This window comes from Cryptomeria japonica, chromosome 2 (assembly GCF_030272615.1).
Source record: "Cryptomeria japonica chromosome 2, Sugi_1.0, whole genome shotgun sequence".
NCBI classification, from domain to species: Eukaryota; Viridiplantae; Streptophyta; class Pinopsida; order Cupressales; family Cupressaceae; genus Cryptomeria; species Cryptomeria japonica.
Window position 1 is genome coordinate 577,738,570 of NC_081406.1, and position 144,179 is coordinate 577,882,748.

The window sequence follows — 144,179 nt, forward strand, 5'->3', positions numbered from 1 at the left end:
AAATTCATCCCAAATAAAAATTCACAAAATCTTCTAGAGGTCGAACAATTGCTCTAAATGGTATATGTAAAGTTCCAATATTACACAATACCCTTTTTCTAATCCGTTCTTATAGCATTAATTTCGGATTATAAACACCTATATTTGGTGTTCTGTATTTTTATTAGTTTTGGAAAACACTTAATCTCCTAGACTAGATGATTGTCCAACAGATCTTTAAGTTAAGCTTAATAATTATTAAATTTTCCATAATCTAAAGGATAGCATTGTTTTAAAAAGAGCTCTACAAATCAAATCCATATGATGGGTAACATTCCTCATTGCTGGTAAATCGATTGATAAATTATGAATTATAATCTCCCGGTAAACTTTAAACAATGCTTCAGATTTACACTTCCTCTTGCTTCTAGTTTCTTGAGTCGAAATTATGGCATATCGCAGGATATATTCATTTGCAATCATTGCAGTTAATCTGGACTATTACAACTGAGAGAAAATAGTCCGTAGGTGATGTGGCACAAACTTCTTATTACTCTTCAAACAATGGTCTAAAAGAACATAACAAATGGGATCTGTTAGTGTCAATGAGCTTTACGTTATTCATAGTCCTTATCCAGATCATAAAAACTACATACCTAGTTCACATCAAATGATAATAGCTGCACTAATCCAAACTCTCATACCACAGATTCAGAGAATCCCAGCAGATAATTACAAGTGCAACTAACAGCATAATTGCTTAAAACATATAACATTATACTTTTCTTCTCTCTAAAATCTTCTTGTGTGGTAGCACAGCAATGAAGAAGCAATTTCATATTAATATGATAAGCCAGAAAAGCAAAGAAATTACTGAATATTGCTAGAGCTGAAGAACTCAGTGAATCATGAAATAGAGTAGTAAATGCCCCTTTAAGAGACATTACAAAGAAATTCAAATGCCTAGGGCCTGTATAGCTCTGACCAAGATCGAGAAACTGGTAAAGTGGTCCCTGAATAAATTTGAGTCCTCTGGTGAGATGCCTTCAGTAGTGGATCACCTACAGAATATGCCAAGTCTTCATCATTGTGATTAACTGTTGTGGGTATGCGACGAGGAGGTAGTGTATGCTTCTCTCCTCTTTTACGTGCCCAAGTTACAAGGTACAAACCCCCAATAATACACGTTCCACCAATAATACTGCACAATGTAGAATACAAAGAATGGTTTAACAATCGACTCCTTTGTCAATAGAAGCTGAAAGAACTTGATTGGAAAATGCCTGGAACTGACTTATTCAGCTTATTTGAATACAAGAACATAATAAAAAACAACGAAAGCATAAAAAAATATATATAATCCAATTCAAGTGGCACCTAAGATATATTATTCAACCTGATAAATCTGCATAAATCATAAAGTTACTCCTATTAAAAGGAGGCCATGAAGTGAGATGATTATCACATTTAGTGATTTAGGCCAAGAGGGGCGCGCAAATGCAAATTCTTTTTGCAATTCGAACTTTCCTAAGAGAAAAATCACAAGTCAGTTTCACTATTTCCGTTTTGAAATTACCTTGCAGAGTTCAGTAACAATATACAACGGAAATCAAGAAGGATACATTTCTCTTCAATTGATATTTTTTAATTCTGATTAGTTTCCTGAAATAGATATATATTAAAAAAGCTAGAGGGTAAGATAAACTAGGGCAAAGTTTCCACTTCCATTTGCATCGTAAACATGTATTTTGTGCTACATGGCACTAAATTCCACAGCAGATGTCCATACCATTCCTTTTATGGGAAGTATGATTCAGTAACAAATCTTGAGGAGCTCTTCAGGGGCATAAAGCAAATTTGTCGATAAATGTATTGTATAGGCAATAAGTGCCATTAATACTTTTGTGATTCATAAGCTTCTATCTAACTGTAACAGTGTTTTAGTCAAGCGCTGGAACACAGTTAGCAGGTGTAAGTCTTATGTAACATACAGAAAAATGAGATATAGCATAGCAAGTTGTCGTTATGAATAACACCCTTAACTACACCATGAATTTTGTGGTGCAGTTTGTGCATTTCTTCAGTCGCAAAATATGCTTAAACATTTCTAGCAAATATAGCAGGGTAGTGTAGCATCAGAATGCAAAAAAGCAAGCTGGAAGGTATATATTCTAAGTTACCACTGGTAAGGTAAAAAAATTCCTTGGGTAGGGGTACGGGCACTTCGGTACACATATATATTATAATATTACATTATATATAATATGTTATTATATATATGATTAAACAAATTAAAATTAATCTTATATTATATTAAGTATAATATTATATATTATATTATAAAATATTATAATATTATATATATGATTAAAAATTTAAAATTAATAAATAAATAAAAAACCTATTTTACTAGAGTCATGAATATAAACTGAAAATATAAACAAACCCGTATACCTAAACAAAGACGCAGAAAATGTCATCCCAAACCTGTAACAAAGAAAATGTCAACACAAACGGAAACAAAAATATCAGAAATGGAAGAGGAAAGAGCACGATCAGAAACAGAAATCGAAAGGCACAAAAATTTTCAGGGACTGCCACAGAGTTTGAACCTGCGACACATCCAAGGCCAGACCAGACCCGGATCCAAACCTGTCTCGAACCTGACCCCACGCCCTAACCCTAGGCCACGATTCCAATATCTTAGTATATATTTAAAGATATGCAAAGCAATCTTCCCCATTTATCTGACCCTGGACATTGTAGCCTAATACTTCAGGATAAATCTGCTTACAAAACAAAATCATTCATTAGTTTGCTTGAAAGGGTATTAAAGCAGTATTACAAGACAATGACTACCTCAAAAGAAACATAAAAATGAAAAATATGTATATGACCTGATCCCCAAAAAATAGTCTAGCATAGACAAGACCACAAAACAAGGAAAAGGTGGTGTTTAAAAGAAACCCAATCATCCTATGCTTTAAAATAAAAATATTAAAAAGTTATCAATCACTATGTGGTCACCAACAAGAGTGCAAGGTTATCTGGAAGGTGACCTATGTTAAACCAAGAACATGAAATGATAGAAACTTTGAAAATGTGAATATACTAAATTGGCAAGGCTAGCCCAGGGAATGGTGAAACTTTGGGGTAGACTTTATAAGGAAATAGTAGGAAATGAGGAACTAGCAGTAAACAGCATCCAAAAAATATGGAACTTCAAGAAAATCCTAGAAAACACATCAAAAGCTATTGGAAATTGTAATTGAAACTTCAAGAAAGCTCTGCCCTGGTCCAAAAGACTCTGATAACATCTAAAGAGTGCTTAGAATTTGATAAAAATATATTTAAATCTACTAAAAAAATACCAAATCTTTTCAAGCCTTCTTCGAGAGTTTTCCGAAGTCTTTGGGATGGGAAGCATATTGGAATCTTAGAAATGGGTTGCTTACCTGCATAAATGGTTTCAAGTATTTACAAAGGACATCTCAAACTAAAGGGAATCTGTGAAGCTATCCTTCGAGACATGCTTGATTATGCATAGCACTGCCACCATCCAAGGTCAAATGTTATAAACCTTGCCTATTAATCAAGAATTGCCTTTCAAGTTCATGTTTCTATGCTACATGTCCCTTGTGTGTGCTGAAACTAAACAAGCAGAAAAAAGAAATCAGAAAAATTGGAAACTTGCGATGGTTCTGTCTTTCTCACTAACTTTCATAAAGAATTAAAACATCTTTTAGTATCCTGATTCCTTAAAAAAGATAAATAATGTTGGTGTTACTGCTCCTACAAAAAAGATGAAAGGCTACTGTACCTTATTGTAACTGAGATACAAAAGACTTTTATAATATCTATATGAAACGAAGAGATAATGAGAGAACATAAGTTTTGGTCATTACTACCAAAACCCCTCTTAATGATCAGAACAGAACCAATACAAAGTTCGTCTCTGAATCTGATGATCTTATTAGGTCCAGGTGGTAATAATCTATCTAAAACTAAATATTGTATATCAAAAATAATTATTTAATTTTTTAGATAATAATAATGTAATAAATAGTAATACCATAATTCTTTCAAAATAAATTCAATTCTAGCATTGGTAAGCACAAAAATGAGATTTGTGATTGATTGTTGCTAGTAGGAGTTGCATTGTTGTGTGAGATGAATTTTGGAAACTACGACTGATATTTGTGTTGATCGTGTAGAATTGTGGCAAAAAAGCATTTGAGATTAGACACAAAACAATCTTCTGTAAAAATTGTAAAGAGACAAATTCAATTGTCATTGAAGCCAAGTAAATTCATTTGAAATGAGTAGTTTTCCTGTGCGAAAGGGGGTTCTTTGACTGCGTGCAAGCCCACCTTGTGTGCATTCAAGCTTGCAAACAAAAGTACTGAGTTTCTTGAGACCATATGAGACTGGATCAATCAAGAATTATGTGTGTGACATTAGGGTTGCATTCAACAAAGAATGAAGCCAAGTGTGTAGTCATTATCGGGTCATGTGTGGCTAGCCCCCCTTCCTTCTCCTCAGCTCTAATTTATGTGCTATGCCTCCTCTGCCTGAAGCTAGCTATTTGTTAAATATGCTTTTGTTGTCTTCCCTGTCAACAATCTATGGATATGCTCTTTCCTTGCACTGTAAAATATCAACCATGTTCTCAACTCTCTATTCAATTTTCTACATTCTGTCCAGCAAAGAGTTGTTTGCATCCCATCAGACGAGTCACAAATTGATATAGTCACTTAGAGCCAAAAGCCCATTTTAATATTGAAGCCCAAATGAGGCAAACTGATATGGAGAGTGATCTAGAACTACATTCATCTATTATATCAATACAATGCTTATTGTTGGGCATTTTTGTCGATTTATGATTTTGTAGTCTTGGGACTTTTGGCCATAATGTAACATTGAAATTTCTATTTTTATTGTGCTATACTTGAATGGATAAAAATTGAACATTGCATACAAAATAAGATATATGATATCAAAGTCACAAAACTCAGCGAGTACTCGTGAGTTATTTCTGTGGGGAGTAAATCACACATTAACTTGCCTAACCAAGTTTTACCAAGTTTTGCCAAAGTTTTCAGTGACTACTCCTGAGTTTTGGCAAGCAATCCTAAGTTTTGTCATGTTAATGAATTCAACTATTTTCTAATTTGCTGGGTTGTCAAATCTGAGTAAAAATTGGATTTGCCAAGTTTTGTCAAAGTTGTGAGTTATTTCTGTGGGGAGTAAATCACGCATTAACTTGCCTAACCAAGTTTTACCAAGTTTTGCCAAAGTTTTCAGTGACTACTCCTGAGTTTTGGCAAGCAATCCTAAGTTTTGTCATGTTAATGAATTCAACTATTTTCTAATTTGCCGGGTTGTCAAATCTGAGTAAAAATTGGATTTGCCAAGTTTTGTCAAAGTTGAGAGTTTTGAAGCCTTACATTGTATGAATGAACTTGAATTTTCATGTTATGTATTGCTAAACTTGTAAAAAATTAAGTTTCTCTCTATATATTTAGAAAAAAAATTGCCATTTACATAGAAATATATACACTACTATCCATTATCGTCCCCAAAATGGCCCCTAAGACTGCCAACACCCTTGCCATCCCTGATCTCTTGTTGATCCCATCCTGAAAACACCATCAAACATAGCTACAAATAGAATGGTATTTCAAGTTATAACATATGAACTTTGAAGAGATATACACAAGATCTAAAACAGAAAATATTATTTTCTGGGAGAAAAATTAGTATAATTATAAATATTGATAATGGGATTCTTGACAAATGGAAATTCTCCAAACAGAAGTTCATGCAGTTTAGTGGTCTATCAAGCATTTAAAATTTCAATATTAATCCTCAAATTATGCACATTGGGACTAGCATTTCTTTCAAATGCATGGGAAATAGTTGAACACAATGACAATGCAAAGACTCAATGTGGTGAGTATTTGTATTAAGCTCAAATAAATCTAGTGTCATGAATTTTAGACTATTAGATCTGCATATTAGAGGACGTGAAAGGTTGAGCTGTAATCATTTGCAAGTTGGTTCATATAGATCACAGATCCCCCAAGACTAGCTCATGCCCTCTCCACCTCTGAATTAGTCATCTCCACTCACCACTACCAACCATTATTCCCAAACACAGCCCAATTCTAGTTGAAGCAATAATCTGCCTCTTGAGGGGGGATATGATCTCATATTAAAGCATTCCCCCTTGAATCCAAACTCTCTTTCCAAACCTGTTGTCTCCCATGATAGAAATTAGATTTGTAAGGAAGTCCTGCTGCAATTTATTAAACATCGTGCCCATACAAAGCTTATCAAACCTTCTTTCCCCACTAAAAAGGAAATGGTAATTACCTTAGGATGCAAATGTACCAAAGGTAAAAAAAATTCAAGGATGATATAGAAAATAGAGGAGTTGATCAAGGAAAAGGCCATTATTTATGGAGATTTTTCCAAGGCCTAAAAATCTGCAAATTTGGGTGCAAAAAAAGTGCAAACCCTTGGGATCTATAGATATTCTCATCATGCCACAAGACTAATTCATGGTCATCTTCTCCACCAAACAAGAAAGGGATCTGGTTTCTCTAGGAAGTGCCTGTATGAATAAACATGGTTTGTTCATGAAATGTCTGTCTCTATCCTTCATTGCCACCAAAAAATCTTACAAGATTAGTTCCATTATGGGTCAATTTACCCATGCTCCTTAGTGAATAATAGGCAAGAATCAATCCAAAAAAAAATGGAGTGATAGGAGAATACATTACTGTCTTCAGATTTATCAAATATAAAAACTACTACCAAGTTGTATTATCTTAAACATGGAAGGATTGAATGGAAGCAACTAGTTGATTACGAGCATATTCCCTTTCAGTGTAGGAGTTTTTCCAACACAGTCATTTAGCTACGATCTACCCTATGTATCAACCAACAAGAACAGAAAAGCTAACCAAAGAAAACGAACATAACAACCTCTCAAGAAAGTGAGAAACCCAACAACAATCACCTTGCTTTACCTAAAGAGTAAAAATGTCTAATCACAAAGCCTTGCAGATTGAGGACAAATCCCAGGGGGCATATACATTCCAAAGGAACATTAACGCACACACAAAGAACCATTCAAAATCAAAAGCTCTCTCCATGCTTCTCCTTCCCTAAAAGACAAGCAGAAGATATCAAAATTTAATAGCCAAATATGTTATCAAAAGCCATCCAAAACCAACTTGGGACCATGTAATGTCCCCTTTTTAGCGCAACATGATATGGGGTGTCGTTAGCCTATTCTGACATGGTCCTGAAGGCTAACAAGGACATTGGTGGGATCCTGAGGTGTTTTGGCCTAGGTGTTTTCAGTTTCAGGCCAATCGGTGCTGCTCTGACAAGGTTTCTAGACACTCACTATTTATAGTAAGTTAGTCCCCAAGCAGTGACTTGAAATTTTTAGTGTTTCCCTGGTTGGCATAATTATTAGTAAAAATGTTTCAAGGCGACAATGATTTAAAGAGATTATCAACAATGTTTTAATATTTAACGATAAAGTGTAAAGTTAAATTAAATATTTAACTTTATCGTTATATTATAAGGTTGGGAATATAAAGTAATGTTTAAAATATTAAAAGTAATAATATTTTATTCTAAAATATATTATCCCACATTGAGGAAATGAAGTGTTTTGCATCCGGGAAGAAGATATAAATGGAGGTTGAGAGCTCTCTTTTGGGGTATGCTGGGGATGAGATTAATGTTATGCTGTTGGATTTCATAGAGATTTGATTATTGGGCTTGGAGGACAGAATCCCTCTTTGCTAGCATTCTCTTCGCTGTTGAAAGACACAGTCAGGAGGATTAATGGTGTTTTCATTCAGGAAACACATTGGGCTTCATCTGGTGCTCTCGCATGAAGTTTTTACAGGGGTTTGAAAGTGCAGATTTGAAGATAGTGATTTTGCTACAGTACCGCGTGAATAGTGTTTTTGCTACAGTACCGCGTGAATAGTGTTTTTGCTACAGTGCCGCGTGAATAGTAAAAATGCTACAGTGCCGTGAATAGTGCAGCTACAGTGTGTGAACAGTGTTTCAACAGGTTCTATACTTGTGGAGTTCAGGTTTGAATTTGTTTATTATCATATAGTCTGTAATGCTCTTCAGATCTGATTTGTATGCTTGAAGTTGGAATTAAATAAATACCATCAGCATTAATCTTCTTGTTTTTGGTATTTGATATGTCTGGTTGTTTTTATATTTAATAAACTTTGAAAGCTTTACAATAATATATCAGCTTATCCAATTTATCCTATTGCAAATCAAGAACCAAAAAATCCAGTAGTCAGCTTGCAAGCCAACTGTTTGACAAAATTACACTAAGTAAACAAGACATAACTTTAGTGCCGAACAGGGGGTGCCCATTGCAGTGGTATCAGAGCTATAAGTCCTGCCATCCTGTGGAGGTCTTACAGAGACTTTGGAACAGCTGGATAGAGGGAAAAGTGTTTGACAAAATATCAAAACACTAAAATCAGAAATTAATGAATTAAAAAACATGCTAAGCATGTATGTTTAAGCATGCAACAGGGGCCTTATAACTTCCGCCATACCAAAGCAAGACAAAACAGAAATTTGAACTCACAGAGCGAGCAGTCTAGTTCATCCATGCAGGTGGACATAGAATCCAGTCATACAGACATAGAGGAGATATTCTTTGATCAGGACAGCAGTATGGGTGACCGAGATGATAGGAATACCGGTCCAGATCAGGGAGAGGTAATGTTCAGACAGTTACTGGGTACATTAGAGCAAGGGCAGCGTATGCAGCAGGAGCAGAATAGGCGAATGGACATGATGTTGCAGCTTATGGCTAGACAGATGGGCATCAATATTAATCCAGGTGATGCCAACAATGGAAACAATAACAATGGGGGAAACGATAACAATAGGGGCGATGATAATAATGGAGGCCGAGGCAACAACAATGGCCCTGAGAATAACATTAATGGTAATAATGGACATGGCAACAATGGGAATGAGGCGGATAACTTTAGACATGTTGCACACTCAGCTCGAACAGCGAGCTCGAGACCTCTTCTACCCACCTTCCCACCTAGGGATCCGGTTCAACCAGTGAACGAAACACAGATTACTGAGTTACAGGGTCAGTTCAGGAGGGACTGGGAGGCCAGTGGACCCGAGTTTCAGGCAGATATTTCCCTCAGAGATTATATGGACTTGAGGATGAGACATATGCCTAGAGCAGGAGGGAGGAATCATAATTTTGAGCTGAGGAAGAAAGTTGGAAAACTTTCCTTGCCTTATTATGATGCTTCAAGGAAGATGACCGCACGAGCTTGGGTGCAGAAGGTAGATACATACTTGCAGCTTAATCCTATGCCTGAGGAGGAGGCTATCAAGTATGCGGCTATGCATTTGGACGGCGTTGCGCATGAATGGTGGCATCATGGCATGGTGACTCTGGGGCATAATCAGATTACATCCTATGAGGAATTCACAGAAAGATTGATTGAGAGATTTGACACTAGGGATCCCGAGTTACATTTCAAGGAGCTAGCACAGTTAAAACAGTCAGGTTCAGTGGATGCTTACATCGCCGAGTTTCAGCGTTTGTCTGTACTTGTTACTGATATCTCTCCTAGGAGATTGGTGGTGTTATTTTGTGATGGGCTTGCTGATCCATTACGTGGTTGGGTGAAGGGACATGATCCACTCACCTTAGCAGAAGCAACTAAAAAGGCACGAGATTTAGCCCCTTCGGTATACATAGGAAAATACCATTCAACAGATTCTTCCTATCGCAAGGACAAAGACAAAAAACCATTTCAGAAAGAGTATAACAAACCCAAAGAAGGATCAAAAGGACTAGACAGTGAAACCTTGAATGAACTTCGAAAGAAGAAACTGTGCTTCCAGTGTAGAGAGCCTTGGGACTTATCTCATAAATGCCCTCTCAAGGCTAAGGCAAATCAAATGGAGTATTTTTCAGCAGAGGAGTCAGAGTCAGAGGGGGAGGATCAGCACTCCGATTCAGATGAGGGTAACACGATAGAGGAGAGCAACATTCCTAAGGATGATAGATCGTTGGCACGCTTGACAGGGGCCCAAAAGGCAATCACATTTAAGGTCAGGGGTACTATCCAGGGGCAGAAAGTGATATCTCTCATTGACACTGGGGCTACACATAACTTTATAGATACACAATTGGTAGCCAGGAGAGGTTTACAGACAGAGGAGCATGAGGGTTTTAGGGTCATGGTGGCTAATGGCCAAAAGCTATTATGTACTCAGAAGGTTTCAAATCTTCACATTAGATTTAGAGATGGCTATGAGCTGGAGGATGATTTCTACGTTGTGGACATGGGAGATTACGACGTCATCCTCGGTATGACATGGATGGCATCGCTGGTTGAGTTCACTTTCAACCTAACAAAGTTGGAAATGAGGTTTTAGCATGAGGGTAGGACTGTTGTTCTCAGGGGACTTTCTGATGGGAGTTGCAGGGTAGTCTCTTTGAAGAGAATGGAGAGACTTTTTCGACATAATGACATAGAGTGGGCAACAGAGTGCTTAGTTATGCCAACTTCACCGGAGCCTCGGGTGAAGAGTCATCCACCAGATATACAAGAGATTCTTGACAGGCATGCCAAGGTATTCAGTGATATTCCTCACGGGGTTCCTCCTGACAGGGGTGCAGAGCATGTTATTGAGCTCGAGGAGGGAGCCAAACCAGTGATGATCATTCCCTATCGTCATCCTAAGAAACATAAAGATGAGATAGAGAAGGCAATTAAGGAGTTGTTGGAAATGGGGCACATCAGGCCTAGCAAAAGCCCCTTTGTTTCAGCTGTAGTTTTGGTAAAGAAGAAGGATGGGACAATGCGCATGTGCATCGATTACAGGGCACTGAATAAGAAAACAATTAAAAACAGGTATCCCAATCCTAGGATTGATGAGCTGATTGATGAGTTGCATGGTGCATGCTTCTTCACCAAAATTGATTTGCGATCCGGATACCATCAGATCAGGATGAGAGCAGAGGACATTGAGAAAACAGCCTTCCGATGTCACTATGGCCACTTTGAGTTTATGGTTATGCCATTTGGACTAACCAATGCACCCGCTACATTTCAGAGTTGTATGAACCAGGTATTCAAGGAGCAGTTGAGGAGATTTGTCTTGATCTTCTTTGATGACATCTTGGTCTTCAGTAAGACCTGGGAGGAACATTCACAGCATTTGGAGGAGGTATTATCTATCCTAGAGAGAGAGTCTTTATATGCCAAGGAGTCTAAGTGTGAGTTTGGTATGACAGAATTACTATACCTTGGGCATATTATTAGTGCAGATGGAGTTCGAGTAGACCCTGAAAAGATTAGAGCTATAGTAGATTGGCCTACTCCCACGAACCTCACACAGCTTAAGGGGTTCTTTGGTTTATGCGGGTTTTATAGGAGGTTTGTTAAGGGGTTTTCACAGACTGCAGCACCTTTGACAGACCTCACTAAAAAGGGAGCCTTCGTATGGACAGAAGCAGCGCAGCGATGTTTTGACCACTTCAAACAAGTGATGTCATCTTGTCCGGTTTTAGCTCTACCAGATTTCACGAAGCCATTTGAACTTCAGTGTGATGCTTCAGGTGATGGGATAGGGGCAGTATTGATGCAGGAGAAACATCCCATTGCATTCGACAGTAGGAAGCTCCGAGGTGTTGAGAGGAGCTATTCTATCCATGACAGGGAGATGTTGGCCATAATGCATGCATTGGCCAAATTCCGATCATACTTAGTAGGTGGACGGTTTATGATCAAAACTAATCACAATAGCATAAAATATTTCATGAGCCAGCGTGATCTTAATGACAGGAAGCAAAAATGGATCACTAAATTGCAGGCTTATGATTTTGACATAGAGTTTGTCAAAGGGAAGAAGAATGTGGTGGCCGATGCTTTATCCAGGAGACCACATGTTTGCGCTCTAGTTGAGATTTCAGGGGATTGGAGAGATCGGATTATAGCAGAGTATGCAGGGGATACTTGGGCTTCTAGGATAGTTTCAGGTACCATACAGGATGATAGGTATATGGTGTTGGATGGGTTGATCAGATTTCAGGATAGGATTTATTTGATTCCTACATCACTGTTCAAGGGGGAAATTTTAAGGGCGTTCCATGATGCGCCTACAGCTGGACATCCTGGGATCTTCAAAACTTACAGGCAGATCCGTGAAAGGTTTACTTGGAGGGGACTTAAGGATGATGTGCAGAAATATGTGAAGGAGTGTGTAGTATGTCAGCAGAATAAGGGAGAGCACACTTTTCCTGCAAGGTTGCTTCAGCCTTTGCCCATTCCAAATAGGAAGTGGGAAAGCATATCCATGGACTTCATCACCGGACTACCTAAAGTGCAAGGGCGAGATTGTATATCTGTTGAGGTAGACCGCTTGACAAAGTTTGCCCATTTCTTCGCTATACCATCTACTTACACAGCAGTGCAGGTGGCAGACCTCTTTTACAAGGAGATATTCAGATTGCATGGGTTGCCCAGGTTTATAGTGAGTGATCGGGATAGTAGATTTTTGAGTGCTTTTTGGCAGGAGCTCTTTCAGTTGTGTGGTACGGAACTCACACCCAGCACTAGTTATCATCCACAGACGGATGGTCAGACAGAGATTGTGAATAAGTGGGTTGAGGGTTATCTGCGAAATTATGTGACTGCACAACAGAGGGCCTAGGTGAGATGGTTACACATGGGGGAATATTGTTACAACACGACATATCATATGTCTATCAGGATGACACCCTTCATGGCACTTTATGGCTATGAGGCGCCGAGCTTTGTTGACATAGTCTTGGGGGATAGCAGAGTACCCAAAGCCCGAGACTCATTGCAGGATAGTAAGAACATCTTGAGGGCGCTCAAGGAGAATATACAGCAGGCACAGAATCAGCAAAAGTTGTATGCCAATCAACATAGGGTGGAGCGTAGTTTTGAGGTTGGTGACATGGTGTATTTGAGACTACAACCATATAGACAGTCATCACTCAAGAAAAGCGGAGCTGAAAAGTTGAAGCCTAGATTTTATGGTCCCTACAGGGTGATTCGCAGAGTGGGTGAAGTCGCCTATGAGCTTGAGCTTCCAGAGGGCAGTCGGGTGCACAATGTGTTTCATGTGTCTAGGCTTAAGAAAGCCATTGGTCAGAGTGTAGTGCCTTCTGCAGATTTACCCCCTTTGGATGAGGAGGGGAAGCTTGTGTTAGTACCCGAAGCTATTCTGGATGTCAGGGAAAGGACACTCAGGAACAGAATCGTTAAGGAATACTTGGTGAAATGGAGAGACCTGCCAGATGAGGATGCTACATGGGAGAATGAGCAGGTATTGCAACATTCAGGACCGAATTTGCTTGAGGACAAGCAATTTCAAGGGGGGCGGACTGTAATGTCCCCTTTTTAGCGCAACATGATATGGGGTGTCGTTAGCCTATTCTGACATGGTCCCGAAGGCTAACAAGGACATTGGTGGGATCCTGAAGTGTTTTGGCCTAGGTGTTTTCAGTTTTAGGCCAATCGGTGCTGCTCTGACAGGGTTTCTAGACACTTACTATTTATAGTAAGTTAGTCCCCAAGCAGTGACTTGAAATTTTTAGTGTTTCCCTGGTTGGCATAATTATCAGTAAAAATGTTTCAAGGCGACAATGATTTAAAGAGATTATCAACAATGTTTTAATATTTAACGATAAAGTGTAAAGTTAAATTAAATATTTAACTTTATCGTTATATTATAAGGTTGGGAATATAAAGTAATGTTTAAAATATTAAAAGTTCCCTTTAATGTGTACATTGTGGGAAATAATATTTTATTCTAAAATGTATTATCCCACATTGAGGAAATGAAGTGTTTTGCATCCGGGAAGATATAAATGGAGGTTGAGAGCTCTCTTTTGGGGTATGCTGGGGATGAGATTAATGTTATGCTGTTGGATTTCGTAGAGATCTGATTATTGGGCTTGGAGGACGGAATCCCTCTTTGCTAGCATTCTCTTCGCTGTTGAAAGACACAGTCAGGAGGATTAATGGTGTTTTCATTCAGGAAACACATTGGGCTTCATCTGGTGCTCTCGCATGAAGTTTTTACAGGGGTTTGAAAGTGCAAATTTGAAGATAGTGATTTTGCTACAGTACCGCGTGAATAGTGTTTTTGCTACAGTACCACGTGAATAGTGTTTTTGCTACAGTGCCGCGTGAATAGTGTTTTTGCTACAGTGCCGCGTGAATAGTGTTTTGCTACAGTGCCGCGTGAATAGTAAAAATGCTACAGTGCCGTGAATAGTGCAGCTACAGTGTGTGAACAGTGTTTCAACAGGTTCTATACTTGTGGAGTTCAGGTTTGAATTTATTTATTATCATATAGTCTGTAATGCTCTTCAGATCTGATTTGTATGCTTGAAGTTGGAATTAAATAAATACCATCAGCATTAATCTTCTTGTTTTTGGTATTTGATATGTCTGGTTGTTTTTATATTGAATAAACTTTGAAAGCTTTACAATAATATATCGGCTTATCCAATTTATCCTATTGCAAATCAAGAACCAAAAAATCCAGTAGTCAGCTTGCAAGCCAACTGTTTGACAAAATTACACTAAGTAAACAGGACATAACTTTAGTGCCGAACAGGGGGTGCCCATTACAGACCAAAGAAACAAATGCTAAAAAATCTATTCCGTAAGCTCCTTGCAGTGAACTTGTTAAAATTTCACACCATGGTATACACATTCTCAACTCAAAAACTTAAAACCCAACTATAAACCAGCTTAAAACAAAAACTCCAATCAAAAAATAACCATCTCAGTGGAGCACCTAGATTAGGAGAGAAGAGAAAAAACTAAAGCAGAAAAGAGCCTTGTCATAAACAAAAACAGCAGCTTCCCTCAAAATTTGGAATCCAATCAAAATATAAGAAAAGCATGCTTTTACCAAAAAATAGAAGAGATCTATCCCCAACTAAAAATAGGAAAAGCTGAAACAAAAAAATAAAAACGGATTACTACCTTATATTTGGAGAGTGCACCCTGCAAAAGAAGAATAGCTGCCAAGCAACAGCTACAGAAAAATTATCATTCCCCCTAGCAAGAAAGGTGTTCTCTATCAAGCTTGCCAGTATTGGCATAGTGTAATGGTTTAAATGTGGTGTTGTTGTTATTGCCACCAAGGTTCAAACCCCATTGGGTGTTAGTTTTTATATTGAGGTTCGAACCCATTTGTGACCACACCCGTTCATAGCTCCAGGTCAAAAGTGTTTAACCCGTTAAGAAAAAGGTGTTCTTTATCAGACCCAATCTCTACCTCAATATCTCAAACTTCCTTTTAACCAAGGGCTTTGTCAGAATATTTGCAACTTATAAATCTGAGGGAACATATTTAAGAACAACTACTCCCTTCTGAACTGTCTCTAAGTAAACTGTACCAAATGTCTATGCTTGGAGAGATCACAGAACACTAGATTCTCAAAGAGCTTGATGCAACTCTAATTGAACATATAGTACACAGTTGACAGCACCAACATTTAATCATTAACTTTTGCTATTGACTTGCAAAGACAAATAACCTCACAGCTAACAAAAGAAGCTACCATGTACTTTTGCCTCTATTGAACTCAATGCCACTATTGCCTACTTGCTTTACCAAGATATCAAACCTGATATTTTTTTGTTATTTTTTTGCAAGTAATTAATTAGTTGATCATCACAAGAGAGGAGGTGGGTGGCAGGAGCTCTGAGGAAGCTGAATGATCATCTTCCATTGCTGCTCCCTGGAGCTTTTGCTGTCACTATCAAGGACTCAGATTAGTATACTTTGTGGCCTTGGAAAGCTTTGTGATCTTCAATCTCTTCTTCCAGATTTATGATATTTTAATTGGTATTCTGTGCTCACTCTTATTGTTTTGGTTGGGCAGGTTTGATTTGTATTGTTGTATATTTCTTTTTCTTTTCTTTTTTAACTTGTATTTTTTTCCCTCTCATGCCCTTTACCTGGCACGGGAGCCAAGGCTTTCCTTGCTGGTTGCATTGGTGGTGACGATAGTGGAGTCTGACGTCATGTGTTTTTACTTCCTCATGCCTGGCCTGATCTTGTAGTCAATGCCCTCATATTAGTAGTAATTGCAAGTGAAAGTGGCAGTGTTAATAATACAATGCAAAATGAACCTAAGGAACTATTTAGTAACTCTGCTACTACCATGGTTGAAAAGCCATTGGCTCCACCCACTATTCCTAAACCATTATATAAGGAGGCTCAGGTTTAGAAACCCCAGAAACTACAGTCTTTGAAATTGTCAGGATGGATCATTACTAGGGTCCCAGCCAGCTGGAATGGGAGATGGAAGCTTCATCCAAGGTGGTAACCCTGAAAATGGAGAAGGTGGTAAGGCACCCTCTTCAGCCAAGGTTCTTTCTGTTTCTCTGAATCTTGATATGCTACATGCAGTAAGAAATGAAGAGAACCGGCTTAAAAATATTGTCGTGTTCTTTATGTGTTTGGATTCCAATTTTTTACCTTCTCAGAAATTTCTTGATGATTTGATTTCCAATGTCCAGGGCAAGAATACAGGCATTTTGTAGGATATTGCAGAAAGGACTCTTTGTGGTGTTTTTTAAAAGCCACTCTATGCAAGATAGGGTTCTTAAAAAAGAATTTTTGGAACCTTGACCAGTTGTTGTTTCGGGCCATTCCATGGTCACCAGAAGAAAAAGGTGAAGAAATTGTGGCTAAATCCAGCCCTAGGTGGATGGAAATAAAAAACGTCCCTCCTCAATTGTGGAGATTTATCCCTAATTTGCTTAAACCACTTAGAAATGTGTTACAAGTGGAAGATTCCAGGGTTACTTTGCCCCATTTGAAGTGAGATTTGCTACCATAAATCAATATTCGGTATTCCTGACGTCCTTTCTATTCGATTTGATTCTAAAGTGGTTTCTTGTGAAATTGAATTGCTGGGTAGTCTTAATTCTTGTTTTTTACATAAAGGCATTTAAAAAAAGACCGTCCAAGATAAGTCGACAGCTGCGATGCCGTCGCATTACACTTCGCATGCTAGTGTTCTTGCGGGAGGGCACTGCTTTGCCGGTTTTCCTCCCGGCCGTAGGTTACGAAATTGGGCCTGTGGTAAAGGAGGGCGGAGGAGTTTTTAGATGTGGTGTTGAGCTGAATCGTCTTCTGAAAAATGGATTTGTTGCTGTTCGAAAGGGGAAGGGCGTTGAAGCCATTGCCGAGGGTGCAGTCCAGGATGAAATGGGAGGCCAGTCTTACTCTCGGCCCCTTGCAAAGAGCAGAAGGTCAACGGGGGTGAGGTATGGGGGTTTCGTGGACCGGAGAGAGGAACGTTTGGATTCATTACCACATGGTATAGACTCTTTGAAACCCTTTGTGCCGGCTTTGGTGGCAGCGGACAAGCCGGTTACGGTCTCATTGACAGGGGAAATAGAGGAGATTCAACATAACGAAAGGTTTTTTGCCCATTTAGGGCTTAGTGGTCGGTTTAGAGGTCTTTGGCCAAGTCTTGGGGATCTCAAAAAATGGATTTCAGTACACTGGGAACCCATTGTGGAGGACTGTGTTCAGATTTATCCCCATGCTCAGGGGTTCTTTGTTGTTGTTTTCCAGAATGAGACAGATAGAAACAAAGTTTTGAGATGTTGCCAGTGGTGTTGGGAGGACAAGCATCCGCTGATGCTGAAACCTTGGCACCCAACGTTCAATCTTGATTTGGAGACTTTTGACTGCACTCCTCTTGGGATCAGGCTTCCCAATCTTCCAATGCAATTCTGGTTTGACTCCTATTTTTAAGCCATTGGGAATTCCTTAGGTAAGTTTTTATTGACCGATGAAGGCTCTCTTAATCTGATGCATACAACCTTTGCTCGTTTATTGGTTGAAATGGACTCTTCTAAGGATCTCCCTTCAGAGATTTCTATCTCAACTTCGAAAGGTAGTTGGTTGCAGCCTATGGACTACGAAGTATTCCTTTTAGGTGTAGAAGGTGTTTTAAGATTGGTCATAATGCTGATTTGTGTGATAGGCGTCGGGTGAAGAGACCAGCCTCATGGTGGAAAGAGGTAACCCCCAATTTTTACACGGTGGATAAGGTGGAGGAGAACCGGATTCCATCTCAAGATCCTCAGGTCTTGAGTGGTGAGAATTTGGGTAGCAAGGGTAAGATGCCAGAGACCAAGGGTAATGCTGGCACAACAATGCAAAGAAAAACAGGAGTTTTAGGTGGTGGGGGGAATGTAAGTGTTAATGCAATCAATTGTGGGGATCAAGCAGCCAGTGAGCACAAGCAAGAGCTGAAGGCTAAATCTGGATCAAATATGGGGTTCACAGGTGTTTATGGAGCGAACCACATCAGTTCGCAAATCTCGGAGGAAGGGGGGAAAGAGATATTGAGAGCATCCAGTTTGAAGTTACTGGAAAATGCTAGAGATGAAGGTTGGATTGAGGTTAAAAGAAGGTAGGACAAGAGAGCTAAGGATGACAGTATTAGGCTGATCCTTCGATCTCAGGATGTGGAGAAGGCTAATCGTCTGTGTTCACAATGACCTGTTAATGGGTCTATTTGTTTTTGTGGGGAGGTGGCTCCTTGGTTGTAGCCCCACTTGGTTCGGGCCAGGTCAAAACTCGGTTTCTTAATCAAATCAACAACTATTTTTTTTTTATCGATAACATTATATATTATATTGCTTAGAATTGAAAAGTCTTACATCCAAAGAGCAAATAGACTATCTGCGACACTAAGGGGTCACGCCCCTACTACAAAAAGGAACCCGATAAAGCACCAACCCACCTGATCAATAGCCACAAAAAGGGTCACAAACATACACAAAATCCACACACTAGGCCCCGAACAACACAAAGATCCTAGCTACGAAACCACCCCAATGCCTCTTCTCTTGAAAAATTGGGGATACCCCTGCTGGGTCTAGCCTCCAGCATCACGCTCCCTCCACCTGGTATCGTTCCTGGCCTGTGTCCACATAGAGACCCACACTCCACCACCTTCACCGATTTCTTTGGAAGGTGGTGACGAATCAAAGGCCTCCCATCCTCACCCAGCGGGGCCTCAGATCGAATGGGAGTCACCTTTCTGCAGATCTTCACACGCTCAGTCGGCCCCAGTTGACGAACAAAACTCACAATCTCATCCCAGCCTTTCCTTGCGTCCTCCAACTGCAAAGCAACCGGCCGTGAAGCCGACCAGATGACAAAAGGCTGTAGCTCCCCAACGTCCACTCCAATCCTCCTGCACGGGCCTTCCGCCGACTTCAGCCCCTCGCCAATGACAACTCGGGCCACCACTTCCTGCAAACCTCCTGCCCATTTGGGTCTTAACACCAGGGAAGTAATCCGTTGCACTTCCTCTTCCGACCTCCCCACCTGCAAGGCCAAGGCAGTAAATAACGACGAAATGTCAAGGTTTGTTCTCGGCTGCCAATCTTGCATCAGGAATTCCTCTCCAAAGAACAACCTCACTGCCCTCCAGAAATCGCCTCCATCCACTCTGAAAACGTTCGTTAACCTAATCCTCGAGATCAGCCCACGAAACGCAGGCGATTGCCCATCCAACTCCAAAGAAAAATTTGCTTCCATCCTTTCTCGCTGCTACACAAAAAGAAACCCTGAGCACTCCGTCAAACACTAAGCAACCACCACGAAATGCCAGGAAAAGAAACACAAGGGCCTTTAAAAGCCACCACCATCACAAGTCATGAATACTCCACACGCTTTGCAGAAAACTAAGCATCGTCACCGGTCACTCACACCGCTCGCCTCCATCATCATCCATCACCGCAAGGCCACTTGCAGTAACATCGTGGAACACACACCATGAGGAACATTAAAACCCACAGGATCATGGCTCCATATGGTCGCATCAAATCGAGCTTGGGTTCACTTTTCTAAAATAAGCCTTCTACCCAAAATCAGAGTCAAGAGGACTACAATTTCTAAAGTCCTCGAACAAACTAAACATATTTTCCAAGGAGCCATTCGCTCCCACATTAGAAAGTTTGTCAGCTTCCAAGTTTGCTTCCCGGAGGACATGAGTCACCTTAAAATCTTCAAAACCGTTCAGCAGAAGTTGCATTCTTCGCACCTGCTTGTCTAAAAACCACACTTCCATTCGACCTCGAGCTATCCCATTCACCACAACTTGAGAGTCGCCTTCCAAATGAAGTTTCTTGACCCCCAATTTCCCAGCCATTAGGATTGCTTCTAATGCTGCTTGACACTCAACAATGTTATTCGTTCCATCCACCAGTCTCTTAGCACCAATGGCCAGCATGTTGCCCTGATCATCACGGGCTATCACCCCAACACCCGAAGCCCCTGGGTTGCCCCTCAATGCGCCATCAAAATTAATCTTAATCCACCCCTTTTCAGGCAAAGTCCACTCAGGGATTGAAAGGCCCTGACTCTAAAGATTAGCCCTCAGCAGCCCATTAGCAGGCCTGAATTTAACCAAAGGCCAGCTTGACAAAAAACTAGCATCAAATTGAGAAAAAGGAGTCTTGGCTAAATTCACGTGAGAGGCAGCGTTAGAAACCAGTTCCGAAATGGCCCTCTCTAGTCTGAGCAAAAAACGCTTACCATTTTCCGCTTTCCCTTCAAACACTCTTCGATTTCGTTCCTTCCAAAGTTCCCATAAAACAGTAGAGGGCAAAATCTTCCATATGGCGGCAAAGATAGAAGTTTTACCCACAACCGGCCAAGATTCCAACCATTCACACAAGTTACCGAACGAAGAAAAAGAAAAAAAAGACCGTCCAAAGATTTTTGTGAATAATGCGGGTTTCTTTAGTAATGTGAATAGGAAATAATCAATCTCGTGATAATGTTATGAAAAATAGTTCAAACAATGGTAAGTATTCTTCTGAACAAGTGGTTAATGGCAATGGTACTAATATGGTAGATGAGTATGAGATTCATATGAGCCCGGTTAACTTTGTAGATAAGAATATGAACACTGACTCAAAAAAATCTCCAGAGGACCCCAGTAATTTAAGTTTTGTTAATGAGGATAATAATTTGGGCATCTCCCCTTCAAATATGAGGTTTGGAGAGGGTGATATTCCTATGATCTCCCTTTCTAACCCCTTATTTGATGGTGAATTGAAGGTGGTTAGAACCTCAGACAAGCTCCCAATTTCGCTATTTCTTCTAATGTGGATAAAACTATCCCTGGTGCCAATGGTGCCTCTGTAAAAAAGACCCTCCCCAAGAATGCCCAACAATTGGCTCTAGATACTATCAAATCCTGTGCTGAAGAGGTCAGAAAGAAGAAACCTGGTTTTGGTCATGAACAATTGTTGTTAAACACTGATAATACATAGGTCTCAAGCCATCTTCCCAACAAGGAAGCTATGATTCCAATCCTAAACTGCTTCAATCCCTTGTATTTTGCCATTGAATCTAACCTAGCCATGGTTACCCTAGGTGAGGCTAACGATGTTGAAGGAAATAAGAAAAGGAAACAATTAGAGAGGTCCCAAAGTAATAAATCTCATAAAAGGGGTGGCAAGAAAAGAAAAGAAGATGAAAACCCCAATGAGGATAAAACATCTAAAATGGACAAAGTCCCACAATGCTTTGAAAGAATGTATAAAATTTAGACGCCCCCCACCCGCCTACCTCTTAATGAGATTTGCAGTTGGAAAGTCAGGGGACTTCAGTCCCTTGACAGAAAAATATATACTTAAAGCATTTTGTAAGGACAGGCCTAGTCTGGATGCCTTATGTCTGCAAGAATACAAGGTGGTTGTGTTTCAAAAAGACTGATTTAAACTGTGTCAGGAATTCTACTAAAACTTTTTCTACTTTGCATGAGAAAGGTAAAGGGGGCTCTGCTATTCTAATTAAGAATAACTGGACCAAATGTATTGTTGATTGGGGTATTTACTATTTTTCCATGTAATAGACTTGTCTAGGTCAAGTTTGAGATAGACTCAAAAGCCTTTGCACTTTGCTCCATCTATGCCTCAAATAACTATAATGAAATGCGTGAATTGTGGGCTTGGATGACCTCTAACCTCCCTAAGATCACTTGGCTTATTGTTGGCGACTTCAATATGTTGGAATATAAAGAAAATAAGATAGGGGGCAGAGAAGGCCTTTGGAAAGGGAATGAATTTTAGTTATGGTCTAGGATGAAAAGATCACTCTTCTAGATAGATCCTTTGGAGAAGAAGAAACCAGAATTTAAGGATATTTGGTTCACTTGGTGCAATAACTAATCACAAAATAAGAGAATCTACTCCAAATTGCATAGGTTTTATGCACATCAAGGATTTCTCTCCTTTAAGTTGGATGCCAAAGGTAGGACTGTCTCTGTATTCCCTACCACTGTATCTAACCATTCTCCGAGTGAGGCTTTTGTGGAATTTGGCATTAGCTACTCTGGCCTTAGGAGATGTTATTCCTCCTGTCCTTAGAAGATGTTATTCCTCTTGTTTCAAGCTCAACACTCTCTCCTCAATGATAAAGATTGCCTAATGGGCATAAGGGTGGCCATGGGACTTTCTAAAAGTTTTAATATAGGGTCAGCACTACAGAATAGGGATTGGCTTATTTCTCTTTGGAGGAACCTGTTTAGTATTGTGGGTAAAAAGAAAGCCACGGATAGGAGGAAAATTGAGTTTTCACTTCAGGAAAAACCATTAGGCATTGAAGAACTCCAAAGACACAGGAGGGCCTTGACTATGGAAAATAGCGATGTCAGAACAAGGACTTTGCTCAGAAATATTCAAAATTATCATCACCAGGGGGCTAGAATTAGAGCTAGGATGACATGGCTTCATGAGGGGGGGCAAAGACTCTAAGTACTTTTTAAACATCATCGGGCAGAAACAGGATAGAGAAGGATTGGACCCATTGATGTGGATGGTATCTCTTCTAGTGACAATGAGTTCATGAAAGAATCGTTTTATTCCTTTTTAAAGACCTTGTTTTCTTCAGAACATAATTGTAACTCTGCTAAAGCTAGGGATTTTTGTAGGAAGACCATTCCTCTTAAGGTCTCTACAGAAGATATTGTATCCCTAGATAAGGATATCTCTGAGGAAGAGATGGTGAATACAATCAAAACTTTTTAGAAATGGTAAAGCTCCTGGGGCTGACGGTTTGCCCATAAATTTCTATAAGGCAAATTTAGAGTGGAATAGGAAAGAATTATTAGAAGTTTATAATGATGCATCTAGTTCTGGTACCCTAGGGTTGAGCATTAATAGAGGGATAATCAAACTCATTCCCAAAGGGTAGGATCAAAGCCTTATAAAAAACTGGAGACCAATCACTCTCCTAAATGTGTCACATAAATTTTTGGCACAAAACACTTACCATCAAGCTGGGAAATGTGCTAAAGAAAGTTGTTTCAGTGACTCGGACTAGTTTCATTAAGGACAGAGATATCTTGGGGAACCTAGTAACTAGCTAGGAGGGTATGCATTGCGCCAAATATAATAATCGGAATGAGGTAATGATCTTACTAGACTTTGAAAAAGCCTATGACAGAATTGAATGGCCTTTTGTGATTGGCATGCCTAAGGTGTTGGGTTTTCCACTAAGGTTTTGCAGATGGATTAATATTTTATTTAAGGACTCCTCTACCCAAATTAATATTAATGGTGATTTTACAGCCCCAATTGAGTTACAAAGGTCAATAAGATAGGGGTGCCCTATTTCTCCTGCTCTATTTGTTTTAGCTGTTGATGCACTACATTATGGTATTGAATACTTCCATGATTAGCCCCCCTGTTTGTGGTATTAGGCTCCCTAATAGCAATGAGAAGCTATTAAATGCCCAACTTGCAGATGACAGCTCTTATTCTGGAAATGAGTAAAGGCAAATTTGAAAATGTATTGCATAGCCTTGAGGTTTTCTGTATGGCTTCTAGTGCTAAAATTTCTAGTGTAGAGTCCTCTATTCATAGCTGGAATATGAACCCTTCGGAGTGGCTGAGAGACCAAGAGTGGCAATGGTTGGGCCCTATTAAGGTTGTTTGATATATTGGCATTCTTTTTGATATATCCCCTAATTTGAAGGATATGTGGGAATGGTTCATTTTTAAAATTGGAAAAAAAAAATCACAGATGGCAGACTCATCTTCTCTCCTTGGCTGTTAGGATTTAGGTTGTGAAGTAAGTCTTGACCTCCCATGCTGTTTTCTTCTCTTCCACCTAGCTGTTTGCTAATTGTCACTTTAATAAACTGCAGAGATTCTTATTAACTTCCTTTCTTCTGATGGTGTGGGGAAAGGCAACAGGCATGATGTTAATTGGAAGTGGTGTTGCTTACCCAAATGCTTGGGTGGTCTTCAACTCAAGGACCTAAGGATTCAAGGGATCCATTGGCAGTCAAGTGGGTTGTTAAAGCTTGTGTTGGGGATGAGCCCTGGAAAATTCTTATCAGATCTAATTTAGTACTGTCTAAACCAAAAAAAGGTAAATCTTGGGGTAATCTCCATATGCAGGATGTACTGTTTCGGAATTTTGATGTTAAGGTTTTTAGATTCCAGTGCTTAACAGCATTAGGAAAGCTTGGAAAAATGTCAAGCACTTCCTTCTCCTCTTCATTGAAATCTTATACTGAACATAGATCTATTTGGTAGAACTTGATTTGGAATGACAAACCTCTAGCTCTCACCCAAGGGTGCTTAGCTAATGTTTGGGCTTCTAAAGGAATCCTCACATTTCAGGAGATTGTTTATGGTAATGATTTGATTAAACAGGAACAGTTAAGAAGACAATATGGCCTTCCCGTGACTCAAAAAAGAACATATTCTGTCCTAAAAAATGCTCTAAGCTGTTTGGGCTCCCCCTTGCTTTGGCTAGGGATTAGGTGAATTTCACCATTAATCATCCACAATGATCTTTCATTCATCTAAAACACTTGAAGCAAATCTATTCTGTCTTTGAAAGGATGAAGAAACATGCAAATACTCCAAATACAAGAAATCACCAACACTTCAATGATTTTATTATCTCTAGCAGCATCAAAGGAACAATTCTTCAAAATCTCTCATTAATTACAAATTAAATGAGTTAAGCTTATATAGAGCTCTCAATACATATGAATGGACAAGATCAATCTAAAATCAAGCGTCGAGATTGGGCCACCTAAACCCTAATTAGGGTTTGTTACAACAAAATACCTAATTATTGAATATCATTAAATAACGGGCAATGAGAAAGGAACAACGTTCTTGGCACAAACTATGATGATGAACCATCCAATGAAAAAATTTGATGCGGCATAGGAACATTGTTAGTGTAAATAATTATTCATCATGGATATTATTACACTTAAGTTTACTTAGGATAATGCATTTCATAGTAGTTTGGATATGAGACACTTGGGTGTTTGTGCCACATTGGGATAGTGTGTGTAGGAGAAATTCCACCTTTTATGGTGTTGATCTTGTTATTACACTATCATATCCACTTATTGTGGAGTGATAATTCCACCTTCGGTGGGTGATCCACCTCATGTGGAATATTATATTATTTCTCCTACCTACCCACACCTATTTCCTACCTACCCTTGTTTCTCATTGAGCCACATGTCATATTTGTGTGCTCATACATCCATATGGCCTTGCCTATATAAGCAGGCCTCTATTCATTGTATGTAACTTTGAACTATTGAATCCAGCTATGTTATTGATCATTTCTATTGATGAGAATACAGTTTATTCTTGTCCCATATTATGTCTCTATTTTGTACATTTCATTGAGCTCTTGATCTTGGCAAAATCCAACATGGTATCAGAGCCATTGGGGCTTCATTGATTCGTCTTGAAGAGGCATTATTGTGACGTCAAGAGGCAAATCTGAGGAGCAGCATCTTTTGGAGGCATCCTAGACCAGATCCGACCTCGCCATTGCGTCCAGAAGGCCGTTTCCATGAATTTTGGTTATAAAGTCGGCTTATTTTGGTGAGAAAAATTTTTTCTCCAATTTTGCTTGTATCGTACGGATTTTATTTTTTTTAATATATTTTTCGAAAAAAAAAAAAAAATTTCATTTTTTCGGAAAAATTGAAAAAAAAAAAAAATTGGGAAAAATTCCGAAAGCAAAAAAAAAATTGAAAAAATACAAAAAAAAAAAAAAAAAAAAATCAAATTTTGGGGGTCCGCAGACGCCTCCCGTACCTACAAGTCTTTTTGCAGGTCTGCGCGCCGTACGACGCAGTCGTCCCGAGGTCCCCGCCGTGCCGCTGCTGAACGATCAGTGCCGGACTCCGTCGCCGACTGCTCCCTGCACCGGCTCCTCCAGTCTCCGGCACACGCCGCACCTCGGCGCCCACACCGCCACCCGAGCGCCTCCGTCCCCCGCTCTCTGCCCGCAGTCCCTTCCGGCGGTTTCCTCCGACCTCCGGCAGTGCCTCCTCCGCCATGCGGACTCCAAACCGACGAATCCACGCCTGCCACGTGGCAGGAGGCCACTGGCCCGTGGACATACAAACACTGTGACAAGTAGACTTCCGTACACACAGTCACCTGCCGAATCAACTTGCCAAATCAGCAAATCCGTACGGTACGGAATACACAATCACCTAGCCACGTCATCCGACCGTACAGTACGGACGCCCAGTCAGCAGGGGCGAAGTTTTTGCGACGGTCATACGACCGTCAAATTTAACCCCGTGACTTGCTGACGTCAGCACCATGTTAGCAGGGTTTGAAAATTTTGGACCCCCCTCTCATTTGCATTTTTGATTTTGCAGTTCAACTTCAAATGGCCATAACTTGCTCATTTTTGCTCTTTTTTTGGTGCAATTTTTTTTGAAATGGGCTAGAATTTCGTGCTCTCCGCAGTGGTGAAGAATTTTTTTGATTTTGATGCATGGATTTTTCAGAAAATGCAGTTTTTGGTGACTGTACCTGAGTAATCCCAGTTTTTGCAACTTCTGAGGCTTCGTTTGGGGTCATCCGACCTCCTTTTCAGGTGCCGTTTTTTTTGAAAGTGCGTATTTTTTCGTTTACTTTCACATGATGCTATCAGATTGATGCCATTGTAAATAGAAATTGTACTTTCAGATCTTGGCCATTTTTGGCTCTCTTGGTACTTGTATATTTGCTTGAATCTCAGTTAGATTCATTGCACTATTGATTGAAGTCTCTTGTATCTCATTTGAGAAGTTGTAAAATTTGCATCATAAGTCCACTTTGCCTTGTTTTGCAAGTGGCTCATTGTAATCGCACTAAGTATAAAGTGCCAAAATCATCACTTTAGGGGGGGTACTTTGATTGAGTGAATTTGGGGGGGTGTCTCTTGTGCTTTTGTGCTCTTGTGTTCCTTCCTTTTTGCTGCTATGGGTTCTTCTAAGTTTCCTCTCTTAACTCCACATAATTATGCTACTTGGAAAATTGATGCAAGGAGTAAACTTATGGAAAAAGGACTCACTCATTACATTGATGGAACTATTGTTGCTCCAGCTAATCCTAAGGCTGATCCAGTTGGTCACTTAGATTGGCTCACTAAAAATATCATGGCAATTGGTACCTTAAGAAAGTATGTATCAAAGGATCTCATTTTTCATATTGAGAAATGTACTCTAATCAAGGATGCTTGGCAAAAGTTTCAAGACTTGTATGGTCAAGTTGATGAGATTAGGGGATATCAAATTGATAGTGATCTCACCATGTTAGATCCCAAGAACTTTGATACTATACAAGATTATGTCACTAAGGCAAATGAGTTGAGGGCACAACTCAAAGATTGTGGCATTGATAAAAAGGATACTCAATTGATATTCAACTTGATAGGCAAGCTTCCACAAGAATATGCAGCATTTGTTTCTAGTTTCCAAACCCATAGGATGACAATGGGTTCAAGCTACACAATGCCTACATTTGATGCTTTCAATGAAATGTTGATGATGGAACAAACTAAGTTGATAAGCATGGGCATTCTTAAGGCTTCTAAGTCTCAAGCATTAGTGGCAAATCAAGGAAACAAAGGAAATCAAGGAAAGGACAACTCAAACAAGAAAAAATGGCAATCAAAGCCTAACGAAAAAGCACCATCTTCTCCACAACAAGGAGATTCATCCTCTTCCAAGAGAGATAATTCACCAAAGAGAGAGAGAACTACTTGTGCTTATTGTAAAAAGATTGGTCATGAGGAGCATCGTTGCTATTCTAAGAAGATTGATGAGCTTACACATATCATCAAAAAGCATAACATTGATTTGCCTAAAGTCTACAAGAAGGATGATTCATCAACTTCCACTTCCTCACATTCAAAAGGAAAAGGGCAAGCATTCATGGCTTCTACAAGTGGAAAGACTCACTCTTTTGGAACAAGAAAAGGAAAAGCTCTATGTGCTACTATCAGTCATGATTCAGAGAGATGGCTTCTAGATTCAGGGGCTTCTCATCATATGGCATCTTCGCAGTCTATGTTCTCTACATTTGAGCCTTGCACCATGCCACAGATTTTGATGGGCAATCATACATACATGGACGTGATTGGGAAAGGATCTATTGACATTGGGGATAACTCCTTCAATGATGTGTTGTGTGTACCCCACTTGACAAACAATCTCCTTTCTATCTATCAAATCACACATGGTGCAACTAAGAGAGTTGTGGAGTTCACACCTGACTCAGTTTTCATTAGAGACATGGAGACTAGAGCTATCATTGCGACTGGGGTGGTTGATCATGCATCTCGGTTATACTCCTTTTCAGATTTTGTTGATGATGATGATTTCACATTTGATGATTCTACACATATTGATCACACTTATTGTGATGGTTCAGATTTTGAGGAGAACTTTGGACACTTGAACATGGGGATTCTCACATGTGAACCTGTTCTTGAGTCTTGTATTTCATCTTCTCATATTGATCTCACATCACCTATTGCACCTGATGATGCAGATAGTGCGATAGTTTTGCCTTCATGTGATTCGGTGCAGCAGGATATTCATTGTCTTCTAGCTTCAGATTCATGGGATGATTACATGACAGATATTACAAGTTTGTTTGTGGAATCCTACATTGCAGATTTGGGAGACATCATTGATGACATTCATCTTCTCTTTGATGAAGATGATCCTTCTTCGATTGTTGCGAGGGAACACTCTGACCCTCTTGTTCATTCTCTACATGATCATTCTTTCGAGGTTGACATGATTGTGGATACTTATGTACAGCAGTTGGAGGAGGTCTCTTTATGTTTTGAGGAGACATGTGAGTCTTTGGGACATGTTCTACATCCATCTCCACTAGATCTTGGAGTGCCTTTTTCAGCAGTGTGGCACAGTTTACCACCCTTGAAGGGGGTATCTTTCAGCATCGACATGGGGACACTTGAGCAGTTTTCAGAGAGTCCTTTCATCATGAGTTTTCTTCATACATCTTCCCTTCATGATTGGGGAGACTTCATGGATACACCTTTGGTTTTGTTTCTTCCTAAGGGGAGGAATGTTGTTCGACGTTCGTGGAGCAGTTTCTTCATACATCGAGCTTCTATCATTGGTGCAGATTCTCCATTGAGGGGGGGTCACAGTTTGACTTCTCTTCTTCTCTCATATGGGGGGGACTTTTTCCTCACATGGGGTTTTGTTCCTCACATTCTTCTATGAGAGTTCTCTAGTATGTTTTTCATCTCTCTTTTGGGGGAGGGTTTTTTCCCATTGGGTTTTTCTCTCTTTCCCCACTTTGTGAGAGTTTTCATTGCATGCATTTGCATTTGTACATGGGTACCTAACCTAACATGGCCTCGTAGCCGGGACCCATCTTGCATTATTTAGTTGCATTGTAGACTTAAGTGTTTTCCCCTAAGTTGCACTTAAGGGGGGGGTGTTGGTGTAAATAATTATTCATCATGGATATTATTACACTTACTTAAGTTTACTTAGGATAATGCATTTCATAGTAGTTTGGATATGAGACACTTGGGTGTTTGTGCCACATTGGGATAGTGTGTGTAGGAGAAATTCCACCTTTTATGGTGTTGATCTTGTTATTACACTATCATATCCACTTATTGTGGAGTGATAATTCCACCTTCGGTGGGTGATCCACCTCATGTGGAATATTATATTATTTCTCCTACCTACCCACACCTATTTCCTACCTACCCTTGTTTCTCATTGAGCCACATGTCATATTTGTGTGCTCATACATCCATATGGCCTTGCCTATATAAGCAGGCCTCTATTCATTGTATGTAACTTTGAACTATTGAATCCAGCTATGTTATTGATCATTTCTATTGATGAGAATACAGTTTATTCTTGTCCCATATTATGTCTCTATTTTGTACATTTCATTGAGCTCTTGATCTTGGCAAAATCCAACAAACATAACAAACTATCCTCTAGAAGTTTGTTTCCCTTATCTCTTTCTCTCAAACCAAATTCGATGAATCTAGACATGATGTTGTCAAGCTCATCCACTGGGACACTTGGCATGATCTTCAGTTGATTCTCCATGTAGGCTAACTCAGTTAAAGATGTGGTAAAACTAAAAAAGTTCTTCCACTCAGGCCCCAAGTCAAGGATATTGCTCACATGTATCAAGAATGACTAAATATCCTCTAGTTTCCTTTCTAAAAGTGACCCAGCTGTGTTGAAGAAGATACACCTTACTCTTTATGTCAATCTGCTAATAGCTATGTCTACCTCTTCATCTCTTTCCCAAGTATTGCTTCAGCTACAGATACGATTCTATCATTTATAACCTTGATCATCTCCTCAACTCGAGTGCGACCGCTGTTGATACCTTCAAACATGTCTCTCCTTGTCTTGAGTGTGCAATACCATATGTAGAAGTCACATGTCTATGCATCCTTCACCACTCCATTCACAAAGGTTTGTTTGGGGATATACATCAATACCTACAGCCTTGGAATGGTTAACTCCTTAGTGTGGCTAAATATATCATAGGAAGTAGTGAGCATCTAGATCCTATCAAGGATAGCTGAAACTCTCTCAAATATGTATGCTAACCCTCCCACAAACTCATTTGCCTTGGTGAGGGCATTATCAATCCAATTCTTCACCACATGAGATGTAGTCCTCATTTCTTCCAAGTCCTCAACTGAAGCGGGTAGAAGCAATGATGGAGGAATACATGAAAGGTTGGCTTGTCTTATCAGATCCCTGAGTTATTGGACATAGTTCCTTAAGACATTCAATTCTTTTTCCAGCTTCCTCTTGTCTTCTTGCACCATCTTCAATCTATCCTAGATTGTCTCCACTAAATCATTCAACTCTTCCATCTCTTGTTCACTGATAGCAAGACCTAGCTCAATAGTTGTTAAGTCATAGTCATCAACAATGATCTCATCTTCTGGCTTGTCCACTCTTGGAGTAGCAATTTGTAGAGTTCGAGACCCTGTATTATCTCTTGTGATCTTGGGAAGCTTAGTAGCTTTCTTCTTCTCAACTATCTTACCAATCCTTTCGAAGAAGCTCTCTAAGTCATCTATTGTGTCTTCTTCCGCCACTATCACTTCCCTAGTCACTCTTCCTGAAAGACATGCTAGGATAGTAGATTGTTCCTTCTCTACTTCCAATTCCTTGGATTGTTGATCTTCTCGGGGTGGAGAGATCCTTTCCTCATTGTCACCTTCATCCATGATCTCAATGTATTCATCCCCTATAGTTGTCTTGTCCACAACTTGCTCTTGCATTCCTGGAGGTTCCTGTGTTTGAGGTCACGTTTCCTTATTTGCTATTTCACCTAAATTATCTTGTATAGTAGATTCCAAGGACACATTCATGCCTTGATCTCCGCCTCTCTTGAGTGATTGAGCTGCATTGATGGATACTTTGTTCATTATGACCTCTTGTATGGATGAGATGTTGGTGGAAGGATGACTTGAATTCATCCTCTGTCTCTTTTGTCTCGATCCTTCCTTTCTTTCCTCTTGGAACCTTTAGGTTGAGATGTCTAGGCTGCATTATCACTCATGCTTAAGCTCTTCGTCTCTACATCAAATGAATTCGGATCTCCCATCATATCATATGTTAATTGTGCATTTCAATCCTTCAACTTGTTGGTCTAAGCATTTGCCCACCTTCGTGTGTTTGCCATGACAAGTATCATTAGCTCTTCTAATTTTGCGATCTCAATGTCACTCCAATCGACTTGCGACTTGTATATCCTTGTCTCTTTCTTGCTCATAGGCACGTTGGAGGCACCTTCCATCATCCTGCACTTGATCAATGATAGGGAACACCCTACAAGTTCTTATGATCTCAATAGGCAACCTAGAGAACATCTTCCCTTTGACCTCAAAGTTGTCCTTGGTATTCATCCAGTAGTCCTCAAGGTGTGACCTGTGCTTGTGCCTACTTCCATTGATCCTCCTTGCGTTATCATATGGATCAAAGTTGGTTCGTGGAGGATAGATAACAAGGGGATAGAACTTCATCCCCTCTTCTGACTTCTCATTTGCCTAAAACGACGAGCATACTTCCACTAACTGCACAATTGAGATGGGAAAGGAAATTCTAGCTTTATGTCTATTCTTCTGAATCTTATCATAAGTGACCAATTGCCTCAAGAGTTCCAACAATACCATCTTATTTGTAGGACACCTTGGAAGCTTATATGGTGGTGATTAGCATCCTTGAACTCTTATGTATGTGAACTTGGGATATTGGATGAACCAGGCTCCATACTTCGTAACTAATTCCTTTGCTTGCTGAGATAGTCTCTAATGGATGCCACCTTGCAATGTCCCGACTATGTGCATGGAGAAGGCATCATTCACTTTCCTGAAGTGTGCCTTCTTGTGTAGCACTCACACACCCTTGTCTCTCCTTCTCGGCTTCCAACTGCTATATGTTAATGCTTTATATCCATAAGCTCTTGCAAGTGAGTAGACTACGTAAAAACTCATATAGAATTGCTTGGTGTGCTCTAGCCTTCTCAACTGCTGATCAATATTATTGCTTATGATCCTTGCCCAATTGACCATCTCCTCATTTGTTGTCACTGCTTCCACATAATAAACATCCAAGTCTCAAAATAAGATGCTTGAGGACTCCCCATGATTCAGTTGAGCAATGTGATTAGGTCACCATATTCCTCCTTGAAGTCCACTCAGTGGAGTTTGTTAGGCATTTTGGAGGGATGGGATCTAGCCTTTGATATCCAATATTTGTTGATGATGCCCAAGCATTTCTCAAGGGCGTCATCATAAATCATCTATGCTCCTTCCTTATTCTTGTATATCATGTTTTTGTGATTACGTATGTTGAACACTTCATTGATGGCAGCCTCCGATAGGTATGCTAGGACTTGCCATCAGGTGCCACTATCTGGCTTGTAGTGGCATTGTAGTGCTTGGCACATTCCACTATCATCTCGTTGCATTGGATAGCTGGAGAGAAGCCACCTGCTTGCACAATCCCATTCTCAAGCATTTGCTTTGATACTCCAATGGGTTTGCTCTTATAGAGATGTCCTTGGAATTTCCTCATGTCGAACTTGCCTAGGTTGGTATCTCCAATGTTAGCCCATAGCATTACAATCCATGACTCCGATAGCACTCCTTTTGAGTCTTCCTTGATGAGAGTTTGGCTTGAAACTCCTCCGGTCTTTGGGGCTGCCATCTTTCACCTATAAGAGTTGTCTAAGTTAGGGTTTTGAAAGGATATTAAGGTGTAAAGCATGGAAAATCATTCGAAAAGAGAGCAATTCAGTCTTGAAAGCTTGAAAAACCAACATAAAATCTAATGAATTGCTTTAATTTCAGCTTCAAACCCAAACCCTAACCCTCTTTTAGACTCATATTTACTCTAAAAATGATCATGTAAATGCAATGAAAGTCAATTAAGAACAAAATTCATCAATTAAGGGTTTAAAAATGAATAATATCGAAGGAATTCTAAAATCTAAAACCCTTTATAATTCTGATTTGAAACTGTGCCTACCTACAATCAGGCCTGATTCTCAAATAATGACTTCAAAATCACAAAAATCAGACCTTTATAAGTTCTGCCTGATAATCAAATGATGTTTCTAACTTAACTAATGTTTGGAAATCTGCCTTCAATGCTAATGAAAATCACTTGGACACCGATCGTTGGGATGAAATTAGCTGAATCCTCTTTGTGATTGCTGATCAAAATCGCTGTATAATATGGAATTTGCTGCTTGATGGAGGAAAATCGCAGCTTGGTGAAGGAAGTTAGCATTGATTAATGAAGGAAATCGCTTGAGTTGGTGATCAAATGAAATGATCATCAATCTTAAATAGACGCTTTGGGACACGACCCTTGGCCATTTAACTTCCTATGAGTCGACCCTTCATATTCAATGTTTTGCAATATTTCAAATTCCAATGTAGAGCCGACATGTTTCTCTTTTTCAAATTTGAGTTAAAACGGTCATTACTCAAAGGTCGACTTGTGCTTGCATTAGTGCTACCCATCAAGCAAGTTGCCTAACCCTGGGTCGTGGATTTTTGCCCATCATGGATTTTGGTTGATCGTAGATTTCTTGAGGGTGTGGATTTTAGTTGGTCGTGGATTTTCTCCACTCATGGACAATTCACTTGCTTTTCCAAGTAGTTGGTTGCCTTGATTGCTTCACCTCTTCATCAAACTTAGTCACTTAAAACATCATCATGTTGGAAACATCCTTATCAAGTCGTGGATTTTATCAACTCAAGGATAAACTTACTACCATCCACCTCCAAGTCGTGGATTTCCCTAGTTCGTGGATTTCTCTAGTTCGTGGATTTTGGAGGGTCGTGGAAATTGGAGGCATGAATGTTTGCAAGTGGGGGATAGTCAATTAATTCATCTTCATTATGTTGTTGATCTCCATTCTCCAAATCAAGGATTGAATGAGTTATTTGTTTCTTCTTCACTTCATGGATCAACCTTGCCATCCACTCTTGAGTCGTGGATCTACTTCGTGGATTTTGGCTAGTCATGGATTGATCATCATTACTCACCTTCATCATCGAGATTTCTTCATCCAATTTCATCAAGACATTGGGACCCTACAACTTACCTTCGCCATTGCCTTCGATGACCCCATAAGTTGTAGATTTTCTTAGGTCGTGGATTTTCATGAGTCGTGGATTTTAGAGGATCATGGATTTTCACGTGTTGTGGATTCTCATGAGTCATGGATTTTCATGACTCAAGGGCAAACTCAATGACTTCCACTTCGAGTTGATTGCTTCATTGTTTGTCTAAGTTGATCATTTCAATGCCTTTGCTTGTAAACTTGGAGGATTCGGGCAAAACTCAATCATTGCCACTTTCATTTAACATCATCACCAAGATCTTCAAGGTCGAGGATTTTGGTGAGTCATGGACAACTCACTTCGACCTCTTCACTTATTGATTTCACCAAGTGTAAAGTAACTTCTTCATAGGGTTGACTTGGTGTTTTATTTCTCTTCATCATCACTTAGACCTGAATCATCTTCATCAAGCACTTCATCTCAATTGATTGATCCTCGCTTCTATGTTCTAACCTAAGGGTGTCCACTCACTTGAGTGTTCATCACACCTAAGACTCATACCTTGACCTGACTTGAACATTGCACTGCGAAGCATCACTCAATGATCATCTTGACCTCTATTTATTACTTAAGCATTGGGAGCTATAAGAACTCCAATCTGACCTAAAGGGATACTTGACTGCTGCTAGACTACCTAAGATCTAAAACTACTGGCAAAAAAAAGAGGGGGTCCCCATTTGCAATTGGGGGGATGTATGAAAAGGTCACAACACATACCTTAACCCATAGTGAGTTTTGCCCTTCAAATATCAATTTGAACTTTTGAATCCACAAAGCTAAAACAAAACCTAAAGTGCTCTTCCTAGCACTAGAATCATCTACCCAGTTTGAATCCACAAAGCCAAGCAATATCAATTTTCAATTTCCAACATTACCTAAACCCATCATGAATTATGCCCTTCAAACATCATATCACATTCTTTTCAATCTATTGAATAAACCTTATAGCATAAACTAGCTCATTTCGTTCATTGAAAAGCAAATATCATCTCAAGTATTCACCAAACACAAGGGAACCTATCGAGTTAAGAATACACAACGCTTACATGTATATGAAATATCCACCACATTTTATTATGAATTTACAATCAACTTCAGATTTAAAACCCTAAGTAGCCTAAAACTTACAATTTATCATATGAAATCTCTTCGAAATCTCTACTATGTGCTTCCCTCGACCAAGGAAGATCTCATATGTACCCTACCACACCTCAAGACCCAAACAATAGTGCATAAGGCCAATTTCCTTCATATCAAACTCAATGACCAACTCCCTCTTGCACCATGTTATAAGCTTCTCACTACTATCTATAAGGATCATGTCATCAACATACAAGACCAAAACTAACATATCAAATTTATTTAACAAAAAGCTATGTTACACCAGATTCTTGAGATAGGGACAGTGTAATGTCGCCATTTTCGTGAGCATCAAAGTTCGAGGGATTAGCCTATTATTTTGACTCTTGTAGGCTAACATGTTTTGGATAGAGAGTCTCATTGGTAGTTTCACTTCTTCAGTTCAGTCTTGGTTTTAGTTCCAGGGCCTTAGTAGTTGGTGTGTGGGTGTTGGTTGAAAATTTTGTACACTTGGAGAAATATACAAAATTGTGGTTTCAACCACAGCACACGAGTAAAAAACTCTCCTAATTAAGGAAAGGCTCCCCCTATCTAACTAAAATTGAAATAAAAAATAGGATGCTACAGCAGTCTTCCTTCTTTCTTTAAGAAAAACAATATCTTTTTCTCTTCACAAAAAAGGATAGCGATTGAATATGAACAGTAATAACCACTTTTAAGTAAAATGAGAGAAAGGAAATGAAGTTTCCTGAAAGCGCAAAGACTTCCGTCACTTCCTTCGGGACGGGACAACAATATCAAGCTCAAAGACTTGACTATTGCAAGTCCTATCTACCCTTTGCTATACTAAATTTTACAATGAATAAAAGATGACAGCACAAAGACTGGAATAATTTATTCTTTTAACACAAAGACAAGAACTAATGCAAGCTCAAAGACTTGCTGCTATTTCTTATCAAACAATAATTTTTTCTCAAGAACAGACGCAAGCTCAAAGACTTGCTGCCCCTTCTAGAGATTTCCTATTTTAATTAATCTTCTCTACTTGCAGCTCAAAGACTTCAAATCAGATTGGACTAAGCTCCTTTAGAAACACTTTGCATAGAATAAATAAAAAGAATGAAACTCAAACTTGTAGCTCAAAGACTCAAAACTTGAGTAATCTTTCTTTATTATTCTTCAAAACCTTCAATTCACATACATAAGCTCAAAGACTTCTTGCTGTAAATTTGGCAGAGTTTTTGCTTGCTTTCCCAAAAGATAAAGATTACAAAGGACCCTCACTTCTATTTATAGGAGAGGAGCCTTGAGAAAAAGGTGGGAGAATCCTAACTAACTTGAGAAATTCCCTCAACCACCAAGACCTATTCAACAACTAATTATGACTTCATTAACTAACTAAGACTTATTCCAACTACAGTCCTAATCGGACACAACTTGTAGTTGCTTTACCAGTAATTACAAAAATGCAAGTGATGACAACTTGCCGAAAGGGAAACTACAATTCTGAAATTACAATTTTAAAATTTTACAAGTGTTAAAAACACTTAAGTTGCAACTCTTGAAGATACGAACAATTCGAACTTCTGAATAACTTTCTGCAATTCATTAGGATCTGGTTCATGAGTGTTCATAGCCACCACCCTAGTTTTTACGATGACATCATGGCATTGGCATAGCGTGGAATTCCCTTTTTCCAATGCTGACCGGATTTCCTGCAACTCAGTTTGCTACTTAATCAATATTTGAATGGAAGCGACTGAGAATTGCTCACTTCTCCATTCATCATGAATCTTGAGTTGTAGGTCTGCAAGAACTTCTTCCTCGGGTAACAGCTCATCATTCTGATTTAAAATGTCGCAGGATGCCTTTTTACAATGGGAGGTTACATCTTGAAAGACTGCTTCACGCAACTTTAAGGTTTCATCAATTTCTTCAATGAGTGATTTGAGAACAAGAGATTTGTTCTCCAGAAGTTCCTCATATTCAATGTACGTGACTCTGGAAGGAATTACGTCATGCACCTGAAGAACGCCCAACTGATGTTGAGGCATCTTTCGCCAAGAAACTAAATTTCCCTCAACCTTCTCCAAATTTAGTTTGAAAGCACCCAAGATTTGATTCAACTTATCTTCAATGATCTCCAATTTAACCATCGTTTCAAATACCTGTCTTATGACTTGTGAACATAAGTCATGCAGTTGATCAACCCAGGTGTCTTAGGCTTGAACCTTTTGGGCGGCTCTCTCGATACCTTGGATTGGTTCGCTGACCCTGGAAGAAATAGGTACTTGGCCTTCTCCACTTGAAGGTTGAGTAATACTTTGGATGGCTGCCATGAGTCTTTGATTCTCTACTTCCAGTTGATCTTTCTTGGTCAACACCTCATCATACCGTTGTACCAATCTAGCCACTGTTTGTTGAGCATCGTGCTTGACAACCTCATGAGTCTGCTTACCCAGTTGAACTTTGGTGATCCGATAATCAGCTGCTTGCATTTCTTCAACTGGTTTATCTGATATTGGTTCAGCAATCTCTGCCACTCTCATCCGGTTTTCATCAACGATCACCCTTGAAACTATCTTTGCCCTCTTAACAGCTTTAGGTTTTGATTGTTTCAACTGTTGGTAGTCGAAGGGATTAGGTGAGATCACCTGCTTCTTCCTCTTTGCAGTGAAGGAACTGAGCCATGGAGGTAAAGCCATTAACTCTGATTCTAGGATAGAGGGAGAAGCAGTTTCTGTTTGAATAACAGTGGTGACCTTGGGAGAAGTGTCCGTCTGGATAGCCACCATAGTCTACTGAGTGACGACAGGATGTGATGAAGATGTCATGAACTCATCAAAACAGGTCATAGAAGTATCAATATTAGACACAGGTACATATGAAGGATCTTCCGAAAAGATATTCAACAAATTTTCCTGAGGATGGCCTTGAGATGGTTCTGCTACTGAAAGTGGGAGGACGTTCTGCGGAGATTCTAAAACTGAAGGGGCAGATTGAGAGCTCACATCTATCACAGAAGGAAACATGGGTACCTCAATAGGAAGTGAAGAAAGAGAATTATGTGGAGACTCTGTAGAAAGTGACTGAGGAGCATTATCAGATTGAGTTTCTTCCTCTGAAGCTTTAGGATCAATCACATGAATTTCCAACTGTGGCTTCTCCTTGCCTTGAACTGTTATTTCCTGAGGAGGAAGCACCATTGCACGGCTGACTCGCAATTTAATCCTCGTACTAGAAGAGGATGCACCTTCTTTGTTGTCTAGTTGAATTTCAGACTTCCGCCCAAGAGGACCTGTAGAATCATCTTCTTTCCCAACCTTAATCTTAATGAGCTTGACACCATTATTCTTAAGCTAGATATTGGTATTGGCAAGAACTGACTGAAATCTATCCAAGATAGAAGTGCCTTCCTTGTGGGACCAGTGGATAGAAGGAAGCGAAGCCTCATCAACATTTTGATTGACAAACTCAGGATCAAGAACGTTACCAACATCAATCATACCTTGTGGCACGTTCACGAGGTTTAGATCCACAATCTGTTCTGCAGTGAGTCGGCAGTAATCCATCTTGCGAATCTCCTTTTCGGTACGAAGATCAGCCCAGATATCTTCTATCCGGTGTACATGGATGAAGGTCTTCTTGATCTTCTCCTTCATGCCTCGGTAATCGAAATCAGCTATAGGTTTGAATCTTTTGAGTCTAATTTCCTGCAACTCAGTCTCCATAGCCCTGGCCTTGATTGAAGTCATTAGAGAATATTGACCAATCTTCAATGGGTTGTTGGAAGAAATACCCATGCCAACCTTGTGCTTAACTGACTGGTGTGTATGCAAAGCCATGATCTGCCTTCCCAATTCCATGAGAATAATCTTATCTGTTGGGTACCATGGGAGCATGTAAGGCTGCCTGCCATAGCATCCAACTCTCATGTAGGTAAAAGTTGGAAATTGGAGAAACAAACAACCATATTCTTTCACCTTTTCCCATGCTTCATCTGAGACTCTTTTGTTTTTCAGGTTCTTGTCAAATTGACACAAATAATGACCAAAGAAAGTGTCCCGAACCCTTCTGAAATGAGACCTACTTGATCTTAGAGGCAACTGATCATAGTATTCCCAAACCGGTACAAGCATGCGGTCACCCTTGGTGGAAAGACTTGGGAAATGTCTAAGTGACGCAGCAATATACACGAGATATGAATTCATGTAGAAGGTGAAGGTAGTAGGGACGACCGCAAGTTGTTCACACAAAGCATCACTGATGATTTCACCCCAACAGATGTGCTGAGACTGCCTTACTAACATAATAAATTGGTACATCCAAGGTTCAAAAACATTGGAATGCTCCAATCCCATCATACGGCTAAGAAGAGTAATAGTATCACCGATCTCATTCTTGAAATTAGACCGATATAACTTTGCCCATCTGGTAAGCACAGTGCGAGGTTCATGAATCCATTTGTTGATATGATGCTTACAGTCTTTCTCCCTTTTGGCAAAGTATCCAGCTGCACTTTGCTTAGAGATCTCTATATAAATGGTTTCGGAAGGTATTTTAAAAACCCTCTCTATAGCTTCTGCATCCAGGCGAATGATCACTTCCCCATCATCATTTCTAATGACTCGTGTCTCTTTGTCAAAATGAAGAGCACATGCTAGAATAAATTCTGGTTCTAGGGCAACAACTGGAAAGGATGCGGCATGATGGATATGGCTGTCCAGCAACCGTTGCATATCACCCTCCTTCGGATCTTCAATCCTTTGTATGAATTCGGACATGTCAACATGCCCTATCTCAGTATCCTTGATATGATCAAGGGAGGAGGAGATCTGTGACTGCGGAACTTCATTTTGGTATTTATCATACCTGTATTTCATCTTTTTTGGAGTGGGAGATGATGATACATCTGTCATCTGGAAACAACTGGGAATGCTGCAATGTAAATCCAAGAGTATCAAGGCAATATCAAAGTTAGTATCTTTAGACATTTTCACTCCTCCAAATGAGAAAGTTCAACTTTCGTATTTTGGCTTTGTGAGAGGAGATATAAGAGGTGGAAAAATAAGCTTTTGACTTATTTTGGGTTTTGAAACATGTTTCGCAAGTACACAAGAGGGAAGTACAAACGTGCAATCGGGTTTTAAATTCCGAATGCAATTATACTTGCGAAACACGAAGCATGAATAAATGGAAGGAGAATGAATTTTCAGTTTGGAAGTTAGGAAGAACACATTTGCAATTGGTTTTCTAAATCCAAATGCAAACTTATTTACAAACTGAAAATCGAAGGAATGGACGAAAAAAAGGTATTTAGGCATGTGGGAAATGACGAAGATGATAAGTACGGATGAGGGAATTGGAAGCGGATAGGTAAAAATGAATTTCGGGAAGATCACTTGGAACTTTGTCATGCCAAAATGGGAAGGACTTTCAACTTGCAATCTGGATTTCAAAACCCGAAATTTGGAAGAACTTGATTTTTTTAACATTGAAACTTGATTTTTGGACTAAAGACGGTTAAGTCTTTGTCCAACAAAGGGAAGAACACATTTTGAGGTAGAACTTTTCACACTTGCAAATTTCTTTGCAAATTGGGAAGAACATATTGGGAAGAACACATTTTTCTTGTTTTGAAACTTGATCTTTTGGATCAAAGAAGGTTAAGTCTTTGTCCAAAAAAGGGAGCAACACATATTTTCCTCTTACTTGCAATCGGGTTTCTAAAACCCGAATGCAAGTAAAGAAAGAGAATTTTCAAAGGGGAAGAACAACTTTTACTATACAAATTTCTTTGTAAAATGGGGAATTTCCTCTCATAAACCCAATATGAACATGAACAAAACCAAAACTTAAACAAGAAAATGCAAGGAAAGAAACAAGAAAGAAATACAAAAATAAAAATTACCTTGCAAAGATGAGGAGAGATCCAAGCTTGTAGAGTCAACCAAACATAGAAGATAAAACCCTTTAAATAGAATTTAAACAAAGGAAGAAACTTAGCCACGCATGATGACCAAAGAAAAACCGATTTGCTATAAAAATGCCATGAAAAATGCCAAGGAAGTAGTTCGAAAATGATTTGATTCATCATTAAATACAAGAGGAAGCAAAAATGATTTAGAATTGAAAGCATACCCTGAATGAGAAAGGTGCGAAACTTGCAAAAAACGTGACTGGTTTTTAGGGTGTTTTGATTACCCAAAACGCACATAAAACGGTTTGAATGAAGTTTGGAATCCAACGCCTTTATGATTAAATCAAAAACGCCTTAGGAATGGGTAGATTCGAACCTTCAAACCATGGCAAATGGCATGAATACATGATTCAGAAAAAAAAACGTTGAAGAAGACAAATGGCGAAAATCAGTTTGATAGATGCGTAGAACAAGGGTTTGAATCCTTCAAAGTTGCAGCAAATCTACATTTGGAAGGAATCCCTATCTTTCCTCCAAAAAATTCGAACCCAAATCAATTTGCAAAGGCATGGGAGAAATTTCGGGTTTTAGAAATGAAACAAGTAGTTTTCAAAATGTTCATATTTTTGCCTCTAAGGCAAATTTCGGGTTTTAGAAAAGGAAATACAAGTTAAATTACTTGTAATAGGGAAATAGAATTCCCTTTACAAGTGATTTTACTTAAAACATGTAAAGGGATTTTAAAATCCCATTTACAAGTTCTATTTAAAAATAAAAATAACTTTAAGTCATAAAAACATGTAAAGGGGTTTTAAAAACCCATTTACAAGTTTTACAAAACACTTAAAGTCATTCTACAAGTAAAGGGGGTTTTAAAACCCTTTTTACCAGTTTCCAAAAACTTGTAATTGGAGAAAAATTCCCCTACAAGACCAAAAGCTTCAAGGGGGTTTTGAAAAACAAATTACCAGTTACTGGTAATTATCGAAAAATTCCCCTACATTGAAGCAAAAACATAGCAAACGGACTCGAAACACGACGAAATTCGAAACGTAGCTTGGGGATGGATCAACAATCGATCCAGTCCAAGGATGGGGCGAATTTTTGCCTCGAGAAGCGTGCCTCAGTAATTTTTTTCATTTTTTAATAAAAATTTCCATGTGATAGTCCAATTTTGAAATAAAAAATTGAGGACAACAGTGGGCTTAGTTGAGGGACTTACTATTTTTAGTAAGTCAATCTGGCAGTTGTGCTATTTTTAGTCAGGGCACTTGGACACATGGGGGTTATTCAGTATTGACTCCAGCTTTAGACAGCATGTCAAAAGACTGAAAAATGAAGGAGATATTAATATTCTAGTGGCTAAGTTATTTAATTAACTTATATGGTAATTATAAAGTCATAAAGTGACTTTATTAAATTAAAAAGCCACTTAATATTATAAAGTGATTTCTATTAAATCACTTAAATGATTTTGGGCACCCAAGTTGAATATCAAACTATGCAAGGTTAATTAGATACATTTTAATGTATTTAAAATGCATTTGGGCGTACTTAGTGAAAATCGTGCCATTTGGGGGTTATGAGGAAATTGGAAGCAATTCAAACTCTATTATTGATTATTTGACATTGCTTGTTATTTTCTCTGTGGATTGTCCAAGACAAGGGTTTCAGAGGGTTTGCTATTGAAGAACGTTCATTCTTCATGGATCTGTGATTCTGAGGTTGTGAAAGATTAGTTGAATTATTGCAAACTGAGAGCTTCACACGAAAGTTTTCAGGTGCTTCATCAGAGGTTATTTGTGTTAGTTATTTGCAGATTTGCAATAAGGAAGGAGGCAATACAGTTTAGAAGCCACATTAGCAGCATTCTTTCAGTTCAAAAACCAGCCGTACAGGATTCATTGTTGGCCGTACCAATTTGGTTGGCACGTGGGGCTCCAGAAAAGAGGTGTTTTGCCTAGGAGGCTGGAACGCCTACCCAAAGTGCATTCTGAATGAACAATTCCCAACGCCTAGTCCTTTCAAGCTATTCTACCTACTTTCTGGCTCATAGAAATCATTTCCTAGACTTGTACGGCCTTTTTGGTCAGTTTTGGCTGGCAAACACCAAATTTCTGCATTTAAAATAAGCTAAGGACCCACGGGTATGCAATTAGCAATAGGATTTATTGTAGCAGGTATCTTATTCATAATATAGTTGCAGTTGCTCTCAATTTTATTTCTATTTGGTTATATGTGCAATTCTTGCCTGGCACGTGTTATTTTATGCTTTAAAATTGTTCAAAAACCTTGAAAATCCAAAAACACAACAGCAATAGTATTTCAGGAGAGTTAGAACCAACAGGGTTCCTACAGACAGCAAGGTACAAAGGACACATTTTCGAGATAGACCTTTTGAGAGGCCATCTTTTAAGGGGGCAAAGGAGGATTGCAATTAAAAAACAGGGAAGTTTAAAAATACAGAAAAATTCAAATATTCATATATGTTAGAGAATCTTAATACATAGCATTAGAGTTAGATTGAAATTTCAAATGAGAGTTGTCAAACTAATTGAATTGCTTTCATTGTCAATGTGAATATATATTATATAAGAATTACAATAGAATGCTCAAAGGCTTAAGTTTCAACTACAAAATGACAAAACGTAGAAAATATGCCACTGTCCCTAATCAACATATGCTGACACAATATCAAAATCAAAGTTGGAGTCCTAATTTGAGTCCTTGCCACTTATGAGGGGCTACCTCATCCAATGGAACCCCAACAAATCCCTCATGTGCCTCCTTATCAATCTATGTGGCTTCTTTGGGTTAACCACAAGCTAGAAAATGTCAATACTCAAGAATCTACCAATCATGACATTGCAAGGCACTATACACAGCCAACAACTTCTCCACTCTCCAAGAGATAAGCATGTTCCTCTTAATAAAGTGAATGAAGCTATATGTGGATCAATTCCTTTTTGCAATAAAGGAGCTAACAACCTATGAAAGGAGGTGAATGGAAAATATTCTCAACTCTGGTGTATCCTTGCTAGCCATGTCCACTATCCTATAAGGTCAACTGAGCTAATATAGCTCTATCTACCTTTGCCTCTAGTTTGTTGAATGTTAAACCGTAAAGACTAGAAAAGACAAGGCATTGTGTGTGAAGTAAAGTTGACTCTTCACTTGAATACATCTTTTGAAGGACCTTCACTAATCCATTTTTCACCTCTTCATAATCAGCACTCTCCTAGCCTTTTGTACATGCCATTTGGGATTTAAAGTAAAAGTTGTCATATGAAACATGGTGTTCATTGCATTCCACCATTGTGTCATAATGGGCCTAATCTGCTCATATAATCCCAAATTAGATCCCTATCATAAATTATTTGTTTCATTCACTCACGCATGCTATCAAATGAATCAAAAATCTCTCCAAGACTAAGAGAGACCATATGAAGATGTCTAATAGCATCTACAATAGGTGAGATGAAGGAGAAAACATATATCCAAACAAAATGTTCAAATAAGAATAAGATTATAAGACTCAAATGACAAAGCAAATCCTAAAACAAAAAAATGGATTAAGAAAAAATTCTCTTACAAACATTTGACCACCAATCATCATCAACAATACTTTGTGTCTACATCGTGTCTACATCTTTTCCTTTAAGTAGTTTTTGCATTAGTCCATCCACCCTCTCGATTAACCATCATCACTTGTCAAGACTCTTGCACCTCAAGCATCTTCTCTAACAAAATGAAACAACTAACATATCTAGTCTCCATAGGTTTAACGAATTTCTTCCTTGACAAATTCTAAAAGAGAGCAAGTGAGGTGTAGTGATTGCAAAACAACATCTAAATATCTCTAGATTCTACCACCACTTTCTTCACCCAATTTATCTTCCCTATGTCTTACAATGTGTTGTTCACTATATGAACATCACATGCAGTCCAAAAGATGTGCTAGCACCCTCCACCAAAATGCCAACTAATTTGCACTAACATGCAAAATCAATGACCACTTGTACAATAGTTAAAGCCCCAACCTCCTCTAGCTTCTTTCAAAATCTAAAATTAGGAGTATCCATCCTTGCAGTTCCCTAAACAATCAACAACTCTAAGAAAATATGAGCCAATTGAACGTCACTAATGTTGATGAGTGGTCAATGTCTAATATTGATCCACTTGTTCATGAGAATAGAGAAACTTGTTCTCATCCAAGTTTACCTTGTGTCCTCCACCAAATTCACCATAAAATATTCTTTATCAAGGGGGATAGTCCATTGTTTATGTTCTACAAGCAAAGTAAACGAAGAAGCAACAAAAGATTAATCTTTTAACATTTGTTTGAAAAAGGGAACGTGCCACAAAAAATGGTATGGCATGGGAAAAGAAAAAATTGATAATAGAAGATTTTGTATGCTTGCATATTGAACGCGACTATTATTGTCCCCACCCTCTCACTACCACCAACATTTCTCTTCTCTCTTGTAGAAACATAACCAATACCACTAGCAACCAAGATGGCTAGTTGATTGTGTAGACTTCACTAGCATTGACATACCCTTAGGCTTTGCTTCGCCCTCATAAATAATATATTAACCTCTACCTTCTCAACTGCTTCTATTTATGGCCAAACCTTAACCTTCTACCTCGTAATGCCCAAGAGATGACTATACAACTTGGTGTAGCTCTCTAAGATCTTAGTTACAAATATGGCACAATCACACTCTAATTCCTCCTAAATTCTTCATTTTGTCTTTGTCTACAGCTGTTACAAACTAGAGAAAAAATTTAGTGAGTTTAAAAGGGCCCTATGCATAAGGTTTTAAAAAGTGGAAGGACATTCAAATAAGTCTTGTAGCAATAATCTTCAGCCACACCACTCCCACACCTTGATGAACCCTATCCAAGCAAAAAACTTTAATTTTTTTTCTTCCATTTCATTTTCACTGCTTCTACCTGTTGTGACGTATTCACACATCGCCCCATTGCAAATGGGGACCCCTACTTTTTTGCTTTCTGGGGTTTGCTTTCTAGGTGTTTAGGGTTTGTTTGTTAGCCTTTGCTTTTTGAGTGTCGCCAGGGGGATCAATAGGATGGTAGGCTTTGCTTGAGCCAGGGGAGTCAGCAGGTGCTCCGGGTTAGGGTTTCTTTGAGAGTCTTCCTTAGGGCCTGGTTTTGCTCTTGTTGCTAATTGTGTCTTGGTTGGTGAGTGAGTGTCATTCTTGAAGGTCCGAGCTAGGTCAAGTTGGTGAGTGATGAAGTCTGGAATATCATCCTGATCTTCAAATGGCCTGAAATTTGGCTAAGTCTGGAATGTCTTGATCCTGAAATTTGGCTAAGTCTGGAATGTCCTGATCCTGAAATTTGACTAAGTCTGGAAAACTGAAGAATCCTCCAAAAACTAGATTTTGCAATATAACTCCTGGAGGTCCGAAACCACTCTCAAACATCCTGGAAGTATATATGGAATATAACTTTATATTCCATAAAATGATCCTGACGGAGAGTCCAAAATGTCAAATTTCGCTCCTAACCCTTCCAAAGGGTCCAAAGCGAATTTCGCTCCTGACCCTTCCAAAGGGTCCAGAGCGAAAATCCTTGAAGACCTCAAATTCTCACTAATCAAGGCCAAATTCCTAGTTCCTAAGGCATGTTTGAAGGTATTTTTGAATGTTCTAGCCTTGTCAAGATTGAAAGATGAAGGATTTTAGTCAAGAAGATGAATTTCGCTCCTGACCCTTCCAAAGGGTCCAGAGCGAAATTCTTGAAAACAATCATTTTTCCTTTAGCAAGAGTCAAGACCAAGGTGGAGATGCATGAGGAAAGATCTATGTTTGCCTCCCAAAGAGGATGAAAATAGGAAAAGTCAAGGATCCAACCCAAAACATGATTTTCGCTCCTGACCCTTCCAAAGGGTCTAGAGCGAAAATCTTTGTAGCTCTCATTTCCTTTCAAATTTTGACTAAGTGTTGGTTTCTAGGGCATGTTGGGGAATGAATTGGTATGTTCTTGCCTTGAGATGGAGTTGATTGATTTTGAAGAACAAGATTTTGGCCTAAAGGAGAATTTCGCTCCTGACCCTTCCAAAGGGTCCAGAGCGAAATTCATCATAAACTTCATTTGCTACCTTGTTTGACCTTGAAACCTTCTTCCTCAGGTGGAAAATGATCTAAGTTTGCCTCTTGAAGTGGTTTGAAGTTTGAAAAGTGAGTAATCTAGCCTAGAATGAGATTTTCGCTCCTGACCCTTCCAAAGGGTCCAGAGCGAAAATCTTCCTAAAGCTCATTTCCTCCCTAGTTTGACCAAATTTTCATTTGCAGAGCATCTTGAAAGGAAGGATGGACGTGTTTGGACTTTGGAAATGTGTGAGAGCTTTGAAAAAATGAAGGATTCTAGCCAAGAAGGTGAATTTCGCTCCTGACCCTTCCAAAGGGTCCAGAGCGAAATTCCTGGCAAGCCTATTCTTTTGACCTTGTTTTGGCTTAAGACCTTATCCCTTGGGTGAAGAATGATGTCTAGTTGTCTTCTAGAGTGGATTGGAGTTGATGATGGAGGAATAAGCCTAAATTAAGAAATTCGCTCCTGACCCTTCCAAAGGGTCCAGAGCGAATTTTCTCTAAATCACCTTTTTTCCCAATTTTGTGCCAAGCCAAGTGCTGACTAAGGTGAGTTTTGATGGGAGAGGTCCTTAGAATTAACTTTGACTTATCAATGATTATCAAATGTGAAGGAATTGAGCCTAAAAAGTGATTTTCGCTCCTGACCCTTCCAAAGGGTCCAGAGCGAAAATCTTAAAAACCATCTTTTCTTCCAAAATTTGAGCAAAGTCAAACCTGGACAAGGGTGAGAGAAGTCATTTGGATTGCCTTAGAGTGGATTTTAGTCACCAAGAATGCAAATTTTGAAGCCAAAATGAGAATTTCGCTCCTGACCCTTCCAAAGGGTCCAAAGCGAAATTCCTAGGATCACCCTTTTTTCCTTGCAAATCAAGTCAAGTTTTTGGTTTTTATGGCCTAGATAGGAGTGAGGCGATGTGTCCTTGATCTTGGAGGTGGATTGGAGTTGAAAAGATGAGGAAATAAGCCTAAAATAAGATTTTCGCTCCTGACCCTTCCAAAGGGTCCAGAGCGAAAATCCTAAAAACCATCTTATCCTCCAAATTTTGTGCTAAGTCAGGCCTAGACTAGGGTGAGAAAAGCTATTTGGAATGCCTTGGAAAGATGTTTGACCTTCAAAAGTGTGAATTTTGAGCTAAAAGGTGAATTTCGCTCCCGACCCTTCCAAAGGGTCCAGAGCGAAATTCTTCATCTACTTCTTTCCTCCTTGTGTCAAGTCAAGACTTGGAGTCCTAAGGCGTAGTTGAGGTTGAAATGATGTTACTTTGCCCTGCAAGAGGATTTTGAAGTCAAAAAATGGAGTAATTGAGGCCTAACCAAGAAAATTCGCTGCTGACCCTTCAGAGGGTCCAGGGCAAAATCTTTTGAAACTCCTATTTTTCACCTTGTTTGGGCTAGGCAAGGAGCTGGTTATGAGGTAACTTTGAGAAGAGGTTCAAGTTGGGCAAAATAGCAAATTTCACTCCTGACCCTTCCAAAGGGTCCAGGGCGAAATTCTTATAGGGCCTGTCCCTGGAAAGAATCTTGAACAAACTTCATTTTGATGTCTTCTTGTTGATGATTTAAGGTATAAAATGCTATGTTAGAATAAATATATTATGTGTCCTTAATCATCTTATGGTTTGTCTTGCAGATGAAAGAAGACCAGGCCAAATCAAGGACGACCTCCACAAGACCAGACCAAGACAAGGACGACCTTCTCCAGTTCAGCATCAACAAGGACGACCTTCTCCAGTCTAGCATCATCAGGGACAACATCCTCCAGTCCAGCATTCCAAGGAAAAGTACACCATCCATCCTGCACATCAAAGACAAAGGAGGTCAAGAGCAAGGGTCCATTGGAGAAGCAGACAGTTTCAGAAGAGTTAACTAAAGTTAGCTTCTCAGCATCCTCAAATTGAATATCTACCAAGTTGCAAGTGTCAGATAAGGTGGCATCCCAGTCATCACTCCTCCAATCGGATTGGTCCACCTCAGCGTGTCCAGATTCAATGTACCTGACTCCTAAAAAATGGCACAAACTTCGATGTACCTACCCCGATTATCCATTGGTCGAATATTCCAGAGAAGACATGTGTCCAAATAATGCAATTATTTCATTGGCCAGAATTGAGTTTGTTGTAACAAACCCTAATTAGGGTTTTCATTGTAAAATCTCGGCCATTGATCTCAAGTTGATCTGAGCCATCGAATTGTACTGAGGGCGCTATATAACCCCTGGCTCCTCATTTGTAAAGGCTAATAGTTAGTCAGGAGTTAGAAGGTGAATAGTTAGAAATAGTGAATAAGTCAGTTAATAGTATAGCAATTAGAGTAGAATAGAAAGAGAAGGCAAAGATTGTTGCCAAGATGTTGTTGTAAAAGGCTTGTAAAACTTCATTGAAGAAATGGTGAAATCTATGGGTTGATTCAACAATTTGCATGGTCTCTATACTTCTCAGATTTGATTTCATATTATTAGATGAGTGGAAGAAATGTGTTTGATTGATGGTGAAATTTGTATATCCATACTACTAGCAGTTTGTTGATTGCAAACTTGCCTTGTGTAGTGAACTGGAATCATTCAGCTTAAGCTTAACTTCAATTGTCGCTTCTTCACTGATATGCATCAGCCTGATGGTGTCTATGCCTGTAGCGATGATCTGAACATCATAAAGTTTTCCTTCGAAGATCACACTAATCTTGTGGAGATGGTCCTGGGATGTCAAAACAAGACTTATTTAGAATTTCATCAAAGATCAATCATTGCTCCTACATTCTTAGTGTCAGAATTAGATCCTTCCCTCGCCCTCATCCTTTTTTCCTTTTTTTCAAAAAATCTAGGCTAGTGAAATCCTGTGTTCCAGCAATATTCAAAGCAAATCAAACGTTTAGTCATCAAGTGTAAGTCCCCTTGTGATTCCAGCAAAATCACATCATACCACAAAGAGCTTATCCACGAGTAGAGAACCTACATACAAGAACCTTGGAGTTGCCTCGACTGATCCTTCGGTGAGATCTTCAGCAGTTGGGAAACTTTGCTCAAGAGAGGATAAGGTACCTTTAGGTATTTTATTCTGTGTTCGCATGTGCATGAAAAACACATCAACACTACCCAACTTGTTTTATGAAAAAAATGATGCAAGTGCAAAATAAAATAGGAATAAAAACATTTAAAAGTCATTCCTTGAAACTTTGAAAAAAAAATCAAGAAAAACAAATAGACTTACCTCTGCTGCTGCCCTATTTCTTCTTAATGCTCACTGGTTTTCATCAAGCTACACCTTGCTACCCTGGTTTTCATCGAGCTACATCTTGCTCTTCACAAATTTTTTTCTTCCTTCGACTTTGTCACAGCAATTTATTTGGGGTATGTAAAATAGTTTGGAATGGACAAAGTAGCTATGTTGTGTTCATTTAGAAATTGGATGAGGTATAAGGGCCACACAACAAGGTGTAATTTTAATTTTTAATTCAACATAGGCCATTTTTTTTGGTTTTCTGACTTTTTTGATGGCGATGGTTTAAAGGATATTTGTAGCAGTAATATACCATATCCACATAACTTTTATGAGAGAAGGTATGCAAAACAAGTATTTGGAATCCACAATGCAAAAGAATAACATACCACAAGAGAACACCAAATGTACCTTAGGAAAACCCTTTCAAGGAAAAAACCCAATCTCCAAAAGCCCTACATATTCAATGTATTATTTGAGATAACAATATTACAATACACTTGCATAGTCTCCATACAAGGCCTCTCATAAATTAGGCACTCTAGTTGCATTCCTCCATATGAGCAAGAAAATGAAAACCACGTAGCCACAAATACCAATACATGTGTTGGCGTTTCCAACTGATTGCCCAAAGATTTCCTATAAAATAGCCAATTTCAATCAACCCAAAGGCTGAAAGATCTCCTGCTCTTTAAGCTCTAGAAGAACCTAGGGGGGTGACCCTTTGCAATATTTAAAGGTGTAATGCAAATATTAACAAATATTGCAGCGATGAAGATGACTCTCACAGATCTTAACCTGAATGCATCTATTTAACCTTGATTGGCTCTATCCATGGTTATTTGACACTACTTTGCACAATTGAGAGTGGTTTCTAATCTAATCCTACTCCTACGAAGAGAAATTTAAAAAGATTTTGAATATTCGAATAAAATGGTGTCTGAAACTCAACTAAAGCATCACAGATCGGTGCCTAGTCCTGCATAATAGAGTCGGAATACAAAACCTTCAAACAATTCATGGATATTCAAAATCCAACCAATGACCTGAACATTCATGCATTACATAAATATTTGACTGCATCTCACTTCAAATTCTACTTAGAAATCACCATTGTATTTCCTACTTCACTGAAACACATTTGCAGAATTTAATCATCTCCATGAGAAGAACCTGCAAACATATTTCACATTCACAGTAACCTACAAAGACGAACTACACTATTCTTGATAGAAGCAATTCATGCAAACCAAAAAACACAAGTGGGAGACAATTTGAAAGAGATTTTCATTAATTCATTCAAAATGGTAAAATACAATCCATGAAAACAAGCTAAGTTTCTGCAGAAAATGACTTCTATTACTCAAACTCAAAACTCCTATTCTACCCGCCCAGTTACAATATTTCAAAACCCTTTGCAAATGATATTGAATTCCCTTTTATAAGAATGAAGGGAGCAAAACAAGCTTCGTATCAATTGCATGTGTCAAAAGCTGATTTGATTACAAAGGAATATACCCATGGTATCTTTACATTTCATATACAAAAAATATTTGCATCCTTAAGAGGGAAATGCAAATATAACCGGATTCCAGTTGAAGGTGCTGCTGATTTGGCTTGTCGTTGTAGCATGCTGAGGTGTTACATCTTTGATGACCGCCTTGCTGGAGACAAAATTTGTTGCTGATTTGGAATATGCTGAAGTGGAAATGGCTTTAAACTGAAATAAAAAGGAAATTTGCCTTGTGAAATGACAAAGGCATTGAAATCTGATTGACTGATGTATCTACATTTCAAAGACAATCAACTCCTCTGAATCTGCATGAAGTACACGTGATCTGCTTGAACTGGCAAGGTCTTCATATGTATAGCTGAATTGCACCTGAAATGTAGTCTATCCCTCCTTCCATGGTATCCTTCCTTTCACTCCTCTTCAATAGTGCAGTACTTCTGATTCCATTGTGCTATCTGAAAATTTGATGGCCATTTAAATCCTTGTATCTTCTGCACTTTGGTTGGAGTTTCTCTGAACTTATTGTCTATAACGTTCTTGACCTTTGCAATAAACTTTCAATAAATGATGTCTGTGGCAATGATTCTATCAATCATAGTGTGATGTGTTGACATTTGCAGCTGGTCACCTTCATCAATCTTCTGAAGTGCCATATGAGTCATTTCATCGAACTCCTTTGTCTACTCATCCTGAGTTTTGATTTCTCCATTCTTATTCAATATTTCTGGAATTGTCCAATGCTGGAAGGTATGGAATGAATCAATTTTGTCTTTGATTGCCTGCTCCTTTCCTTCTAGGTACTGAACTTCCTTCAGTAATATGTTGAACACTTTACCAGTAGCACTGATTATTGCAGAAGTTGTGGGAAGGTTCTGTGTAAACGTGCTCAAATCTCTAAGGACACTGGCTTGTGGTTGCCATGTGTCACACACTGGTTTCAAAATTTCCACAAAGCTCTTACACTATTGTAACGCCTGTGAGAGAGTTTGATAGGAGGTATAAACATCATCCATCTTGTTCACAATTGCTTTTAATAGATGCAAAATTATTCCTCTCATTACATCCAATGCCCTGTCTTTGTCATCACCTTGGCCTCTGATAGCAATTCCTCTTTCCTCTAAAATTCCTGCTCAACAGCTTTCAATTGTCCTTTTATTTGTTCAAGTTTTTGTGAAGATGAGGGAACAACATCTCTTGTTGAAGATGAGGGCTGATCCTCAGTTGCTATATCTTGTGGCAAGGGGAGAGGTGTTTTTATTCCCAAGGCACTCTTCATCCTAGCATTTTCTTGAAACAACTTGTTATGTGCCTCATTTATATCAACCCTTTCTGCTATCAATCTTTCCAACATTTTTGTTGGTGTTCAGTTGCATCTCTAGCAAACACAGTTGAATGCATGGTGATTGTGGCTGCCTCTAGAGCAGTTGAATCTTTCAAAGTCCCGATCACACCACCATCACCTGTGGTCTCTTCTACCCCAATCAACAATTGTGGCTTTCTTGTTCTGGGGGTTGTAGCCGATTCAGATAATGCTTTCAAGGTTGGATGATAGCCTGTCCCACTAACACCCCTTTCACTATTGAATTCTACAACATATAGTGGATCTTGTTGCTGCCTTATTTTATCCAATTAGAATATTTCTTCAAGATTCCAGGACGGAACCAATAGCACGCCACTTTCTTTGACCATCTTTCGTGCTTCTTCAGGTGTCACATGGTCAAGATTCAACTCATCTAGAGTTGTCAACTCTTGTTGCTCAATGCCTTCTGATTGACCTTCATTTTTAACCAGAGGCCCTTGAATTCTGGAGTTTTGATAAACTCGTCATCTTATAAGAATTTGGTAGCAGCTACAGCGTGTTCATCATCAATTTGATCAAAGGGAATAATTGCACCCACACTTATTCTTTCTGTGGCTCTCTGTCTGGAGCATTTTCCCTTTAATGAGACCATAGAGGCTGGTCTACTTCTTCATCAGCAGCTAGATTTCGCAATGTATGAGCAACTTCTTCAGTGTCACCAGTTTGCTCAGTGACTTCATAAGCTACAATTAGCTCAACTGGTCCCTGCTATGGCAGCTCTTGTATCGCAGGCTCATTAGAAAGCACAATTTCTCTCCTTTTAGCCATTATCTCCTCTAACCTTGGTGGCACATATTCTGATATTGCTTCTTCTTGAGAAGGTACATTTGGTGGCTCTTGCTCAGCACTATGTGGCAAACTTTCTGGCCTTTTTCAATTATTGGTGCTTTTGCCACAAGCTTTTTTGTCACCATTGGTCTTTTACCTTTTGAAACAACATTTCCAATATAAATGCTTTCAAACTTTCTGATCATGAGTTCAATCCTCTTGACCTCATTCTTTTCTTCAGAATAAAAGCCCACAAAATCGGGTTCCCATTTCTTTCTTTCTATTTCAATGTTTAACAAAATGGACCACTTCTTTCTTCTTTGCACCACTTCCTTAGAATTATAGCAATTTCTTATTACATCCTAAGCATAACATAATTCATGAATATAAGATCCCCTATTCAAATGTTTGTCCTTTAACCAATTCATGAATCCTCCGGAGTCGTAATTTCTTCTTTGCCCAAGCTTCAAAGAATATCTGCTATTTCTGTGGTTCTGAACCTGTTCTAAAGTGTCTACACCAATAAAAAAGTCATAGTACCTTACACATTTAGGAAGGAGAGTTCCTTTCCTCTGCTTCTGCATGTAAGCCTTCTCCCTTCACATGAACTGCCACATAAATTCCAGAAAAGCCAATCTAAGAGACACAAACACAAGCAGTTGATGTGGTGCTTGTGGGCAACCATATATCCTAATGATAGTGTAATCAGAGAAGAAGAACCAATCACCATGGTTGTACTCCCCAACTTCATCAATCCTTTTTGCCTTAGGTCTCAGCAATTGCATCATTCTCTTAGGCAATCTATCCAAAACATAGGCCACACCATGTTACCACTTTGACAAAGAAACATTTTTGAAAAGTCAAAAAGCCAGCCGTGTTACACTGGCTGTCTCATATGTAAAACCACCTCTGCATGGGTAATGCCTTTCCAGCATTATCAAAGAATTTAAGCTCCATCTTATCATCCCACTCATATTTATGTTGATGCAGAATTAAGTGGCACAAAAGAGAATAATACTTGAAAATAATTGTACCACCATCCTCTCTGACCTTTATTAGCCCTTGATGAATCTCCTCTTCAATGTAAGAGGCAAAATCATATTCTCTATTGACATATTTGTGCTGAATTCTCATTGCCATCATCATCATTCCCACTGGCATAGCATTTTTAGGATCTTTTCATAAGACTTGGCACAAGGTATAGTTAATAGCAAAGATGAAAAACTCTTAATTGGCAATAAATCTTTTGGCCGAAAATTTTCAAAAAATCGGGAATCGGTAAAAAATCGGCAATAAATCAGCAAAATTATCGAACATTTGAAAATATATAATTTCTTAAAATATTCTAAAAAAACACATACACTAAATTTATAGAACACAATAACATGTTGCCCCATTCACTGTGAAAGTATTAAAACCCTGTTCTGTAGGGCTACGCGTTGAGGAAAAATGGAACAAAATGCCCTCGTCGCCATCGGAATCACTGCTCCCGTCGCACATGTAGGACAAATTGAAAATGCAGCCGTCAAAAAATGCTACCGCTAGTCCCACATTTAGAAAAAACAAAAGGGTTGCATCACAAAATGGCATGTCTATTTTTTAAACACGATTTTTGCTATTTAATTCGCGATTTTATCGTGATTTTTTACCTCCAAAAGTCGGGATTTTTAACAAAAAATCAGTCGTGATTTTCTAGCCAATTAAATCGGCAAGCCAAAATACTCCGGATTAATTGCAATTTTAGCGATTTTTTGCCGATTTTTACATCTATGGTTGATATTATGTTATAACAAAATAATTTTCAAACTTTGAAACGAAGAAGGGCTCCCTTTTTGAGTCAAATATAATTACCCATATGCTGTCCCAGTCTTTCTTTCTAAAGAGAGGCACCTCATCTGCTCTTAAGAGTCCTCTTTCTCCTTTCATAGTCACCTTGAAATCTATCCAGGTCTCTCAGTCAAGGCATGTCTGCTTAGACCAGAACATCCAACAATCGCCATTTGACTAATATCAACCAAGATTGTACCATAATGGTTCCTGACAGTTTTGGTTGCATAGTCATATCTTGCAGCCAAAAACCTAATTAAATTCGGTTCTATAAATACATCTGGCACAATCAGTTTTGCTAAGTCAAAAGACTACGGATTTGATAGAGGAATGGGCTCATTTCTTCTCTAATAGAAATATGACAGGAGGTCTCATCTAGAAATAGGGATTTGAGCGTTCTCACAAAGTGCATAGTTATCTATAAACACTGCCTTCTCTCTCCAATCTATGCTTGATCCAGGAAGAATGTCCAGTGTATCCTGACAGTATGATTTTTTATCTTCTTTCTCCTAAGTGGTCTACATTGCACTAGTTGTAGGTTCATCCCCTGCCACACTAGTTGTTGGTTTTTCTTCTATAGGAGTTGGTTCCTTCTTCTTGCGTGGGGCTTGTTGGTGTACGTTTTATCATATACCCAACATTAGAATAAAATACCACAAGGATACTCTATCCTTTTCTAAACAAAATCACTACTTGTGCCAAGATTGTGAGAAAGACCACAAGGCAACTCCAAGGTCTATATGTGCGAACAAGCAACTTTAGTGGGATAGCTTCTTGGGTAGTGTATGCTGAAAATCTCAAGGGGGACTTATGCTTGACAACTAATAACATTCATAAGCCAGACTAACGCAAATTTACCAATGACTGCTATTTGTTTTTTGGGGGTTTTCTGATTTAAAACTTCAAAAAATAAAAATGGATGAGGGTTTAGGAATTCTAACTACTTCTAAGCTATTCCTATGAACTCGAGAGACAATAAATATTGGGTGAATCTGGTAACGACACTATGTTTCGCCACACTCGGACAACTACGCAAAGCATATGCAATCTTCTAGGGTTTTGCTTAAATTTTTCATACTTAGGAAGAATACCAACAATTGAACAATATCAATCCAAGTAGAAGTTAAACATCCATATTAAAAGCTCAAGCTAACTTTACACGTTGAAAGGAAATCATCCATCCAACACAAGTATGAGCAATATTTCACCAATCAATACTATCAAATCTATCATTCATCTAACAACTTGAAACAAATTACTTAAGCAAATCTAATCTATGTGTTGAAGGGAATATGCAACCATTTAGCAATAAAAAGATTTCAAAACAATACTGATAATGATTTTTTTATTACTCAAATAGCTTTGCGCAACAATTTCATAAATCTCTCCACAACATAATGAAATGAGAGAATGGGAGTTTATATAGAGTTTTTGAAAGCAAAATAAACGGCTGAGATCTAGACAACCTAACCCTAGATAAAGTTTCCAAAATAAAAACCAAGATCAACTTCAAACGAGACAAGTGGCAGAAGATGCTATTTTTTAGGATTGTATCCCTTTCTGATATTCAATGAATTTGGACACAATTTGGTCCACTTCCTCCATGGTGACATGTGGCAACATGTTGATCCTGAACTCTAATCCTTCCAAGTCATCTGCACACAAAGCAAAGGTGATCTCCCAATCCAATTCCTGTTTGTGAAAGGCATCTTTAAAAGACATGAGGTTTGACGCCTTAGCCAAATTATCCTTCAAGACTGGTCCTATGATGGCAAAGAAGATGTCTTGAACTCTGGCCTTCAAATTCCCCAACTGCATATCGCTCTCTTGGATGGTATCCTTCCCAATCATTTATGTAACTACAAGGAAGATCTTGTCTTCAATCGCCTCTATCTGTCCTTCTATTCTATTTGCATCATCTTTCACCTTCTCCAAGACTTCATTCCGTGCAACCAGTGTCAAATGCCAACTATTGAAATCATAGGCATCCCCTACTTCAATTATTTTCTGATCAACCAACTCTTGAGATGAGATTCCTTTCAGTTCTCTAAGGGATGGAATGATTTTATCCTAGGCATCTTGGAAGTCAGCCCACATTTCTGCCATATTCTCAATCCTGGAAAGTAAAGAAGTTTGATCATATGTTGATGAGATTCCTCCTATGAACTTGGTGTTGGCAACAACAATGAGGAAAAACTAAGAGGGGGGGGTGAATCAATTTTCATCGGATCTACAAACTTAATCACAAAAACAGATCTGATAAACTGCAGCAATAACAGAGATAAGCAAGATGATAACACAACACACAACACCAAGATTTTGATGTGGAAAACCCGGTTAAGGGAAAAACCACGGTGGGAACCTACCCACAATAAGATGATACTCTGCAGTAGTATGTGAAAATATTACAATGGGGAATGCACATGCATTCAAGCACACTACCTAGAGCTCACTGCTCAAAAGATAATGACCCGGAAGGCTACAACCCTCAGGGAAGTCTCACTGACTTACAACAAAATTCGGACTACAATCCGGTAGGAATGAACTGCAATAGCATCTCCAAATGTCTAATGACAGTTCCGGTTAAGCACAATTGTCTGCTCTGCAACACCAATCTCTCCTCAATACACTACACCGAAAGATGAATCCTTGTTCGCACATACACCACTCTCTGATAATGCAAACACAACCTTGATACCTAAATTACATGACAATATCACCTATTTATACAATTCATCAACCTTGACAACAAGGTCGGCTAAACCCTCAACTCACAATTACAAAATTACATCACACGATACAAAGATCGACCACCGGACCAATATAATGATATACATGACATAACATGGACCTAATTCAAGTCTCCAAACACGCAACACCACCGGAAATCAAGCCAAGATCAACCGCAACACGCTACACCACCAGGAAAACCGCATAACACAAAGAACATCACCGGTTCAGCAAAATCACCAAAAACTCGCACAAATTAGGAAACACCAACAAGCATGTTAGAATCTTCATCGATCAACATCTGATCATCAAGAACACTCAAACAGCAAGCAACTATCATGACAAAAAGATAACTTGTGGAGCACCAAATCACGAACCATCTGAAATGAAGATACACAAGACCATCCCAAACGATCTCCCAAAGACACAACACAAGATCTGATCACACCGGAATATACCAGAGGACATATTGAACTCTGCAAAGCATTGATCAGAAAAACAAACTGCAAAACCGGATCATATGCTATGATCAATTAAGCTTCCCCGATTACCAAAACCAATACAGAAGAATATAATGATACTAAAGATACTCCATGCACCAAACCATAATCACAATGAACCAATTTGCAGTCACCGGAGCAAGAATATATTGACATCAATGACAACAACATATCCTAGAAGCAGCGATGTCCAACACTTGGTTACTTCTTCTTTTATACTTTCTATCCAATCTCTAGTTTCTCTGGCTGTTACTGCATCTTCCTCAGAACCTTTGACTAATTGTTGTGAATCCAAAAGTAGGAGAGCTTCTAGATTGGCTTGATCAAGTGGCTTAGTAGTCAACTGCCGAATATATTCTTTCAAGTGCTCAAATTCTCTCTTATGTTCATTTTTCTTTTGTGTCTCTTCATCCAGTTTTGCCTTCACGGAAGCAACTGAATTGTCTAAGTCCTCCTTTACTTGGGTCTTTGTGCTTGGTCCCAAGTCAAAAGTGGTGATCTCGTACTCATGAGGAGCAATGTCTGCCTTTGCTTTGTTCACCTTAGGCACAGCTATCTGCACTATGGGAATGCCTATCTCATCTCTCTGGATGGTAGAAAATCTCTTGGTTGGCTTCTTCACAGCAGTTTGCTCTAATCTGGCCAAAAATCTGCAATGTCATCCTCTTCTTGTTCTTCTACTACTAGTGTGTTCATCTTCAATCTCTCCCTCAGCCATTCAAGAACAGTGGGTTGCTCAATGCCTTCTACCTCTTGGTCATTCATCTTCAATCTCTCCCTCAGCCATTCAGGAATAGTGGGTTGCTCAATGCCTTCTACCTCTTGGTCATCCTTTATTTCTCTATCATGAGCAATACCCCAGAGAGAAAAAATCATCCCTTCTTGAAACTCTCCCTCTTCAATATCAGTGTCATGCTCTGATTCTAGGATTTATGTGCCAGTAGGAGATGGCGGTTGTTCATCTTCCTGATGGACTGATTTTGCATTCTCTTCATGAACTGAGGAAGGAATTTGTATTTCAGCCAGTGATTCATCAACAATTAATATGTATTTCTCATTCCTTGATGTGGCGGAATGAGATGGTTCTACCCTTTGCTTCTTCTGAGCAGGTTCTTCATTCTCAACTGTCTTCCCCTTCCTTTTAGCACTCTCGCTTGGTCTGGAATTTTGTGTTGCTTCTTCATTTGAAGAATATCCTTCTGCTACCCCCATCAAATTATAAGTCAAAGTTATATTCTTCTGCTTCAGCCTGTGACACTGTTGATTAACCCACCACTTTGTATATGTCATGACTAGCCGCATCAAGGTGGTCAAGTCTGTATGCTCTGGTGCTAACCATTTGATAGGAGGAAGAGGTGCATGCTCATCAAAACCAGGTTGAGTATGCTCTTCGTTATCTTCTAACTGATCTGGTACGAGAAAAGGTTGAGTCTCTTAGATGAAATTTATTGATAGCCTGGAATATAACCTTTTCCTGATTTCACACTCATCAGCAACATTTGCCTATAAATCTTCTATATCTACTTTATGTATGAATCTTTCCTCTTTCACTGATTTGATATTATTGTGAGGATCATAATTAGTTCTGGATTGGTAGAATGTGAAAGGATACCACTGCATCTCTAGCCTGGTACTCTCAGCTGCCTACGCAATTGAACAAGATTCTTCCATATTTCCAATGAAGAATGGGAAAGATATGGCTGCCTTTTGCCTTACTCTTTTGAAGCTCTGATATGTTTCTAACTGTCTGAGAACTTCCAATAGGACCATCCTATTGGTTGGGTAGATTGGCAATCGGTAAGGACGGACAGTGAAACCTTGGATTTTGATATAAGTAAACTTTGGAAACTAGATAAACCAAGATCCGTACTTGCTAATTAGACTTTTTGATTCATGAGAAAGTCTGTTGTGGGTACCTCCTTGCAATGTTCTTGTGATGTACATCAGGAATGCGTCATAGGCTCGGAAACTTTTGTCCTCAAGCTGCAGCTGAGGATAACAATCATATGATCGGAATTCATTCTCACAACCTCCTACTATGCCTTTACAAATCAAACCTGAATATCTGTAAGTTGCAGCCAACAGATAAAATATGTAAGAACTCATGTGGAATGTCTTTGTCCTTTCCAAGTTCATCAACTGTTCATAAAGGTTATCACTGATTATGCGGGACCAGTTGAATAACTTGGTTCCTGAGGTGATTTCATCCATGAAATAATACATCCATGTCTCAAATGGCTAACCCTTAGGGTTGCCCATTACTCTATTCAGTAGTAGGATGATATCACCATATTCTTCTTTGAAGTATGGACGCAACAAATATTTCGGTATTTTCGCTTGAGGTCTTTTCTTCTCCAACCAAAACTTGTTCACATTTGCAGCACAGAGTTCAAATTGACTATCATAGACCCTCTAGGCCTGTCCTTTAGTCTTGTAGGTGGTTTAACTATGGTTTGGTATGATAAATGTCTCTTGGATGGACAATTCTGAAAGATTTGCCAAAACTCTTCCATCTGATGCAATGATTTCTCTTTATTGTACTTTATAGTGCAAAGCACATTCAACTATTAGCTCAACACACTCTTTGGTTGGTGGGAATCCAGTTGCCTGGACAATTCCATTGTGCATCATTTTGCGGGCAATAGGTGTAGGAATATGTCCATTATGTCCATAAATTCTTTTCTTGAATTCCTCCATATCAACATGTCTGAGATTTGTGTCAGTGATATTCTTCCATTTGGATTTGATTTTGGACTTTAGTTGTACTCCTTTGCTGGCAAACTTCATTGCTACCTGTAAAAACACATGAAAACTCCATGTTATTTTCAGAATTTAATTCTGATTTTAAATTATTTTTCTGAAAATTTCACTTTCAGCCTGTTAAAAGGTTAAGTTTCTACGAAAAAGCGAATTGAAAGTGAAGGGTTTGGTCAAGAAATTGATAAAAATTGAGAAAATAAGACAGAAAGGTGAGGAAATTCAATCAAATTGAGTTTTTGAATACTCTTTATGACTGAATTTACCTCTGATTCTGAAAATCTGTCTTAAAATCAGAGAAAAGTGTTTAATTTCTAGACCTTTAACACTTACAAGAATCTTCTATTGGACAATTCTTTTTCAAAAATCCAAAATTCATAAAATTTGAGAGAAAACTTCTCTTCAATGCTCTCCAAAATTCTCAACCTAATTAATGAATTGTGAAAGTGAATTGGTTGAAAATATATAGAGTTTAGGGTTCTTAAATTTAAAAGTTTTTATTTTTGTTTTATTGATTTTTTTTTTTTAATAATTTTTATTATTTTTGTGTTTTTTTTGTTTGTGTTTTAATCTTTCCGAAATGGAAAGTTTTATTTTCTCTCAAAAATTCGATCTTATCAAGGAATCTTCTAGAACTTTCTACAAATCTTGAATTTTGAGAATTCTCTAAGTGTTGAAAATTATTTTTAATTTTAATTTTGGAAAATAATTAAAATTTATTTCATGTGTCAAATTTATTTTCCAACATGCTGGTCTGATTCATGTGAAATTTTTTATCAAATTTATCTTTGTTCCTAGCATGTCAACTTGATTATCTTCAAATTTTAGGTCTCTAGCTAGGTATCTTCACATATTCCATTTATGCCCAGATGATTTGTGTCGAGGTTTGATCAATTTCTTCATGCCTTAGGGTTTGAGTTTTCTATTTCATTCATCATGGGCGGTCTTGAGACATGTTTGCAAAAGCGGACTTAAAGAGTCCCTTGCCATCTTCCTCCCTTCCTAAGCAGACTTTAAGAGTCTTTAGACATGGGCGAATTTTGAACTTATCATGCCATTCTTGTTTCAATATTTTCTTCTCATCTTATGGGTGGAGTCTAGACCTTGTTTGCCCATCTTCTTAGGTGTCTAGGTGGACTTTGTCTTGTCTAAGACAAGGCGAACTTAGAAAGGGTTTGGATATGCTTTGTCTTGTGCTTTTCTCCTTTCCTTGTCTTGACAAACTTAGAAGAATTTTTTGAATAATCACATGTCTTGGTGAATCTTCATGTTTTTCTTTTATATGCCTTTGGACAAAATTTGGACAATAATTCCCTGGTTTTTAGCAGATTAGAAGGGTTTGGACAGTCATGTGTCTTTTGGGTCATGATAGGCATGTGTGTTTAGAAGTTGTCTTATCATTGTGCTTGCTGTTCATGGTGAATTTCAGTGATAACCAGACAGTTTGTCTTGCTTTCTGCCATGTCTTTTGTCAAAATTTACTTCATCTTGTGTCATGTTTTATTGCCCAACCTTAGGCAGTTTTGAATGAAAATGTTCCATGCTTTGGATGCTTTTTTCTTGGCAGGGCGGAGTTTACATCTCCTTGGACTGGTTTGTATTGGAAGATCATTTGGAAGACTAGCAGACTTGAATAATCTTTCTCCTTCCAAGGCAGACTTAGAGATGATCAAGGTGAATGATAAGAAGATGCTCTATTGTTTTATCAGCAAACCTTCAATCTGCTGTCAATGGCGAACTTGGAGGGTTTTAAATATGTCAAACTCTTCAATTGCTTCTTCAAAACCCTTGAACATGCTTTATCTCTTATCTCCAAGGCGAATTTTGCCATCTCTGCTGAAAGTTTGATAACCTGATCAGGCTCTGTTATGAATCTGATTGTCTTTTTTGTTTGGAAGCTGCTCAATCATTGCTCATCCTTGGCGAATTTTGGACATCTCCTTATGCTTCGAACCTTGCTGGGAGGCTGCCTTCTTTGTGTTAAATTTAAGTGATCAGATTATAGCAGAAACAAAATTCACCACAATGAAGGTGAAAAACCCAGCCACAAAATTCTCAGTTATATTAATCAGGTCTGAGTATGATTTACAAAATGGCTTCACTTCTAAAAGCTCTATGGATAAAACAATTTACCATACAAGGTGATATATATATAAATATCGAATTAGAGATATGAGGGTGAGATTCGAACTGTATAAATCACATATGTATTTGATCTGCTGTAGGCATATATCTACTGATTATATCTTCAATTTGCCTCGAAAGTATGATGAGGTTGAACTCGCTGTATACTTCCGATCTGAGTATATTGTGTATATGTCTAAATCTCCAAGAGGGAGACGCATTATCAATATATATCAAATCTGATGTCTTTTCAATAGAAGACGTGTCTCTTCATAACAACCTAAGTCGGCTTCCAATAAACATCATCGATTATACACTCGGTTATGTAATTTGATTGTCCAATGTTTATCTAACAAACCCGATAAACAACTTCAATAATTAATCATCAAAACCCGATGATGCAATATATTTGATATCAATGCATAAGTAAATTGGTTTACCAAATATGTAAGGCCGATAGGCCATTCACATATTTGGTATCTACTAATCGGCCCTGAAGGATTACTTCTGACACTACATCATCAACACTCCCTCTTAGCTAGGGAGGAATCCTTCTTAATACAAATGAACACAACCACTTTGGCTACTCCCAGAGGGTGAATACACACAAATGCTAAGTCATGGAGTCTCCCACATGACATCCACCATACCTACTCGCAGAGGGTGGAACAAGGGCTGGAACCTCAAACTTCTCTCACAGAGAAGAATGCACAACAAGGGCTGATACCTCAAACTTCTCTCACAGAGAAGAATGCACGACAAGGGCTGATACCTCAAACTATTCTCACAAAGAAGAATGCACAACAAGGGCTGATACCTCAAACTTCTCTCACAGAGAAGAATGCATAACAATACATATCAAGTAATTACTGATGTTGATACTCCCTTTCAGCAAGGGCTTCATTCTCCACAACTCCAAGCTTGTCTCGAAAATGCACTAACTTCACTTTTGTAGGAGGCTTGGTGAGAATGTCAGTCGTTTGTTCCTCAATACAAATGTATCTCAACTGAACAGCATTCCTCTGTACCATATCTTTGATATAGTGGTACTGAATCTCAACATGCTTTGTTTTGTCATGGAACATTGGATTGACAGAAAGCTTTACACAACTTTGATTATCACAATGAATGGTAGTAGGCTCCATTGATTGTCCAAACAATCTTGCAAGGAGCTTACGAAGCCACACTGCTTCTCGAGTTGCCACACATGCTGCAATGTATTCTGCTTCTGCAGTGCTTAGGGCTACAGAAGACTGCTTCCTGCTACACCAGGAAATCACAGCAGATCCCAAGCTGAAGCAACCTTCTTATATAGCTTCTTAGGTGCTTTCTAGAAGCTTTGTTGTTTTATTCTATCTTTAGGAAATTCAAACCCTTGCTTGGCAAAGAATGAAATAAAACCTTGTTTTATAGTTTCTTGGAGACTTCTAGAAGCTTTTAATTTTGGGAAAGTTTTATTGTTTTATTTCATCCTTGAGGAATTCGAACTCCTTTGCTTTCTTCTAGAAGGGAGTCTTGAAGCTTCTATCATGCTTTGGAAAGCTTTATTTGGTTTATTCTCCTTCTAGAATATGAACTTGAAGAAGATTCTTGGCATGTCACATGCTTTATTGTTTTAATTGCCTTTAGATGCCAAGTCATCACAATTGCTATCTTTCTTTCTTTGGAGTGCCATGTCATCATTTCATTGCCAACTGGGAAGGCTTTCTTGCCTAGGCGAACTTTGGAGTGTTTATGGCCAAATCAGACTTTGAATAAGCTTGGACATGTTTTTCTTTGTTTGCTTTTATCCTACTTCCCATGGCGGACTTGGATGTCCTTCTTCCAAACTTGCTTTGCTTGCCAAAAAAAAAAAATTAGGAGGGGTGGACTTTGAAGACATCCTTCCATCTTTGCTTTGGTGGATTTGGAGTATGCATAACCAAGGCGAACTTGATACTTACTTTGCCATCTCTTCCTTAGTTCAAGCTTAACCATACGTAGGAGTTTGTTTGACCTTCATCATGAGTTAGCTAACTGAAGGTAGGAGTTTAACATGTACTTGACATTTTTGCTAGGCTTGAGTTTATCTTTCCTTGCCATGCCAACTTGGAAGCCATTATCCCAAAGCAAACTTAGAAGATTGTCAGACATTTTTGTGAATAAGATTAACCTTAGGTACGAGTTTGGGTGACTCTTGCCATGAGTTAGTTGACCAATGGTAGGAGTTTGTTGATCATTTTCCTTGTCTAACTTTGAGCTTTGACTAACCTGTTTGAGCATCTGCCATTTTTACTTATCCAACTTTTAGGCAAAATTTTTAATGCAACTTATCTAAATTCTTCCTCCATACTTGATCAACAATGTTCATACCATGTTGATACCATGCTGGTTCATTTAGAACAGAAACCCTAATCTGGATTTCCACTTTGCTTTTCGCTCTTAGAGACCTCATTTTCAAAATCTGAGAACATGGGTACTAATGAAATGGCTGATCTTCTGGAACAAAACCCTAATTAGGGTTTGCATTTTGCTTTTTACCCTTAAAGACATGATTTTCAAAATCTAAGAACATGGGTAGTAATAATTTGGCATGGGGATCAAAACCCTAATCTCATAAAAAAGCAAAAAAATTCAAACTCTTGCTTTTTACACTTAGAAGCAAAAAATTTCAAATATGAAGGCATGGGCACGATCAATATGGCCTAAAGAACAAAACCCTAATCTAAAAAAAAAGCAAAAATTTCGAAGCCCTACTTTTTATACCTAGAGGCAAGATTTTAAAATTCCAACAAAATGGGTAGTAATGAAATAACTTGAGAAACAAAATCCATATCCCACTTTCAAAAAAGCAGAAAAAGCAAAAATTCCTAAAAATAGCAGGTTGTCAGAAATGACCCAAAGCAATCGCGATCCTCGTCTTTTGGACCTCCTAAGCACTTTGGCAACATTCAAATGCAATTCTGAGCAAGATTTCTCAAATTGACTCGGGATGACCTCAAAAACTTAACTCTTAAACTCTCTCAAAATGAAGATTTCTGAAAATGCGGAGCTAAGACAAAATCCTAAAAAGCAAAAAACAGGGGTCCCCATCTGCGATGAGGCAATGTGTGAATTAGGTCACAACAGGAACCTAAGCTTTTTAGGTGTCTGCTCCTATGAGCTTGAAGCTGGGTCTTTTCTTTTTCGGGGAGCCCTAGGTTTATTCGATGTAGCCTTAACTTGGCTTGCACTAGGTTCTGTGCTAGGTTCTACACTAGGCTCTAAAGGAACTTCTACTACCTCAAGTATGGTCTCCCTTTTCTTATGAGAAGATTCTCCTTTCTTAGGCATTGTGGGAATTCGAAAAAAACTAGGATTCCGTTTTAACTCTATCTTTCTCAAAAAATACAGAGCACTAAACACAGAAAGCGGCAATAGTTATCAAAATTAAAGCACAGACGGGATAAATGCACAATCGCGTTCCTAAAAACCGTAGCAGCTTGGTCACCTAAAATTCTTTGCGTCATTGTAGAGCTCCTCTTTTAATTTCCTTGAATGCAGTGTGCAGGAAAAGCCTCAATCTTCAAATTTAATTTAGTCAAACAACTCCTTATCTCAAGTCTTGGCTTCATTAATGAAACTCATGCCAATAGTTCGAATTTGGTAGCCATGATCGCCTTTTCAATTTGAACAGTAGATTATGTCATGTGTACACTCTAGACAGCTAAGATCAATCACCTTTGTTTGACTTTGGCCAGCTATGCAATCACTTGCCCATGTGGCGATATTTAGTAATCCATGTTCGGGCCCATAGGGTCACACCTAGACCATCATGACAATGCCACTTCATCAACATTCGGGCCCACATACTTCATGTGCAGAGCCCCCCACATCCCCACGGCTCATTTTAGTTCTAGCTCATTCTACTTGCAAAGGCGCGGAGTAGAGTGACCACTTCTTGCTTTTACTTTTTGTGTATCTCGTGTTCCCATAGCTCATGTCCATGCCACCTCACTCAACTTGTAAGGGCACTTAATAGAATTCTAGCTTTGCATTCATTGTTATTTGTTACCCCGCGTGCCCACGGCTCCTAAACTATTTCCACCTTTTCACCCGCGAGGGTGCAGGGTGAAAATTTATGCCTTATATCCTTTATGTTTCACTACCCCGTGTTCCCGCGAGTGTCATTGCGCTTTCTTTTTCCTACCTACGAGGGCACAGGGTGAAAGATTACATAACACTTATCTTACCCCACATGCATGCGGGTTTATCACCATTTAAGTCTTTACCCCCATGGGGCCATGGGGTAAAGGATCACTTTAGCTATTCGATTTAACACGTGCACAAATGTTACAACTTAACAAGTGGTAAGGGGGTCGTGCGCTTATAGGACTTAGGGAATATTAAATCAATCAAAACATTAAGCTATATGAACATGATTTACCGGTAGAATGACTTAGAACCTAACATTATGGGGTTGATTAACAAACGTTTAGATGGGCTCAAGTTGCAACTTAAGGGCACGGGTGACCTACTAGACCAATCACCGAAGGTATAGATCAAAGCACATTGAACGAAGCATATAACCTTGAAGCTTGACACTTAACCAAAAAAAATTGAAACCCTGGCACGATCAAGGGTATACATGGGCAAATATCAGGCAAATTTTGACTGTTCTAACACCATGCTTCAACATATGCAACCTACAAGTGTCTCCAAGAATGGCTATCCCATGCAGTATCCACATCTGTAAGATATACCACAGTTAAATATTATTTTTTCATTATTAGCATTATTATTATGGAAGGTGTACAACACACCTTTCCCAACAACAATTAGTTGTCCCAAATTTCATTATATCATTTCTTGCCCATTTCCAAGAAATTCCTTCTTGATGTTGAGGGTTAGGGAATGGCTAAGGGCATTTTTGCAGCATCCATACATCCCCAAAATGTCCATAATATGAGTAAACATCCAAATAGGTAAAGGACACCCTCTAGGGTACATAAACAACTAGTAAAGGACAAAATCTGCAACAGTTTTGGTGTATCTCAACTTCAATAAGTACTCATCAATCCATTAGTAGCAAGTACATGGTGCTTGCTTCAACCTATCCACACACACATGAGTCTCTTGCCTATGCACCTCAAATTTCTAAGGCTAAATGATATTAACTTCTTCATTTATGTTGCCATTTAGAAAAGTTATCTTTCAATCCATCTGATATAAAGATTGACCAAAATGGGATGCAAGAGACATAATTAACCTATTAGAAGTGTATCTTGCAATTGAAACAAAGGTCTTGTTGTACTCAACAAACTCTCTTTAGAACCCTCATGCAACGAATTTGGCCATGTACTTCTCTATGCTTACATCTACCATATGTTTCACCTTGTACGACCACATAAAATCAATCAATGACTTTGTTTCTAGTATCAAGTGCAATATCCCAAACAACGTTTTGCATAATGAAGTGATACTCTTTTGCCATGGCATCTTGCCACACTTGTGTTAAATGTGCTTGCTCTAAACTAAAAGGCTCTAATTCAATGATACAAATGTCAATGCAACATATCTCAAAAACTTCTTAGGGCCAAAAAGAAATCTTCACTATTCCTACGAGTTCTTTGCCTGCAACAATGTCTGAGTATGCCATCCAAGCTTATTGGCTTTACCAAACAATAATGAGGTATTTAGCCCTATACTAAAACTTTGTTGAGTTGCATTTGGTACTTTTATACTCAATGAATTAGAATTTGGGACAGAAATTTGTTCAACCTCCATTAAAGGCTCCTAAGACTTAGAGGACCAAGCATCCTCATCAAAATTCATGTCATGGCTCATTACTATCTTCCACTATAATTAAGCATAGACCTTGTAAGCCTTGGAGGACTCATTTGTATCTCACAAATACACCCTTCAAGCTAGAAGATTCAAGCTTAATCCTCTTCTCCTATAGCATATGAATAGAGACGTGACTCCCAAACACCCAAACATATAAAATATCAAGTTCCTCTCATGTCAAAACTTCCTTTGGATTCTTGTCCTTCAACATGTTTGAATGCCTATTTAGAATTTAAACAACACAATTGCATTTCCTCGCCCACATGAGCAAATCTAGGTCATGTATTATCACCTATGACATCTCTATAATGGACCTTTTCTTCCTATCTGCAGCCCTATTTTGCTAAGGGTATATGGCATAATCATCTCCTTAATCCCTACATCTCTAGAAAAAGTATCAAAGTCTTTGGATCCTGGAGGTATACTCGCCTACATTGTCAAACCTCAAAACCTTTATCTTTCTACCCATCTAATTTTTGCCAAGCTTTGAACTCTTCAAATTTCCCAAGGATCTCATCTTTGGTCTTCATCAAGTAAATCCAAATTTTCCAAGAGGAATTGTCCACAAATGAAATGTTATATATGTTACCTGCAAATGAAGTTGTTGACATAGGTACACAAACATTTAAACAAATCAAAACAAGAATCCCTCTTGATCTATGCTCACTACTAGGGAAAGCAACTTGGCATGCTTGCTAGTGCGTAGCCTTAACACACTCCTATATTTTCTAAGTCTGGCAATTCCTACACCATGTCTTTTAAGAGAAGTTATGCTCCATAGTGCATGTGAGACCAAGTCTCTTGTACCACAGCTCGCACAAGTGGTTACTATCATGCATCAAGGCTCTATGTTTGATCACATTAGTAAGCAACGTATAAAGGTCGCCCTCTTGTATACCTCCAGCCAAAAATCAACCAAGATCCTAGCTGCACTCTTTGATAATAACTTGTTGATTGTCAAACTCAGCCACACCCCTAAGATCTATCATGGCTGAAACCGCAAGCAATTCAGAGTTCAGCCAAGAACATATAAGACATCATGAAGTTCAAAAACATCACCTGAATGCATGCAATAAGAAATAGATCTTGTAGGTGTAACTAGATAGGTGATGTCATCACCAAACTCCACTTGTATTCTTGTCTACTACTCTTGAAATCTATTGAAAACCTTCTTATGAGGTCATGTGTCTTGATGCTCCATTGTCCAAATACCCACCATATACCAAAAACAATGTTAGTGGAAATGCACACCACCATGGAGAAGGTTGTCCCAAGGCTAAATGAGAGCTCATCCCCTCTAGAAGCTTCTGCACTCCCAACAAACTACTTTTATTGATGTTTTTGCCTTCTCTTCCACTTCTTATCATTACATTGTGACATTTGAAACAATTGATACAGCTCAAATCTTTCTTCCCATGCTAAGAAGAACTAGAATCCTCCTTCCCTTTTGACCCTTCATAGGTTCCCTTTACCTACCACCTTTCTTCATCTTCCCATGAGGGCTACATTTTGAGTCTCTTCCACTCTAGTTGAAGTAATTTCCAGTCAAGTTTCCTCCTAAACGAAATCATCCCAAAGCTTCTCAAAAGTGGGAAGCTTCTCACAAGCACTAAAACACAAAGCAAGCAAGTCCTAGGATGGAGAAATGTTTGTATCATTCATGCAAGGCACTAAGCCTGTTCTTTAGCAAAATCATGTGGGAAATGTTCACAATGTAATAAAAAATGGTCAAGGCATTGTGCATCTCTGTTGTCTTCTGCTCTACAATGTAAGGAATCAAATGTTCCTTCCTTGAATCTAGAATAATTTGCTTCGCCACCTTGGCCAACTTTTTGTTATGTCCATCCAACTAGACAGGATTGATAGGAGGTGCAACCTTTGTCTCCACAAAACTCCAAATATCAACCTCCTCCAACAGCATCTGCAATCTGCACTTCCAATGTCTAAAGTTGGAAACACCTACTCAATGATTAATCTCTCTGAGACTGAGACTAGTCATACTTGCAGCTTCTGGAACATGCTAAACCAAAGTTGCATGGACACGGATACGGTATCGGATTCGGATACGGCTATTTTTTAAGACCCCCAATATGGATACGGCTGGACACGTCATTCATAAAAAACACATACACGTATATTTAACACAATTTTCTAAGATATTCGAGGAGATTTTCATTACTTCAAAAGCAATATAGACACATAACTGCTACATAAATAATGACAAGTAGATTTAACATTTTACAATATGCAAAAATAGAAGAGTTGCATTGGAAGATAACCCAAAAAATGGGTCAGTGAAATAGAAAAACATTTCATTTGTCTTTCTCATTTGGTGTAGGTTTTGTTAATGCCATTTTTTTTTAAATGCGTTAATGAAGTTTTTTTAAATTAAATTTAGGAAGATTTACGTCAGTTTTGTTTAAAAACCAAATCACATTAGTATTTAGCATGGTTGGAAATCAAGTATTTTTGGGCATGCGTGGGTACAATATTCGACGTGTATCTGGGCTGTATTGGCTACGTATCCGTTTCAGAAACGGGAACGGATACGGGGAAACGCGTTCCCGGGGAGGGACAAAGAAGTTTCCGGCAACTCTGTGCTAAACCAAACAAATCAACCAAAATCACTCAGATCAGCAGCCTATATTGTAGGTACAGATCAAAACTCCAATCACTTGAGCAATTAGGGCATCCCACCCTACAATTCTTCACATGTCCAAATCACTTCAATCACTGAAGTAACCGCATCACACATGCTGAATCCTCCAACAGCTCCATCTCACAGGTAGTAGCACACTTCATACACAGATCTAAAAGATTTCAGATAATGTGCTCTAGTACCATGTTAAATTTTCAGACCATGGTAAGCAGATTTTGCACTCATACATTTAAAGCCTAACTGTAAAGTAACTTCAAATGAAAAACTCTAATCAAATCAGCAGATCTCAGTACACTAATCTTGAAACACATACTACTGAAAATATGAATACTAAATACTTACAAATTTGTACTCTTGGAACTGCATCCATCTTTTTATTAAAACTGAAAGAATTACACTGCACTAGTTCAATACTCAAATATGGACTCTTTGTTTGCTCTCCCTATCTCTCTTATTTCAGTGGTATACCCTAGGTCTGTTTTATAGACCAAAAGAATTATAGGGTTTACAAAGAAAGTCCCCATCTTAGAGAAAATCCAAGGATAGGAGAAAAGGGCGAAAAAAGTTAAAACTGCGGTAGAAAAGCATCTAATTTAAAATAAGAACAGCAGCTTCTCTCAAAATTTATAATCCAATCTACATATACGTAAAGCAAACAGCATGCTTTTACAAAAGAAAACAAACATCAAAGGTCTGCACCAACTAGATAGAAAATCTAAAACTAAAAATTGATTAATGTGTTGTACTTGGAAAGTGCGCCCTGCTGTAGGAGAACAGCAGCCAAGCAACAGCTATAGAAAAACTAACTTTGATCAACTCTTCTTGAATCAACAATCAATGCTTCAAAAATAAACAAAATCTAGAACTTAGAAAGGAAGGCAAAAAGTTCAAGTCAGATTTAAAGCCTTAATTTTCCAGATCAAGCCCTCTATTTAAAAGGAAAGCTAACACCAAAAGTTTCTAAAAAGGAGCTCCCTATAGTAAGCACTAAGCACTATAAAGCTCAGAGAGGACAGACCATATATGGGTGCATATTCTTAAAAAGCACTTGGGGAGTGCCCTATTAATAGTTCTGAAATGGTCACTACTAGCATTGAATTGAAGACCAATACACACTGCAGGCCGGTGCCACTTCGAAATTTGAAAGAAATAAATGTTTCTTTGTTTATGATATATTTTTCTGTGAATTTTCTCAAATTGAGAATTGAAATATGTTCTGCAACACCTCTGGGAATTGTGACTGAGCATCACTGTTATCGATGATAAGAGATTGGCATTCTAAAGACTAAAACGTTAAATTACTTTTTAATACAATACTTTTAACCCTTTTAAAAGAAATGTCAGTGAGTTTTGCATGTAACCTTCCAAGATATATTGGACTGCCGAGAAAAATGCGAGAGAGAAATGCTGACGCAAGAGGTTGAAGCGGAATGTAAAGAGAAACCAATGCAGGCCCCAATATTTTATTGGACCACGTAAGAAGGCCATAGTTAAGTGCTGATGCTACGACACCCTGCAATCAGTAACACAATTAAACTCATTTCATAGCAATGCTAACAGATATAATATTTAATATATAATCCCATTGGAGAATGAACTTAAGTAACAGCTCTCATAAGCTAACGAAGGAACAAGAAATAAAATATGCATATAAAGAGAAGAACATCCATCTTAACGTACAGCAAATACAACAGCTACAATCTCTGAACGTGTCAAAACCCAGTCTGATAATTCATGGGCTGAAATTATTCCAGTCAGGACCATCAACCCAGTCCCGAATAGGTAGGCATATGCAGTTAACGACAAGCTAGCAGGATACCTGATAAGAATTGGAGCCTGCAGAAGGAAGGAATTAATAGATCCGCCTTGCACATATTGCACCTTATTCTGTAATTAAATATGCTGTTGCATAGTTTTTAAGATTTTTGAAAACTTCCCTCTCTCAAGGTAAAAAATTAAAATATCAGAATGGCATTTCATTGAATAAGCATTATGGAACAAAGCAGGATCTCCAAAACAGCTTCACTCTAAACCATTTAAAGTACAAATATTAAGTGAAAAGTGGGAAAAAGTCTGATAACATAAACTAAAATCATTACAAAGTTTGAAAATGCTAGTTTCAATCATACACACAGGTATATGAAGACTGTTACATAATGCAAACAAAAGAAAAGTTTTCCCTGTCAAACATAACGTGTAAAATTTGAAAAATACCATCGTACTATTATTAGAAGTTTTAGCAAGGCAGAAAGTGGTGAGAAACTAAAGCCAGAATTACAGATAAATAATTATATGCACATTCCAAAGGACTTTCCAGGGTCAAATCAAAAATAAATTGAGATGAGGAAATGCAGAATCTGTTTCTTAGCAGCTATAAAATCAGTGCCTTACAAGTTAAGATAGATCAAAAAAACAAAAATTGGTTATCTGCAAGCATATACTCAAGAAATACACTCTCATACATTCATAAGCATAGAAACTATTATAGATATCTCAACTACATCTATCTAAAAAATGCCGAGAGATATCAATATGAAGCTATTTTATTTCTTCATTCAACTCAGCTCTTCTTGTAAACTATTTTAAGTTGAATGAGAAAATAAAACTAGAGAGATCAATTTGAAGCTATTTTATTTATTATTAAATATTAATATTTTGACATGTAAATGCTTGTTGAATTTAAGGTAAAACGTAAGGGTTTTTGTAAGCACACTCATGCCATTACACTCCACCCCTTCCTGCCATTATAGAATAAGAACGTCTATTGGCATTTATTGATATGTTAACATGTAAATGGTTGTCAAATTTAACTATAAAAGGTAAGAGTTTTTGTTAACACACTCATGCCATTACACTCCACCCCTTGCTGCCATTGTGGAATGCCTCTCAGCATTAATAATCTTATAATTAATCATTATTAACTGTTTCAGGCCCATGGGTGGGTTAATTTGTATTATTCAAGCCTTGAATCGAGATATCATTTCCCTCCATATCCAGACTCTCATATGAGTTTGGTAGAACATTTTTCCATTAAGTATGATATTTTATTCGGTCAGATAACTTAGGTTGGAGCAAGCACTATCCGGGAGAACAGTCTTACAAAGGACTTTGAAAGATACCAAATACCAATCCAATCCAAACAAAACAACAAAATTTACAACATTAAAAATTGTATGAAAAGTAAACAAAAAAGAATAAGAAAATAAATGAAAGATAATTATGAAACAAGATTACTTAAAAAGGTTAGAAACTAGCCTAATGGAGAACTAAGATTACAAATTGACGGATTATAACCTTATATGATAAAAAGGAAACTTAATATAATTGAAATAACAGGCAGTTCACATTCTGACAGGAAATTATTGTCCTCTGAGCACTGATATGATATTTTAGTGTGCTAATACAGGAGTTATGAATAGAGAAGAATAATGACATATGTTGGAATTTTCCAAGTATTTTACAACTATGAACAGAAACCTTAGTGACGGCACAATTTGACAAAATTTTCAAAAGCTTTCTTAATAGCACAAAATCAGACTCAGTAAGCATAACATCTCTCTACACTCTATTTCTTCCAGGAAAGCAAAGCTAAATAACTAGCCACAAGATTGAACATACCTACCCACCTGTAAGGCTAAGTAAGCTGCCATGCATAGGCAATTCCCTATCAGACAAATAACACCGACGTGCCAGGTCTCAAGCCCCCACTCCATTAAACCTGTTGCTAGCCAGCCAACAGGCTCTGGCTGAGGCATGTCACTTATTTCACTTTGTGCTATTAAATCCAAGTATGCCTGCCCAAATACAATTGGGCCTCTGAAAATTGCCATAAATATTGCTCCAAAAATGCATAGAAGTGTGCCTCCAACCTTAACCTTGCCATCAGTTGCACGCAAATTCACAGATTCTGTTCTGCTTAAGACAAGTAACAATATGATAATTTATTGGAATTTGACACAATCCCAACAAATGATGAATCATCAGAATATGAGTATCAGGAGGTCAGTGGTTCTCACCCCGCTAAGGCAGCTAACATAAATGTAAAGACAGGAATTGCAGGCTGTATGGCTGCTGCATAGGTTGGATTGGTATAATTGAGGCCAATAATGAATAGAAGTTGGTTTCCAAAGATCCTGTTCAGAACAGCAAATAAATATAAGCTTTTCCAAGAGAAAAAATCCATGTAAAGTTATAAATGCGCACCAAAAGAAATTTTACTAGTCATCATCTTTACCCAGTTAAACCAAGTAAGAAGAATGATTGAAGTAGACCACGTGTAATTGGTGGACGAATTCTTCTGCAAAGAATAACAATATTCTTTTAGTTACTTGTATCATTCAAAAAAAACAAATTGCAAAATAAAGAATGAGAACAGAACTAGCTGACATTTTTTGAGATACTGTAGCCTCTCTGTTTTTAACCTTTCTTAGCATAGAACATGCCACTGTGGAATTCGAGCATGGGTCAATTATCCCATCAATGCAAATGCGAACAATGTATCAAACCTAGGTCCTTTGGGAGGCACTTACAACTTTTTTTTATCGATTAAATGCTCTCCCAAGAGGATATTTTAAGTTTGCCACACCCACTATGGGATTGGAACAGAGATAAATTCTCTTGTAAATATACATTCAGATTCAAAAAAGAAGGATTGTTTCGTGAAGCATTACAATTTTTTTACTTATAGTAGGCTTCCTCAAGTGCAGATTTTTAAGCTTGTCTGACATGACACATGCCACATGCCACATGCCACATGGGGTTTGCACATAGAAAAACTTTCTTGTCAATGTAAGTCCACACCAAAACACCAGACCATGGTGTTTGGTGAGACATTTACAATATTTTAATTTCTTTTGGCCTCCACATGCACAGATTTTTAATCCTTGGCGGCATGGAACTTGCCACCATGTAATCTAAACACAGATTGATTCTCTTGTAAATTGCTAAGTGTCATAAAGGTAAGAGCAATCTTCCCCTCGGAAGAAAAAGACTGCAACAAAAGATTCAGATAATGACGAAAGAAGCCATCGTAAGCACCTCAAAATTCTGTTGGTTTTCAAATTGATCAGCTGTCTGACATATTTTAAAGTTTTGAATTGCACTAAAAGGAAATAGCTCCAGGTCTCTAACAAAAATGGGCTAAAATGCATAAGGATATGACAACAAAGCTCCAGGAATTAAGAATCGTCTAGGTTAAAGCAACATTAAGGACGCAGCTTCCTAGACAATCTGAGGATAGAATACTTGTGTCCCATAGAAATTCGAGTACCTATCCAGTCATATGGGAAGCAAAATAGGGAGCTTAGATTTTGAATGAAGAGATCCTCTTTTCACTGAATTACGGAATAGATACCCCTCCATCCATTATATATGCGTGTAAGTCAAATTTACATCATACCAGAAACACAGATAATAATGATATCAAATAATTGTTGGTATATTAATAAAGTTCCTAGACTAACCAAGAACCCACAAGAGATGTAGCCAAATTCGAATTCCAGCCAAATTTAGTCCTCGCATGAAGCAGAACAAGATTGATCGTCCATGCAAGGATACAAAAGAATGTTTAAAGTCTTCAATAAAATGATAGAAAACACTAATTGAAAAGGCTTACGTTTGTCGTTTCAGGATAAGTGTAATTTGTTAGAAAATTAATCTTTTTTTTATTGAACAGCTACACAAGACACATAAAGAATAAGCGAAACCTGAGGTGCGCACTTTTCTTTGAAATAGGCGAGAGGGCCAAGCAACAAGAGCGCGATGAGATCCCTACAGACGCAAAAAACCACTTGACTCATCCCCACTGTGAGTGCCATCTTCGTTATAACATGATACCCGCCATTATTTAACTGCACTAGAGCCAGAGCAGCATGCGCCTTCAAACCGTCTGATATCATGGCTGTAATTTCAAAATTGCAGCTCACAGATGTTCAGAATGCCCAAAGATTTTGCATGAAAACCTAAGTAGACGGCCGCGGATATATGGATCAAGCCCCTGCAACAGCAAACGGCAATACCCTCGTTGTGACGTAATTCTTACGGGTCAGATGATCTGAGTCAACTTATTCTTTTGTGTGTACCGTAATATCCAAGTACAGCAGAATCTTGTTTCCGGTTTCTTTGAGGATCGTAAAATCATTCAATGTGGTTCGTGCAAACATTAAATATCCCTTCCTTAAAGACTTAGAATATTCAGGACACGATTCTGACTCACTACTTTTGACTGTTCCGTTTTTTGTATTTAGTAAGATTTGATGTTTGGGGATATTTTCTTTGCGTCATTTAATTTTACAGAAAAAACTTATTTTCTCAAAAACTGTTATATTTTGTTTTTAATATTTAAAACTTATATATAATTTCATTACTAGCATTTGCATTCAAAGGATGGGTAATGGTTTAGTCAATGGAAAACTATATATATGCTAATATGTTACAAAGTAGAAATCAATTTGTCCACAGAAGAAAACATTGGGCAAGAGAGAAAAAATTAAGATTAATTTAATGATAAATATATTTAACGATACAAATATATTAATGATATAAATATATCTAAAATTTATTATTTTTAAAATTTATTTTTAATTTATATCAATTAGATTTTTTTAACTTTTCAATCACCAATTAAAATTTGATAAAATTGAAAAATATATTATTTGTTTTCCTTGAAAAATTATTGTTCGATGACAACACATACACAAGAGCAAAAACGTTGGTGTTAGTAACAAAAGATTATTCTAAATAGACATATCAAAAGAGATACCAAAAACATGAGAGAATATTTAACTAGGAAGGTAAATATGATGAGACATCTCCAAATGCCTCTTAACATGCTCTTAGCTCCTTCTCCTTTGTTCCTCTCCTCTCCAAGTTCCAAACTAGTGTAGCTCTCAACAGCTTTTTGCACTGTGGATGCTTATGGAGGTTTGAGATTGAAGTATTTGCTCTAAATGTGAATAAAAAGCTAATATTAATGCTATGATGCTAAAATGATTTATTTTAAACCAAAATGACAAGATATTAGTGATTTATGCTAAATGCTCTCTAAAATTCTCTATTACTTAGATGCATACAAGTTTTCAGGATATGGAATATGAAGAAATGGACTCTATTTATAGGAAAAATGAAGCAATGGATGGTTGAGATTGAGTAATCTCAACAAGGGTCAAGATTGAATGATAATCAATCCATGTGATGGCTTTCAACCCAATCACAGGATGACAAGTGTCAATGTGAGATAGGTTGAGAGGAGAGGGAATAAGCATTAAATGTTTGACATGACCTGAGAGTTAACTTGGGAGTTAAGGTCAAGATTGGGTTGAATGAATAAATTCTTTATTCAAAGAATAAAGCTTTTATCCAATGGATAAACTCTTGTGCAAAGGCAAAAGGGATAACCATGGTCAAAGCAATAAATGCTTGAGGAGACACATAAGTGCAAGTTGAAATAACCATAAATGGTTATGTAAGAGCCATAAATGGTCATGTAAGAGCCATTAGTGGTTTTGGAAGACTTTGGAGGTTAAATTGTTGAATACACAAAGCATTTAATGTTTTTCAAAGACTTTGAAGTCTTTGAGAAGTGACTTCAAGTTGCTTAGGATTGTGACAATAATTAGGGGATGGATTAGGCTAATTAGGAAGGGGTTAGAAGAATCTAGAAGGGGGTTTAGGAATGCAATTGAGTTTGGTGGGTGAGGGAAAATAGGATTTTATTTAAAATAAATTAATTTATTTCAATAAATGTGTGCAAGTTGCATTTGTAGGAAAATGCAAGTGGGGGGGGATTTATGATTTTAAATAAATATTTTATTTTATTTATTTAAAAGAGGAAAAGGGATTTAAAATGAAATAAATATGATTTATTCATTTAATTGATTTTGTGAATTTGGTATACTGAATTAATTAAAATAAATTGAATAATTTATTTAATTAGTAGGAGAATGATTTGAAGATGAATTAATTAAATATTAATTTAATTAACTGATGGCTAGTGGATTTTTAATCAAATAAATAGGGAATATTCATTTATTTAAATTAGACAGATTTATGTGACTACAATTATAATTACAGATAATTAATTTTTTTAATATATGAAAATCACAATTTAATGGTGTATTTAGATTTTCTTTGGATAGAGAAACTAGAGGTTATGTTAGCTAGATAAGGTCCCAACTAATTGTCAATTGATGGACCTTGAGGATGGAAGTCTAAAGTCCAATGCTTGTTTTTTTTGTCAACAAGATGGGCACTTAATAAGAGATTGCCTTGCCAAGAAAAATAGATATAGTCAAACTCATTTCGCAATGTCTCCTTGTATACAACAGTATCGACAGTCTCCTTAGCCTATTGTGATGCCCGATTCAGTCCCTCTAATGATAATATTAAATCCCCTTCTTATAAAGATGTTATTATGACATATGACTAGAGGACAATCAGAAAAAGGAAGGAACCACCAAGATCAAATGATACCCAAAATAGAGTGTCATCTTCATAAAATCATAACCCATCTTCTACTAGGCCCAATGTAAGAAATAGGGAAACAATTTCTCCAATTTATTATGTAAGACCTGGTTCTCCTTCACCTTCGATGAGGCAAGGATATTTAGCCTCAACTGAGAGACAAAGATCTAGATCTCCTAATTCTTTTATTAAGGAGCTTGGGTATTTCGATCAACCGATTATGCTTGCTAATCGATTTGGTGTGTTTCCTTAAGAGGAAGACCCCAAAATTTTGACTAATCATGAACTACAAAACTCTTTCTTGGAATGTTATATGGTTGTCTCTCCCTCATCACAAATTTTAGATCTAGAAAACTATTGTCAAATGGACCTAATGTTTTCTTGCAAGAAGTCAAGCTTGATGGTCCTCAACTTGTTGCTTCTCTATTCATTGTATGGAGAGATGCAACTCTTTTCCATATGTTACATAGAGAAGGGCAGGGGGACTATTATTGGGAAGACTTCCTGGATTAATAGGTTTGTCATTGATAAAGGGAATGATCCTTCACATAACTCTGTGTTGGTCCTTACCTTTATTAGTGGTCAACCTATTGGTTTTTGCTTTGTTTATGCCCCAAACATGCAAAATAAAGAAGCAAGTTATGAGAATGGATGTCCAAACACCTTCCCCATGCTAACTGGATTATTGAAGGAGATTCAAATATAGTGGAACACCATTTTGATTGCAGTTGGTCTAACCATATAAAGCTAAGCAATGAAGAATATGATAAATGGTTGTTTGACCATAACTCCATGGGAGTTACAAATCCTGGGAATAAAAAAATGTCCAGTCATAAGCATAATTAGTTTACTTAAACTAATTGTAGACTGACTAATTGTAGACTGGGAGTCGATAGAAAAATCGGTAGATTAGATAGGTTTTATATTTATCCTAACTTCCAAGTAATCCAAGGCTCCCTGGGAAACTATAAGAAGGTTGATTAATCTACTACTCTTAAAGACTACTTTCCTATATTTTGTATTATTGCAAGAAAAAATTATTAAGAAACAAACTCCCAACTACCCTTTAAGCTTTATACTTTACATCTGGAAATTCCTTCTCATATTGATGCTTTGGTTAGCTTTTGGGATTCCATACCCAAGCTGGAATAAAGAGAATCTTATAAGGAATGGTGGTAGGTTGCTATTTTCAAATGTTGACGTTTTACACTCTTTTGGGAAAGGACTAGCATGGCAAAAAGAAAAAAGAAAATAAAAAATATTTACAAAGGAAGCTAGAGTTGCATAGAAAAATGCTAAATGCAAATCTAGATAATATTTCTATTCAATCTTCCATAGCTTCTATCGAATCTCAACTTTGTAAACTTGATGCTTATAAGGGGCAAGGAACCAAATTCAAGGATAAACTACATTGGTTGAAAGAAAGCAACAAAGATTCCAAGAACTTTATTTAATTACTTAAACTATAGACATGTGAAGGAGTTTATTGGACCAACACATGATGAGGATGGATAGTTCTATACAAATTCAAAAGAAATAAAACATGTGTCTTGGGTTTTTTATGAGAAGCTTTCTAGAGAAGGCCAGCATTGGCAAGATGCTCAATTGATTTGAGAGGATCTCATAGAAGAAATCCTACCTAGAAAGGTGGATCAAGAATATAGTTGTTTTATTGATTGAGACCTTTCTATTGAAGACTTGGAACATGTTGTTTTTTCCATGGCTCATGGGGTTGATGGGTCTCGATTGAATTTTATCAAACATTGTGGCAACATAGTAAGGAGTGTTTCTATTTAGTCTATTTGAAATTGTGAATCAAGGGTCATTGGGACCATATATTTATAGAGTTTTAATTAAGTTCTTCCAAAAGGGAAAAAAGCATATTATATTTTTTAATAGTAGCATATCACATTGATCAACACTTCCTATAAAATTATTGCTAAAGATTTAGCTATGAGGATTAAACCAATGACTAAAATGATAGATAGTTCTAAACAAACAAGGTTTATTCGTTGAAGAATCATTCTTGATAATTTAATATTGGTTTGGGAATAAAGTGAGTGGGCTCAACCAACAAAGAATGAACCAAAGCAAAATTCTTTGTTGGTAAATATGGATTTTGATAAAGCTTATGACATAATGTGATGGAGCTTTATTATCAAGATAAATTACAATGATTGGGTTTTCGTCTCAAAATATGTAGGCATGATCAAATGATATTTAATAATATAAATTCTCAATTAGGGATCAACAATGCTATGTGTGATCAATTTCCTCTACAACACTCAATCAGACATGGTTGTCCATTATCTCCATTTCTTGAAGTTCTAGTTGTTGATGCTCTTGGTTACCTTCTAAAATAATACAACCAAATGAAGCTAATCAAAGGCAAAACAATATTTTTGTTATAAATTCAAAATTTATTGATCACAACTTCCTATTTATTCCAATTTTTTAATCTAAAAATAGGCATATTTTGGAGGTTTTGGATTTGCATTGCTCCATTTCGAGGTCTAAATTGACTCATCATTAAACTGAATTGTTAATGATCTAGCCTCATCCAATTCCATAATGGATTTGTAAAGAGTGCTTGAATAAATTAAAGACTGGAGAATTACATGGCACCTTGGTATCCCATTTGGTTTGGTGGTTTCTCTACATGATATGTGGAATTGTTTTATCACAAAATCAAAGAACAAAATCTTTAATTGGGGCAAAAAATGTCTTTCACTAGCTGATAAAATTCAAGTGATAGATCATATTTTTCGCCTCTCATGTTTACTACTTTGTTGGATGCCCTCCAAAAAGGTTATGAAGACAATAAACTCATTTGCCAATTCATATGGACCAATTGGGATGGTAAAGTGAGTTTCAAATCTTCCTCTTGGCTTCATTGTATACAACCAAAATATAGAGGGGGGTTGGGTCTTTTGGATCCCAAGACACAATGGATTTGTTTATCTTCTAAGTGGATTATAAGATCTATGTTAGAGATAAACAATGGAAAATTCTTGTGCATCGCCAAATATCACTAGCTGATATGAACAATAGGTGGCTAAATTTGGGTTGGGTAAATAAAATTTTACACACTCGCCTTCTTTGTGTTAAAACATCTTTCCCATTTCAATCAATTTGGAAGGCTTGGAAATAAATTTGTAACTTTTTGAATTGGACAAAGAATTCATTGCAAAATGGTTTTAACTTTTCTAATTCTTCTATTTGGTGGAACAAACTTAAGCAATATAATGAGAAAGGACCGGTTGCCATCTTTTCTAACATACTAACTATCTATCTAATAAAGGGGTGATACATTTTAGCGATATTTGGGAATTCAACTCTATTGAATAGACCAATTGGCATAGCTCCAAAAAACCCTTTAAGTTAAATAATAGGGTTAAGGAGATTTTGGTCTTTGTCAAGTTATAGATTCCTATAGAAATTCTTATGAAATTTTGCATATCCTTACCATGAAACTTGTGCAATATAATTGGCAAGGACTGGTTGTGGCTTGACAAATATCAATTTTCTTGTTTTCATTTGAAAAAGATTGAACAACAAATGAAATTGTAGATTGAAAGAAAAAAAATGGGGGAGCCCAAATGCTCAAATCTCAAAGTCTAAGATTGAAGCAAATACACAAATTTTGTCTTGAAAAATCTTGAATCAAAAGCACATTGTATGGGACAAACTAAAATATATAAATTTACAATCAACTTAGTAGAGAAAGCTTGAAACATATTTTTTGTGACCCTTTTAGAGAAAAAAAGAAATGGAATACTATATTTAATCATTTCCTTCATGTTTTTTTATCATTCTTTAAGATGAAAAGAAGCTTTTTTTGGTTTTAAACTTCATTAGAATGTGATTCTATGAGGCACTGCATTTTGCTTCATATATGGAAAAGTAGATGTTAAGAAATGTTGTCTAATCATATTTTGCATCAAGTGGATATTCTAAAGTTTTACTCTAGCATCATGTTCCAATTCATCTTTTTATGTTCTCAGTGGAAGATGGGTCACAAAGAAGATATTAGATGCAATGAACACTTGGACGAGATTAAACATTGATTTTTGCAACCTAAGGAAGGAGAGATCAAATGTGTCAAATATCTTCAAAATCCTTTAAAATTTTAAGTTTAATATGTATTCAACTGATATAATTTGTGACCCGGTTGTGTTCAATTGGTTTTATACTCTCTTAATATATTGTAGCCCTTGTGGGATTGTCTCAAATGGATTTTGTTTTGTTTTTGTCTTGTTGTCTTCAGTCTTATTCTTTCCTTTCTTGTACAGTCCTCTCTTTAGAGTACTATTTTTTCCATTGTAGTTTTTTAGCTTTGTTTAATTAAAAAAAATTTGTCAATTGATGGAAATTTTTAAAAGACCATACATGTAAATTCTATTGTCAATTGATAGAATCTTCAAAATATAAAATTTCAAAAGAGCATATAATTAAGCGAGACATTTAATTTATTTTATCCTAGATAAAAATCTTTAAATGGCAAACGGTGAATTGATGTGACCCAAGCTAAAAAAACTAATTAAAGAATGGTGATTTTTTTTGTGGTTGGAGATGTTGCCATAGAAAGCTAGGAAAATTGATGAAATTGAAATGAATACCCCATATTTTTTATATATAGTGAAACTTCTTATGGATGCAGATGTTGCTATAGAAAGAGAAAAATTGGTTCAAGCTAAAGATAGTTCACGACTATTTCAAAATTAATATTATTTTACAAGATAAATATAATCAATAGCTATATCAATGATTCAATATATTTCATCTCATCTTCCTTTTCCATTTGATAAGCTTGAGAGCTTATACTAATTTACACTTGGGTAGCCACAATTTTCAATTGAATTTATATCCTTAAAATTTGAATCTTCACACTTGGTTTTTAGGAAATTCCTCTACTTTAGGTATGAATGCACTATCATAAAGTTGTATATTCTGAATACTTGATGAATTAAAATCCATACTGAAACTTACTAACTATCACAAGGAAAAACATAACCATCTCAACAACTTAGAGCTCACTAATATATTATAAATAAATCTTATTCAAGCATACCTTTGACATTATATCTTAATTTTGGAAGTATTGAAGTAAGAAGAGCATTTACATAATCAATAACACCTATAGCCACTTCAAATCAATATTAACAATTTCAATCATTTTCTAAATTTCAAGAGTAATATATTATGATTCCTCTATTTTTCCTTTCAAAAATAAACTTAATTTACAAGAACACAATATTTTTCTAACACATGCCCATAGTCATTGACTTTCAAGGATAAGATGAACTTCTAAAATAAGTTATAAATATATCAAGTGTGAGACTTGAAAAATATAAAATATAGTAATTAAATCCGAGAAAAGTATTATATCCAACCTACATATCAAGATATGTTGAAAAGAGGGAGTTATCTTGTTGTCCTATGAAAAAATTACACATGAAAAATTTATGTGCACATCTTTAACTATATACTTGTATTTTATAAATAGAATAAACAAATTAACTTGTTTGAAGTTACTACAAACTCTAAATACCCCACCACTAGTCAAGGCTAAGATTACTCTTCCTAAGAAAAAACTACATAATTTTTATTCCTTTTAATTCTAAGCTATATACTTATTTAGGTTGTTTGTTGCTAGTAGATTCTACAATATTACTTGACCTAAGAAAGGGCACATCTAAGGTAGATTCATAATTAGAGTTACTATTTGTTGGCTTTCAATTTTATAGGCCCTCTCTTCTAAAATAACTACTCACCTTGATTGGCTAGGTGTGGGGGAGTGGCAAGGGATGAGAATGGTAGGTGTATTGCAGTGGTGGTACTCTCCATGGGTACACGGACCAACCACCTTGCTCAAGCCATGGGCACCTTCCAAACTTTGCAAATTGCTAAGCAACTTCGATGCAGGAAGGTGTGGATTGAGGGAGATTCAAATAATATTATTCAATGTCTTAAGGGGAAAAGTTCACCTTCATGGACGATTGAAAATATTATCAATGCCTCCAAGAATATAATCAATACTTTCAAGGAGTTTTATATCTCTAATAACTATAGAGAAGGTAATTGTGCAGTGGACTATTTTGCTAACATGGGGGTTAGAATTAACACTAGGAAGGTGTGGTTTAATGAAGATGGCTTGGATTTTGAGGTTCGGTCACTCTTGATGCATGATCGGACACATGGCAAATATGAGGAGATCCCTACTATTTTTTATGATGAAAGTTATTAATTTTGTTATCATTTTATGGCAAGCATTTGGGTTGGCTGCCTTAAGTAGTTATTATTACTGCCAGACTTCGCATGCTTTATGGGCGTTATTTGATTTTGAAGTATTTGTTGGTTTTTCTACTACAAACCTTGTTCTTTTGAAGTTGGTTGTCTATGAGCTGAGTTTTAATACTATGGGGGGTCAACGGTGCTGGGTGGAACCTCATAACTATGCTAACTAGAAGAAGAATCCTACCATTTGGCATAGATTACAAAGGGGGGTGTGGTGACTTTTTTGGAGAAGTTGCATGGGCACAACTAGAGTGCTACGAGATAATTTGTGAAGGGATGGAAGGATGGTAAGGTGCATATGTTTGGTATGGTGACTAAGATTAATGAAGATCTTATTGCTGAAGTGAAGGGGATGTCTACAGAGGGGATTAAGTTTTATAGAGATAGAAAAATCTCTGATGCTGATGTGAAGAGATTCCCCAAGAAGGAGAAGGAACGTGAACACCTAGTGAAAGCCAATAAGACCTATTTTGAGTTGAATCGGATTAAAGCCATATGGTGTGGGCTTTTAAAAGTGATTATGGAGTTCTTCACTCTGGACAACAGGTTCACAAAAATTTACAGGTATCACTTTGTGTTCCTTAACCGTTTCCGTCATAATGAGAAAATGTCGTTCCCTTTTTATTTGTTGTCTTCTTTGAATGCAAGTATTGCCGATTTCAAGGAAAAGCCCCATGTTAATCATGTTTAACACCAAGGATTAATTGCTCTGATTTTTTAGCATTTGAAAGCTAGGGCTTCTGAAAACACCAGTAAGCCATCTCATGTTTCTAATGAAAATATTGATAGTAGTAAGGAATCGGAGTCGGAAGGATGGAAAGCTAATAGTGATGATGTGGATCATGCCCCTCATTCTAGCAAACAGGTCAAGACTAGGGCGAAGATGGTTGATGCAGGTGTGAGTATGGGTTCCTTGGTGTTGGTGGGGAAGGCTCGAGTAAACACCCAAAGGTTAAATCTCAAAAAGCCACTTTGAAGGTTTCTGATAGCTCTGATGACCAAGATTCCATGGACCATACTCAAAATGTTGAGTTGTCATCTTCATCTCATGGCACGAAGCAGAATTCTTAGGATTCGGCGCATTTTTCCCCTTAGGATTTTCATCCTAAATAGGAGATACCTTTTGATGTACTTAATGTCACCAAAAACTATTCTTTGGAGGTTTTCCATCTTTTTAGATGGGTTTTCTATGAAATCAAAAACATCAATCTTAAGCAACAGTCTTTCTCTTCCAAGATGGAAGTAATGCAGGTAATGCTAAAAAAAAATTGCATGGTACCGTGAGAACTCACCATGTCAATGTTGCTAAAGAGATGGTTGAGGGTACTTCGGCTAGTGTTTTGTGGACTGCAAGTGAAAAACAAGTGATGACATAATGTTTGGCCAAGAATATGGAAGCTACTCAACATGTTAAGAAATATCTGACAAAAAAATTATGGATATGGAGACCAGAATTGCAAAGTGTGAGACTACCCTCAAGGGAATTATGGAAACTAGTCAAAACATTGTGAAAGCTTCTGCAGATACTATGTCTACCATGGTCAGCAAGCTGGATAAAGCTCACATGGACAGGGTTGTTGTGGATATGGATAAGGAGATGGATGTTGGTGTTGATGAATTGGGTCCTCCAGGAAAGCGCACTCATGCTAGTATGAAGAAGAAAGCCATTGAGCTGCCTCAGGACATTCTGGACTTGAAGAATGTTGCTAAGAAGATGCACCAGCTTAGTGCTGATGTTGAGGAGAACCTTAAAAAATTGGGTTACTTTTTTTTTCTGTTGTTGGTTCTGTGCTGTAATTTTGCTAGTCTTTTGGTGTTTTTGTGGGTGGAGTGGTCCTTTGTTTGTCTTATGTTGTCTCTCAGTCCTATTTTTTATTTTTGGTAGTAATTTTGTTATGACTGGACTCCATTTGATCTATCTTTTGTAATATTTTGTAAAGGGTTTCGAGTTCCTTCAAAACCTATTTTTCCCGTAATAAAAAACTACTCACCTTGAGACAAGAGGGCAAGAAGTGATTTCTTATTTAGGTCTTCCTTTCTTAGTAGATTCTTCGATATTGCTTAACCCAACAAGGGGCACATCTAAGGTGGATTCTTAATTAGAGTTACCATTTATCGGCTCTCAAAATTATAAGGCCTCTCTTATAAAACAATTACTCTCCTTGAGACAAGAGGGTAAGATATCTAAAACAAAGAGAGGGGCTCTTCAGCAAGGAGAGGATAACGTTGGAAAAGTAATAGGATAGGTAGATCCCCTTCTTCTTCAATCTCTCTAAAATATAAGATGGCAATCCTTGAGGTCTGTTTGATAGGATAATCCAAGAGATGGAAAAATAAAACTTTTGCCTTGACTACTATACCTTACTAGAAATCATAAATAAACTTTGCATAACTTTCTATAAGAAGCTAATAAATAAGAATGCATATATGCAACTTGAGATCGAATCAAATGCACACCACTAATGATGAATTATTTTAAAAATCATGCATATGCACATTATGGTCTCGATAATATAGTTTCCTCTTAATATTTATTAGTTGTTGATTTTCCAATAATATTTATTACTAAAGAAATGAATCATATAGATAAGTATAATTCATATATGTTTAATCCTTTGATAGGATGGCCTTGAGAGATATCTCTTCAGGCATGACTAAGATTGTAAAGTTGGATTGAACATGTAGGCATAACAAGACCTATAATAAAACCAAAATTAAGAACAAAGGAGTAATATTTAATGAAGATTTTGATCTCTTAGCTAACAAGAATGTTATCGAATCCACTAGGAAACAAAGTCACAATATGTAAGAAGGGAAGATAGTGATACATGATTAGACTTGAACTAAAAATATGCATTTTCATATACCATAACAAAAAGGAAACATTACATCATCATTCATACTTAATATCCATATCCAACCAAGAGAAATTGTCATACATTAAGGGAAAGGTTTCTTTGGAGCCTTCATAATAGTCTTACAATGACATGTCTCATCTTTTTAGCTCAATTAATTAATGAAATAAACATGATTTTGATATTATTTACATATCTTTGATTAATTAAAAATAGCTAAATATGTTAGAAATAGTGGTGTATTTTAAATGAAAATGAAAATATGATAATTAAATTATGATATTAATTTGTTTTTACTACCATGTGCATGCTTTAGCTATGGTTTTGAGAGCTAACCTATTGGCATGAAACTGAGTGTAATTGAGTGCGGGTATGATTTAAAGGTGGGAACATGTTTGTGAATGATTTGATAGTGTCTATATATACTTATTGTTGGATTATTTCAATTAATTTGAAGATGAAAATAAATCTTCATACCTTGTTTGTATCCATGTATCAATAAATTCTTAAAATATTTTTAAGATTTTATTTCCATTGAATCAATGACATGGTATTGAAAATCATATTATAACTAGTATGCAATTAGTTGCATATAACTAAAGGACTTGTCTATATAAGGAAGCCACAACTATATAAACTTACAAGGCAAATGATTTGAATGTATATCACAACAAACTATACTTAATTTGAATTCTTTCTTTGGAATTTCACATAAATTGATTATGAATCAATTATTAAGGCTATGTTTTAAATAGCAATATTCCACACTAACTTGCAATTTAATGCCATTTTTAATGCGATCACTCTTTTTGACCGCTACAACAGTATGCTTAAAAGTTAACTATTCATCAATTAAGTTTTGTAAACCCAACATCATTCTTGGAAGGTTGACTCCATAATGGTTTTGTCACCCATTTTGGGGGGTGGCTATATTATGAGAGTCGACCCCTTGTTATTAAAACAATTAAAAAAATTATATTCATATGATATATGCAAAAAGAAAGGGGTTGACTAATGCATACAAATAAAAAAATCAAAGAACATTTTCTCAAAGTTTTGCATTTCATATTCATCGAATGAAAATAATATCATTTTGAAAGAAGAAATTGTTAAGAACAATAGGAAATCGTAGTCTCGGGGTTATCATAGGAGAGTTATTATTCTAAACATAATAGAATCAGTCATTCATAGATCAAAAGCGTAACTGGGGATTATTCTACCTCATATTATGGGATCACATCATATGGTTTTAACATCAACTACCATGGATTTCCAAGTAGGATTTTACTTCTTGTTTATCATTTGAAATCTCATTTTATGCCAAAAATTTCCCCACTATTTGTATTTTCTCAATCGAACACAAATCTCTTGTAGAAATATATGCATACACACGTGCATATATATATATATATATATATATATATATATATATATATATATATATATATATGTCTATATTGATATACGCATATGTGTGTATAACATGTTGGAATATGAAGTCCGAAAAAATAAATTTAAACTTACTATAATAGCAACTTTTGTTAGGAAACTTATTATAAATAGTACATGTACTTGTGCAAGTCATACTATATTTAGTAAGTTATCTTCAATTAGGAATTTGCAACTCGGTTGTTATATGTTACTCAAAGTCATGTTTTCATGCAGTTTTGAGATTGTTGTAATTGTGAAAATTTCTGAGAATTAATATACGAAAGATATTTGCCAGTGGTTTTTTACTGGTATAATTTTTGAGGTTTTTCCACATAAATTTGTGTGTTATGCATTGTTATTCTTCTCTGTAATTTTTTGAACTTGTAATTTTTCTTACAATTGGTATCATAGATGAGGTTATTTGTGTAGAAAGTTGTTTATTATGAGAGGTGAGCAATGGCAAGGACTACTGTTACCAGATTTTAACTGCAAAAGTTCAATGGTTCTAATTTTGCTCTTTGGAAGTTGAAGGTTGAAGCTTTGCTGGTGAAGGATGGATGTGCCCAAACTCTTAAAGGGGTAGCATCAAAACTTGCAAAAATGAGCCCTATGGAATGGAATGAAAAGGATAGTGCAACTAGAGCAATAATCTAGTTATCTCTAGTAGATACAGTTCAGTTCAATCTTGCAGAGGATAAATCTACTCATGACTCATGGAATAAGCTTGAAAAGTTGTATGAGATAAACTCATTGCAAACCAAATTTTATTACGAAGGCAATTGTATAATTTGAGGATGCATAACAATTTATTAGTAACAAATCATCTAAACGATTTCAACACATTAACAAGCAAGCTAGCTTTAGTGGGAGTGAAAATTGATGAAGATAAGGCAACAATATTAATATGCTTCTTGTCAGAAAGTTAGGATCAACTGGTTATGGCTCTTAGTAACTCAGCATTGAGTGGGAAGTTGGTTTGAAGATGTGGTAGCTACATTAATCTCTTAAGATTCAAGGCAAAATACATCTCAAGGATCTTCTTCAATTGAAGCCCTAGTTGCTAGAGGTAGAACTCGGGAAAGAGCCAATACTAAGTGTGGACAAACTAGGTCCAAATCCAAGGGCGAAAAAAGGTAAACTATTGGAACTGTGACAAAAATGGAAATGTCAAAAAGGATTGTAGATTTCCAAAAGAAGCCAAGGAAAATCCTAGTACACCTGCATCTAAGGAAAACACTACAGAGGTGCAAGCACCCTTGGAAGATGGAGAGGTATTGATTGCTAATATGAGAGGTTCTTTACTTCATGTTTGGATTCTTGACTCTAGTGCTTCCTTTCATATGACACCACACATAGACTGTTTTTCTACTTATCGTGATGGTATGATGAAAGAATAAGTATCTGGTAGAATAGTGAGAGGGGGGGGGTGAATCAGTATACTGAAAAAATGATACAAACTTCCCAATCTCAAATTCAAACTCACAAAGTAAACTTTCACTTATCAAGATCAATGCTCAACATCAACCGGTTAACTGTTATAACAACTTAACAGTAAACAACTTCAATCTTGTAAACATCAAAATGCTTAATCATATCTCAACATATTCAATCTCTCAATACTTCCAGTTATCATGCCTTATCATAAATTAATTAAATCAAAAAATAAGATCATAACCACAAAAACATCCACCACTTGACACAAATATTTATACATGGAAAATCCAAATAGGTAAAAACCAAGGTGAGATGAGACTCACAAGGATAGCTATTTGAACTCTTCTGAAGTTTGCCCTGTTAGGAGCCAAGACTATTAAAGCTTTTACAATAAGTCTCGTTAAGAATTGATTATGTTTGGAATCACCCGGTTAAGGGATTTACAAAATGCCTTGATGAAAAAACAAAATACCCTGTTAGGAGTAACCTCAGTAGAGGGTTTGAGAATCCATGTTAATGGACCACCTTGTTAGAGGATTTAATAAGTAACCAAGCTTTTTAAAGCTTACCCGGTTAGGGGATTTCGATTCTATTGTAATTGTTAGAAAACAACAGGGTTTCTTGGTTTGTCTGAATAGCACTACATTTGCTTGATCAGATCCTTTTAAGCTTCAATTTGTCTTTACACAAACTGCAGATCCATTCTTCGGTTGGGCAACCACACACTCAACTAGTTTTCAGCCAATACTCTTACAAACAACTTCATCGACCTTAAATACAAATCAATTAGGTCGGTAACGCAACAAAAACCTAATTCTCTCATAGAGATTACAAACAAGTCAGTTCAATCTTGACCGTTATAAATCATAACAATCTTTATTCTTCAAGAAAATTCCAACCACTCCATGATCACCACTTCATCGGACTTTATAACTCATCACGTGCTATGCATTAGATGCAATCCACTTTTCTCATTCCCTAGATAATCAAACAAACAAACAATGCACCAAAAACAATCTAAACTTATCCTCATTCAATGATCACATGTGTCTCCATCATTACCGCTCATCATTAGATCTTAAACCAATAAACTTGATCGGTTAGGGTTTAATAAAAAACAACTGGTAGAGTTTACCGGTTACATTGCATAGAAAAGGGTTTAACCTTATATACCGGTTTACTAATTCAACTCACAAACTAGCATACCAGTTTATAACATCTTCCACAAAGCTCTTCCTGTCGGTTACAAGCCAATATCAATAATAACAACAATACCAACAATATCACAAATACCATTACCAGTTCAATTGGCATCAATGACAACATATCATATCATTAATGCAATCTTCATGCAAATGCCAACAATCTCCCCCTTTGGCATTGATGGCAATACAAATATCAATGCCTCTGATTGTTGTTGTGATCGGTGAATAGGAATCCTGGTTTACATTACCAAGTACTCACCATGCTCTATGTGTCATTGGCCTATCGTTGGTTTCCCTTTCCCAGTCACATAATTCTTCTCCTCAATCACATAATTCTTCTCCCCCTTTGACAACAATGTCAAATTGAAAGTAAAACATGTAATGTCAAAATTTTCTCTGTGCATCAACAAAATACTATAACTTGATGCTCCCCATGTAGAATACATCCACTTCTTCATCAATCCATGTAAAATTTTACAAGTAATTCAGGGACTGATGCAATCAACATCATGCTCAACTAACTTCATGAAGAGGGACAACCCCCAACTGACTTCTAAGATACTCAAAAGTGGTCTTAGGCAGAGGTTTGGTAAAGATATTTACAAGCTACTACTGGGTAGAAACATGCTCTAAGATAACATCTTTACTTTGAACTTTTTCCCTCAAAAATTGATACTTCAATTCAATGTGCTTGGTGTGAGCATGCAAAATAGGATTCTTAGAAATATTAATGGCACTTGTATTATCACATAACATCTTTATAGGTTATGAGATCTTCATCTTAAAACCTTCCAAAATGTGCCTCATCCAAATAGCTTGTGTGCAATTCACATAAGCTGCAACATCCTCAGGTTCAGCATTAGATTGTGAAGTATAACTCTGCTTCTTACTACTCCATGAAACTAGCCTTCCTCCTAGAAAGAATGCTCCACCGGTAGTACTTTTTCAGTCATCAATATTTCCTGCCCAATCAGCATCAGTGTATGCCTTCAAATCAAAGTTTCTTCCATATGGATACCATAATCCATAGTCAACTGTACCTTTCAGATATCTAAAAATTATCTTTGTTGCTATCAGGCGTGCTTCCTTTGGATTCTTCTGAAATCTTGCAACTATACCAACTGCATGGGCAATATTCGGTTTGCTGTGAACAACATAGTGTAATTTGCCAATCATTGACATGTATTCCTTTTCATCAACAGACTTAGATGTATCCTCCTTAGACAATTTACAATTTGTAACCATTGGTGTTCCAACTGGTTTACAGTCACTCATGCCAAAAGTCTTCAAAATCTCTTTCACATACTTAGATTGAGTAACGAAAATACCATTCTTCATTTGTTGTATCTGCAAAATTTTATTTCCCCTGTGAAATTTTTTATTTCCCCTACTAAAGATATTTCAAATTCATTTTTTATTTTATCTGCAAAACTGTTGCTCATGACATCATTACCTCCAAAAATAATATCATCAACAAATACTTCACTGACCAGTATTTCATCTCCTTCAGACTTGAGATAAATATTACTATCATCATTGGTTCTTGCAAAGCCTATCTTCATCAGATATGTATGAAGTCGTTCATACCATGCTCTGGGTGCTTGCTTCAATCCATACAAAGCTTTATGCAATCTCCATACCATGTCTTTCTCATTTGTCAATGCATAACCATTAGGTTTCTCTATGTATACCTCTTCTTCTAATATCCCATTCAAAAATGCAGACTTAACATCCATCTGGTATACCTTGAACTTCTTATGGGCTGCAAATGCAAGTAAAGTTCTAACACCTCCCAGTCTTATGACTAGTGCAAAAGTTTCGCCATAATCTTCTCCTTCTTCTTGAGCATAACCCTTGCAAACTAATCTTGCCTTGTTGCGAACTACAACACCATCTTCATTTAACTTGTTTCTAAATACCCATTTAGTACCTATAACATTCTTGTTTACCGGTCGGGGTACCAAGGTCCAAGTGTTGTTCTTCTCAATTTGATCAAATTCTTCCTCCATAGCTTTAACCCAATGATCATAACCAAATGCCTCCTTAGCACTTCTAGGTTCAAAGGTGGAGATCATGCAAGAGCTCTCTCTAACTCTTCTTCTAGTTAGTACTCCAACATCCTTATCCCCAATAATCTGCTCGGGACTATGGTTCAGTCTCACATACCTAGGAATAACATGATCATTCTCTTCAGGTTTAGCTTCTTCATTATCATATTATTTTGAATTTATTTGTTCTAGTTGAACAAGTACATCAGGATTTGCTTTATTGGTTTCTGATTTAATAGGTTCAGGTTCCAAAAGCAAAATGCAAGGATCTTCATCCATCTTCTCTCAACTGGTTCCATCTGAGACTTCGAGGCATTCATCTACACGAGCATCATCACTCTCAGCAATTATTTGTGTCCAGTTGTTGAAGCATTTATAGGCTTTACTCTTGGTGGAATAGCCAAGAAATATGCCTTCATCACTCTTAGCTTCGAACTTGCTAATGTAATCACCTCTTTTAATAAAACATTTGCTACCAAATATCTTGAAATAACTAACATCGGGTGATCTCCCATACCAATATTCATAAGGGGTCTTGTCCTTACCTCTTTTCATCATAATTCGGTTCATTGTGTAGACAGTTGTACTTACAGCTTCTTTCCAAAATGTTTTTGCTACATTTCCTTGTATCAACATTGTCCTAGCAGCTTCAACCATTGACCAGTTGTTCCTCTTTGCTATACCATTCTGTTGTGGTGTCCTTGGTGCAGAAAGTTGTCGCTTGATACCATTCTCATCACAGTACTTAGTGAATTCCTTAGAAGTAAAATCACCACCTTGATATGTTCTCAAACATTTTATCTTTTTGCCACTCTCTTTCTCAGCTAAGGCCCTAAATGCCTTGAACTTACCAAAAGCTTCATTCTTATCCTTCAAGAATGTGACCCACATCATCCTTGAATAATCATCAGTGAAGATCATGAAATATCTATCACCTTGAATGCTTCTTGTTCTTATTGGTCCACATAGATGTGTATGAACCAAATCTAACAAGTGCTCTGTTGAGAAAGACTTGCTCTTGAAAGTTGAAGAAGTCATCTTTCCTAACTGACATTCTTTATAAAGAGCATTAACCGGTTTGTCTAGCTAAGGCAGACCTCTTACTGTCTTGGACTTTCTCACTTTAACAATGTTATCAAAGTTTATATGACAACATATCCTATGCCAAAGCTAGCTATCATATACCTTTGCAATCAAACAGTTTCTAACTTTAGGATTAAGATGAAATAGAATACCTCTAGTTTGTTTCCCAGTTGCAATCAATTCACCTTTGTTGTCAAAGATTTTGCACATACCATTTCTAAACTCCACTGGGTATCCTTTGTCATTAAGTTGTGTCACACTTAGAAGATTATGCTTTAGGCCTTCAACCCAATAGAAATTGTCAGCACTTCTCTTTCCATTAAGTGAAATAACTCCCTTACCTTTAACCATACAGGGTGAGTCATTGCCAAATATAACAACACCGCTATCAAATTTCTTCAAGGAAAGAAATTTGCTCCGATCACCGGTCATGTGATGTGAACAACCACTATCAATGATCCAATCATCGGAGTTATCCATCCTGGACACTAGTGCTTTCTGATCAGATATCTCTTCCTTAATAACTACAAACACAATATCTTCACTAGCATCATCATCAGATTCTTCATCAGTAATACCAGTGTCAACCGCAATAAGACAATCTCTCTTACCTTTGCCCTTATACTTATTGAATTTGTCTCTCTTGTAGTCATTTTCACCATTAGGACAGTTAGCTGCTATGTGACCCATCTTGTTGCATGCAAAACATTTTAAAGGTAGCTTACCTCTATATTTCCCAGTGCCTCTAGGCAGTCATTTTTCCAATAATGCTTCAAGTTCCTCTAAGTTGTCTTCATCATCAACATCTCTACTGGATCTGGATTCATAGCTATGGCCAGTATCTCTACTTCTTCTCATAGATGGGTTAGAGACAAAAGCTTTGAATGCAGATTCTGATTTTTGTATACTACCATCATAACCATTTAATTCAAAAGTAGTAAGTTTGCCAATGATAGAGTCAAGAGTTACCTTTGTTTTGTCAATGGACTTCAGCTCCTGAATAGCTGCAACTCGGATAGCATAGATCGGTAGTAGGGTTCTCAATACCTTACTGATCACTGTGGCATCTTCCACTTTCCCTCCTGCACTCTTTATTTCACTAACTATCTCTTTTATCATTTGACCATACTGTTGGATATTCTCACCTTCAAACATTCTCATGTCATCAAACTTTCCTATTAGGCTCTCCTCTTTAGCAATCTTAACATGTTCATCACCACTATATATCTCTTCAAGTTTTTTCCATACTTCATATGCAGTTTCAAGACCGTAAACATCTACATATTCAGCATCAGACAAGGAACTTATAATAGCCTCCAATGCTTGATGATTTTCTCGTTGTTCTTTCTTCTAATCATTAGTCAGGGTTCCAGTAGGTGCAATATACTTAGTTTCTACATGATCCCAATACTGACTACCAAGACTCTTAATGTAAATCTTCATTCTGTCACTCCATATCCTATAGTTTTCTTTGTTGAACTTCGGACCTTCTTTCTTCATCATGATCTACAAGATCTTTTCCTCAAGTTGTTAGGCTTTTAGGTTAAAGAGGACCTGCGACGCTCTGGTACCAATTGATGGTATGATGAAAGAATAAGTATCTGGTAGAATACTGAAAAACTGATACAAACTTCCCAATCTCAAATTCAAACTCACAAAGTAAACTTTCACTTATCAAGATCAATACTCGACATCAACCGGTTAACTGTTATAACAACTTAACAGTAAACAACTTCAATCTTGTAAACATCAAAATGCTTAATCATATCTCAACATATTCAATCTCTTAACACTTCCAGTTATCATGCCTTATCAGAAATTAATCAAATCAACAAATAAGATTATAACCACAAAAACATCCACCACTTGACAAAATGTTTATACGTGGAAAACCCAAATAGGTAAAAACCACGGTGAGATGAGACTCACAAGGATAGCTATCTGAACTCTTCTGAAGTTCACCGTGTTAGGAACCAAGCCTGTTAAAGCTTTTACAATAAGTCTTGTTAAGAACTGATTCTATTAGGAATCACCCGGTTAAGGGATTTACAAAATGCCTTGATGAAAAAGCAAAATACCCTATTAGGAGTAACCTCGGTAGAGGGTTTGAGAATCCAAGTTAATGGACCACCTTGTTAGAGGATTTAATAAGTAACCAAGCTTGTTAGAGCTTACCCGATTAGGGGATTTCAATTTTGTTGTAATTGTTAGAAAACAACAGGTTTTCTTGATCTGTCTGAATAGCACTACATTTGCTTGATCAGATCCTTTTAAGCTTCAATCTCCTTTACACAAACTGCAAATTCATTCTCCAGTTAGGCAACCACACAGTCAATTGATTTTCAACCAACACTTTGCCAACACTCTTACAAACATCTTCATCAACCTTAAATACAAATCAATTAGGTCGGTAATGCAACAAAAACCTAATTCTCTCATAGAGATTACAAACAAGTCGGTTCAATCTTGACCGTTAAAAATCATAACAATCTTTTCACATTCTTCAAGAAAATTCCAACCGCTCCATGATCACCACTTCATTGAACTTTGTAACTCATCATGCGTTATGCATTACATGCAATCCACTTTGCTCATTCCCTAGACAATCAAACAAACAAACAACATGCCAAAAACAATCTGAATTTATCCTCATTCGATCACATGTGTCTCCATCATTACCGCTCATCATTAGATCTTAAACCAACAAACTTGATCAATTAGGGTTTAACAAAAAATAATTGGTAGGGTTTACCGATTACATTTCATAGAAAAGGGTTTAACCTTATATACCGGTTTACCGATTGAACTCACAAACTAACATACCAGTTTATAACATCTTCCACAAAGTTGTTCCTGCCGGTTACAAGCCAATATCAATAATAACAACAATATCAGTAATATCATAAATACCATTACCGGTTCAATTGACATCAATGACAACATACCATATCATTAATGCAATCTTCATGCAAATTCCAACATATCGTTCTTGCAATGGAGGTATGGTTTACATGGGAAATGACAATCCATGTAAAGCTATCGGTGAAGGAGAGGTAAGAATCAAGATGTTTGATGGAGTAGTTAGAACTATTCAGCATGTTAGAAATGTATCTGGTTTAAAGAAAAATTTGTTTTCACTTGGGGTGTTTGATAAACAAGGTTATCTATTCAATGGTGGAAATAGTTTTCTCAAGGTAATAAAGGGAGTTTTGGTTGTGCTAAAGGGAGAAAAATTTGGCCCAATCTCTATAAGTTAGTTGGAAAACCCAACGATGGAGAGGTTGTTGTGGTATCTAATGCAAATATGGACTTGTTAATAACCTGACATCAAAGGCTAGGGCATATGAGTGAATGAGGTCTTAAATTACTACTTATTAGAAATCTTCTTCTAGGTGAAAAATCTAAAGATTTGAGTTTTTATAAACATTGTTTGTTTGAGAAACAAAATTGACTGAGTTTTTCTATAAGTACTACCATAAGAAAATATGTATTAAACTTAATTCATTTAGATACTTGGGAAGCTCCTGTAATTTCTATTAGAGGTTCATCATATTTTGTTTCATTTATAAATGATTATTCTCGTAAGGTGTGGATTTATCTTCCAAGAAGAAATCTAAAGTGTTTTATTGTTTCAAGAGGTTTAGGGCTCTAGTAGAGAATTAGAAGGGTAAGACAATTAAATGTTTGAGAATAAATAAGAGTGGAAAATTTTGTTCAATAGAATTTAACTAGTTTTGTAGTGAGCATTGAATTACAAGGAAATTAACAATTGTTAGGACACTACAAGAAAATGGTGTTGTTGAACACATGAACCACACAATTATGGAGCAAACCAAATGCATGTTGAGCACTACTAGTTTGGAGTAGAAATTTTGAGGTGAGGTTGTTAGTACAACTCATTTCTCGATCAATAGATCTCCCACTACAACTCTTGATAATAAAATTCTTGAAGAAATATGGAAAGGTAAACCAGTTGATTATTCATCTCTCCATGTTTTTGGTTTTGATGCTTATGTACATACTCCTAAAGAGAATAGAAATAAGCTGGACAGGAAGTCCACAAAATATGGTTTTCTTGGCTATGTAGAAGGTACAAAGGGGTACAGGTTGTGGGATACTGCTAGCCACAAGATTATTATTAGCTGAGATGTTTGTTTTAATGAAAAGTCATTGCAAAGAGGTGAAAAATATCAAGTTGCATAATTTATTCCAGTAGAGGTGAAAAAATGTGATATAATCTAGATGTGCTAGATGAGGAACAACTAGATGAAGATCAACCAGATGAACAACAACTAGATGAACAAAAACCAGATAAGCCACAAGGTGAGATATAAACCTTTGTAAGGAGATCTAGTAGAGTATCCAAAGCACCCGAAAGGTACTCTCCTACTTGTAGTTTTGCTTATGCATTTATAACTAATGTTGGTGAACCTAGTTCATATCAGGAGGCTTCTAAACCTAAATGTTCAAGCAAATGGAGAGTTGTTATGGAAGAGGAGATGGAAGCTTTGCATAAGAACAAGACATGGGAGCTTGTTCCAATGCCTAAGGGGAGAAAATATATTGGGAACAAGTGGGTCTTCAAATCGAAGAGGGATATAAATGACAATTTGGAGAGATATAAAGATCTGTTGGTGGCCAAGGGGTATGCACAAAAGTTTGATATTGATTTTGATGAAATTTCTTCACTTGTTGTATGGTTGAGTACTGTTAGAGTTGTTTTAGCTCTTGTTTTCAATCTTAATTTGGAGTTAGAACAACTAAATGTTAAAACAACCTTCTTGTATGGTGATCTCTTTGAGGAGATTTATATGAAGCAACCAAAATGTTTTAGGGAAAAAGGAAAGGAGAATCTTGTTTGTAGGTTGAGAAAATTGTTGTATGGTTTGAAACAAGTGCCAAGGTGTTGGTACAAGTGGTTTGATTCCTTCATGTTGAGTTTGGATTTTAAAAGATGTGAGGTTGATCATTGTGTGTATGTTCAAAGGTATGATGATGAAAGTTTTATTATTCTACTATTGTATGTTGATGATATATTGGTAGCAAGTCCTAGCATGTATAAAATTATCCATTTGACAAGTCTGCTTGCTAGGGAGTTTGAGATGAAGGACTTAGGTAGTGCAAATCATATTCTTGTAATGAGGATACATAGAGATAGACATAATAGGAAATTATGGTTGTCACAAAAAACTTATGTGGAGAAGGTTTCTCAACACTTCAATATGCAAACTATACAACCAGTTAGTATTTTGTTTCCTGTTTATATTAAATTGTCTTTAGAATAGTGTCCTAGCATAGAAGAAAAGAAGACATATATGTCTCATGTACGGTACTCATCAGTAGTTAGTGTTGGAAATTTGGAGGAACTGATTATGTGTTGCATTGATATTTTATCATTGATGTCAACACTAGTTGTTTTGGTTGCTTTACCGATATCCTTCTAGTCCCGGTAAGATGTTTGGTTTCTGGTTGGATTAGATCATGATGATCCAGTATGCTCCGGTATGTTTTGGCTTTTGGAATTGGCTTAGATCTTCTATTCATGCTACTAAGATTCATGTTCAGTCAGTTGGTTTTGATTTGGTGATCAGATGCTATCCTATACATTGGTAAGCTTGGTTTGTTGTTTCGGTGAGGGTTTCACCGACAGAGCTTTGTTGAAGATCTTTGATGTTATGCATAAGTGGTATTGGTGTGAATTCTAGTAGAGATTCAGGATGCTCATGGTGATTGGGATCATTGCTTTAGTGTGTGTGGACCTAAATTGGGTCCCGATTTATCTAGGTTATGGACTGACTTAATGTAACGTGTTGATTGGACTTCTCAATATATTTATGGGATGTCTTATGGGTTGGATATTATTTTTTTGGTCTCAGGCTGACATGTTTTATTGTCTGATGGCCAACCTTATTATTTGTGGTCGAGGGTTTGTATATATATGATGTAAGATCTCATTGTAGATCATATGTGTAAGGGATATGAATATGTAAGGAGTGAATAATGTAATAATCATTCATGCAGAGGATTTGGTCGATCATTGGTGATTGATTTGGGTTTATGTAAGAGGAATAGTCCTCTAGTATTGAGCTTAACCAAAACTGTATTCAGGCATAGGAGATGCTATCATTGCATTTCATTCCTTCTTCTGGATTGTAGTATGGATTTTTATGTAGTCAGTGAAACTCCTTTTGTAATGAGCAGTGTGCTCTAGGCTGTTGGCCTTCCTGCAAGTGTAGGTCCCTCATTTGTAATCACATACTTACTATAGAAGTATTATCTGACTGTGGGTAGGCTTCCCAACGTGGTTTTTCCCTTTACCGGGTTTTCCACGTACAAATCTTGGTGTCATGTGGATGGTATTTATTCTCTAATTGTTGCTTATGCTTAATTGGTATATCTGCTATTTCAGTAATTGGTTTATGTATTTCGTTATTGATCCTTTGGGTTTCGGTATTAAAGTTTTAATTGCTTAAGGTTTCGTTAATCTGGTGACAACTGATTCACACCCCCCCCCTTCCCCTCCCCTCTCCTCTTAGTTGTCTTCCAGTTATTTGAATTGTCTAATAGTTAGTAGTCTTATGTTCGCCATGGTGTGCACTAGACCAAACATTGCACAAGTAGTGGGAGTTGTTAGTAGGTACATGGCAAATCCTGGTACTAATCATTGGACAACTGTGAAGTGGATTCTCAGATATCTGAGAGGCACTTCAAATGTTGCTATCTATTACAGTGGGAGTAGTCTTCAAGTTAATGGGTATGTGGATGCAAATATTGGTGGAGACAACAATACAAGAAAGTCTACAATAGGTTATGTTTTCTCTTTAGTTGGAGGTGTTATTAGTTGGGTGTCAAAGTTGCAAGTAGTTGCGGCATTGTCTACTACTAAAGCAGAATATATGGCAACAACACAGGCTAACAAGGAGGCAATCTGGCTTCATATACTTTTGAGTGAATTGCAAGTAAATCAAGATAACATGGTGTTGCATTGTGATAATCAAAGTGCTTTGCACTTAGCACGAAACTCAACATACCATTCCAGAACAAAGCATATTGATATTCAATATCACTTTGTACATGAAGTGGTGGAAGGAGGACAAGTATCTTTGGCCAAGATTCACACTAATATTAACCCAACATATATTTTGACGAAGCCTATTGGTAGAGAGAAGTTCATTTGGTGTAGAACTTCTCTTGGTTTGTAGTTTATGTGATGATAGACAATATTGACAATGGTCTTTCAATAAAAGAATTATTCATAAGTTTGAAATTTGACTTCAAGTGGGAGAATGTTGGAATGTGAAGTCCAAATTGAAATTTCTTTGAGACTTACTATAAATAGATAGTTTTGTGAGGAAACTTATAAATAGTAACTTTTGCATATGTCATACACGTAGTTGTGTGAGTCATGCTTACTATATTTAGTAAGTTGTCTTCAATTAGGACTCTGCAATTTGGTTGTTATATGGTACTCAAAGTCATGTTTTCATGCACTTTTGAGACTGTTGTAATTGTGGAAATTCCTGAGAATTGATATATGAAAGATATTTGCCCATGGTTTTTTAGTGGTATAATTTTACCAGGTTTTTCCATGTATATTTGTGTGTTATGTGTTGTTATTCTTCTTTGTAATTTTCTGTACTTGTAATTTTTCTTACATAACAACACATGCACATATATGCGTGACAATAAATTATTACATGTCTCAAAGCTATTATCAATAAATTCTTAAATATTTTAAAGCTATTATCTCCATCGAATTGATGACATGGTATTAAAAACTATCGTATACTCCTAAAAATGACTAGACATAATTAAATAAATATATATTATTTATTTACTAGCTTTATTCTTCTATTAATAAATAAATTGAATAATTTATTTATTTGATTCATGTGTCATATTCCTCTAAATATATTTATTAATTAAATATTTATTATTTAATTATATATCATCATTTCTTCTGAGGTCTATCTTGATTAAATAATTTTAAATTAATTAATTACTCATTCAACATAAGTCTTCAATATTAATTCCACATCATCTTATCTTCCATGTCATCATGCCATCTCAATAACCAAGTGGCTAACAAAATTAAATATTTTTAATATTTAATTCTTTATTTATCCTCAACATCCATTCCTAGTCAATATGAGGAGGAGACTTAGGTGTCCTCCTACTTCCTATATTCTCTCCATCACCCCGACATCTTAGGTGGTGGTTTTGCCCACATCAACCTGGGCAAGATCCACTTGTCATACAAAACCTATATTATCTCCAACCATCTTATTTTCTTGGGTCTTCATCCTTGGTCAAGGTGAGCATCATGCCACGTGTAATCTCCTTCCACCTTGTCCTCCACCTTGTTATCATAGGATGAACATCTTCCTCCTTTCCCTCTCACGTTCCAACCAATTCTTCTCATCCATTCTTTCTATCGAGATTCACTCTCAACCGTTGATCTTTTCCACATAGGAATTTGGCCTTGTAAAGTCTATAAAAGGAAACTATTTTCCAATATTTGAGGCTAGTCATTATCAAGCAATAAAGATTTTTAAAGCAATCGAGCAATAGAAAGTGTGCCTTTGGCTTAGTGTAGTTTCATTATAGCAACATATCATATTACTCATTTAGCCTAGTTGCATTATCCACATAGTCACATATTGTATCTCTCATACCACAACGTTCATTCATCTTTTGTCATCTTGAAGCATTAACCAAGTGCAATCTAAGAGAAAATACAATAGCAATATTAGAAGTTGATAGAACACAATGAGACTTATATGGAGTTTTGGCTTTCTAGTTTACTCATTTATTTAGTTTCATTGGTGATTTGGATATTTTGTAGGATTTTAGGATTTTGTGGTAACTTAGAATAGTCTTACAGTTGTTATAAATTTCCTAGTCACATTTTTATCGCCCACCATGGGCCCCTTGCCCCATTTTTAACATTTTTTTTAGTTTTAGTGCATGCAAGTGCAAAGTCCACAGATTGGCATTTTCAACACTCAATTTAGTGTGTTTAGTCCTTATTGTAGCGCATTTAGATCTTTGATAACACATTCACTATTAGTTTAGCACATTTAAATCATAAAATAACTCATTTAAATCTTAAATTTGCAAATTTGTTGAATAGTACAGTGCATTTGCAGCATTAGTTAGCACATTCATAATATAGGCTAGCACATATACAATGCAAAGCGGTGCATGCATAGCATAGTCTAATGCTTTTGTTGTTTCTTGCAGCACATATACATACTATAACACATATATTCTGTGTTTGGGGTTGTAACTTCCATCTAACCATTTGCAGGTACTCACAAATGTTGAAGACTGGATCTTGAAAACTACTAACTATGGTTTTGCAGGGTATTTAATTACATTTAGGTACCTAGTTTAATTAGGAGATTGTAATTTGACCATTCTTATTTCAAATACTTTAAATAGATGGTAAAATTCACATCATTCAAATCTACATACAATATCTTTGTCTTCTTATAATAGTTACACATAGTTTAATTTAGGAGGGAAAATAATAAAGTGTCTACCGTGCTTGTAAGTGATAAGTATTATGCTCTCTTCTTAACTAGGTGATTAGAAAGCCAAACTCACTTTTATTTTTATTAGATTCATTGTTACCATTTAGAGGGCTTGCCTCCTAAGTAGCCAATAATGCCAAGTGAGAGGGAATGACCCAAGTGGTAACAAGGCTAAGGCCAAGCCCTTCCAAGCCACTATAAATGTGTTTGTGAAGAAACTCATAAGCAACAGGTGTCGATGTGTCATACCAACATCTGTCTCCTCAAGTACCCATAGTGGTGTGTAAAACCTGCAAAGGTTGGGAGACCTCTTTTATAGAGAAAAATGTTACATGTATGGCCACTTGAACGAATGTCCTTACTAGAAACTAGAAATTATTGTTATTAAAAGCCTACCCTTCTACTTGTTGACTCGAGAGTTGTGATATACATTATGAAGATACCTCTCATGTACTCCTTAATTTGAGATAGAAAAATTCTAGAAATCTTAGGATTTTTAGAAATTTGAAGCTTGGTATGCCCGAGAAGTGAGTGCCAAGCAAGGGAGAGCCAGTGCTACCAAGCTTCTATCTATCTGGTCAAGTGAATTATTTTATTGCAAGAGGATTCAACAAGTATAGTCTTGGCCAAACCATTTGTTTACGATTGTACATGCTTCTTTCTTTTAGTTTTCAAACAAACATTGTGTCTGCTATGTTTGTTATGTTTTCTTATCAAAATAGAAAAAATCATCCCTAAGAAACATCAGACAAACAAAAAAAATTAACATAAAATCTTCAAAAAAATCATACACAAAATAGTGCATTCAAAACACAGTCTAGTGCATTTGTATCACATAATAGCACCTTTAAAATATATATTAGCGCATTTGATTACCAAAGTAGCGCTTTTGAGGACTAGAGTAGTAAATTTGACATATCTATTAGTGCTTTTGATATCAAAAAAGTAGTTGATGCAAGGGCATCCTGCTCTTGCAATTTATAGTTTCATTTCTATTGTTGAAATTTTGGTTTTTGTTTCTATGTTGCAACATATCTCAAGTCTCTTCTTACTCATGTCACCTTGGAAAATAGAAAGAAAGGGAATATCACACATCTCCTGTCACTCGAGTGACAGGAAGTTATTTTGAAAGGGGGCTTAACTATTTTTGGGTGACAGGAAGTTATTTTGAAAGGGGGCTTAACTATTTTTAGTTGTTATTCACTCCAAACCCGACAATGTTACTTGTCGGTTTGCATCGACAGTTAGGTGGTTGTTTTGGGATGAAAGTCAAATGTTCTAAGGAGGAATCAAAGAGACAAAAATTGGGTGACAATTGGAAATCCCAGGCGACTAGTAAACTATATGAGGATGGTTGATAGTTGGAGAAATGGTTGGGACAGTGAATGTGTAACCCCAGAAGCCATATACATAGGAGACATTGGTCGTAGGAAAAAAAAATGCCTTGAAGTTTCAATTGACTATTGAAGAAAATTATTAAATGTTGCCAATGTAATGATTGTAGAAACTTTGTAATTGATAAAACACAACAATGGGAATTTGTTTGATTTCCTATCACAAATTAACAGTGGAGTTTTCGACTTAAAATTCTTCTTGTCTCTTTGAATGTGTATGAAACCGTTGAGCATTTGTTTGTTTTTAATTTTGGCTAAAATAAATATATTCTTTGTTTCTTGTTAAAACAATTTGTCGACACTAAGAAGGGTTGATTGAATTGTGTTTGTGAGGTGAATTTGGTTAAGTGGCCAATGAGGCTTGCCATCATTTTGGTATCAAAGCGTGCAGAGTTTAGGTTTCGAGAGTGTGAACAATATGCCTCCAAGAAGAATGGGCAGAGGTGGAGCCCATGGAAGAGGCGAAAGAGGTAATGATGATGGGTTGTTGCAACAAATCATGGAGAGGATGGATGCCTTGGAAAGGGCACAAAGAAGAGGGAGCCCTGATGTGGATGTAAGTGATGATTAGACAGAGGAGGAAGAACAAGACCAAGAGGGTAATAGAGAAGGGCAAGGAAAGTAAAATTTTTTGAGGAGAGACTGTTGAGGGCAGTCATGAATGTAGGTTCCAAGCCTAAAATAGAAGTTCCTACCTACTTAGGAAGTCTTAATGGAGAAGACTTGATTGATTGGATAAATGATTTAGACAAGTATTTTGAGTATGAGGGTGTAGAAGAATATGGAAGGGTAAAGTTTGCTTGTACCAGATTGAAGGGCCACACTACAATGTGGTGGGACTTCGTCCAAACTGAGAGAAGAAGGAAGAATAAGGAGAAAATTCACTCATGGGATCGAATGGTGGCTAAATTGATATCTAAACTTTCCTTCCTGCTGATTATTAGACCAATCTCCTTAAGAGGTTATAGAATTTGGACCAAAAAAATATGTCTGTAGAGGACGATATAGAGGAATTTTATAAGTTGGTAATCAGATAAGGGCATAGTGAGGAAGATGGAGAGAAGATAGCCCATTATATGAATGGCCTAAAGTATAGTCTTCAAGATGAATTGAGTCTTCTGTCCTGTAGAAGCCTAGAAGAAGCTTATCGATTTTCTCTAAAGGCAAAAGAGAAGTTGCAAAGAAAGCAGAGTCAAAAAAAGAAAAAGAGAGGAAGAGGGTTTAGAGGAAGGGGATGAAAAACAAGTAGAGGGAAAAAACATCACCAAGGAGAAGAGGTTGGAAGTTCCAGTACAACATCAACTAATGACAGAGGAGGTTTCCAAAATAAAGGGGGTAGGTCTTATGGTAGAGGTGGTTCCCAAGGTAGAGGTAGAGAGTTTGTTGGGAAGTGTTATAAATGCAATCAATATGGACACAAGAGTTGGTAATGTGCTAAGTTGTCCCAAGGAGGATATACAAAATTTGAGAAGAGTAATCAGATTGTGCATGCTGATCAAGAAAGTGTGGGGTCTCCAATACACCACAAGGATGATCCTGGGTCAGGAGAATCTTTGTTTCCCAAAAGAGTATTGTTAAAACCTCAAAAAGAAAGTCAAGAGCCAATTCAAAGGAGATCTTTGTTCAAAACCAAGTGTAAGTCACAAGGTAAACATTGCAAACTCATTATAAATAGTGGTAGTACAAATGATATTGTTGCAACTAAAATGGTAGAAAAGTTGTATCTTAAGAAGATTAAGCATCCCTCTCCCTACAAGGTGTCTTGGTTACAAAAAGGTCATCAAATATTGGTGAATGAGTAGGCCTATGTTAAATTTTATATTGAAAATTATAGGGATAATGTTTTGAGTAATGTAATGCACATGGATGTGTGCCACGTATTGCTTTGAAGACAGTGGCAATTTGACAAGAAATCGGTGCATGATGGAAAGGAGAACACATATACCATTGAAAAGGATAGAAATAATCACACCTTGATGCCAATAAAAGAGAAAGAAGAGGGCAGAAACGGTAAGGTGATGATGGTAAGTGGTGAGGATTTTTTGCATGATTTAAAGAATGAAGAAATTGGTTATGCTTTGGTTCTTAAACCTAGAAGTGTTTTGTCTTCCTCAAGAGTTGATGACATGCCTATTGAACTGCAAAGTATTTTAAATGAGCACGAGGATATCATTGCATCTAATTTGCCTAGTGAATTGTCTCCAATGATGAGCATTAGCCATTACATGGATTTTATTCTAGGGGGAAACCTTCCTAACTAGGTTGCTTATAGGATAACACTTATGGAGAATGAAGAAATAAGGAAGAAAGTGGAAGACCTTTTGAAGAAGGGTTTGATAAGGGAGAGCCTAAGCCCATGTGTTGTTACTATTGTGCTAGTTTCGAAGAAGGGAGGGGAATAGCACATGTGCATTGACTCGAGGGATATTAACAAAATTACAATAAGATATTGGTTTCCCATACCAAGAATAGAGGATCTCATGGATTGTTTGAGTGGCTCCAAGTATTTTTCCAAGATAGATTTAAAAAGTGGCTATCATAAAATGAGAATCAAATCAGGGTTTGAATAGAAGACAACCTTTAAGACTAGTAATGGGTTGTATGAATGGCTAGTTATGCCTTTTGGATTGTCTAATGCCCCTAGCACATTTACGAGATTAATGAATGAGGTTTTGAAACTCTTTCTTGGTAAACTTATAATTGTATATTTGGATGACATTTTGGTGTTCAACAAGTCTACAAAGAAGCATATAGAACATTCGAGGTTGGTATTGAAGAGGTTACATGAAGAAAAGTTGTAGATTAACTTGAAGAAAGGTGTGTTTATGTAGACCGAGTTGATTTTTGCGGGATTTTTGGTGTCCCAAGATGGATAAGGAGAAGGTTCATGTCATCCTTGATTGGCCAACACTAAGTGTAATGGAGGTAAGAATCTTTCATGGTCTTTCTAGTTTTTTATATAAAGTTTATAAGAAACTTAAGTCATGTAGTGGCACCTATTCTTGAGACTATAAAAGGGAGTAAAAGACCATTTGTGTGGACTAAGGAGGCTGAAGAAAATTTTAGATTTCTCAAAAAGAAGGTAAGTGAGCAGCCCATTCTTTCTTTTCCTGATTCTGACAAGGTGTTTCAAGTAGAATGTGATGCTAGTGGGTTAGCAGATGAGGCAATCCTAAGCTAAGAAGGGCTAAGAAGGTAAACTGGTTCCATATTTAAGTGAGAAGCTTAATGATGCTAAAAGGAAGCATTCTTCTTGTGATTTGGATTTCTATGCTTTGGTTCAATCCCTAAAGAAATAGAGACATTATTTGTTGCCCAAGGAGTTTTTTGTGTATACGAATAACCATGCTTTGCAGTTCATTAATAGCCAACAAAAGTTGAATCGAAGGAATGCTAAATGGGATGAGTATCTTCAAAGTTTTAATTTTGTTTTGAAACATAAGAGTGGCCAAATGAATAAAGTTGTTGATGCTTTAAGTTGGAAGAATTTGTTACTATATGAGATACAAACTAATAGTGTGGGTTTTGAAGGTTTGAAGGAATTGTATGTAGAGGATGTCAATTTTAAGGAAGCATATGAAGCTTGCCTTGATCCTATTTGTAGGAATAAAGAGCCTTGGATGGACTACATGATTCAAGAAGGTTTGTTATTCAAGGGGAACAAGTTGTGTATCCCTCAAGGCTCCATGGGGGATAATTTGTTGAAGGAAAAACATAGTGGTAGTCTTTCTGGTCACTTTGGGTAGGATAAGACTTATTTGCAATTAAATACTCATTATTTTTTGCCTAGGATGCATGCAGATGTGAGAAAGTATGTAGAGAAGTGCAGAATTTATCAACTTGCTAAGGGGAGAAGCCAAAATGTTGGGCTTTACCAACCATTGTCATTTCCAACCAGACCTTGGGATTTAGTAAGTACGGATTTTATGTTGGGTTCACCTCGTACATAAAGGGGCAATGATTCAATCTTTGTGGTGGTAGATAGATTTTCGAAAATGGTACATTTCATAGCATGTAAGAAGACTAGTGATGCCACTAACTTTGTTAATTTGGTCTTTAAATAAGTTGTAAGGTTACATGGAATTCCAAAGAGTATAATTTTTGATAGGGATACAAAGTTTGTGGGTCATTTTTGGAGGACCCTATGGAAGAAATTGGGCACAAATCTGAATTTTAGTTCTACATATCATCCACAAATGGATGGTTAGATCGAGGTTGTCAATAGAAGCCTTGGCAATTTATTAATATGTCTCGTTGGTAGTTCACCTGGAAATTGGGTTTCCATGTTGGCATAAGCAAAATTCACATATAATGATTCACCAAATAAAAGTACGGGTCTCATTCCTTTATATGTGGTGTATGGTATGCGCCCAAGAGGTATCTTTGAGCTTCATGATCTTGCTGGCATGGAGAAGAGGAGTGCAGATGGGGAGGACTTTTCCCAAACCATCCATGATATTCAAGAGAAGGTGAAACAAAACATAGAAGACAACAATCAACAATACAAAAAGTATGCTAATCAAAAGAGGAGGCAGTTGCAATTTCAGGTTGGAGATCGTGTGTTGGCTCATCTTCATAAGAAGAGGTTTCCCACAAGAACATACAATAAACTAAAAATAAAGAAAATTGGTCCCTGCCAAGTCCTTAGAAAATTTTCTACCAATGCTTATGAGATTTTTTTGCCTATAGATCTAAATATATCTCCCATTTTCAATGTACCAAATCTATATCCATATAAGGGGGATGTAGAAGAGGATGGGATTGAGACAACAAAGTCATCTCTAGAAAATTAACCTGCAACAGTTTTTGTTCCACCACAAATAGAATGCATTATGGATGAGAAGTTGTTGAAGAAGACTTGTAAACATGAGTATTTTAAGTATCTTGTCAAATGGAGCAATCATTTTGTTGCAGATGCTTCTTGGCTCATAGAGGATGAGATCAATAAACTGGACCATTTAGATGCAGATCTCGTGAACAAGAGCTCATGAATTCATTCCACCCAAGGAGTCCGATGCAAGGGCATCCTGCTCTTGCAATTTTTGGTTTTATTTCTATTGTTGAAATTTTAGTTTTTGTTTGGTTTTTGTTTTTTGTCTGGAGTTGGGTGTTATTTATTTTATGTTGCGGCATATCTTAAGTCTCTGGTTACTCATGTCGCCTTGGAAAATAGAAAGCAAGGGGAATGTCTTATCTCCTGTCGCTCGAGTGATAGGAAGTTATTTTGAAAGAGGCCTTAACTATTTTTTGTTGTTATTCTCTCCAAACCCAACATTGTTACTTGTCGGTTTGCATCAATAGTTAGGCGATTGTTTTGGGATGGAAGTCAAACATTCCAAGGAGGAATCGAAGGGACAAAAATCGAGTGAAAGTTGGAAATCCCAAGTGACTGATAAACTATATTAAGGCGGTTGATAGTTGGAGAAATAGTTGGGACAATGAATGTGTAACCACAAAAGCTATATACAAAGGAGACATTGGTCATAGGAAAAAAATTCCTTGAAGTTTCAGCTGATTATTGAAAATGATTGTTAAATGCTGCCAATATAATGATTGTGGAACCTCCGTAATTGATAAAACATAACAATAGACATTTGTTAGATTTCCTGTCACAAATAAATAGTGAAGTTTTGAACTTGATATTCTTCATGTCTCTCTAAATGTGTATGAAACTACTGAGCATTTGTTTGTTCTTAATTTTGGTTAAAATAAATCTATTCTTTATTTCTTGTTAAAATAATTTATCAGCACTAAGAAGGGTTGATTGAATTGTGTTTGTGAGGAGAATTTGGTTAAGTGACCAATGAGGCTTGCCATCAGTAGCGCATTTAAGCAAAACAATATCACTTTTGAAGAATACACTAGTGCATTTATTAAACCTTTTAGCACATCTGCTAATTGTTTTAGCGCCTATAGCTTAGTGCTTTTGCGACAAAGAGTATTTCAACGAGTCTAGGAAAAAAAAAAGTCAGACTTGGATACCCTTTTCTGTGAAGATCATATTCCAGAGAGCACATATTCAGTCTAGTGTCAAACTAGAGAGAGTTTTCAACATTCCATACTTTTCACATATTCCATACATACCAATCCATCTTAGGCAAAAATCAAGACTGTTTTTAGTGCTTTTAAGATCTATCTTATCATAAATTGGTTAGTTCCCTTGTCAAGATTCTATCATCCTTCAACTTTGGAGCTAAACTAGTATCAAATCTTGGCAAGGTTAGCCACCATCATGAAGATCTATCATCTCTAATTTGACTTGCTTTGTATTACTATTTTTCAATAGTCCAAGATCTAATCTTTCAAACATAATATCAAAATTGCACTTTAGATATCTTGATTGATTCATATTCATCCAATTTTCACCAAGCATTCACCCAACTTTCATACAAGTATTCATCCAACATGAACATAAACTTCCTACCTTAGAATTACTTCATTGATATTTCAAGAATTTTGTATGGTTGAAACAAGAAGATAAAGGGTAAGCAGATAAACTATAGCATTCTTTACAAAAGGAAAAGGTCCTAAATATGATTCAACATATATTTTTGGAAAGAGTTCAAGAACATTGTATGACAACGATAGTGATCATGAGACCTCTAGCAATGTAGATGAGGAACATGTTCTTGAGGCAGCACAAGATACGAAATTTCACAAGCTTATGGAAAAAGTGATGGAGAAATATAGAGAGAAATATTTTCTTCAACTTGCACAACAAGGTGTGAAACTTCCATCTAATTTTGATTTCTCTGAATTGAAGGCAACAAATAACAACACAAATATCAATGAAACCACAAACGGGAACACAATGTTAGGTCCTAGAGACAACTGAGAGTGGGGGTGAATCAGTTGTCTAATAATTTCAACCAAAACCAACTTAACCAAAACTTAATGCTTAATGCCGGTAAACCAAACTTTATGTCGGTAGACAGTTTTATCAGTTAATTGCAATACCGGTAAAGATTAATGCATGAAATAGAAAGACAGTAACATCCACAACATATAACACAAATATTTGTATGTGGAAACCTTGTAAGGGGAAAAACCACGGTGGGAAGCCTTACCCATAATCAAATGATACTACTGCAGATAGTATGTGTGTACAATATGGATTCTACACATGCAAAAAGGCCAGATGCCTAGAGCTCACTGCTCAATCACAAAATGAGAGTCACACTGACTACAATTGGATGGTTAAATCCAATGATAATGTACTACATAAAATAACATCTTCATATGTTGGATTCAGTACCGGTTTAGTTCCGATTGCCTTCACAAAAACCTTCCTTCAACCTTCAAATGATGTCTGTGTGTATAGCTTTGCTTATTTTTGCATATACCTTATTACAATTATTTTTCCAATCACATATCGATCTCACAAATGAGATCTTACATTTATACCATAACCTAAGACCAATTGAATAGGTCGGCTCACTAAAAGATATTACAATAAAATCAATTACAAATAAATAAATCAATATCTGATGCATAATGTCGGCTCAATGTATTTACAATAATAATAAATCATATCCATAACGTGTCATGTTGATCTGGAATAGATATGCCTGTCGGTGCATAAGCTCTACCTATTTGTTGGTAACAATAATTATGCAAACCCGAATAAACAAATAACCAAATCGCCAAAACCAAGTGATCAAATAATGTCTTCAACATAACCAATTAGTCTTCAATTCATTCCAAGTGCTGATGAATAATATAACCTGTCGGTGAACCAAATACTGGTGACTGTGCATAAGTCTATGACTTGTCGGTAAACATAATCAAAGATCTCCAAGTGTTGATAAGTGTGGACAAGTGATGACAGGTGTTGACATCAATTACAAAACCATATCAACATATCCAAAATACCAACAATCTCCCCCTTTGGCATTGATGGCAACACAAGATGGAAAAACCATCAAAGTGCCAAAACATAAATGCCAAAAACCAAAAACCAACAATCTCCCAAAGAGATCATTAACCAGAAATCAAAATACAAATACAGAGAGTAATCAATCTCTCCAAAAATCTCTCCCAAAAGTAACAATCTCTCCCCCAAGGGATAATGTGTTTTTCCATAGCAATCTCTCCCCCTTTGACATCAAATGCCAAAGCATTACAAAAACCAGATTAAAAACAAAATACCAACTTATTATACCAACTACTCCCCCTGAGAAGTAGCTCTCCTAATCAAAGTCGGAATAAAAGATTTCTCTGTTAATTCTATTGGTTGATGACAAACATCAACTGTCTAAGTCTCTATCGGTGGAGGTAGGACTCCAAGTTGTTCTCTGAGATATTCAAAAGTTTCCTTAGGCAGAGGCTTTGTAAAAATAACAACAATTTGCTCTTTAGTATTCACATAAACCAATTTCACTTCTTTTGCTTCAACATTCTCTTTTAGAAAATTGAATTTGATAGAAACATGTTTAGTCTTAGAGTGAAATACCGGGTTCTTTGATATATCAATTGCTTCCATATTATCACAGTAAATAGTTATAGGTTCCTTGCATTTTACCTTTATGTCCTTCAACATTTGTTTGATCCATAATACCTGTGTACAGTTAGTTGTTGTTGCAACATATTCTAATTCTGTTGTTGATAGACTTGTACAACTTTGTTTCGTGCTCAACCATAAAATTAGTCTGCTACCAAGAAAAAATGCTCCACCAGTGGTGCTTTTTCTGTCATCCACATCTCCTGCCCAATTAGCATCTGTAGTCAAAATTTTCATCTCTAGTATACCATAAACCAAGATTTGTAGTGCCTTGTAGGTACCGGAGAATCCTTTTCACTGTTGATTCATGATTTTCTTTAGGATTACTCTAAAATCTTGAAACAATACATACTGCATTCATAATATTAGGTCTTGTTTGTGTCAAATATAGTAAACCTCCTATCATAGACTTGTATCTAGTCGGATTAACAGGTGTTTATTTATCCTTCAAAGATAATTTATCAGATGTAGTCATAGGTGTGCTTACTAGTTTACAATTTTCCATGCCAAATTTCTTTAGTAATTCCTTCAAGTACTTAGATTGACATAGGAATATACATTTATTAGTCTGTGAAATCTGCAATCCTAAAAAGAATTTTATCTCTCCAATCATAGACATTTCAAATTCTTGTTGCATTTTGTTAGAAAAGTCTTTATACAATCCATCTTCTCCTCCAAAGATTATATTGTCAACAAAAAATTCAATAACCAAGATGTCATCATTAGTTACTTTGTAGTAGAGATTGTTGTCATCATTAACTTTAGTGTATCCAAGCTTCATAAGATATTTGTCCAATCTAGCATACCAAGCTCTAGGAGCTTGTTTCAATCCATATAAAGCTTTCCTTAACGTGTCGTGCTGATCTGGAATAGATATGCCTATTGGTGCATAACCTGGACCTATTTATTGGTAACAGAAAATATGCAAACCCAAATAAACAAATTACCAAATTACCAAAACCAAGCGATCAAATAATGTCTTCGACATAACCAAGTAGTCTTCAAGTCATTCCAAGTGTCGGTGAACCAAATACCAATGACTATGCATAAGTCTTTAACTTGTCGGTGAACGTAATCAAAGATCTCCAAGTGCTGATAAGTGTTGACAAGTGATGACAGGTGTTGACATCAATGATAAAAGTTCCAAAGTTTGACAAATACAAGGGGAAGGTTGATCCACGTGATCATATCAGAGATTTTTGTGATGCATGCATGGAAATTGAACATAATGAGACATACCTAATATGACTCTTTCCTAAAAGTTTAGGTGGTCAAGCTATAGAATGGTTTTATTATTTACCACTTGGGATTGAATCATTTGATGAACTAGTGGATAAATTTATCACTCACTTCTCCAACAATATTGAGCATGAGGTCTTGATGTTAGACCTTTGCAATAGCAAACTGTAGACACCTAAAATTAATTAAATCAATATTTAATTAGTTTAAGCCTCCCCACATAATTAATTCAATTAATTGTGTTAGTCCTCTTCCTCTTAAAATTGATTAAATCTCATTTAATCAATTTTATCATTATAACCTTATAATTAATTTATCAACATTAATTATTCTCCAATCTTCTAAAATAATTTCAACAATCTTTTTATGTGATTCCTACAAATCACCTTTCCTAATCCTATCATCTAGCCTTATTAATCACTCCATAATCATGCTTATCATTATCCACTAATTTTAAATTCAGCCACTCATTATCTCTACTCATGTCACATCCTCCTAACTTTCCCACTTGCACACCTGATCCTCATTAAGCCACCTAATCAATCCCCTTAATCATTTACACATCTCTAATCACCTTGATTAAAGATGAGTCAACTATTTGCCATAAATGGCTTTCCCATCTCATCCTCCAATATTAAATGCACCCACTTTGGTCCTTTCAAGGAAATTCAAATTCTTTGAATCTCCCCATGCATCCTTTTTCCAAAGAATTTTTAATTCCTTTTCTCATTTAGTCTTCCTACACATCCTCTTATTTTGGAATTTTTAATTCCTTTTTCTCTTCCCAATGTACTTGGGAGCTCTTCCCCATGTACATTGAGGGGTGTGGAGACAAAAATGCCTTTATGGCATATCTCTTGAATCCCACACCTTGTCCTCTCAATCCTCTCTCCCACTTTCTTTCAATCCTATCCCTTCATCTTGAATCAATCTTGGCCCTCCATTTTGGCCTCCTCCAATCTATAAATTGGAGTCTCATCTCCTCATAAATCATCCACTTCCATCACATTCTTATGTTGTCTATTCCATCCCTTGATCCACCTTTCATACATTGTCTTGTCATTCATTTGAGAATCAAAATCCTCCATCACACCCTCATAATTCCAAAATCATATCTCATCTAATCCATATCTATATATCATTCAATCATCCAATCCAATTCGATCTTTTTGTGTAGATGAGAGCAATCCACAATCCCTCATCCAAGGAGCAAATCGAGTGGAGAAAAAAAGGTGCATCTTCCACTTCATCAAAATCAATTGGAGGAAGAGTATAAGCTAAGGTATAATGGTTTGTTTGTGCATTTGAATGCTTTGTTTGTGTTTTATTTTATTTGTGCACTAATCATTAGGCATTAGATTTTCCCCTCTTCACAAACAATGAAATGGAGAATATTTCACTAGTTTCTTACAAAGATGGAGACAACTCGTCAACAAGTGTCCATATGACATAGCAGAGCAGCAAAATATTGAAATATTTAAATCCATAACTTAAATGCTAAATTGAGTTACCAATTGCAACTTCAATGTCCACCTACCTTTGCAAAGGTTATTGATAAAGGACTTCTCATAAAGAAAGCATTGATAGAGACTAATTCAAGCAACAACAATGACAAATCAAGATTTTGGACTAAGAACAAAAACATTGTGAATGATGGTGTTGTGGATGCACAAAATATCAAACCAAAACAATCCATCTCTAATTTATCGAGTCCACAAAATAACACAAATAATCAAAACCTCAACAACAATAACACACCTAAATCCAGAGTTCCATATGCTCCTCACAGGAAATTTATACCATTGGGTGAACGACTTGAAACCACTTTGATGAAGCTCATTTAAAACAACCTTATAACATTCCCCAAAGTGAGAGATTATGAACCAAAGGTTAAACTTGCATGGTGGAACAATCAAGATTATTGCAAGTTTCATAGAAACAAAGGTCATAAAACCAACCAACGATTGTCAAAGGTTGAACAATACCATTCAAGATTTGCTTGATAAGGGTGATATATTACTAGATGGATATAAATATAATGAGGAACACGTGGCCTTCAAGGATCCCTTTCCAAACTATGAAAAGGAAAATCCCCCAAAGTCAGGTAAAAACAATGTCAATTACACAAATGCATCTTATGACTATGTCATCAATCACATTTCTGAAAGCAATTCATATGTAAATGTGATTACTATTTAGAACAAACATGATTGTAATGTGACCACACATCAAGGAAAAGTCACCCTTCAAGGAGTGCCACCTAAACCATCTTTTGTGACTAATCAATATAATATCCTAGACCAACTTAAGAAGACACCAACCCACATATCAATACTAGAGCTTCTATGTTTGTCACTATCCCATAAGGAGATTTTGGAGAAGGCTTTGCAAGAAACCAATGTATCCCTAGACCTTGACCCTGCACAATTTCAAGCCATGGTGGGACACCTTACCACTCCATAATTCTTATATTTCATTGAACATGATGATCTAGTTGTAAATCAACCTCACAATGCACCCCTTCATATAGAAGTACTTGTACATAAGCGTAGAATCAAATGTGTTCTAATAAATGTGGGGGATGGTTTAAATATTTGCTCTTTAAAATTAGTCCTTGCATTGGGGTTTTCTGAATCTCGTGGATCCAAAGAAAAAGATCACTATTAAGTCCTATGATGAAGAAGAAAGATCATCCAAAGGATTAGTTGTTTTGCCTATCAAAGTTGGACTGGTAGAAAAATGTGTGGCTTGCTATGTGCTTGACCTTGATTTAGCTTACAATATACTCCTTGGACATGCTTGGATACATGCAATCCAAATAATCTCATCAATGTATCATCAATGTCTGAAGTTTCTATATAACGGCCAAGAGATAACTGTCCAAGGAGATCCCAATCCTTTTTAGTATTGCAATACCATCAAAGCAAAACCTAAAGTGATTGTTCTAAACAACCATGTAGCTTCATCTTCCACTTTACATATTGACCCAACTTCAGTACCATCAACATCCAAAGCAACATAACCAAAGCTTAAACTCAAAGATAAAGGAGTAGGAGAATATTCTATTGAACAAACCTTTTGTATTTCACAACTACCTCCTTCACCTAAGCCTTATGACAAACCATATTTGGGAAAACAACAATCCTTGATTTCTAACATGCAGCCTAGATGTACTTTTATCAAATGGGGGAATCTGTCAGATGAAAGTGATGAAAAGGATATCAAATAATGGTTATATAAAGAGGAAGAAGACAAATTGAACACATCAAAATCACATATACAATCACCACTTAAACAATATGGTAAGGGCTTCACTATAATGCAAAAGATGGGATATGATGGCCACAATCCCATTGGATTAAGAAAGGAAGGGATAATTGAACCCGTACAACCTATTTTTGTATGTGCAAAAGAAACAAAAGGATCGGGATATAGAGGAGATATCATAGAGGAAGCTTCCAACAATTTAATTCAAAATATTCATGAATAGCAAGAGGATAGTGAGATGGATTCTCACGAGTGGGAGGGACTTTTTGAGGTATCTTATGAAGATAAGAAATAGATGTGATTCATTCTTACCATTCTACCAGAAATTACAATGAGGGACAAGGTTTGGGGTCTAGATCACTAGAGAAAGATCTATAAAATATCGAGAATGACTCTTATGAGGAGGGTCGGATTTCGGACGTGACTGACAACATTGAGGTGATTGTGGATATTGACCTTGAAGATGTTATCATAAACCTTGAGAACCTTTATGTCCTAATCATTATATCCTTTGATACCAACCAACCCGATGATCCCTTACCCCTTGTCCATCTCAAACTCATAGATTGGGGGCAAGAAACCACCCCTGAGCTTGAGACCTTTTACAATGATAGTGCTAAAATTTATTATTTAAATCATAAGGATCCTTCATTTGTAGGAGGTTGTGAGACAAGGTTTACTTATGAAGAAAATAATGTGACTTATTTTGGAGAAAATGTCAAGTCTTCTAGTCGCAAAAGTATGAAATTAAAAGAAAGATCTAATGGTGAAAACCACAATGCAACAATATGAGATCAAAGAAAAGTAAAAATAAAGGACGCATTGATGGTGAAAAACTCTTTGAGGCACTAAGGGATGGGAGGCTTGACATTCTTCCGCAACCAAAATATCAAGAAAGATCTTTAGTTATTGTTGAGCCAATAGTACCTTTCAATATTGGAACAAAAGAGAATCCTAATAACCTTCATCTTGTAACTTCTTTATCAGCACAAGAAAAAAAAAATTCATCAAATTATTCAAAGAGAAACAAATCAATTTTACCTAGTCTTAGGCGAATATGCACGACTTAGATCCAAATCTTATAATGCATCATTTATCAATAGTTCTTGAGGTCAAGCCAACAAAACAAAAATTAAGAAAGATGCATCCACGCATTGCTCTTTTTGTTAAAGCATAATTGAATAAGATTCTCGATGTGGGATTTATTAGATCAATAGATTATGCTAAATGGATATCCAACATTGTACCTATTTCAAAACTAAATAAAAGTATCAGAGTATGTACAAACTTTTGAGATCTAAACAAAGAGTGCCTAAACGATGATTTCCTTTACCTAATATTCATATCATTATGGATTTGACTACGGGACATGATATGCTATCATTAATGGATGGATTCTTTGGTTATAATCAGATAAGAATAGCACCGGAAGATCAAGACAAAACAATTTTCACCTGTCCATGGGGTACTTACTGTTGGAACGTCATGCCATTTGGTTTAAAGAATGCAAGAGCAATGACTACTATCTCCCATGACATGATGCGTACCTTTATGGACGACTATGTAGATGATATCCTGGGAAATTCATTCACCAAAGAAGAGAATTTGACCATATTAGACAATATCTTTCAACGCATGGAGAAATTTAATGTCCGCTTAAATCCAAAGAAGTGTGTGTTCGGAGTCAAGCTTCTAGGATATATAGTTTTTACATAAGGAATAGTTGTAGACTCAAAAAAGGTTAAAGCAATCATGAAATTGATACCATTGAAGAACATCAGTTAGTTAAGATCACTCCAAGGTAAGTTTCACTCTATTCGTAGGCTTATCTCCTAGCTAGCAGATAGATGTCATCCTTTTGCTCATTTATTGCACAAAAATGTACCTTTCAAGTGGGATGACAAGTGTGTAGAAGTATTTTAGTTGTTAAAAGAATATATAATGAATCCTCCAATCTTGATGCCTCCTATTGAAGGAAAACCAATTTTACTTTACTAATCAACTATATAAGCATCTCTTGTTGCTCGCCTAGCCCAAGAAGACTTTGAAGGAAAACAAAGAGCAATTTATTATATCAATAGGACTCTCGTTGTCTATGAACTAAAATATACACCAATTGAGAAAGCATGTTTAGCTATGGTTTTTGCATCAAAAAAAGTGTGCCATTGTATGTTGACTTATTTAGTTAAACTTGTAGCCAAGATAGATCCGTTGAAGTACTTGCTTAACAAAGCAGATCTCACAAGAAGATTAGAAAAGTGGGTTTTAATTCTCAATGAATTTGATATAGAATATGTTGATTGAAAGGCTATCAAAGGACGGGTAATTGTTGATCAGTTGGCAAAGGAACCTTTAGTTGATGATTATCCATTACATTTAGAATTTCTAAATGAAGCTATCCTTAATATTTCAAATTAAACATGGAAACTCTATTTTGATGGGTTTTATACACAACATGATTCAAGAGCTAGTATCCTTTTGTCACTCCTCAAGGAGATACAATACCCAAATCCTATAGACTGTTATTTCATTGCACAAATAATATGTCTAAGTATGAAGCACTCATGATAGGAATCAAGATGGCAATAGAGTGGAAAATTATAGAAGTGAATGTTTACGGAGATTCTCAACTAGTCAGCAGCGAAGTGAATGATGAATATCAGACCAAGGATGAAAATTTAATGCCATACAAGCATATGGTAGATGACTTCAAAAAGTATTTTTTCCTTATTCACTTTAAACAAGTTCCAAGATTAGAGAATAAAGTAGCATATGCTATGGCAACTATTGCCTCTCTTCTTGAGAAACTGTAAATCCAAACCCATTATTAGTTCTTAGTAGCGCAATTATCTACTCCTGCATATGAAGATCCTAAATCCAAAATTATCTATCATTTGGTCGGACATGATTACCCTATATATGATGATATTTATACCTATATAAAAGACAATACACTACCTTCTAGCTTATCTAATAATCAAAAGAGAAACTTCATCCATAAAGTCTCGCGTTGTACCATAATTTCTAACACCCTATATCGAAGAGGTCTTGACGGTACTCTCCTCAAGTGTTTGGAATGTGATGAATATCAAACTACCTCAAGAGAAGTTCACAAAGGTAGCTATGAGACTCACTCTAGTGGTCCTACCTTGGCTAAGAAACTTATACGTGCAGTATACTATTGGTCAAGTATGGAGACAAATGCATACCATTTTGTCAAAAAATGCAAGAAGTGTCATATCCATGGAAATATAATACATGCACCAACATGAGAGTTACAACCTTTAACATCTCCATGGCCCTTTTGTCAATGGGGTCTTGACCTCGTGGGTAATATCCATATACCTTCTTCCAAAAACCACAAATTCATCATAACTGCCACTAAGTACTTCATTAAGTGGATATAATTCATCCCCCTCGCTACTATCACAAGCAATCAATTTTCCTCATTTATCTTGATTTATATCATTTACCACTACAGAATACCTTTATCTATTATCACTCGTAATAGAAGACCTTTAAAGAATAGGAATGTTAAAGAGCTTTGTGAAAAATTCCACATCCAACACCGTTTCTCCACACCCTACTACCTGCAAGGCAACAATCAAGTTGAGGCTTCCAACAAAACAATCCTAAAGATATTGAAGAAGACAATTAATGATGTTGGTCATTATTGGAATGTCCAATTGAACCCTGCTTTATGGGCCTATCGAACGAGTATTCGAACACCCATTGGTGCAACCCCATATTCCCTTGTCTATGGATTTGAAGTCATCTTGCCCATAGAGGTCGAGTTACCATCTCTCTGAGTTTCATTGAAATGTTTGATACTAAATTAGGATTACCTTGTTTCCACATTACAAGAACTTGAGTTGCTGGATGAGCAACAACAGAAGGCTTATCAACAAGAGATGTCTAGAAGCTATAATCACAAAGTGAAGCCACAAGTGTTTCAAGTTGGTGATTTTGTACTAAAGGAAAACCCCAAGAATCAACAAGATCATGAGAAGAAGGGGAAATTTGAGCCTAACTGGCTTGGCGCCTACATTATTGTCGTTGTTTATGGATCGAGAGCCTATCAACTATCCACACCAAAAGGTGAGTTGTTGGATGATCCAATCAACAATATGCATCTTCGTAAGTTTTACAACTTTTTTTTTGGGAAAAACCTAATGCAAGGGGTGAAAATTCAAAAAAATAAAAATCTAGAAAAAAAAATACAAAAAAAAAAAAAAAAAAACAAGAAAAACAAGAAATTTTTTTAAAAATGCGAAAAATCAAGACTTCAGATAAAAAATAATTCTAACCCTGCATTCAAGGCAAACAAGGGCATCGACAATACGCAGAATGTAAAAACAAGTTGCCCAACGACCAGGGGGTTTAGTAATTTTGTATACCCCCCCCGAGTCCTGACAGGACCCAACAAAATTCAGCTAGGAGAGGTCGAAGCATCTCTGTAAAATACATAATCTGGTTACTGCCCTCAATGGGGCTTGGGTAGACAAATGCAGGAACCTAAAAAATAGCAAGCATATAATTATCCTACGGGCCATCACCAAATTCAGTTGAATTTTGAATGGCAGATGGTCATTTCGAAGAGAACAAAAAAAACTGAACAAGCAAAGACAATTCTTTAAGCCCCCAACGCAAAATATCAATCAAGAAAGGAGAAACTTTAGATAAAACAAATATATGGGAGGCCCTAGGAATAGGGAAAATCCAATAGCTCTTGTAGGTATGGCCAATAAATTCAGTTCACTCAGGCATAATATGGAAAATCACATAATGAAAAACATTATTCCGCAAACACATATTAATAGAAATATGGCTAACTTGGGGAACAAGTTTGAGCCTCAAGCTAACCCTAGGCCAAATCCTCTTGAGAAAAATCGAATTTCCAAAATCAAGAATGTTGAAAGGAACCTGAACTAGAGAGGAGATGTAAAAGCTTTTATTATCCAAAATAAGATTATGAACTCTCAATGGATCCATTGTCAAAAATTTGGGGTTTTTGCAAAATGGCTAGGATCGGGGCAAGACATCTATAGTATAGTCGAATGGTGGAATCTTACATTCTCCAAATAGGTAAGTATTTCTACCATACCCAATGATTTTTTATTTATTAATTGCTATAGCAAAGCTTTGAAAACGAAATTGTTAACTGGATATCCGATCATTTTTAAGGGTTATGCTTTTATTTTTTTGATCGATAACTAGGATATTATATTGCTTAAAAAAGGAAAGTTTACATCCAAAAAGTTGTTAAACAGCCTGCCACTACATGGGGTCTCACCCCTACAAAACCAACTGAACCAGAATAAGACACTAGACCTACAGGACCAGCCACCACAAAAAACTAACCATGCATACATACGACCCCCACAAAACCCGACAAGCAAAAAAGACCCGTCTAATGAAACCATCCCAAGGCCTCTTCCCTTGAGAAGTTTGGAATGCCCTGGCTGGGTCCTACAACATGCGACTCCCTCCCTCCACTTGGCATTGTACCCGGTCTACCACCACGCAGCGAACCACGCTCCACCATCTTCACGTGCTTCCATGGAATCTGATGGTGAATCAGAGGCCTCCCCTCCTCATCCAGAGGAGCTTCAGACCAAATTGGGGTCTTCTTCCCATGTATCCTCACTCTCTTAGTAGGCCCCAACTCTCACACAAAATTCACCACATCCCTCCAACCCTTCCTTGCGTTCTCAAGCTAAATCTCAACAGGTCGAGAAGCCAACCAAATCACGAAAGTTGCAGCCCCCCCATTTCCACGCCAATCCTCTACCATGGTTCTTCCAACATTTTCAACCCTTCACCAACAACAGCTCGAGCCACCATGCCATCCAAGTCGCCCGACCATTTAGGTCGCAACACCAAGGATGCAACCCACTGCACCTCCTTCGTCAACCCTCCCACCGACAAGGCCAAAGCAACAAACAACAATGAGATGTCAAGGTTTGTTCGAGGATGACCATCAAACACCGAAAATTCCTCCCCAACCATCAACTGCACTACCATCCAAAATACCTCCCCATCCACCCTGAACACATTCATCAGTCTATTACTAGAAATCAGGTCGCGGAAAGTTGGCATTTGACCATCAGTCGACAAGGAAAAATTTGCCTCCATTTTGCCTCTCCTCCTCTCCAAAACCTGCACACACTAACTAGCCAAAAACCAACAACTACAAAATGCCAAGGAACCAAAATCCAAGGCCTTTAAAAAGCCAGCACCATCACATGTCATAATTATTCCACACGAAGCACATCAAACCACGTATCATCACCAAGATAGCTTGCTGATAGCCTCCATCATCACCCCAACGCCTCCAAAGCCACTTGCAACACATTCGTAGATCACAATCCATGAAGGACATTACTTCCCACATCGAAAACAACTTGGGTTCTCTTCCCTTTCTTTAAGCAATTCAACCAAATTCATGAGGTTATATATTTCGAAAGTCCTCAAATAAGCTAAAGTTGTTATCCAATGAACCATTCTCTCCCACATTCAAAAGCTTGTCAACCTTGAGATTTGCTTCCCTGAGAACATGTGTCAGCTTAAAGTCTTTGAACCCACACAAAAGAAATTTCATTCTTCTAATGTGTTTGTCTAGATGCCAAGCCTCCATTCGACCTCTAGCTATCCCGTTCACCACAATCTGAGAGTCTCCCTCCAGGTGGAGTTTCTTCACTCCCAATTTATTAGCCATTAGAATAGCTTCTAAAGCCGCTTGACACTCAACATCATTATTCGACCCATCCACCAATCTTTTAGCTCCAATGGCTAGAATGTTGCCACATTCATCCCGGGCTATGACCCTAGCACCAGAGACCCCGGGATTTCCCCTTGAAGTGCCCTCAAAATTGACCTTAGTCCAACCCTTATCTGGTAAACTCCACTCCTGTCTTACTTCACCCACCCTCTGAGGATTAGACCTCAAAAGCCCATTAGCAGGCCTTTAAGGGTTATAATTTTATGTTTAAGGATTGGCATAGGAATTTTGATTCATATATCCAAAAATGCAATAGCAACCCTAAATGGACCTCCATCCCTTATTTACCAGTAGAATTGTTTCACTTTGAATCTATAGTAGAAATTGGTAATGCTTTAGGCTCCTTTATCAAAGTTGATGAAAAATTTTCAAGCTCCATTGAGGTCAAATTGTTACTGGACATGGATATCATTAGGAAAACCCCTAAGCCCATGGAAGTTATTGCCTCAGAAGAAGCATATTTTATCAGGGCAAAATTCCATGATGGTCTGGTGCCAAATAATTTATTAACTCATTTAGAGTCTAGGAAGAATCAATCCATTCCTTCCCCTAGATATGAATATGACATTAATCTTACCTTTAACCAAGATTCAAGAGGTTTTAATATAAAAATTCCCAATCCAATAGAGTTCCTAATTAAAAATAAGGATGAAGTAAGGAAAAATAGCCTTGTGATACCACAGATTGATGAGGCTGATTACAAAAGTAGCTTAGACTGCTGACCCTCCTTAATTTAGTACAAACAAAGAAAAGGTTGATGTGGCTATGGCTAATCAGGACATATAGCATATTTACATCTCTAAGGAGGGAGAGATTAAAGATATGGAGGAAAATCAAATCCCTACAGAACTTGAAGAAGTATATAATCTTCTAGGATTTAATCAACTGTTAGAAGGAGAAGAGGAGTCAGAGGATGAGGATAATGCTGAAGTTGCCAATGAAAAAAGAAGGTTAATAGAAGATATTATGGAAATGGATGATTATGAGAAGAGAGCACAAGAAAATTTGAATCTCTCTCCAAGGATTGAGCAAGAATTTGAAAAAAGAGTCAAGTTGGGTCTAGAGCAAGACTATCCTAACAAGGAAACTCCAAACTATGCGAAAGCTGCCAAAATAAGTGGTAGAAAATCCCTGAATGAACTCAAAGAAATGGTTAGGGTAGTAGATAATCAGGCCAAGATCACATCTTTGCTTCAAGTTGGGAAGGGGAAGAGCCTTCCCAATGAACAATGAGAGTAACATCATGGAATGTTAGGGGCCTTAATGCCGCTAACAAATAGCGTTTGTTAAAATGATACCTGACTACATTTGAATAAGAAATTATACTATTACATGAAACTAAATCGAAAGAAGCATATTGGGAGCTATTCAGGCAAAAATTGGGTATTTGGAAAGTTTCTCCCATTAATGTGAAGGAGTGGTCGGGGGGTTAATAGTGTCATGGGATCCCAAGAAGGCAAGGTTTGAAGAAACTATTCAAAAATCAAGGTGGCTGGATCAGGAGCAAAAAAAACTCCCCGCGTTTCTTTCTAATAAACATATATGGTCCAATTAGTGCTATAGGAAAAAGGGAAGTATGGGCAGAACTAGAGAACTTCATCTCATGAGATGAAAACATAACCTACTTCTTAGGAGATTTTAATGTTCTATCAGATTTGTCAAAAAATGGGGAGGAACCCAATCAAAATCAATAGCCCAAAAAGACTTCAAACTTTGGATTAGAAACAATAGTTTGGTAGATGTAAGGTTGACAAATGGAATCCACACTTGGAACAATAAAAGCCTTGGCAATGATTTTATTGCCAAAAAACTAGATAGGTTCCTGTTTAAAAGAGACCTGGCTGAATTCAACAACTCCTTCAGCTCATCTATCCTTACTTCCACAGGATTGGACCACTTTCCAATCTCCCTGTTAATTGAGGAAGAAGCCAGACCGAAAAGGTGCCCATTTAAGTTCGAAAGGATGTGGCTCTAGGACCCCAATTAGAGGAGCATATTACAAGCTCCAAAATGTTCTGCTTTATTTCTAAACTTAAAAGAATTAAACAAAAACTTTTAAAATGAAATAAGGATCACTTGAAAAATATATTCAAAGAAAAAGAAAATATGAGGCAGATATAGATAAGTTGAACAAAGATTTCATTAGATATGGGATGGACATTGCACAATTCTATAAGGAAAAATAATTATTGCATAAATATGAAGACATCCTCACCAAAGAAGAATTTTTTTGGAAATAAAAATCCAGAGAAAACTGGCTTAGCGATGGTGATAGAAATACTAAATTCTTCCATAACAACACGAAAATAAAAAGAAATCTATACAGGATCCACAAAATTAATGTAGTTGGGGGCAACTTGGTAGAGGAGCCTATAGAGATAGCAAGGGAACTAGTCTCACATTTTCAAAATTTTCTTAATAATTGGGAACACTCAGACTTAGACTCACGGAATCAACTATTAACTAGTATACCCAAAATCTTATCAATAGAGGATAACACAATCCTCGCAAGCAAATTTACCTTATAATAAATCAAAATAGCAGTGCGTCAACTCCACCCTGATAAGGCCCCTCAACCGGATGGATTCCCAGCTGGGTTTTTCCAACAATACTGGTCATTCATGGGAACCAAAATTGGAGAAGTTGTAGAGAACATGAGAAACTCGGGGAGGATTTTAAACGAATTTTAATAATACCTTCATTACATTGATTCCCAAAAAAATATATAGAAGAAATGGATGACTTTCATCCTATATCTCTTTGCAACACAATCTATAAAGTGTTGTCCAAAGCCTTAGCCAACAGAATTAAAAATATTCTCCCTTTTATCATTTTAGAGGAACATACAGGATTCATACCTGGTAGATCTATCCTTGATGGGGTTATTATTGCTCAAGAAGCAATCCATTCATTCCAAAAGAACCTTGAACCTAGTATGTTGATAAAATTATATATTAAAAAAGCATATAATAAGGTGGACTAGAGATTTTTATGCAAATGCTTAGAAGCTTTTGGTTTTGCCAAACAATTTATTAATCTAATTTTTAGTTGCATCTCCAGCCCTAGAATATCCTTATTGCTTAAAGGCTCTACGGAGGGCTATTTTAGTATCTCTAGGGGATTGAGACAAGGGGATCCCTTATCCCCTTTTATGTTCATCATAATGGTAGAAGCCTTTGGGAGTTCAGTAAGTACATCATACTCAGAGGGTATCATTAAAGGGATTAAGGTGACTGAAGCGATAGACAACATCACTCATCAACAATTTGCAGATGATACGATGCTTTTTGGTGTAGGTAGCATAATTGAGGCAAGGTCTTTTAAAAAAATATTGTGTAAATATTCCAAAGCATCAGGACAGGTCATTAATGCTAATAAGTTAAAAAATCCTTGTTGAACACAAAGGGAAGAGTTGAGGAGGATATTTGAAATATCTTAGGATTTAAGAAAGGAATATTTCCTTGTAGATATCTAGGGCTACCTTTGGACAAGGAAAACAAGGTAAACAAACTCTTGGAACCCATTAGAACTAAAGTGGAAAATAAAATAGGGTCTTGGAAAGGCAATTGGCTATCCAATGCTGGCAGATCCACTATGTTAAAATTAGTACTTTCAGCTATTCCTGTTTACCAATTGTCATGCCTCCCCTTAACCCAAGGAATAAAGGCAAAACTGAATAAATTATTGAGGTTATTTTGGCAAGGTACTACAAAAGACAAAAAACTGGCTACTATTAGCTGGGATAAGATATGTAGACCAAGTATAGCTGGAGGGATAGGAATGAAGAATCTTAGTTGACAAAGTTTAGCACTAGGAGCAGAATTCTTTTGGAGTATGTATAAAGATCCCAACAAGAAGTGGGTAAAAATTTTGCAGAAGAAATGTCTGATAGGTTTTGAACCTAACAACATTTTTAGAACTTAGAATCCTCCAAAAGGTTCCAGAGTATGGAACTTCATGTTAGACTATAGAAAATTAATTCTAAATAGAATTTTGTGGGATGTGGCAGGAGGTAATAATGTTAAATTCTGGTGTGACTCTTGGGGGGGACATCTTGCACTGGATGGTACCCTCAAAACCCCAAGAATCAAGGAAGTTTTAAGCAACACTTGGGGAAAGTACTTAAAATACTATATACATATCCTGAGTGGAGACCCAATTCAAGGATGGAAATGGAACGACGTAAATGATACAACCCTTTCAGAAGATGAAAAAAGAGAGTACAGAGAGATTTTAGCAGACAAACACATCAATATTAAATTAGGAGAGGAGAAGCTTGTGTGGAAAGGATCAAACACAAGCAACTACAAGGCCAAAGCATGGTATGAGAAAATAATTAAGTCCCATCAATGGAAAAAATAGAGTTACCTATCCATCTTTGTTGGGATAAGACATGCTTACCAAAAGCCAGTATGTTTTTATGGGCAACTTTGTAGAAAAGAATTTTGACTGTTGAATGGTTCAAGAAGATTGCTTATGAAGGACCATCAAGGTGTATTTTATGTGAATCAAATGAGGAAACAATGGATCATCTCCTGATGAGTTGCCCTTATGCGGAAAAATGTTGGGAATGGTTCTGTAAAAAATTGCACTAGACAACAACCTTCTCAAATGACCTAGTGACCAATATGAAGAGTTGGGCCCTGTTTAATAAGAAGAGCTTATAGAAGGACTTATGGAAACTAGCCCCCTCGATTGTAGCTTGGGAAATATGTAAGGAAAGGAATAGGAGGATTTTTCAAGACAAGAAAATAGAATCAAATAACTTATGCAATAAAATTGAAGCAACTATAGTAGAAACCACCAATAACAGACTAAGGAATGGTAATCTTAAAGACCATTCCTTCTCAATATAGGATAAAAAAATGAGAAAGAATTGGTTTGTCTTAATCATCCCACCACAATATGGTATGGAAGGATTGATGAGCGAAAGGCTTAGAGAACAATGCCAACAGTCAAAACCAACACACAGGTGGTTGAAACTCAAATTTGATGGGGCTTCCAGAGGCAACCTAGGCATAGCAAACATAGGATGTATTATCCGCCATTGGGATGGATCCACTTGTGCAACATTAGCCAAACCCATTGGCAAAACCACTAATAATTTGGCAGAATTGGAAGCCCTTGTAGAGGACCTTCTCCTTAGCAAAGATTTGGGGATTAATAAATTAGCCATCGAAGGAGATTCATAAATTATAATTAATAAAATAAGAACCAAAAGTACTCAAAATTGGAAACTCAACTCCTTGCTGGATAGAGCTATTAATCTATTTTTATTTTTTGAAGAAACAACTATTAATCACATTTATAGAGACGAGAACTTTGAGGCTAACAAGTTGGCAAATTTAGGTGAGGATGGACATTATGTAGAAATAATTGGAGGATAATAATTAGAAGTTTAAACTAGAGAAGGGACCCTTAGCTATTTTATAGTATCCTTGTTTTCTTTAACATCTTTAGCCTTTTGGCTACTTCACGGGTTCTGAATTCATACTCATATCCATTAATTATTTCATAATGCTCTTAAATGGCCTAGTAGGCCCTTTATATTTTATGAGATAGCTTCATCATAACTATCAATGCAATAGATATAGGTCGTAATTAGTTTTATTAATCGCTGGGCTAGCACACGTGTTTCCCATGTGATCTATAGAAGCTACCTATTTTAATGATGATATTTTTAGAAACATATAGAACTTGGCCCTTATTATATTTGACTAGGGAGATTTTAGAGATTAGTTACTGGCTAATGCAGTCAAATCTGAAATTATTGTCTGCAAGTGATAATAGGCTTATGGATTTTAGGGGAGTAGTTAAATCAGAAAGATGGGGGAGAATTTTGAATGACTTAGATGATTTTTCTTGCAGAGCTATTCAAGAAATAATGGGGGAAGAGTATTTCTATTATGAGTATCGATACAGAGTTATTTGTGACATTTTGGCCACATTCGTAGCTATCTTGCTTAGTGAAGGCTGTGAAACGGGAGAGGTTGTCAAGCTGAGCAAGACTATTTTTAGGGATGAATTCTTGGGCCTCTTAGAACAAGCAGTAGGCAACATTATCGACCAATTATTAATTCCATACCCAGAGGATTATGTAGGAAACACTGGTTGTGGGAGCGGGCCAAATGGTAAGTGTATAATTACCAAACACCCACTACTGGAGTTTAGGGACAATTGTTTTCGAACAAAGTAGAGAGATCATTTGTAGAAATACAAATTTCCTTTTGAAATGGCTGCATATTAGAACAATACCTTATAGTAATGAGTGGATGGATTACCTAAGAGAGGAAGTGTTTGAAACTCTGGAGGATATGCTATAATTACCAATGGAAAGGATATAGGTCATCTTAACAATGATTATTAAAGTGTCGTGGGTTAAAGGGAAGGTTAAAGAGGAACATAGGGTTTCTTGCAGCAAGACACCATGTAGGAGGGACCTTCTCAGCCCGATACTAAAGATTGTATTGACTTGACTGATATGGAGGAATGAATACCCTCATGTTGCTATCTCATTTATATAATATTTTAAAATCTTTCATGGACTTTATCTCCCTAGGGTCCCAAGAATTTTGTTTAGTTAGTAATGACTCCGAAGGTTTTTTGAGTTCATAGGGTTGTGAATATTTTAGAACTAACTTTAGATGTAGACTGGTTTCCCCTCTGATGAGCATAGTAAGTATAGTATATATATTTTGGACTTTGAAGCTTTCAGACACTCTATATTTTACTTATATATATCTATAGTGACAATTTTATATGAGAATGTGGCTTATGGGTTTTGTGTGGTTGGCTCCCGATACAGAGGTTTTGAGTCAATATTTTCTCTATTTGCTCATACGCATATATTTATATTGTTATTTATATATGGATTATAATGACTTGATACATGCATGGGTATACATATACAAATATGGTACATCTATACCCATATATATACCAAAACATATAGATTCATATACATATAATGACATAGATATAGATTTATTTAACTGCTTTGTTTTGGTTATATCACCTAAATGGTTAGTTCTGTGAGGTATCTCGTTCCTTTTCACTTTCTCTATGGGGCTTTATTTCTCTGGTCTCCATGGTTGGATTGGATCTGCAATTGATAATTGATCTATTCTTGTTCATGTTACTGTTACCTATTTTTGCTACAAGCTCAATCAGGTAGAGCTTTAGTATTTAAAATATAGAAAGGTACATTTTATTTTGTTGTTATTACATTTGAATGTGCATGAAAAGAGGAAAAAAAAGGTTACATATCCATGTTTTCAAATTCAGAACAGTAGGAGAATACACATTCTTCTAAAAAATAGAAATCTTTATTAAAAATGAATGTACAATGGCTCACACAAGTCGTGAGACTAACTGGTGGTGCAAATGAGTAACAAGCTATATACTTGTAGATGCAAATGTAAATAAAAATGCAGAATAGGGAAGGGTGACTTGTCATTGCCTGAATGACTAGCCTTTTTTGAGTTGTCTTGTAGCATCTGCAGTCCTTTGCCCATCTTGCATTCAGTTGTCCCTCCTTGTTGTCCTGTACCTGCATTTGAGAAGAAAATATGCTAGAGAAATGAGAGCCATCATTCGCTATCTACATTTGCATTTACAAATGCATAACCTATCCCTCATGTGCATCACAACAACTAGTATCTCAGTAGATCTAAGAGACAAATTTTAGATCAAACCATCAAAAGTAAATCAGATTTGTGATATTTTTGTCTAACTTGTTTGCTTCATGTGCAGATACATGAAAGCAACTTGATTGTTTATCGGTTGATTATGAGTGGTGTAAAATGTGGCTCCCACAAGGGTTGAGTCCAACTCATAATGGTTTCTAATCAATAGTTTCCCAAAGAGGTGTCGAGATTTTTCTTTGGCACAGATAGTTATCCAGAGCATCATCATGCCCAGATAAACATCATGTTCCAAGAAAAACCTTGACACTTCAATCAAAGAAAACTACTTCTCAGCACATGTTTATTACAACCAGTAATTTCAAGTTGTAGATAAAAGAATGACAAGTACAATGTAAGAAGTCACTGTGATAAGCAATGCAATAGATGAAAAGACAGTAAAAATAGTGTATGAGCAATGCATATAAGAATCTAAGCAGTGTGTTACTGTTACAATAGATTATGCTAAGGACAAAGTGTAGTCACTATGCATGGAGTAACATAAAATTCAATACAATGCTTTGTATTTTGAGATGATAGTTATCCTACAAACAAATGCAACAAAGACATTCATGAGCATAAGTAAATGATATCACTATTACATGTTCAAAGGCAACCCTCACTGACAAAATACAGTCAAAGTATAGCTAATTAAAAGCATTCATTGCTTGAGTAGTAACACTAAACAAGGGGTTGCTATGACAATAAGAAGACAACTCAAAATTGACAAATATATGGAATGTAGTCCACACCTTTGATTCCTTATAGTCAATAGTCGTACCAAGCTTTAAAATATTGTATCACAAATACCATGATATCAATATTCAAGTATGTCAATGGCCATTTACAATAGAAAACAGTCTCATATGAAAGACGTAATTGTATCATTACAATAAATACAAGTATTTTTGTATATTCAAAGTGCAAGACTAATGCATGAGCACTGTTACAAATAAAGGAAAATGTGACAATCTCAGTGCAGTATTTGTATGAGGGTATCTGAAAGTCACAACTCAACATAAGTCATTATATTTTCTTAAGCCTTCTTATAGCAGCATACAAGAGGTTAATCAAAGAATTTCAATGAGAAGATACAGTCAAGAAAGACATCATGAATAGTCAAAACCATCAAAAGTCAATGAATTGTGAGCAAAAAGGAACAGAAGGCAACCATAATTCCTTATGACAGTCTTGTCACTTAATAGGCATGACTGAAATATTAATGAGGATTGTTGTCTCTCAAATTAATAGGTCTGTGACCAAATGAAAATAATAGTGACAAAGAATTCATAGAGATTTTGAGAGCATTAATTATAATAAGTGGAGTAGATGGTACTATCTTCATCGAGATATATAATGAATATTGCCAATAGGTGCCATCCATAGTCAAGAAAAGTCTAAAAAATAATCATAAAACTCCTAAGCAGAGATCAAATTCTCTCACAGGAAGTGAGGGCGGATGCAGTGGACAACAACAAGAGAGCCACCATTAAGTATACCCTTTTAAGATCAAAAATATCAAAGCAAGTGTTTGAGACAAAAAGACTCCATCTTTAAGGGGATACTTGCACATTGAATACAAAGGTGCAACATTGCAAAGTAAAGAAATACGTAGAAATAATTGCATGGTTCCAATATAGTGCCAAACATCATGATATGATGGATTCCCAAGGACACTAAGGGTCTAAGACACACTCAACAATGGTGCCAAGGACTAATAGGAAGCCTCCAAATAAAATGAGCACAAAGATAATAACATTATCTTAGAAAGGGTCACAATGAGAATACAATAGTATCTTCAGCTTCATTTAGTGTTCCCAGATGATAGTCCTATAACATAAGGATAAAATAGGCTTCATAACAACATGTACGGAGAGATGACAGATTAATCAAAGAACAATGATCTATGAAACAATACACAATGACTATCAGTAGGTAATATGTAGGCAAAGAATAGTATAATCAAAATCCAATGATATCAAAAAATAGGACATTCAATAGTATCTCAGGTATGGTGACTTCTAGATCATAAATATGGAAAATAGTGAACATGGTAAACATCAACACATGTGAAACATGCACTGCGGTCCAAAACAATCAAAAGATAGATTAAAAGTACCCCAATCATAAGCATAGGTAGTGAGCGGGACATTGTCAATATCCCTCCATGTAAAATCATGACTGTAGAAGCTTCCCATGATGCATTATAATAGTCAAGACAAAAATATGCTGCATATAGGTTTCAAAATAGTGAGTTAAGCATCAATATAGAGCTAAGGTAGTTTTGCCATAGATTGTTACAGTCATTATTTGTGAATAAATCACAGGATCATTGTCATAGCAGGGTTTGGGAGTCACATTTATTAGCAAAAGAAGACCAATATTATCATTGCAACCCTACCAACATTGACAATATAGAATCATAAAAATGCATGACCCTTACATCAAATGAGTAGCTACAGCCAACCCAGAGCCAAGAAAGGGCATAGTGCAAACAGTAAAAGAAGCAGATTATTGGTATAACCACAACAAGTTATCACATAATGCAGTGATTGAAAAGAATCAGTTAGAACAAGTTCCAAAAGAAGTGACAACAAGGATGCATCCAAGAGACAGTGTATATTCAGTCATAAGAGGTTATGGTAGTTGTGCCCTGATAACACCATGAATACCTTCCAGTCAAAGGTTATGAGGAGTATGAAGACATTCATATAGAAGAATCACTGTCATTAGCCCCTAAGTCACAAAATCTATAATTATAAAGATCTTGCAGAGAACCAATTGTAATTGCAGTATTTACAGAGCAATATCAGCTCAAGGGTTAAGGCAGTGTGAGGAGAGATAGTAAAGCAATGCACAGAAAAATGATCACAGTCATATACTTTCAGATTTTAAGCAAAATATGCACAACAAATAATGAATAGTCATGAAGCATAAGGATAGAGTATCAAACAAAAGTTAAAAGATAATCGCTTACTGCACCATTGTTCATGGTAGAAACTTGCACATCGTCATAAAAGATAATGGATGCACAGTTAAAACAATGAGAAGAGTCTCCAGACAACCAAAGTATAGATCTGTCAAAAACACCGAGATGAACACTCAATCGACACCAAGTATGTCTTAGAGAAATGAAATTCATTCACAGTATTTGTCAAGCATGACGAAGCAAGACAGTACTAGTAGGGTTAGAATCATTATACATTTAAGGATTAGTCATGTATTTACTGTTTTTCAGAGGATTCGGTTGTTACTGAGAGGGGAGGGGCGTGAATCAGTAATGACAATAAACTAAAATCTTTCACCAATCTGAAACCACTTATAAAAAATGGTTCATAACCAGTACCGGTAACTACTCGTGTCGACTTGAATTTCATCATCAAAATACTACCTGCAACATGTTAGTTTCACAAAATACAAAGGAAATGCTACAGGAAATCCAAACTCAACCAATGAAACTACATGACATCGATATAAAATAAAAACACTATTATTACCTTCATGATTTATGTCTCATTGTGTCCTAACTCCACTGTTCCTGGTTGCAGATGTTGTGCTCTCAGACAAGCATTGATAGCTTCCAAGATGGCATATGAAGAATGGACTGATAACTGATAGTTAACTGATACTATGATATGCAATGTTAAGTGAGTATGCTATTTTCTTTAAGATTAAAACTCACGGATGCATAAGTTTTCACAAATGATTAGCTTGAAAACTCACTTGAAGACTAACTCTTTCTCAACTCAAACTCCTGATTTTATAGACTTTGAGAGGATAAGATGATGTGGCCCAGATCAACAGTCATGATCAGATCTACAAATTTGGATGGTTGTGAGAAAAGGTGAAGGCTGCAAGAAAGGGGGAAGGAGAAGACAAGTGTCACTCATCTCACCTTGATTAGGTTGTTGACTGAGGGAATCTAGGGATGGTTGGAGAAAATTTAGGCACGAGAGGACAAGTGGACTCAAGTCCTTCCTAAGATGTAGGGATGATGGAGAGAATATAGAAGAAGGATATGAAATATGTGTACGTACACAATATTTCATTAAATTTGGAAGTTGAAGATAAATGATGAATTAATATTTAAGAAATATTAATATCTTTAGCCACATGATTGATGAGTTGGCAAAGGAGAGATGAAGTGGAGATGGAAAGTGAGTTGGATAAGGGATTAAATAACTTATAAATTATTTAATATTTGAGACTATAGGATAGAAAAATAATCATTAAATATTAGATATTTAAATGATTGAAGGAAATAATTAAATATTTAGATATTCAATTAATTGATCAAAAGAATAATTAAATATTAGATTTTTAATTAATTAGAGGAATAGGATAGATGAATTAATTAATAAAATATTTCAATTAAATTAATTAATAGAAAGACAAGAAATGAATTAAATAAATAAATCTTTTCAAATTAACTATTTAATAGAAGAATAAACATTAAATAAATATAAAATATTTATTTAATCGCTCATAGCCATTTTTATGTGTATACACTACTCAATCAATCACTTAAAGTAGATTTACCAAACTACTCATTCATGTGTCAATCAACATGTAAGCAATGTAAAGATATCAAATCAACCACCATAGAAGAATAAACATTAAATAAATATAAAATATTTATTTAATCGCGCATAGCCATTTTTACGTGTATACATTTTGCCCCTCTTTGAAATGATGTCAAGACAACATTATTTCAAAGATTAAATCAAGTCTCAATAGTGTGCCTAATGGAGATAAAAATCCTGATTGTGTGCCCTAGATACTAATTTTTGGATATTGATTTGGTGATGATGCCCCCTCGAGAGATTATTTGTGCATTAAAGGCATGGATGATCTCTCGATAGAAGAAGAATGTTATATGAAAGATAGATAAATGAATAGATTGCATATTGATCATATGAATTAGATTGATAAGATTGATTGGATTGAGATCAAGTCTGGTTTCAGGAAGGACACATCCCGTATAAGACAAAAGATGATCAAAACGTCTGGTTTCAGGAAAGATGGATCCTATATAAGACATGATAGATGATCAAAACGTCTGGTTTCAAGAAAGATATATCATGTATAAGACCTGATAGATGACATTTGAATGAATGATGAAGATATTAAAGTGAAGAATGATTCCATTGGATGATGATGTTGGTGCAGGTGTTGCAGGTGATCCAGGTGTTAGACCCACAGGCTCGAGAGGCAGTCATGATTCTTGACTTGATTTGTATTGATGGGACTTGTACTTTTGATCTGATATCATTGTATACTTGGACTTTTATTATTTTTATGATGGTCTATATGTAGACATGGACTCTATATGATGATGATATTTATTATGCATGTTACTCTATTTTATGATGATGATCTATATGCATTGATTATATGGATGGTGTTATGATCTTTTCTCTTCATTATGATGATGCTTTATATGATGATGCAATGATAAATGTTTTTTAATTTTTAATTTTGATGACCTTGGATGCAACTGAAAGTGATTACTAACTTAAATGATGCAAATGCAATGATCTATATGGGAATGCAAATGAATGGCCATGCAATATGTTATTCAAATGTTTTTGATTTTTTATATGTAATGCTTATAATGATTATGAATCTAAGTGAAAACATGTAACTAAATGATCTTTAATGAAATGGTAATACAAATAATAATGATGATACACTACATGATTAATGAAATGCACTTAATTGAATGCAAACTAATACAATGTTTAAAATGCAACTAAATGAAATGGATGATGATTAAAATGATTCTAAAAATGAATGCAACTACAATGATCAAATGCAAATTGTTTTTTTGTTTGTCCAAGTATACTCAATCTTTATTCATGACCATTGATCTATGAATGAAATGAAATGCTTATAATGCAACTGACATTGAATGCTTATAATGCAAATGAATAATGAACTAATCTAAAATGATCTAACTAAAAATGATAATGCCATTCTTCATATGATTGTCTTGTACTAGTGTTTGATTTCATCATTGAGATTTAAAATGTTGTAAGAAAATACAAGCAACTTGTCATAACGATCCAAGGTGACCTGAGTATTTCTTACATGGATTTTGATATAGCAAGTTAATATAAAAAACTTGATATAATGAATCAAGTTGACCTGAGTATTTCTTGCAGAACAGACAAGGATTATCCCCTTTCATGCATGACTCGGAACATCCTCCTTGATCTTTTTCCAATCATATCCTTAGACAAGTACATACTTTAGTAAGAGATAAACCACAGACAACAATCAAAGAAAATAATCATGCCTTGTCATAGCTTCTCTAGTCATGGACATCCTTGAGTCACATAGAGTACATGATTAGCAATAAAATCAAGAAATAAACATTGAATCTTGTAGGCCATTCACATGTTCTCATGGTCATTAACTGATATAATCATCTTGATGAATGATCTTTGATAATCCTTTATTACTTGTTGGTCAATTCCTCATTTTCTGAGTTTCACGATTCAGTTGTCATAAAATGCCTTGATCTTTGATGCTTTGTTGCTCGTTATCTGTTTCAAAACCCTAGGTTTTTTTGGTTTTTCTAAGTTTTTTGAATGTTTTGGATTTTCAAAGATTTAAAAGATCACCTTAGCAAAAGGAATTAGGATTTTTCCCGCAGCTTAAACAAAACTTTATTATGGATGTATGAATTGATCAAGATCTAAACCATGGCGGGATACAAATGCAGATTGATTGATTCTAATAAAATCTAAGACAAAGACTACGACAAGTATGTCAAATATTGATAACTATTAGTAAGCTGCATATTTTCTGCTAATGGTTCAGAGCAATGGATGCGAAAGATGGAATGGATAAGCTAGGAAGTGATAGATTGGATATGATGAAGTGGATAGGTGCGCAAAGCGATCTCATAGATGGAAGGACTCACTTTTTAGATAGCACCTGTTTACCAGGTTTTCACCATCTAAATTTATTGCTTTTTTTCTTTTCATATTTTAATTTTTTATTTATTTTTCTTTATGTTTTATGCCTTTTAGGGATTTTATGCTTTTCTGATTTTTACTGATTTCTTCAGGACTTTATATGCTTTTATTGATTTTTTCCAGGACTTTATATCTCAAGCATAGAACTTCTTGAGATGAATAGAATTGATAGGTTCATCAAACCAATCACCTTTAGGGGTAGATAATTTGTATGCTCCTAAGCCATATTCAACATCAGAATACTACCTGCAACATGTTAGTTTCACAAAATAAAAAGGAAATACTACAGGAAATCCAATCTCAACCAATGAAACTACATGAAAATGATATAAAATAAAAACACTATTATTACCTTCATGATTTATGTCTCATTGTGTCCTAACTCCATTGTTCCTAGTTGCAGATGTTGTGCTCTCAAACAAGCACTGATAGCTTCCAAGATGACATATTAAGAATGGACTGAATGGACTGATAACTGATAGTTAACTGATACTATGATATGCAATGCTAAATAATTGTGCTATTTGCTTCAAGATTAAAACTCATGGATAC

The 144,179-nt window shown here is 36.7% G+C and overlaps 1 protein-coding gene across 1 annotated transcript; it reads right to left on the minus strand.

Annotated features, from left to right (window-relative positions):
• Positions 1–575: 575 nt before the first annotated feature.
• On the minus strand, positions 576–79,642 carry LOC131051144 (WAT1-related protein At5g45370). The gene is made up of 7 exons (XM_057985529.2): positions 79,151–79,642; positions 77,667–77,729; positions 77,449–77,565; positions 77,059–77,344; positions 75,113–75,268; positions 74,794–74,945; positions 576–1,180 (listed from the first exon to the last, which is right to left on the minus strand). Exons 1-7 carry the CDS (start codon positions 79,327–79,329, stop codon positions 943–945), a joined length of 1,191 nt encoding a protein of 396 aa, XP_057841512.1. The 5' UTR covers positions 79,330–79,642; the 3' UTR covers positions 576–942.
• Positions 79,643–144,179: the final 64,537 nt, after the last annotated feature.

Excerpts from the sequence above, each read along its gene's own strand:
- LOC131051144 (XM_057985529.2), bottom strand. The coding sequence starts at position 79,329 with ATGATATCAGACGGTTTGAAGGCGCATGCTGCTCTGGCTCTAGTGCAG. Across the intron at positions 77,730-79,150 it reads CTCGCCTATTTCAAAGAAAA|AAGAATTCGTCCACCAATTA; the intron begins GTGCGCACCTCA and ends TATTCTTTGCAG. Across the intron at positions 74,946-75,112 it reads TTGTAGCTGTTGTATTTGCT|GGTGTCGTAGCATCAGCACT; the intron begins GTACGTTAAGAT and ends TACTGATTGCAG.